The sequence below is a fragment of the Epargyreus clarus genome, unplaced genomic scaffold (assembly GCF_041222505.1).
Source record: "Epargyreus clarus isolate Ecla_fem2 unplaced genomic scaffold, WU_Ecla_fem_2.2 ptg000003l, whole genome shotgun sequence".
Lineage (NCBI taxonomy): Eukaryota > Metazoa > Arthropoda > Insecta > Lepidoptera > Hesperiidae > Epargyreus > Epargyreus clarus.
Genome location: NW_027332211.1, coordinates 1,914,976 through 2,059,154, shown reverse-complemented (window position 1 = coordinate 2,059,154; position 144,179 = coordinate 1,914,976). Strand labels below are relative to the sequence as shown.

The 144,179-nt window shown below is 34.8% G+C and overlaps 1 protein-coding gene and 1 long non-coding RNA gene across 3 annotated transcripts; one reads left to right on the top strand and one right to left on the bottom strand.

Moving 5' to 3' along the window:
* Nucleotides 1–39,037: 39,037 nt before the first annotated feature.
* Nucleotides 39,038–40,175, top strand: LOC140748672 (uncharacterized). Its single transcript, XR_012102966.1, has 2 exons — nucleotides 39,038–39,231; nucleotides 39,498–40,175. It is a non-coding gene; the product is annotated as an uncharacterized LOC140748672 (long non-coding RNA).
* Nucleotides 40,176–51,592: 11,417 nt separating this feature from the next.
* On the bottom strand, nucleotides 51,593–102,277 carry nAChRalpha6 (nicotinic acetylcholine receptor alpha6). 2 transcript variants are annotated; one of them, XM_073083034.1, is made up of 10 exons: nucleotides 102,261–102,277; nucleotides 77,910–78,019; nucleotides 65,891–66,071; nucleotides 63,755–63,830; nucleotides 63,428–63,622; nucleotides 62,726–62,812; nucleotides 59,741–59,850; nucleotides 59,259–59,485; nucleotides 58,540–58,743; nucleotides 51,593–58,242 (listed from the first exon to the last, which is right to left on the bottom strand). In XM_073083034.1, the coding sequence occupies exons 2-10, from the start codon at nucleotides 77,918–77,920 to the stop codon at nucleotides 58,158–58,160; spliced, it is 1,176 nt and encodes a 391-aa protein (XP_072939135.1). In that variant the 5' UTR covers nucleotides 77,921–78,019; nucleotides 102,261–102,277; the 3' UTR covers nucleotides 51,593–58,157. The 2 variants fall into 2 exon arrangements, with proteins under 2 accessions (XP_072939135.1, XP_072939126.1); XM_073083025.1 differs by lacking the exon at nucleotides 102,261–102,277 and having other exon boundaries at nucleotides 77,910–78,034.
* Between the last annotated feature and the right edge of the window lie 41,902 nt (nucleotides 102,278–144,179).

Genomic DNA, 144,179 nt, shown 5'->3' with positions numbered 1-144,179 from the left:
AATCTTTAACAACTTTCAAAAAGCAAAAAATAGCAAGTTTAACAATCGAAAATATAAAAACCATTGGTTTGATCATACCGGAGCGCCAATCGTTCGCCAATGAATCTCGGCGCAAATGAGTCTTAATTACGTAGACAGTTAACATGGATGATGCTAACCACCTTCCACCTCCTCAATTTTCATACCCAAGCTTGCGGTACCCAAGCTTGCGGTTGCTTTCAGACGCTTGCTAAAATAATGCACATAAAATTATTACAATATTTAGACAAACCGTACACGTTACTCACGCAACCGGTTTCATCACGTGTTTCACACACAGCTCCTCCAATGTCGAAGGCCTTGTCAATATCGCCTCCATTGCGCGTCCCAAACTGTCGTCAGGAGTACAGCCACGATAAATTCTTCAGTTGAACACTTCCTATATACGCGGTTGATTATCTTCTGTTACCGTTACTTTAAAACTATTACGTAATAAAAGGGCGTATCCTATCCCGATTCTGATGTGGGCGCGCCGGTAGGTAGATCTACAATGGTATTTCGATTCAACTAATTTAACCAATATTTATAAAAATTATAGTTAAAATAATTAAACGAATAAGCGTTAATGCCACCACAGTAACAATAACACCCAAGCAAAATACCAAACAGTTCAGAGCACCACCGTGCCGTGCCCACTATTGGACAACTTCTGATCTGTTGACAGTTGCACGCCCCTTTTTTATACCATGATACGGGTAGCCAATTGTTAATACGGAGCGGTAGTTCGAAATTAATATCATGTGATTTTAAAAACGGAATATTTATATATATGAAATGAAGCATTCTCCCACACATATTTAAAAAAAATGATTTGATTTGATTTGATAATAAACAATAATTCAGTGTATTTCGATAATATTTGCTATTATGATAACTTTCTGTGTACAAAAATTAATAAATAAAGTAAGAACTTAGTTTATGACAATAAATTGTAAATAATCACAAATAATAAATTAGTTTTAAAGTCTTATAATTAATACAAAGGTAGCAATCGGCATCATTCATATTTAATATTATTAAACTAAACCAATCTAGTGCTTCAGCTTTGAACTAGTTTGGCCTCTAGGAATATTAATTAGACTAGAAATCGAATTATACCGATAACTATATCATCAATTGCATGTTTTATACAAGTTATACATTTTGGCGCGTGGTTTTAATAAAAAATATTATATACTAACACCTCGTTTTGTAATTTAAACGTTACAGTTACTTTTTACCCTATTTTATTAGGGTTCCGTACCCAAAGGGTAAAAACGGAACCCTATTACTAAGACTTCGCTGTATGTCCGTCTGTCCGTCTGTCACAGGGCTATACCTCTGGAACCGTAATAGATAGACATATGATTTTTTTCAGAGGATGCGTAACGGTGGCCGCTATAACAACAAATCCTAAAAATAAAATAAAGTTGAATATTAAAAGGGGTCTCTATACAACAAACTGATCTTTTTCGCCATTTTTCGATCTAACTGTTAAACCGTACTAGGAAGACGGTTGATATTTTTACAATCCATTTATTACTATAACTGGTATTATAATAAATAAAAAGGTAACAAATAAGAACCATAAAACATATTGCAATACAATTACTTTAAATTTATTATACGTTGTTTACGTATCATTCATCGTCACCCCAACGCCATCTATTTTTGTGTCATATAAGTAATGTATTGTTGAAAATAATAAAATGAATAAAAAAATGAATATAGGCTATATTTTTAAACATGTAAGTTTGTTGTTGTACACTGTAGGTATTATGTATGTTAACAATATATTATGTTTTTATAATAATTTTCTAATTTATTCAGAGTTATATTAAAATCATCTACATACACAAAATATATATTTGTTTATACAACAATAAACCTATGTCCTAACTACTAACCAAAAGGGATACGAACCATACGAAATAGATAATAGAACGGGACCCTCCGCCAGGGCTTGTCAAAACGGGGGCCGATTCATTGATTCGCTCAATTTGGACCTCGGCTTGCGACCCGTTCACAATCAATATCACTTCATGCTGCTATAGATACAAATATTATTTGTACTTATATAAAATCGATACCGGCAAAGGTATCTGTTCCCAGTTATTGCATATAACCCTTGTCACTTTGATACTCTTAAGGCGGTATAACCCTTCGTATTTCGGTCCGGGAGGCAACACGGCCACACCTATTTCTGCCATATCGCATTGTTAAGCGCCATTGCGTTTGGGTTAAAAAACTGTAAAGTTCACTTACATGATTATATAAGGTGTACTAAACGTAAAATCTAATTCTCGTTAGAAATATATGAGCCCGGAGAGGTACCACCTTCTTACGTTTCAGTGCAAGGGTTTGGTTGCTGGCTAACGTAAAGATAAGGTGACTAACTCAGTCCTCAGGCAAGATAACGCATTTGTGATCGCCTTCCGTTAACCTTTGCTCTAAGTAGTCGGTTACAAATGTCCTAATCACTAACCATCAGGTGCATTGCATGATCATTACCTATTATAATAAATAATTCGCCAAATACGAGTCGAACTCGTACATGGAGTAAACGGATTGTAAAAATTTCAACCGTCTTACTATTACAGTTTAAAAGTTAGATCGAAGAGTGCCGAAAAATACCGGTTTGTTGTATGGAGACCACCTTTAATATTCTTTATTTATTTTTAGTATTTGTTGTTATAGCGGCCACCGTTATACATCCTCTGTAAAAAAAATGTGTCTATCTATTACGGTTCCGGAGATATAGCCCTGTGACAGACGGACAGACGAACTGACAGCGAAGTCTCAATAATAGGGTTCCGTTTTCACCCTTTGGATACGGAACTCTAATAAAAAAATAAAAAGAAATTCTTTAACAGTCAGATTGATAACATAAGTTCAAGCTTACAAGTTTATCATTGACAAAGAAATATTACCTTCAAGTTGCATATTAATTATTTTCCAACAATTAATCAAAGCTTAACTCGTTCACCCCATGATTTATGGGGCACCATCGTTATTGTTTTTCGTTAGCAATGTTCCTTCCCTTGGAATTTAAGGCTGTTAAGTATTTACGCCTTCTCGTTAAGGGAAGACATATTACATCCTCATGAAGTTAACGACTATAAAATTAACATTTTTACTTTGAGGGTTGAACTGGTTTCAGGAACGTTCAACTTTAATTACCTATTTTAGAAGAGTTCAGTCCTTACAGTTACATCAACGTAACAATTTATTTCTATGGCAATAATACGAATTAATAAATTATTTTATATTACAATTTTGTTCTTTTATACTTTGTTTCTTATTTCCCTACGGTGTTAGTGTTGTCTACGTATACATTGGGTTTACTAGAGGACTGCGATTTCATATCGTACGATTTAATCCATGTATGTAAACGGACTTAAGCAAAAGCAAAATAATATTGGTCGATCCACTTATAAATAATGTAGAATACAAGCATGTGTAAAATGTCACAGAGAGGCCAATATTGCGGTAGTAGACATTGTATGAAGTTACCTAAGTCGTTCCAATTTAGTCTATAATCGTAACCGAATATTTTTTTTCTTTCTTTCTTTCTAACCACAAAAATGTGATTAATATTTACAACCTTTGTTCTTCTAGGGTTTCCTATGGCTATCCATGGGCTGTACAAAATACAAGTATGGTCATTATCAAACGGAGTATCTACTCGCCACAAAATAAGAACTTAGATAAAAATTGAACTGAACAGTTACTTGTACTAATAAACCCTATATAATGTACTTATAACTAATAATAACTAATTCATATATTATTCAATATCCATGAATTAGGTTTCCCCAAATTCTATTAAATACAGATTACATTAAATCAACGTACAACACTAAATAGGGATTGCATTAACATTTACGTTAATTATATCCATTATCCATAAGCTAAAGATGTTTAGATTAAATATAGGGTTGCTACTTAGTAAGAATTAGTATAAAAGTGAATATTGAAAACGACATGAAAATCAAATATAGGTATTTATTTTAATGCACCTGGATTTCGTAAATGGAAGAATTAATGGTAGAGTTTGTATGGTTCAACCGGGGTACCACCGTAACACCTATTTCAAGCATTTTGCGTTTCTTTGAAAGGGTATAGATGGTGACTGACTTATATATGCCTTATATTAATATGAGTAACAAAATTTTAGGTCGTAATTATCATTGTTGCCTAGAATTTGATTTTATGAGCGAGACTATCGGGTGGTGGAATAATATAGAGTTATTTACTTTTGGATTTCTCACTCGAAAATTGTCACCCTGTATATACGAGTATACTGCTTATAACACCGGACAGTTTATTGTCCCCAAAACCAGTGGCAGAGGGGACACGAAACACGACAATTTACAACGAAATCGGGAAATTATTCCCCGTGCTAGCCCTACCGTTAATTCTACGCCATTAACTGCCGTTTTATTTCAATTTACGCGGAAAACGTGAAATCATTTAGGTGATTATAAAAGGAATAATTGCATTATGGTGTAATTAATATTTTTTCTGTAATTATGAGATGTTCCACACTTTTGCGTATTGGAGGAACATGTAGGAATACCATCCAGACCTTCATTTTCCATTAATTGCTTGTTAATTTTGCTTAATCATGTACATAGTATAATGATAGTAGCCATGAACCTTACTTCTTGATCAACGTTTTATAATTAATGAACAATCCAATGTTCCATATTGATTTTTCATTTGTCAATTTTCAATTCTCAAATTTAATGTTTCACTTTAAATTTTCCATTTTGTGTTTTCAATTTTCAAGTTTCCGCTTTCATTTTCGATTTTCCTTTCTTATTATTTCATTTTTATGTTTCAATCTTCAATTATCAATTATCAATTTTCATTAACATTTTTATTTTCCTTATTAATTCCAATCTTTTATTGTACTTACTTTTTATATTTTACCAATTACAATCTGCAATTTTCAATTTACTGTTTACGTTTACAATTTTCAACTATCCCTTTTTAAAGTAAAATTTTAACTTCTCATTTTACTCAGGTTAATGGGCATGATGACAAATGTTGAACTCCCCTTGTTCTATAATGAACTATAATATAGGTACATGTCTACTGATTCCAAAAATCGTATTATTTCGGCAATAATTTCTGTATTAACGGAAATATTAGCATTATCAAAACATATTTTGAATTAAGCGCGAAAACGCCCACGGGTGGCATGTCGATATCCCATAGAAAAGTTCAAGCAATACGGTGACACGCCAAAAAAAATGACGTCATTTCGCCCCGATTAGCGTTTTAGACAAGATGGCCGACTGCATTATTTTACACTTTTATTTTATTGAAAATAGTATGAATCCTTAAGTTTTTATTAAAACTGGGCTATTTTTGAGAATCCTTTAAACATGTTGTTTTTAAGTAATCTTCTTCTTCATAATGGGCATTCGTAATGCGCATCATGACAGTATTAAAAATTCTTCTATTTTTCGATCGAAGAATTTTTAATACTGTCATCATGCCCATTGTCTACTTTTCTATTTTCTATTTTCAAAATGTATGTCACAAACAAAAATTTACACAGATTAAAACATAAGTACATATGAGTGTTACATTTATATATAATAAAATTTTCACTATTCAACCCTATTCTAGTTGTGTCACGTTCCAGAAGCATTAGAAGTCGTTAAGAAAATCGATCAGTGGCAACTGCGATCCTAACTAGCCTCCAAGGATAAATAAACTGTTATGGGAAGAGCAAATATTGGGAACATCAAATAAATTTGCTTTTATACCTTACAATGTGTTCTATATTTATTGACATGACGGATAAAATAAAAAAAAAGATATATGATATTTTTGGTAACGAAATGGCACGAAAATGTATGGTATTTTATTAACATTTCAACACACTTATTGATTTCTGATCACCATTTATGAACGCCTTGTTGATTCAATTTCTGAGGCCACACCTTGCAGAAGTACTGCACAACAGCAGAGTGAAGCGTTGCTGTTTTCTGGTTTAAGAGGTGTAATACGTATTTTTTTGGGGAGTTTACGAAGGAGGCGTATTTTTAACACGCTTTTATTACCTTTGGTTGTATGTAACGGAATCTTTGAACCCAATTTCTACTTTGACGTTCAGTTAATTTCAAAATTTTGAAAAACTATCAAAAACCGATGACAATACACGATTTTAATAATTTTGTACCGTTGTCCTTATTAACATCCTCAGGATTAACGATTTTCGAGGCGAGATTGTTAGAGCGCCTTAGAGAAAGTTCATCGCAACGTTACTAGATTGCAACAATTATTACTTATTTTTTTCGCGCTTTTCAAAACTGATAAATGGAGCACCCCACGCTTTTTTCACAATTATATTATTTACTGTTTTTTGAACTATATTTATTTAGGCGTTCAACTTAGTTCTCAGAGGTAGCTTATCAGGGGTTAATTACAGATGACCTCGGGCGGCTTACCATCGAGCGGACCGCATGGTCGTTTGCTACTGTATTATAAAAAGGCCATCATAGTGCTGATCCAAAGTGGCGTTGATAGTACAGAAGTTGAAGTCGTTAGGAGAATCGATGGGACGCAGCTGTGCCTTTACTAGTCTCCGAGGATGAATAAACTGTTATGGCACGGATAAGTATCAAGAACTTTACATAAATCCCCACGATATTTGCGAAATGACTTGTAAAATTAAAATGCAACGTTTATACCGGAATCGAAATAGTTTGAGTACTTAAATAATTAGCGGTAGAATATTGCATGATTGTGTCGACAGGACAGTCACGCCCATTTCTATCTATCTCAAAGCCCTTTTCAGTTATGTGTGTACTGTTATGTGCCACTATGTTTGAGGGGTGAAATTTAAATTGAAATTCAAATCTCATTTATTCAAAATTGATTCATATAGAATACTTTTTGAAAGTCAACAAACTACCACCGCTTCGAAAGGTGTTTTGCTATAGAGAACAAGCGGCGCAAGAAACTCCATACGAAATGTGTTTATGTGAGGTGGTAGCAGCAAAGTATAGAACCCTTTTTTAACCGTCAAAGATTATGGCAGGCCATGCATATTTCCGATCAACCCCAAATAGGATTTTAGGTCCTAAGAAAACCACAAATTCCGTGCTGGGCCTGTGAAGACTAAATTGGAATTCTTCGTATAACCTCAAACCAGAATACGACACCTATTAATAGTGCTGTTGTTTGTCAGAAATAGGTGCGAATGTAGTGCCTCCTTAGTCATATCACCTTAATAACACATTAGATATTACTGTCAGCGTAATTGTAATGAGCGGCTAATTAAATAACAGCTGATATGCAGTAGATATACATACATACATATAACCAATTTCAGCGGGAATCAGGTATGGTATTTGTGTAATGGTTTCGATCAGCCAAACTCAGAACTCCTTGAAAATTTGCAAAGAATACGACCAATAAAAAGAAATCCCACGTTGTTCCCGTAACCTTAAAGAAATTCCCGTAATTTGCACACGGAACAAGGGACGGAGATCGTAATAGTCCCACGGGAAGAGTAAAATGTTATGGCGAAGTGTGAAATGATATGGGAATGCAAATTTGTAGCGAAATAGCTGTTTTGCGGTGATGGGAATTTGTATGGAGTTTTATAAGTTTTTTGATAGGACAGAATACCCTAAGGCTCGTTCAATGTAGTTATAAACGTGATACAATAATCTTGCCATATCCGTTTCACGTACTTATAATAATATCAAACGAGTGTACAGTCCACCTAATGGTAGTCACTTCCCCGTAGGCAACTGTAATCAAAATAAGAAAGAATTGGCATATTACTTAGGGTTCGAAATAGATGAGTTGTTACCCCTAAAGACTAAGGTAAGCCTCTTACACCTCTCCCTTACCAAATCCTTCTAACCAGGCCACAAAAGCGCTTTACACACACCACAGGTGGTACCTATAGACTAGAACCGATAACGACTGAAACCTTTTTCTACTTCTGGCAATTCGTCTATGTCCCTCTATTATCTACATGTATACATTTCGCGCCTTCAACTTAAGTATAACTTAAGTATAACAATACCAATGAATAATTATACCAAAAATCATAAAACACAAACTGTAAAGCTCAACATCAGCGTATTTTATCCAAAAAATATTTTCCTAAAATCTCGGTCCATACTTGCTACAAAATTAATCAGGGAGCAATATTGCGAAAACAGAATTAAATCGGCCGCCGCGAATGAATTATTAAACGGAGACGAGACAAAGTGCGCAGCCTATCGCAAAGTTCCCGCGTCTTATGGAGGTTCGGGGAAAATCTCATATTTAGCCGCCTAAAAATGCATGAGACTTTAAAATTGGTCACATTCACCAAAACTTGAGTATCTGTTTTACCACCAATTTTATGTACCAATTTTTGTTCCCTTTGAACGAATGAATAATATATATATTTCTATAATTTCAAGTTAAGCGCTGTATTCAAAGGGTGTATTATTTTAGAAACTTTGTAATATTATGTTGTCATATCGAAAGATGACAGCGAATTACTAATTTATACTGAAAATACAGGCTTTATTAAGTATCACATTGTGCATAAAGAAGTTAAAATTTTATTCAGTATAAAAATAAATATAAAAACTCAACGCGCACGGTACCACAATTCAACTTTGATCTCTCGCGTGTAACAAATAAGCGGCGCTAGTCACTTTGTAGTCTAAATTGACCTTCCGTTGCTCAAAGCTAAGCTGCGCCTGCAGACCACTGTCGGTGGAGACAATGACGTTGCTTAACGCTAGGTTTCATGCGTTACTTAAAGTTGAACTCCCTTTGAAGGTGTTTTTCATTTTTGGTAAAAATGTAAACAATAGACATTCTACGCAAGTAAATGAATTCATGTAGACATTATTGATTAATTTAATGTATACTTTATGCAAATCGCGCATTTTCTTTTTATTCACGCTGTTACGTACAACTTGTAAACAGACGTTAACTCTTTATTCAGTTCAGAGAAAATATAAAAGAAGAAAGTCACCACAATTCAACTTTGATCTCTGGCGTGTAACAAATAAGCGGCGCTAGTCACTTTGTAGTGTAAATTGACCTTCCGTAGCTCAAAGCTAAGCTGCGCCTGCAGGCCACTGTCGGCGGCGGAGACAATGACGCTGCTTAACGCTGGTTTCACGCCTTGCTTACAGTCGGACTGCCTTTTTCAGTGCTTTATTTTTTGTCATCCACGTAGAAAGTAAATAATAGAAATTCTACTCAATATTCAGTGACTCCCTCATGGCATTATTAATTATTATTTTATATATAAATTATACACATCACGTATTAATATAATACGTATCCTTTTTAGTCACCTTGTTAAGTATAACATTTAAAAAATGATGTTACTGTTTTATTCAGTTCCACTAAAAAGAAAGTAAGAAAATCACCACAATTCAACTTTGATCTCTGGCGTGTAACAAATAAGCGACGCTAGTCACTTTGTAGTGTAAATTGACATTCCGTTGCTCAAAGCCAAGCTGCGCCTGCAGACCACTGTCGGCGGCGGAGACAATGATGCTTTTTAACGCTGGGTTTCACCCTTACTTTCTAGTTAAAATGCAGTAAAAGGCAGTTTTTATTTTGTTAAAAATGTAGACAACAAACATTCTACGCAGGTAAGGGAATCCATGTCGATATTATTGGTTAATTTAATTAAAATTTTATGCAAATTATACATTAAAGTTTTATTCACGTTATTACGTATAACATGTAAACAGACATTAACCCTTTATTCAGTTCAGAGAAAATATAAAAGAAGAAAGTCACCACAATTCAACTTTGACCTCTGGCGTGTAACAAATAAGCGGCGCGAGTCACTTTGTAGTGTAAATTGACCTTCCGTTGATAAAAACTAAGCTGCGTCTGCAGGCCACTGTCGGCAGTGGAGACAATGACGCTGCTTAACGCTGGTTTCACGCCTTGCTTACAGTCGGACTGCCTTTTTCAGTGTTTTATTTTATGTCATCCACGTAGAAAGTAAATAATAGAAATTCTACTCAATATTCAGTGACTCCCTAATGGCATTATTAATCATTTTTATATATAAATTATACGCATAATTTATTAATATAATACATATCCTGTTTAGTCACCTTGTTATGCATAAGTTTAAAAACTTATTACTGTTTTATTCAGTTCAACGAAAAAATAAAGAAAGAATGTCACCACAATTCAACTTTGATCTCTCGCGTGTAACAAATAAGCGGCGCTAGTCACTTTGTAGTGTAAATTGACCTTCCGTTGCTCAAAGCCAAGCTGCGCCTGCAGGCCACTGTCAGGAGACAATGACGCTGCTTAACGCTGGCTTTCACGCCTTGCTTACAGTCGGACTGCATTTTAAGTTTTATTTTATTATTCTAGTAGAAGAAAACATCTACTGTATATTAATCGCCATTTAGATTAACTGTTACGTAAGATTATATTATTTACATATTTAGGCTTATCAACAAGATTACATGAGCATAATTAAATACAGATAAGTACAGCAAACTTTTAACAATGTGCATAAACATTACTACATATAGGTTTAACATATGATTTACAAAAAGATCTGAAAGAGACTTTCGGGTACATTGCTTCCCTAGAAATAGGGGTACACCCTCGTGAAACTATAGAAATTTTATAATACATTGTAATATCATTTCCTAACTTCCCCCTGTTAGTTGAATGGTGGCAATAAACCGGCAGACTAGGTACAACCACCCGATATTTCCGGAAGCAGTTATTTACGTGCACAAATCAAAATTTTATTGCCGTCGTATTCAAATCAAAGGCCCAATTGGGTTGAAATATTCCGGCGTTTTGTGCAAACATCATTATTATTGCCGCGTTGTTGTATTGTCATTCGTTTTTGAAAGCCTTTCAAAGATAACGATCTATTTCGGGAAAAGAGATTTGTTTGTGATAACACCGCCTTTGATGAGCGATGGAATTGCCGAAAAGTAGGGAAAATATGATTGTTGATCAAAATGTAATGTTTGTCGTTAAAATGTTTTTATATGAACATAAGTATCTAACGAACATGTCTATCTGATGGTAGGATGCTACTACCATCCATGATTATTTATACGCAACCCCAGATAACAATCCTATCTGAGGTCGGCGACATATTCATTGCTACCTCTGAGGATAAAGTTGAAATGTCTCAAATATGTATACTACTATAGCACAAACACAACCTCAGCCTAAACCACTGTTTTATGGTAGTAATAGGTGTGGCAGTAGTGTCCTAGGAGTCCAACCACAAATGGCTCTGACCCACCTTCATTATATTTTACAGTCAGTTATTACAGGCAAATATTATCATTCTAAATATTCATTGGTTCGAAGTAGACAATAAGATTCAGACTTAGAGCATTTACCCACTGCGTAAAGATGCAAAGGAAGCACAAGGTCAAACACGATTTATTAAAAATAAAACCCTAACTGTCATTCTCGATAATAAATGTTGTCCACTATTGTCATTCTTATTTACTTGTGTAGTCTAAGCTGTCATGATGCCGTTCAAAATTTATGGTGCGATAAAAAGAATTCTGTCGATCTGGTGAATATATTTCTATAATTAATTTAATATAGAACTTTAACAAAGATAAATTAGAAATACAATAATAATGAAATAAAATATAGATACGAGTAGAAAACTAAGCGAGCCCACTAGTGCCTTTTTATAAAATCAAGGTAACAAACAAACATGCAGTCGTCCTCATTTAAAACTATTGAAAGTGGTCACTGCCCTCAATAGCTCCCTATAATCTCTAATAAGTTTATACAGAACAGAGCTTTCTACCTGAAGCAGATCACAAATGCGTGTTTTTTTTATATAATATAGGAGTGTGTTTTTTTATATAATATGGGCGAGCTTGCAGTCCACCTGATGGTAAGCGGCTACTACCGCCCATGGACATCTGTAATCAACCCCAGGTAGGATTAGATATTCCTACCTGAGGTCGGCCACAGATGCGCCGATACCCCTGAGGACTAAGCTGGAACGCCTCGGAAAAGTCTGTCTCCCTTACCACACCCTTCAAAACGGAACAAAGCAGCGCCTAATACTGCTGTTATTAGGTAGAAATAGGTGTGGCGGTGGTGCCGCCGGAGTCAAACCACAAAGGGTTCTACCACCTTCAACGGCGTTACCACTCCTAAGGACTAAGATAGTACTCGTAGCGTCATGTTTAAATCAGCCGGCATCTACACTCTTCCGAAACGAAGAACTGCTACATGCTAAAAATAGGTGTTACGGTGATACCTTCCCAATCGATCTATACTTCTACCTTTCAATGTGATTGTAGAACTTTAAAAGGATTAATTACAAATGTGATAAAAAATGAAAAATTAATATAGGTCTTACTAGAAAATGACGCAAGCCCCCTAGTGATTGGAATCTATTCATCTTCTATATATTTCCGAATGCAAGATAAGCGTTTTAAGTAAATTGAGACCGAGGTAGAAAGGCAATTGCACTAAAAGTTTTAAGGCAAACCCGTATATCCTGTGTTCCTACTTGACAGATACCTGCATTTCAGCTCATGTGGGTATGTCTATTTTTAAGTTTTCTTATAATAATAGAATATTAGACAATCATGCAGTCAACCTGATGGTATGTGGCTACTGTGCTTAACATTGTTATTGTTAGAAAGAAATAGGTGTGGCGTTGGAGTCGAACCACGGGGTGTTCTACCACCTTCAAATGGGAGAAATGTTTAAGTCATAGTCCACTAATATATGTCGTCCTCGACCCATTACTGTCCTACTAGTTTTCTCTCAAGGGGTTTAGGGCAAAGTCCACCACGCTCGCCAAGTGCAAATGAGCAGACTTCACATATCCTTGAAAGCTATTTTTATGACCTCTCGGGCGTGCAATTTGTCTTGCAATTTTCGTTTACTATAACATTTCTAAAACACATATAACTTAACACACATACACATGTAAGAAATATATTTGTATGATATTAATAGCTGTGGAGTTTGTAATAATATAATAAACTAGCTGACCTGGGAAACTTTGTACCTCCTAAAAATCTATTTATCAAATATATTTCATATAAAATATAGCCTATGTTACTCGTGGATAATGTAGCTTTCGAATGGTGAAAGAAATTTGTAAATCGGTCCAGTAGTTTTTGAGCCTATTCATTACAACCAAACAAACAAACAAAGTTTTCCTCTTTATAATATTAGTGTTGATAAATAAACTTTGAAAAATAAAAGCGGCGTACTTCAGACCGTCTGATTAAGTGGTGGAGTTTCGACCGCCATTTGCTCAGTAATATTTGCAATTTGTAATTAAATATTGACTTACAACTAACGTGACTATTTGTTTCATATGAAATGTATGCACGAGATCCTTTATCCCTTCATTTACCAAGTCAGATTGCAATTACTGGGAACTTAATTAAACCCACATCAAAGCTAATTTGTAGCGTATCACGTTACGCTTGCATCGAACGAATCAAAGGGAATTCCAGGAATGGATAGGGTTTCTGTTTGTAGTTAGGTACATGAAGTTAGCAAAGCAAATATTTATTGATGCTTAAGCTGGGTGCTACGTTGCTTTTTAAAACGATTTTCTTGTTGTGAAAACATCACCAATAATACTATTTTATACGAGTCCATCTTTTCATCGATTAATTCGCATAATTTTTTATCATTATTTTGATGTAGACAGGTACCGATATTATAAAATCCAATAAAAATCAATGATTAATTGGCTGTAGGTAGTACATATTATTTTGACGCTGATATTTTTTACGTTATATAAATAGGTATAAAAAAATTGTTTTTAAAACGAACTTATGGGAGGTTTTTGTCTAATAAGGACATAGAATGTCTTGTGTAAAGTTGAGCTAAGAAATTGGCAAACCTTGTAAAATATACCAGAAAAGCACTACACTGGTGTTATTTGTGCTAACATACACCATTTATGCTAATATATCTTTTGGTACTATAATGATGTTGCTTCAATCAATCCGAATTTCTCTATCATATTAATGATATTAATATAATCAACATACTGTAAAACTACCGATCTTTAAAAGATAATAATTTCCAGTTTCAGAAGCGGCCAACTCGGGCGCAGGAAATGCCACAGTGACTCCACCCTCCCTCGGAAGAAACACGTCATCAAGCTGGCCAGTCTCCGCATCACGCCCACCCTGAGGCTCCTCTCCTTCAGGGTGTCGAAGAACTACCTGTACTTCAGCTTCGCGAGACCTAACACAGACCTGCTGGAGTACAAGGAACTGTGTTCTGATGATGCGTCTGTCTAAACTAAGTTGCTGCTTGAAATCTTAAGTTATTTTAAACTAAGTTTTCGTAACTTGTTTAAGGAAGCTATTTACTGGTGGTAGAGTCCCTTATTATGTGGTGAGATTGGTATATACAAGTAAGGTCTGTAATATTTATATATGATTACGCATGAAGACATAATCGTCGAGATTCCAAACAGAAAACTTATAATATTTTAGATTTCGTGCTTGACCTGGTTACTAGGCTGGTTTGAAGCCTGGAATACTGCATATTTAAATCATAATCCAAAAAAGACTTTAGGAAATATTATCGGGAAATTACTAATGCATTTGACTTGACCCTTTCATCGCTGCACCTATTCATATCTTATAGAAATGATACAATATCAATGTTATTTTTACTTAGTATTGTTTGAAATTTAAGTGTCGACCTTAGTATGAAAATATAATTGGACGATTTGTCTAATATTTCTTATTTCATTAAAACATTTAAATTTTTAAACAAAAAAATGCTTAAAAACGTAAAAAGAACTGCCAGTTTAAACCAAGGGACTTTACCACCTTGCATAATAAGGTTAAATATAAATAAGCTGTTCGCGATCACATTACAATTTACTTAGCAATAATGTATCAAGTGATCTAGTGTTCATCCTCTTCAAACAACATATATCATACAAACGTTGTAAATCCCATTTTAGGTCTGTTTATTCGTGATAAAAATATCCACTGAATATAACTGTAAGTGTTGTTTTCTAATACATTATTCAAAAAGTATTGATATTTATTTTGTAGCTCTAGCACACTAGAATTTTTACAGCACCGATTTGCGTTTTTGCGATTGTATCGACGCTGCATTGCGTTATGGCGACTGCGTTCGGTCGCCGTGTCGAAAATACGCGTTAAATCGACTGAATCTAACGCATTTTTGCGCTTAGCTGCGTCTAATCGCTTTCGGAGAAGTCATGGTTTAAGAGCCCTACACTAAAACCCTCCCGGTGGCCATCCTCTGCGCTGCGTAGAGGGATCCGGGATCTCCAAAGGAACGCAACAGGAGTCCTCTTAGCGCGTTGCCCCGTCGAGCTCCGCCCAGGTGAGCTTAACGCTCGCCACACCATCTGGTGCGTGCGACGGTATGCGACACTCATAACGTCGTCCTTCCCGGGGCCGCTGGCCGGGTGGTTCGAGCTCCCACTCTTGAAGAGCCCTAGGAGTCAAGCTACTTTAATTATTATCTAGCTTTCAAAAAGCACCTAATGTGTGTTTTTAATAGTAAATCTATCCAATGTTCTGAGTAACAAAGATCGACTTTTGACAATCACTGCATATTAGAAAAAGACAATTTTCGACATTGGGTAGGTTAAATATGGATAAATGAGTATTAACAATTGGTGTACGGAGAAATTGTCAAATGTCAACCTTCGGTAGGCAAACATTGGATACTAAAAGTAGCTAGTATGAGGAGACCCTTAGTGATGATTCAATACTAACATTCACATTTACATTTGCCAATGTGTCTGGTATATTTTAAATCTGCTTTGGAATATTCGAATCCAATTTTCAAATTGGATTCAAATTGTAAAGCAGCATTTTTTAAATGAATATACAGAAATTTAAACATTGTTACACATTACTTTTCGTAATTTATGTCGGTGGGTCTAGACTAGACAAAACAATAAACAGTTGTGTGGTTGTGGCGGTGTGGTAAGGACATACTCAGTGAGACGTTACACATAGCAGAGGGAGTGATAGTGGTTAAGAAACTCGACCTCTCGATCGAGGGGTCCGAGTGTTAAATCCCAGGCACGCACCTCTGATTTTTCAAAGTTATGTGCGTATTAGGAAGGTATGTGAAGTCTACCAATACGCACTTGGCGTCAATCAAAAAAGTAATCCTTCTCATTATGAGAGGAGACCCGTGCCCAGCAGTGGGACGTTAATGGGTTGATGATGATGATAATGATGATGATGATGACGTTACAGATTAACCGTCACGTAGAACTTTATTCCTATCTAGAGTTGATTACACGATTTCCATGGGCGGTCTTGGCCACTTACCATCAAGTGAACTGCATGTTCATGTGCAACTTTTGTATTACAAAAAAAAAGCAAAAGTAAGACTGAGCATTTTGGTCCTATTTGTGTCTATATGAAATTTAGTTTAAAATTGATATTTCTGATCTGAATCCCAATTTGAATAAATCTTTCACCTAAAACCTCTCAAAGTAATGATGTACAATTAAGTAATTTTCAACAAAATAATTTTAAACATACAATTTAATGTTAAAGTTGGCTGAGTTAGTAAAATTATTTTAAAGCTTAACAAACTCAAAGGTAACTTCGTCGGTTTCATTAATGGAAGCTTTCTGATATTCTTAAAGCCTTTTGTTTAGTCCTCACGACTACGACACTATTTAAATGTCGTCCTATCATTCGTCATTGAGTTCTATTTTCACATAGTCTATTTTTTGGCCATTACCAAAATAAATCACTATCATTTAAATTTATTTAAAATTGATTTTACCAAAAATTTTAACAAGCGATGGTCTTTAATTAAGCTTCAGAAAATATCTCACTATGGAGACAATTTTTATTACCAATTCACTGATCATTTTGTTATTAATATCATGAACCTCTATGGCTGAACTTTAAAAATATCCTATAATGGTATTTATGATACGTATTGTAATTCAGGGTGCACGTATCACGAAAAATACGCGACACGATAAGTCGTTGTCGTCCACTGTAAAAATCATTTACCAGAGGCCCGAGGAAGCAAACTCATGGGTAAGAGGCCTCATAACAAAGTTGGCATCCTCTGCACTTTAAATATCACATCATGTCTACCTGTTGCTTGGATGTGAAGTGATTTTGTTTTCTTGCCAACTTCTCGATGGGACGATATCCTAGTTTAAAGAGTTGAGTGTACTTACACTTCAAAGGTGCTCGAACTATTCCTGATTCGACTTCTGTATTCTGGTTTGAAGATATGGTTAAGGAGTAATATATGAGGCGTTCCACTTAATTCTCAGCAACAAAATATGATCGACCTTAGATAGGATTTCTGCTCCATCCCACGATGGTTGTAGAAATCAGATGATGATCAGTGGATTCTCTTTTTAAAAGATTGAGATTGATTTAGCATGCAGGCCATCCTATGGTAAGTGGTCTCTACTCTGTACCCTTTACCATGAGCTTTTACGTTTTGACAAATATGACAGGTTTGGTATTTGTTTACGTATTGGCCCATACAATTTCCAATCAGCGCCCCTAGCGGATTGTATCACAACTATAGTATCAGTAACGTTACATTAAATGTCTAAATTGGCAAAATGGCGCTTTATGTTTTGTCTCTCTTTTTTGCGAACATGTGAAGCAGACAAAAAGACTTGAACACTTACTTATTGTTACGTTTACTCAGTCTACTGAAGCAGACTAAACAGAATAATGGATTGAGTAAACGTAACGTAAAATTGTGGGATGTTTTGAAAACTCATGGTAAGGGTAATGGACATTTGTTACTAACTCCATACATAACAGGAGTTCTACTTAAAGCCGATCACAGATGCATTACCACTTCTTAGGACAGTGATGGTCACCTCACAGGCAAGTCCGTCAACATTCACAGCTTTCCACCGAATCACAAAACTCAGTGTTAAAAATAGATGTGGCACTGGTACCTAGAGGTCCCGGTTCTACCCCTAACTCATAAAGCGAGAAAAATGTAAGTAAAATGAGGACAAATTTTCCCTTTTAGTTAATATTGATCCTTTTATGTAGGTCATACCGAATATTAAAAGCTCACAAAATGTAAAGTTGGAGCTTTGACCGGAGCTTTTATGATTAAAAGATTTTCCCGAGCGATAGATTAAACGTTATTACAGGTAATGCATTTTATTTTATAGGTATCGTCGCATAACTTATTTATTGGGGCGGAAATTTTATAGTAATTTCTTAACGATTCCATCTTGATGTAAGTTCCATCTTCAAGTGTATGAAGGTGGTTAAATCCTTTGTATGGAGGCTCTCTGGAGGCACCACCGTCATACCTACTTATACATAATAACGACAATTAAGCACTGCTTTCAAGGGGATCTTAAGAAAGAAATACTTATCAGAGATGTATTTACAACCATTTTGGATTTGGCAAAGGTTTCGAAATGTTCTAAAATTAAATTATTTATTTGCTTTGTGTTCCAAATCTGTAATATTTATTTTTCAATGTTTGTATAATTATTGGAATCGCCTTTTGATAATTATCAGTCAACTTAAGCATCTTGGCGCTTATGATTTATCTATGAAGCACAAAACACAATTCATGTACCGACGAAGCACAAAGAGGCTAAATGAACCGAACCGTTACACGTTATTTCCGCGACAAATGATATTTCATCCAGTATAAACAAGCTGAGCTCGACTTAGTACCTAGCGGAGCAACACAATGCACAGTCACTGTGCTAATTCAGCGCTTATTCACGGGCTACAGCAGTTGCTTATCTTTTGCTTCACAAACGTGCGACACGCGGTACATAACCGCTATATTTTATGGAATGACTTATATAGAAGAAAATGTATATAAGTTTAATATAAACTTACTAGCTGACCCGGCAAACGTTGTGTTGCGATATAAATAAAAAAATGTTAAGGGTGAACAACCCTTATCACTTAGGGGTATGAAAAATAGATAGTAGCCGATTCTCAGACCTACTAAATATGCATATAAAATTTGGTAAAAATCGGTAAAGCCGTTTCGGAGGAATACGGTAACTAACATTGTGACACAAGAATTTTATATACCTATACCTCGTTTTATACGATAATACAATATCATCATTTCATTCGAATATAACAGTTTCATTTTGAGAACGAACACTAGTATTTTACGTAATATAAGGATTTACTCTGAAATTATACGAATAACATACCTCAAAATTGTACTGAAAATAATCTTGTTTAACGTTTGTATTCTATTTACATTCAAAATATAACTGTTCAAAATGGATCAAACGTTATTTTCAATACCAAACAGAATTTATGCTCACAAAATCTTAATATTTGCACATAAACGTGTTGATTTTCATAAATGATCTAAAATGTTGTATACAAATATTAATATAGTAACAATAAATTAAAATGTTCAACAATATAGTATACTACATTAGTATAATATACAATTCCAGAATAGTAGTCAGCTGATTCAATGTATTCTGCAGTAGTGTAATTTATCCACGACCTCCTCCAGTACCCTTACCATGAGTTTTTACGTTTTGACAACTATGACTGTTTTAGTATTTGTTTACGTATTTATTGTATGGACCCAATTTCCAATCAGCGCCCCTAGCGGATTGTATCTGAACTATAGTATCAGTAACGTAACATTAAATGTCTAAATTGACAAAATGGCGCTTTACGTTTTGTCTCTCTTTTTTGCGAACATGTGAGGTAGACAAAAAGACTTAAGCACTTACTTATTATTACGTTTACTCAGTCTACTAAGCAAACGGAACAGAATAATGGATTGAGTAAACGTAACGTAAAATTGTGGGATGTTTTGAACTCATGGTAAGGGTACAGGGGGCCTAGCCAAGTTGACATTCTACAGTCGCTTGCGCTGTAGAAACGCTATAGAAACGCTAAAATGTATGAAATTATCAATGATCACGTGATCAAAATAGCGAAGTAGAAAAGTCGTAGCCAAGTTACACGATAGAATAGAACGCTAGCGATTCTACAATGCCCATGTCATTGCTTTTTTCCATACAAATGACAACCTTTGACAACCTTTTGATTTTTTTGTCAAATTTGTTAGCGAAGCGTATTCTAAGATAAATGTTATAGTGAGCGATCGCGCCGACCCTGTAGAAAACGTAAACGCTAATAAAATGGCGAATTCTGTATCAGCTGTTTGTCACTTCACTACGCGCTATCACTGCATTATACACTTTAATTACTTTTGATCATTTGAAAATGTATACCTACTTTAAATTTGTTAAATTTTGAATATGGCTCTCTATAACTAGTCTATCCTAAAATATTATAGAAATGAATTGCACAGCCGTTTTTCTATTTTAAATTAATATGAACATATAATACAATAGATAAGTAGATAGGATAGAACTTAGAGTTATTCCAGTGCTTAAATAAAAATATTGTCTCAGTTTAACTGTTTTATTGAATCATTATTAATCCTTCTCATAATAACTTTACTTGTAACTAAACAATTTATTTAAATCTTAAAAGAAAAATATAATATTAATATCCGTATCCTTTTTTTCATTATTATCTCCTGTTTCCCTGCAATCTCCCTGTCTAGGCATAACGCTGGTGGTTATGAGGTTTATTTGTTGAGATGGCATATATGGTATACACCCAGTGACATACCCATTTATAATTATTGCCTCCTCGGAAGCCGCTCCTACGATGGGAGAAGATCCTGAGTAGCTCTCCTTTTGATGAGCTTAAAAGTGCGGGTGGATTTCATAAGCTCACTAGCAAGCCCATTGGGGTGTCCTTATATGACGAGTATATGATTTTAGTTTATTTGTCACTTCCTCTTTCCCTGTTGTCTCCGCGGCATCAGCTATTATGCGAAGCATTTTCGATTGGAAGCGTTGTGTGATGTCCAAGTTTGAGTTGGATGCGGTTCTCCAAAGCTTAGATCCATATAACCATATCGGTTTTAGTATGACTTTGTAGTAGTCAAGTTTGTTGCTGAGAGACATTCGTGCCATGAGCCAGTAAATTTTACGAAGTTGGACGTCCAGATATTTTCTTTTGGTCACATCACAAATTACATGCAATCGCTGTTACTGTCATTAGTAATATCGCAATAAACAATAATTTGTATGCTCTTTGTAAACAATCACCAATCACCATAGTTACCGTTCATAGACATTATTAAGTTTAGTTTTTGCAAATAGTTTTAATTAACAAAATACATGTACTATAAAATATGGTATATTTTTTATGTATATTATGTTGTTATATTTTAACGGTCTTATTCATAAAAAGTTATAGCACACTTATAACGCTGCTATAGTACGATTGTCAAAAAGTGTTATTCATAAACGTATTTTAGGCACTAAACCGTTCTATAAGCCTTCTATAACTTATAGAGGCCAGAACCCTACTATAACAGTGCTATAAGACAAAGATGGCGGACTCTCATCAGCTGATTAGTGATTACTAACCTAATTTGACAATATGTTTTGAATAAATTTTAAGTGGCAATGTCCGTTTTGTATATAAACTTGAAATAATTTATTTTAATATCCGATAAATAACATTATTATATCACTATTTCAAATTACAATGCAAATTTTACAAAGCTTAGACATTATTAATAATCTAGAAAACCGTCCACTTCGAAGAACATTGCACCAAAGAGTGATCCGTTTTCTTTAAACGACGAAGACTTTCGGAAGCGTTATCGCTTTAATAAATCGACAGTAAATTTTATAATTGATCTCGTACGTAATGATCGTAAATTAGATCGCAGAGATCCTGGTACACCTTCTGAAATACAATGTTTACTGCCATAAGATATTGCGAATGTTTACAAAACGAAACTTAACAAAACATTTATATCCAACCAATTTTCATTCCTTTATCTTTTAACAAGTTTTGCTTAATATCCTATTTTAACAAATAAAATATTTTTAAATTCGCGGTATTTACAAATACAATGACACTGACATGTTATTTGGTTTTATTGACAACGCATTGACAAGAATGTCAAGACAGAATATTTTTTTAGTACGAAATAATGTCATTTAATGATGTTTATCTATGGATATTCGTCAATTTGTTCGCCGAACTTCACTATAATGGCAACATTTTCATTTATAGTTGACTTTAGCGACACATTAGTTATAGAAGGTTTATGGAACGTTTATGAATAAGCAATTTTATAGAACGTTTTATAAGCTTATCGAACACTTTAACTAATGAGTGCTTAAAACCTTCTATAAGCATTTTTTATGAATAAGACCGTAATATTACTATTAAATAATTAATCATTACCATGTAGGTATTTTGGCTGGTGTAGAAACCAGACGATATTGTATTTGACGGCTCATTGATATTAAATGTGATCGCTAACCATAGACTTATCGTATATGTAGAATGAAACTTGCTAACGAATAGAATAGAAAACGAATAGAATGCAAAGTTTGTAACATGGCTAGCCCCCCAGTTCTATATTCTGTTTGACAAATGCTCACAAGTCATGCAAGCGCTGCACTACCTTTATCAGTAGGTTATTTATCTAGAAACCTTGAGGAAAAACTTTCAAGTAGTTCTCGTACTCATAATCGTTATTAGGTGTCATAGAAAAATATTTTCTTGGTAATCACTTTAAGAAATGACAAATTCCTATGATTAGAAAAATATTGATTAATAAAGAAAACATGACATTAAGCGACTAGTAAACTTATACGTAGTGTATTTTTGCTGTAATACACATTTTTCACAGACGACTTAGTATCTTTCAAACAAATCGTTACTTTTTTTATTATATGGAAGTAGCAGACGAGCATGCAGTTCGTTATCAACCCATTTCTGTCCCACTGCTGGGCACAGGTCTCCTCTCAGATTAGAGATGAGAAGGATTAGGCCATAGTCCACCGCGCTGGCCAAGTGCGTATTGGTAGACTTTACATACCTTTAAGATTTTTTTTTTTTTTATAAATCTCTCAGGTATGCAGGTTTCCTCACGATGTTTTCCTTCACCGTTTAAGCAAGTGATAATTAATTTCTAATACGCACATAAATTTGAAAATTAGAGGTGCGTGCCTGGGATTTGAACCTCGGACCCCTCGATCGAGAGGCCGCGTTTCTTAACCACTAGGCTATCACTGCTCTTACTAGGCATGCAGTTCACCTGATGGTAAGTGGCTACTGCCGTCCATGGACATATGTAATCAACCCCAGATAGGGTTAGATATTCCTGCCTGTAGTCGGTCACAGATACGCCACTACTCCTGAGGACTAAGATGGAACGCTTCGGAAAAGTATGTCTCCCTTACGACACCCTTTAAACAAGAACACAGCAGCGTTTAACACTACTACCACTTTCAACGTTTCTTGCAAAAATAGTACTTACGAATACTTATTAGGTAGTTACAATGATCTATAAAGAACTTCGAAATATAAAACACCGAAACTTACGAAAAAGCTCATTCACAGCCACAATGCAGCGGTGGCTTATTCCGTTGATAAACGTCCACCAGACATGCAAGCGTAGCTGCAGTCATCTATCAGGTAACTACTCGTAAAAGCACATTGGACGTTATAAACATGCGGGACGTAACTAGGACGTTTCGTGTTTTGTAAGTTAGAAATGTTAAGTTGTTACGTGTAATGTTAAGTTAATATTATGAATTTCAAATTGTTCGGCTATTTGTTTGACTAAAGTAATGCTTAACATCGTGTAGCTTAATTTAATCTTTCTTTTTTTCAAAAAAACGGCATTTCTATCTGCACTTCTATTTGTAGGTACGTCTACATGCCTGTCGATATTTTACTATAATGTGTAAGCGAGAAATTAAAGCCACCATTTTGGTTTACAACTTTGATTATATATGTGTACAATGTACATACATACAATGATTACAAAAAATTAAGCACTGAAACTAAAGTGAATAAAACGCATTTATTTTGTAAATATTTAAAGTCTAAGCAGTATGAACTACAATTTACTGTAACTACACAATACGGAGGCGACCCGCGACAAACCTGATTCAGCTCTATTGCGCGGCTTATTCAAGATCCACAGTGTTTGCTTATCTTTCGCTTAACAAACGCTCGCGAGACACGGAGTCGCTGCGCTGCAACCTTATAATTTAACGTTCAACCACGCCAAATTAGTATGATTTATGAATATACGTATTTAGTACCTGAATACAGTCGGTTAGACTTGCCTGAATGTGAGACTTGTACTGTATGAACTTCTAAGAGCAGATGAGAGATATTTACTGTCGCTAGCTACTGCATATATTGCACTTCATATTTTAATGTTGAAAAAACTTTATGGCATTTTTATAATTTGCGAAGTTAGTTGAAGAATATAGAAACGGAATTGTTACGTTTCGGTACCACGTGGACGAAATTTATTGTTCAATACATTTACTATTATGGATATTAGAACTAAGCTCAATTATTTAATACTTGAAAACTTCAATGACCTATTTTCTATTTTTCAATTTGCAGTGCAAAGCAGAGTCAACCCAACATAGCGGATTCAGCTAGCGCGGCTTATTCGCGATCCACAGCGCTGGCTTATCTTTCGCTTGACAAACGCTCGCGAGACACGCAAGCGCTGCAGCCATCTATCAGGGAACCGCAATTATCTGCACGTTATAAACTCACTACTGCTTTCATACCGCACTTCGTATATTAATGTTTTACAAAATTTATTGCATTTTTAGAATTTGCTAAGTTGGTTGAAAAATGATTATAGAATTGATTCGTTTCGGTAAAAGATAAATAAAATATGATGTTTAATATTCTTGTTTTTATGTATAATAGGAATACGCACAATAACTTAATATCTGATTATTGAAACAACCTATTCTCTTTATTACACAGTTGGAAGTACAAAGCAGAGTCGACCCAACATAGTCGATTCAGCCAGCGCGGCTTATTCACGATCCGCAGCGCTGGCTTATCTTTCGCTTGACAAACGCTCGCGAGACACGCAAGCGCTGCAGCCATCTATCAGGGAACCGCATTTATCTGCACGTTATAAACTTGTGGCGTGTCGCTAACTACTGCATTCTTACCGCACTTCGTATTTCAATGCTGGATAAAATTTACTGCATTTTTTAAATTCGCAAAGTTTGTTCGGAATTTATTTCAAAATAGTTTTGTGAAACAGATGGGTGAATAATGAAGCTGCCGAATACACTGTACGTAGTGTAAATGTAGCCGGACAACTACCAATCTTAAATAGCACAGGAGTCTTATCTTAGGTCGACCACAGATATATTACCGATACTGTATCTCTGTTTTACGACACTTTTCAAATTAGAATACTATAGCTTTAGAGTTTATTCACATCTATAGATATATTTCATGTCCAACGCATCCCGTGTCAGTATTCTTCTATGCAAAGTGTATTTTACATCTACCTTAATACAGCTCAACGACAAGGGCTCTGCCTGTAAAATATTGGATAGAGAATCATTTTATTTGACACTACAAATTCAATGTGTTCAATAAATGAAGCATTAGAACGCTATTATGAGTCAAAAAATTGTACCGTTGGTGTCACTAGTTTAATCACAAAGTTCGACCACAATTGATTCACGCAAGTTCCACTATGTACGAAAACACTTACAGCTCGCTCAATGAAGTAACATCGTTACGTCCCATTGACTACCAAAGCACCCTAATATTATCAACACAAAACACCACACAAAGCAACATTGTGACCAAAGAGTTCGGAAAGTGATTTCCTTCGAACGAATTTTACGCCTTACATCCAAATCTGGACAGTGGATAAAAGCTCGGAAATGTGTATGGACGCTGGTCATAATAGACTGAGGGGAAAGTACACGAAACCAACCCTTAGAAGAAAGGATAGAAAGGCTAAAATACCGTGGGATACGGATGAATTCGGTATGGAAAACTTGATAGGAAAGATTTCCAATACCGCTCAGTGATATTATTGGTTCATTGTTAAGTGTTCGTGGTTGGACATTTTAAAGGATTTGAAGTTTTACTTCTCATATTGCTATATCGCTATGTTTCAGATGATCTTAAGAAATGGTAGCGCGAATGAAGTCTGGGAAGGGAGTATTTACATCTTCCTTCCCAGTCGTTAAGGATTAACAAAGTAATGGACGGATGCGCTTCTTTGAATGAAACTTTTTTTTATAATATAGGATTTACATCTCTCTCCCCAGTCGTCAAAGATTAACAAAGTAATGGACGGATGCGCTTCTTTGAACGAAACTTTTTTTTTATAATATAGGAGTAGCAGACGAGCATGCTGTCCACCTAATGGTAAGTGGCTACTGCCGCCCATGCACATTTGTAATCAACCCCAGATTAGATATTCCTATCTGAGGTCTGCCACAGATGCGCCGCTATCCCTGAGGACTAAGCTGGAACTCCTCGAAAAAGTCTGTCTCCCTTACCGTACCCTTCAAAACGGAACACAGCAGCGCCTAACACTGCTGTTATTAGGTTGAAATAGGTGTGGCGGTGGTTCCGCCGAAGTCGAACCACAAAGGGTTCCTTCAAACTTTATAAACTGGGCATGGCCCTACATCGTATCTTAGGCGTCACGCGGCATACGAAGAACGGCGCACACACATGAGGGGGCGACATCTGGTCTACATTCGGTAATACTGTACCCTTAGTATGAGTTTTTAAGTTTTTACAAAAATGACTGTTTTTGTATTTGTTTACGTATTTGTTCATACATTTCCAATCAGCGCCCATGGCGGACTGTATCAGAACTGATTGGAAAAACAGTTTTTTTTGTGAGCGTACTGGTGGTGGTGCCGTGCTGTTGACAGAGTTATTGTTATATACACGTCAGACATGACATTTTGTTTGTAATATTATCACAATTTTTTAATTTACCATTCGTCGATAAACTAGCACACCCTAGCACGTATTAGCCATAGATTACTTAGAAATCAATTAAAGGAATCGTAATTAATTAGGGTTATGTCGTTTTATCAGTTCCCACGGTTTTCAGCTATCATCAGACTGAATATGTAGGAGTTAAGAACAGAGCCCTTGAAAAAATAAACAAAAATACGCGATTTTAATCTCGAATTCGATTAACAACATACCGCTTGGTATTGCCGACTCACCAAAACGGGCAATTTCCCAAGATCGGCAATAAACCAACATAACTCTGTAATAAATAAACGGACCGGACAAACAGGCAGTAAAACAAAGAAAGGGAGTGAATTAACAACGCGCTTGCACTCACCCCTTAGTAGGTCACACCGAGGTACGTAACACATACATGTTATATAATTGTGTTATCTATTTTTTATATGTTTTTTTATGTATTTAGTCAATTAGTATGGATTACTCCAATAACACTAATGAACAATAATAGATAAAATTTACAATTTGAATAATTAACATAAATACGTTTAAATAATAATAATAAAAACAGATTGTGAAATTTAAATAATACAGTAATTATCCAAGTAGCATCCAAGTAGCAAATGAGTACATAGCCAAGATGATGGTAAATGGTCATTGCCATTCATGACAGGATTTCATTTTATCTGAGGTCGGCCCCAGAAGTGTTGCTAGTATTAACATTTGCAACACTTCCCTCCCCGCGTAATCCGTCATATGAAGGTATTTATAAATTAGTAAATTTAAGTTAACTACAAGATTTTAAGTATTCATAATAATATCTCGTTTTAATAAAAATGAATACAGTAAAATTTACAACGCATATAATTAAAACGATATTTTTTTAATCAAATAATGTTATTACTAACTTACTTTGAATATATCAACAAGTAAAGACGAATAAATTATTGGGACTAATTATGTAAGTACTAGAAACAGTCTACGTGTAATAAAAAATAATTGCAACTGAAATAATTAAAGAATCAAAGTAATAATTGAAACAACAGAATAAACGTTGTCTCTACAGCCATGTTTAAAATAAACTCATTAAATGTGTCTGCAACTGTTCATTAGCATGAGACGGTCGGACAGACGGACCGTAATTGCATATTAGTGGTCGCAGAGTATATAATGTGGTCTGTATGTTTTGCCTGATAGTAACACTATCATTGCCAGTATTCATCTTCAACCATTACTGTCCCACTGCTGAACTCATAAAATGAAAAAGATAAGGACGGCTGCCTTATCTTTTTCCAATAGCCAATTGCGAATTGGTAGACTTAACATACTTTGAGAACTTATTTAAAGATCTTTCAGACGTGCAGGTTTTCTCACGATGTATTCCGACATCGTTAAAGCTAGCAATTGTTAATTTAGAAATATTCACAAATTAACGATGTTCATATGTAAAAAGTAAAATGATAAATTAAAATTAATTGTAGCTGAAATAAATAAAGAATCAAAGGAATATTTGAAACAACAGAATAAACGTTGTCTTTACAGCCATGTTTAAAATAAACTCTTAAATGTGTCTGCAACTGTTTATTAGCATGAGACGGTCGGACAGACGGACTGTAATTGCATATTAGTGGTCGCAGAGTATATAATGCGGTCTGTATGTTTTGCTAGATAGTAACACTATCATTGTCACTCTTCATTCTACCTATTACTGTTCAACCGCTGGGCTCTTACAATAAAAAAAATATAAGTTTAGAGTCTACCGAGTAGATTAAATGCGAATTGGTAGACTTCACATACTTTTGAGAACTTTTTTTAAATATTTTAAAAAGTGCAAGATCTGTTACGATGTTTTCCTTCATCGGTTAAGCAAATCATTGTTCAAAATGAGAAAGATAGGTCCATAGTCTATCATACTTTCACATACTTTTGAGAACTTTTTAAAATCTTTCAGATATTGTGTAAGTTTTATCATGATGTTTTCCTTCATCGTTTAAGCAAGTCCATGGTTAATTTCTAAATTTTCACAAAATAATTATCAATGAAATACATAAAACTAAAAAGCGTATGGATTGTTTTTTTTTATATATAATTTAAAACAATTTATTACCACTTGTTTATGTTCCCCCTCATGACCAATCTATTATTAATATAATTGAATGTATTTCTTATAACCGCTCTATTCTTGTTACCAGCAAGGAAGTCAAGTATTTAATTAAAAGGATGTTTCGCAAGTATTCCTAAAACTGTAACATTTGTTCTGAATGCTCCCGTAAGCACAATATCGATCCATCATTTAAATTTCTAAGCTTAGGGGATGCTAAAACTTGCCTACCGAGCAGTGGTACAACAAGTTAGGCAACAATTTACATAGACATACATGCGGTTAACGCCTTTACAGTCTTAGTTTTAAAGATTATAATGGCTTGTATGTATTGTACACCTTATGTGGTAGAGTTTTAACGGAAGGTGCTATAGGAAAATTATGCTGAATATTGAACATGAGTCGAATAAATAAATAATCGATTCCGTCGATTCTTGAGCGAACGCTCCCAGAGAATGGTTGTTTATTCATTAATAATTGATTCTAGGAAAGTATGAGTATATTTTAACCGTACGTGTAACTGTGTTTTCATGTCATGTAATTGGTAAAAAATACACGCTCTATGTAATTTCATTAAGAATTATTAAATTTTTACCTAAGGCCCGATACCAATACATTGCTACCCTTGAGAATTCTGAGGATAAGTTGGAATGCCTTGAACTCCCATCAAACATCAAAGCATAATACAGAGCTTCACACTACTGTTTTAATATAAAAAAATATGTGACAATGCCACAGAAGTCTGATCAGAAAAGTATATACCGCTTCTATTTTGTAAATAATTTCTGACACAATTACCATCATATTAAGCACAAAACACCACAAAATGTATAGGATCTGTATAGAATTCTAATCCTCGAAGTACCCACCTTATACCTGGAATACATCAGGTAATTCACTACCCAGGCTGTGAGGGCAACGGATGAGAGGCTTTACCTTCGAAGTACTCAAGGTGTCGGCTTACCGCACTAATCCAGACTGTTTCATTACAAACCTATATCTATACTAGTTGTGCTTACGACTTCGTCTGCGGCCTTTAAGAGACGGGACCTTTCATGTTAAATTTATTATGTGTCAATAAGCAGTCATAAAGTTTTTTTTTTTTGTTAACGAGGGGGAAACCTTCAAAAGGTACCCTATGCCGTGGGAGCGACACGGCGTTATGTGGGATTCTTACCGCACTAAAACCACCCCGGTGGCCGTCCTCGGCGCTGCGTAGGGGACTCCGGGATCTCCAAAGGAACGCAACCGGAGTCCTCTTAGCGCGTTGCCCCGTCGGGCTCCACCCAGGCGAGAGTGCTGCTCGCCACTCCGTCTGATGTGCACGACGGTATGCGCCCACAGATACCGCCGTCCTTCCCGGGGTCGCTGGCCGGGCGGTTCGAGCTCCCACTCTTGCCACCCGCAGCCCCGGAAGCCCCTTTTAGTCGCCTCTTACGATAGGCAGGGGATACCGTAGCCCTATTCTGGTCCCGGAACTACAGGGACAAAGCAGTCATAACCTAGTGGTTGACATTCGGCCTATCGATTGAAGGGTCCGAGGTTAGAATCCTTTCAAAGTTATCTTCGCGTTAAAAATAACTATCACTTGCTTGAACGGTGAAAGAAAACATTGTGAGGACATCTGCATACCTAAGCTTTAAAAAATCTTCTCAAAGATATGTGAAGTCTACCAATATGCACTTGGCCCCCGTGGTGGACTATGGCCTAAACCCTTCACTCTGAGATAGATCCATGCCCAGTGGGACAGTAATGGTTTGACGTCGACTATGTCAGTATGCCTTCATACTTCTGGATGTTAAATGTTTCTATTATTTACTTATATGTACAAATTGTTATTAATTCAGTTCATATAAAACAATGTGAAAATCAGATCTCTAAACCTCGTTATAACAAATACACTCACATAATTATATTTTGAAACATCAGTATTCAATGCGTGGTACAGTCAATACATTAATTTGAGAGAATGTTTGTAAACATGCCGAGCTCAGACAAAAAAAGGAGGACAACTAGCAGGGAATTGCATTGAAGCTCAATTTTTGCTTATATGAGTGTATATTACACAAATATACTTCCTACACTTAAAGTACTTTCCCATTTGAATTCGCTGTGTCCGTAGATGACACACAAATATGACTTATTTATCATTGAAATACGTTTGTATTATAATCTATCTATCTATTTTGTCTTGGCCACGCGGGTCACATGTGCACGACTTAGACTCAAGGTGGTATTTTAATTATTTATCAAGTATTTAATTTCGTTAACAACTTATCGACTTTTGCGGCATTTCATTTTGTATGCATATATACCGGGGAAAACACGATTAAGACATCAAAGGGACACGTCAGTCAGTAATTCAGTAACAATAAAATAAGTTATCATAGTCAGTTGGTCAAGTATATAGCAAAATAACAATAGCGATCAAATGCATTAATTAGGTAAACCGACAGATTCGCATTGGAGATGTGACCGGGTTCGTGTCTCACGGTAAACTATACTCATTCTCGAATACGACTCTGTCCGCATGGCGCACCATTGTTAAATAAAAGTGACGTCACGGCGTTTACCTTAGGCACAGGTACCAAGATAATAAAATTAGCAATCTTATTAAACAACGATATCGTTATCCACGACATATATAATTATATGTGCATAACTTGTGCAGAATTTTGGCGTACTTCAACATTTTCTGAGAGGCCGAGTCTAACATTTTTTGTCTAAAACAAGCAACACATCCACGTTATTAATACCGACTACCGACGAGCGAAAAATGTTTCACCGAGTAATTCACTTTAGTGTGAAGCTCTGCTAATATCGATATGAAAGGCTCGACGCCAATTAGTTAAAGGTTCAATTTTATAGAGTACTCTTAATATTCGAGCATTGGTTACGTGGCGCGGCGTTGCTTGCTTATAGCATTCACTTAATTGGCTTTAAAAGGACTCAATGAATCGAAAATATTACAACACCCAAAACATATTTGAAGAAATGTAATCTATTTTTTTTATAATAATATAGAAGTAGCAGACGAGCACGCAGTCCGCCTGATGGTAAGTGGCTATTGACGCCCATGGACACCTGTAATCAACCCTAGATAGGATTAGATATTCCTACCTGAGATCGGCCAGAGGTGCGCCGCTACCCCTGAGGACTAAGCTAGAACGCCTCGGAAAAGTATGTATAGTAAATCTAGTAAATCTAGCCGATGTCAGTCCCTTAATTTAGACGAATCCAACGACACCTCAGATGTTAAAATCCATCAAGCTGTTTGGGCTGGTGACCAATCCAAAGTATGAACTATACATAAATACATATGCCCAAAAATTACCCTCCACAGTCAGGTCAAAATAACAAAAATGAACAGAGCAATAGATACATACAACAGAACAATAGAGCAAATTGCTTTCAAGGTGGTGGAACCCTTTGTGGTTCGACTCCGACGGCACAACCGCCACACCTATTTCTGCCTAATAACAGCAGTGTTAGGTGCTGCTGTGTTTCGTTTTGAAGGGTGTGGTAAGGGAGGCAGACTTTTCCGAGGTGTTCCAGCTTAGTCCTCGGGGGTAGCGGCGCACCTGTGACCGACCTCAGGGAGGAATATCTAATCCTATCTGGGGTTGATTACAGATGTCCATGGGCGGCAGTAGCCACTTACCATCAGGTGGACTGCATGCTCGTCTGCTACTTCTATATTAAAAAAAAATCGTATAGAAAGCGTATTTACACGTCAGGTGATCTTCTTAATCCCCAGCAATGTATTACATCTATAATCTGTTTAAGGTAGAGAACTCTTATCCTATGTGGAGTTAGTTACAGATACCCATGGGCGGTAGTGACCATAAAGTGGACTGTGTGCTCGTTTGCTAAATCCACATCATGTAAAAAGCATAATTTTAATTCATATTAAACTTCTACTTATTTAACTGAACATCTCTACGTCATTCCATAACACAACAATATTCATTAAAACAATAAAAATGTACTCTTTATAATTATAATTTGTTTCTCTTTGTCGCATGCAATATTCACATTCCTTTTATAATGTCAAGTGCTGTCACGGAACTCTACGCTGTGTTGCGAGTGCAATTTGAGCTCTCTACATAACAACTCTACATATGACAGCTATTGTTATTACATTTCATTTGATGGAAAACGGTTGGAGCATTATTGAGGCACCTTGACGTTGTGTCTATGTTTTTTATCAAAAAGTCGACGTAAAATGTCTTTTAAACGTATAAAACGTATTTTATTACATCATTTTCAAATTTGACAACACTTAATTACTTAGATCATAATATAGGTTAATTAATTTTTAAGAAAATAATAAGAACCTTTTTGACGTAAAGAAAAGTTATTAAGTTTTTCTGTTACCTAAATTAGGGGTATACACATCTATAATTTGAAGTTCGCGATATTATTATTAATGCCGAATTTCCGAAGCACAAAAGAATAAAAAACACTTCTTTAATTAGCGTAATAAATTTTTAAAAATATATTTTCGATTTTTTTTAATTCAATTAATTCAAATTCCATAAGCAAATTCCAAAACAATTACACATTTAATTAATTTTTATTATTTTTATTTAATTTAAATTTCAATTTTATTTATAGTTTTCTTGTATATTTTGTAAATATGTCCTTTCTTTAGTTTATAGTTTATTTTATAACTTATAATTAATAATTGTAATTGTAAATAAATATTTAGAAAACAAAAAAAAAACATCAGATAATATTTTAAATATTGGAGCAGATTTCTATAAACGTTACAAATAATTTAAAAGCATTTAAAATGTTAAAAAATGTTCTTAAAATCGAAACTACTTTTCATCCCACAATAACCGCGCTAAGTAGCAAATGTTTTGGATTTAATCCATTCATTTGCTACTCGCTAAGCTTGTAGAAACAAAAGCTCTAAGCTTAAGCTCTCAAAGTGATCTGTGCGCCCTGTATGGCGTGCGCTTTAATTTTAGGGTTAGTGCCTATTCACATGTACAACACCACGTAATATTTTGCATACTTGTGTTCTATATTGTTATTGAGCAGAAATATCTATTTGTTTATTTATTTATTTACAGTGAGATTTTTCGCTGGGCGAACATATCATCCCATACATACAGAATATCAAACAATCTATTTACCCCATAATTATTCCCATAATTTACTTTGTAAAAGATTTCAAATTACGCACATACGGAGTTTCTTTTGCCCCTTCCTCTCCATAACGAACCATTTATAACGAGCAGAAATATTTGAATTTTCGCTATTAAACTTGTATGTCCCGTCATAAGCACGATCAAAAGTGAATTTATATAAAATAATCAGGAATATTTGTATGATATTATATACAGATTTCGAAAAGATTTGAGTCGTAGTACCTTATCAAATTGCGTTCCTATTATGTACTAAACGAACCCATGTGTATAGTACTACCCTTGTATAGAATCAATTCCATTTTAGGAAAACTAACCCTATAACACTACAACGATGATTACGTACATGTTCGTCTGCTACTCCTATATTATATAAAACGTGGTAATATGTAAAAATACATGGTTTTAATCACCTAGTAAGGAAAACTCTGACTACACCGCAAAAACAAGTCACACCAGACATAAGAGGCCGGCTATCATATCACAAGGGCACGCTCTTGTAAGTACCACAACACCCACAAGATGCTGTCTATTCACACGTAACCACTGCTTCTAGACATTTTGCCACTGCCACGAGCACCGTAGTGTGGTCGTGGTACGTGTGAATAGACACTCTAAGTGATATGTGGGACCGGTATGGCGGGTATTTAAATTTTAGCGTTAGTTCTAATGTGCTTAATTTGCGTACATGTTTCAATTTCATTTTACATATTACGATAGTTTTATTGTTTGTGAAATTTTAGGGAAATTTCGTATGTAGTTTTAACTCGGACTGTGGTGTTTAATTAATAGCGTTTTCAAATTAGCTTGGGTGCAAACCTTTTTAGGTTTAAACCTTAGCAAAGATGTTTCCCCACAACTGGATGAGGTCTGAAGCAGCTTCAGTGCACTGCACCAGTGTGAATCGATCAAGGAAGATACAGGTTAGGGTACACCCGAGTCAGAGGTTGATTTTGAAGCTGCCAATTCAAGACTAAGCCTCCAATGGAATCCAATTATTTGACGATTCCAATGACAGCAACTAATACCGACGACCAAACGTGCAAATGAAAATTAATTAGCTATTTTTAATTTTGTAAAAATGCACCAAGAAGTTCGCACTCTGATAATAATAACCTGTAGTCATAATATTTGTTGTTGAAGATGGTAGAGCCCTATGTGGTACGACTCCGGCGGCACCACCGCTGCACCTATTTCTGTCTCATAACAGCGGCGTTAAGTGTTGCTGTGTTTTGGTTTGAAGGGTGTGGTAAGGGAGATATACTTTTCCGAGGCTTTCCAGCTTAGTCCTCAGGGGCAGCGGCGCATCAGTGGCCGACCTCAGGTAGGAATATGTAATCCTATCTGGGATTAATTACACTTTCCATCAGGTGGGCTGCGTGATCGTCTGCTACTCCCATATTATAAAAAAAACCGATTGTTCAGAACCCAAAATCATTTGACAATAATTTAATAACCCGCTTCTGTCTGAGGCGACCGGAGTACGAGGTTCATTCTCAGATCAAGCACAAGAAATCTAATTTTCTCCTATGGTTTCCATTGTCTTTATATGTCCATAGCATGTATATAAAATATTAGATAGGTTTTTATTTAAATATATATCATGAGAGACAAATACCGATCTACAGAGAGTCTGAGGGTATAACTATATATGTAGGACGACGATATGTACGACCATATGTATATAAACGACACTTTTCGTTAACATAATCCAAAAGTCGACCTTGAGGTGTCGAGAATATTCATATGAGGCGCGAAGTTGGATGCGGAGGCCAACAACGTTTAATAATTGAAGACGAGAGCAAGCAATAACTCCGCAGTGACAAAGCGGGTCATTAAAATTAATATTTTACTGAGTGCCGGTAGTTTGCAACTCGACCCCGTTACAAAATGTGCTCTGATAACCCGGTTGTTGCAGGTGTAACTTGAAATTGACGCGATGTCGGCTTGGATTATCATCAACCCATTATTGTCCCTCTGCTAGGCAAATCTAAGATAGTGAAGGATTATATCATAGTCAAACACGCTGACCAAGTGCGGGTCGATCAACTTCACATACCGTTCACATACCTTCACATAATATTTTTACGCACTTTGAAAAATGGGTCCTTGTTCAGCTATGCCTATGTATTTTTTATTAAATATGTATTACATATAAGTGATAATATATTTATACGCCTTAAATTACTCTAAGTAATCATGTTTATTTATAGTATCATTTATTCAATAAATCAGTAGTCTATAACAGTAATTGCTGATTTTAAAATATACTACTGAATGTCCATAAGAAAAATGACATATATTCACAGTTAAATTAAAAAAATCTACATTCAATTGAAATTTAAATAAAAGTGAACTTATTTGAAATTAATATTTTAATTATATTTCGTCAAGAAATTTACCCACCTCTGTACCGTGTAGCTTTTAAAATTGCCTGCCCTTGTAGCGTCGGCGTGATTTCACGGCTTTTTCTTCAGTAACTTTGAATACTGTTACTGTTATATTAAACGATAAGCGATATTACAGCTCTGTAAACACTGTAATGACAAGAAGTGTAACATTGCTAATGCTAATGGGGAAGATGGAAATTCTTAGTAATGACATGTTTCGGTAGTAAGGAGTATGAGAAAGATGATTGTAACTATTTGTTACAATAATAATGCTAATGTTAGGTGCCTACGTTGTACATGTTGTACAAAAAATCATATTCCTTAAATTATTAAAGTGGCTTAAAAAATTTTAGGACATATTTTATAAGCAAATTAATTTATTCGCGAAATAAAAGCTGTTGGCGATGCAGGCTGCTGGCTGACAATAGACATAGGTTTTTATATATTTTTACCTTTTTTATACTTTATTGTATATTTAAAAGAAAATATATGTCACTACTTCTGACTACTTAAGAAAGAAAAGAACGTTGTTTTTATCCGATTCCCAATATAAGTAATAAAACCTCGATTTAATTCGACAAGCCTTCACCTAAGCATCGCTGCGAGTCCCGGAGCCCTACAAAAGCAAAATAGTCGGTATATTATAAAACACTTATTTCACTACTTAATTATTTTTTTATTTAAATAACGCATTATGTTTACTATATTACAAATAGGCTTATTAATGATTAAGAAAATATATAAAGTTGAATATTTTAGGCACGTAAATAAAAGTCAAAAACCTTTGTATTATTTGGAGCAAATATTTTTATTTTACTTATTTTGTAATGAAAATGAAGCACTTGAAATTTTCTTTCTTTTTGTTTAAGACATCACCTACTACAAAAACTTTGAAAGGAAAATGCAAATGGCTCCACTTTATTGCATCTAAATTAAATATTGTAAGAGATAAATATTGCCTGCTTATTCTGGACCTGCTTCAGGCGGAATATTAATGCTGTTTGCAGTAATTAACATAATTAGATGCTTGGCTAAACGCTTTGAGACAGAAGGCTAAGTGCTTGGCCACTTGTCTCACAGCAAGCGACAGGCGCCAAGCGAGAGCTAACAAGCTTAAAGTACAAACGTATAATGCCACGTCCGCACGGTTGGCGTTTCACGCAAACTTTAGACTTTTACAAATGTTTGTCTTGAAAAGCTATTCTACAAGTGCTTGCAAACTAGCACAAACCTCGACAAATGCTCTATCCACATGTTTGAATTTATGAAGCGTACCACGTGGAACACCGACAGCAGTGCGCGGTTTAGAACAAATAAAAAGCGACCTAAAATTGCATCGCTTGTCGCTATTGTCTACGGCCGTAAACTAAGACTTTTTAAAATATCTATGGGCCTACATAATCGTATATACCATTGATTCATTTTATAACTCATCAATAATTTAAGAATTTGCATGTAAAATAAAAAAAGAAGTAACTTATTTAGTAGAAATATCTATTTAATTTATCGCTCACCGTTCATTAGTTGTCAGTGGAACAAGTCATAGTTGTCCATAGCAGTTTCTAGTATAATGTTATACCTAGCTATTAAGTCTATAGCCTATTGAAATAAAGATCTATATTAAATTACTCCCTAAATGAATTTACATTTCGGCCGGAATAACTTAAGGAAATACCGAAGTACAGTAATACCCCGACTTACGCTACCCCGCCTTACGCGAATTCGGAGTTACGCTATTTTTAAATCTCGTCGATTCTCCTATGGTTTGAGTGTCCCGCAATTCCCGATTATAAAAAATAAGCTTACTAACCCTACAATTATTCATGTAAACATTTGTATTTGTTGCGCGGAGTCAACACATTCGAAATCATACCATACGATGGTATGTACTTGTATACCCCGACTTACGCGAATTCGACTTACGCGGTTATCACTCGGTCCCACCAATCGTATAAGTCTGAGGTATTACTGTAATTTGTCAGACGTTAACAATTTTAAACTAGACTCGACTTTTTAACAACTAAGCAAACATTTAATAATTTGAAATTTAGTTAGGGGCATCTCAAAATTTCTACCATCTTTAAAATTCTAGTTTCACCCATCCATGATCCCTTAGTTTCAATATTGGACATAAATGCCTTCCTTTTCAGAACAAAAGTATACAAATTCCTTCTTGCTATTTGTCTGCAACTCTAACGTATTTCCCACTCCTGGGCAGCACGATCAGGAGAGGCTCAAAACGCAACTGCTTCAATATGAATTGATGCGGAAATACTACTTATATAAAACATACTATTACTAATTCAAAGATATACAATAATTGCACATTTACACCATTACATGTCATTTTGGATGTTGGAATATATTATGCAAAATTATTCGGACTATCACAAGATTCCCGATAATAGGAAATTCTGACGAATGCATACTAAGCAGTGCTGTCACGTCGGACGAAATGGTAGATTCGTCCGATAAAACTGAACGTCAAAGGAAATCGCCAAAATCTGTCGAGTCTTAGCCCTTTACACTCGAGATGATATGAGCGTGAGTTTCACTTTAAAAAAATTCCCACGTGATAGCTTCTTATTTTTCGAAACGCAACCGATGCCGATCGATCGTGAGGAGAGTATCGCACGTGCTACCGGCTAAGTGAGCGGGGTGCAGGCGGTCAGTTGTGCTAGGGACTCGTCCAAAGATAACAGATTTTTTCGACCCGCGCACTGTCACAGGTATATAATTATTTTTGGTATTAAATGTTTAGTATCTATTATTAATTATAGCTAATTTGAAAGCTAAAAGAACACTCAATACGTGGAATTTAGTAGTTTATTCGATTAACTTACAATTTAGATACAATTAGGTTGCAAATTTCAACTGTTACGATCGTGTGCCTACGGTTGTTGGTGCAGAATAACGTTTGATGAAAATGCTTTTATTGCTATTACCAGTTATGTGTAAGTTTCGTCTATATCAATTTTGTTTGTTTCAATATTAGGGGTACATTTAAATGACGATCAGATTTTGCCAGTGCGGGGTGAGGAGAAATGTATCGGACATTGAAGATCTACATGAAAGTGAAGAGCTTCAACCAAATAGATTAGAAGAGTTTTAATTTGAAGAATTGTGCCCTGAAACAGATCCAGAAGCACATGCAGACCCCCAAATAGAAACTAACCTAGAATTGGATCTGAACTTGAGCCTGAACCTCAACCATCTACTTTAAAATCATCCCTAGAAATTTCTCGCCGCCGAGCATCTTCACGTCCAACACATCGAAAAATAGCTTGGAAAAGAATACGTTTTCTGTCTTGAAAAGGTCTACACATCCCTACCAACATCTCCAGTAAAGTTCCCAAAGAAATATTTTTCTTAATATTTTAATTATGAGGCTCTTCATATGTAACCAGATGCACAAATTTATATTATCTAAGAAGAACCGGTCGAAAACTTAATTTAATTGCAATAGATATGGCTAAAGTTTTCTCCATCTGCATTATCATTGGATGTATTCCCTAGCCAAGAATACCTACGCCTTGGAGACCTGGATTTAAGACGGAGGCAATAACGGAAGAAAGAAGAATGTTGATTTTCATAGAATTACGTAGTTTAGGTTTCATTGCCAAGACAGATTTTTTATAAAGACTAATGAAAATAAAGACAGTGATGTTAAATATTTCCAAATTGTTTTAATTTTCTAATATTTTTTGATAAAAAACTATTTTTTTTTGCAATTTTCACGATCGTGAGTGTGACAGTTCCCACCGGAGACTCACGATCGTGCGGGTCGATTTCTGGATTACGTATAAACTCTGGATTTTTTTTCGTATTTTTTGTGGATCCCTTAAGCTATATAAAAAGCCGTAATAAACGTTTTGAATCGGAAATTGCGAAAAAAAATCTTCGGGTGTAAAGGGTTAGCAATTACGTGTGAACACAAATTGGGGACTTGCCCCACTGTATATGATCTTCTATTTTTACATAACTAAACCGTCAGGCAGACGGGTTCGCTTCGGAAAATAGTCACCATTGTCTGCACGTTTGCTTCAAAGAAGTCGCCAGCATCACCGCTTTGAAAGATAACTGGTTTGAAATCACCTATGTTATAACATTGTAAACCGCGTAATGGACCTACTAGCAAGAATCGCAAAATATAAAAAAAAATGGTTTACTTCTAAAACTTTTAGTTGCTAAAGGTTTACTTATATGTTTACTTCTAAAATAAAATGAAAGTTATGAATAAATAATAATTACGTTTTCTTCATTTTTTCTATTATTACAAAAAAAAACACTATCATAAATATTCACAAACAGTAAAAACCCACACACCTGTATATAGATCTGTATGTAGTGTAGTAGCAGTAACAGAAGTATTAGTAGTGAGGTAGTTTAGATTTCTACCTACCTATAAGCAACGTAAGCAAACTGCCACAAACGCCAAGTTATATTTATGTTTATCAACCCGTACAGTATGTTAAGATCACACAGGCGGTATTTCAGCCAAACCCAATTTACAAGAAGCTTGCTAGACGTAATACATAATTCATAGAATCTAAAACAGAGTCCAGATCAAACATGTATTACTTGGAGGCTGTGTAAAAACACCTTTAAAGTGCTTCCCGCTGTAATTTGATTTCAGAGAAATGAAGGCCATTGTTCGATATTCTTTATGTGACCAGTGCAAGAGAGCAGACGTAATTTTTGAAATAATAAGACTACAGTATGATATTACAGTATGATGTTATTATAGGTTTTTCTTTTCTATTTTAATGTTTTAAGTGTTTTCTTTTTCCTTGACAATTTCTAGTGAAAATGTAATTTTCACATAGATTAGTAAAGATTACTCACTCCTAACAAGAAAATATACCCAGTTTTGAGAATTTAAATAGTTGCGTAAAAAGGTTTTGCCACGTCTCCGTGTTAAAATGTCGCTAAAATATTTGAAATTATTATTTATTTATTACGTAAATTACGCAATATTAGTAATTTATTCGTAAATTTTCTCTAAACATATTTTTATTTGTCAAGAAAACAAAAAAACAACTTACTAAAAAAGCCGTTTGTGGCTTCATTCAATTTCAAGGCGGTGAGGTATCTTTACTAATCTATGAATTTTCATAAAAATTTAAAATTTTGTTAGTTGTGACAAGGTTTTATTTAACTTCCGTTGTTAGTTTGTATGCATGATTTTTTAACAAATTTTGCAACTGACTTTTAAACGAGTTAACCCAAACTGAGTAACCTGAAATTTTGCATACTCGTTTGGTTTTGTATGACAATGCATGATAAGATTAGTGAAGTAATTCTAAATTTAATAGGGCGAACGCCCCAATGAGCCGGAACCAATTATTTTTATACTCCATTATAAGGATATTATCCATTATATGGATATTAAATAAAAGGGAATGAATAAATACCTTAATTCGGTTAAAACCCTATCTATACTCATATTGTAAAGAGGAAAACTTTGTGTGTTTGTTTGATTGTAATGAATAGGCTCAAAAACTACTGGACCGATTTTAAAAATTCTTTCACCGTTTAAAGGCTACATTATTCACGAGTAACATAGGCTATATTTTATATGAAATATATTTGATAAATAGATTTTGAGGCGGTACAAAGTTTGCCAGGTCAGCTAGTTATTTATAAAACTCTTACATTAACATTATTTTTAAGTGTACATACATCCACATATCACCGTCAATAAAATTCATAATAAAATTCACAACCGTTTTATACGAAAATCTTACTTTTGCCCGCCAAAATAAAATCGCCCCACACCTTTGTACACGAATGAAATTGCATTGTTAGCTGAAACATTTGATTTCACAAAGGAATTGTGAAAAAAACACATTTCTGCTCCCACCGCTAATATTTCACTGGAAACCATATGAAACGGTCAAAGGGCACAGCGAAATAATATCCGCAGAAAAATATATTGGGCAAGTGCGAGTCGGACAGACATGGAGGGTTCCGTTTCACCAAATCCTTACTAATATTAGAAATCCTTACTTAATATTATAAATCCGAAAGTAACTCTGTCTGTCTGTCTGTCTCTTCTTCACGCCTAAATCACTGAACCGATTTTAATGAAATTTTGTACAAAGTTAGTTTGAGACCCGAGAAAGGACATAGGATAGTTTTTATCCCGGAAATCCCACAGGAACTAGGGATACCGATCTAAGATCGATTAATCGGAGAATCGATCTTTTGGACCAAAAAGTCGATTATTTTAATCGATATTAGTAAGGATTGATTCGTAAACTATGCATTCAAGTGATGATCTTAGCAAAGTTGTTGTCCACGAGCCCACGAAGGTTTTAGAGTTGGTACGACCAATTTTCGCCAGATGGCGCCACTGTCATTCCAATGAAGGTACGAATTTTCAGTTTTATGTATGTTAGTATGTCATATTATTTTCTTTTAAACGCGGGCAAAGCCGCGGGCAAAATCTAGTTATATATATTTTTAATATTTGTTATCATGGTAATGAAGGTAGAACCTCTCCTAATTCGAGTTCGGTGGCAGTTCTAGGATAGTACGATCCGATTGAAGAATATTAGGTTTCAGTTTTACGTTAAAGAATGTTACCACCTAACAAAAACTAGGTAATATTAACTGATCCGCTTTCTCAAACAAGCCAAAAAATATAACTAAAAAAATCCACAATAAAATGATATAGGATACGTTACATCGATCTATATACTCATGATGCTTAAGTAACTAAGATTTAACATTCATGTAGATGGAGCGTCTGGAACTCGGCACATGTGGCGTTCCATCTCAGTCCTCAAGCGGTTTGCAATATGGCGCATCTCCGTCGCAAACTTATGAATTATTGCCGTATTCTGGGGACGCATCAACCGGAACATTTCCGGGAGCGATCTGGTCGGTTTTCCGTCTTACGGCAGGAGAATTGAATTTGGTGATGTTATATTACTGGGTAAATAGTCACGCTTCTATGGTTGTCTGATATTTAGCATAATACAACGTTTATGTTTTATGTAGATACTCGCGAACAATCGCCGAATAATGACAAGTATGTACCTAAACACTGCGCACGATTGGGTATGGCACGTAATTCTTTGATTTTTGTTGAAAATCCTACTGTGAAGAATGGTAGAATTTCAAGCTAAAAACCAAGTCAATTATTATCATTCGCGTATTCGCGTTTATTCGTGTGCACCCGGCAAGTGATTGAAATGGCACTCGCGCAACATACAGGCAAATAGACAAGAGTACGAGTACCATTTTTGATATGTTGATTGCATTCATGTATTAAAATCTAATTTTTGAAAATACCAAATAGCTTTTAATAGAATCTTCCAGCATTGATATAAATGATTACTTTACACAAAAAGACGATATTTTTTTTCTCGTAAATAGTCCTTCGTCCATTAATATTGTGCAGAACACACAAACCTCATATGCCTAACGATATACTTAATGAACTGTGTTATGTATAGAATTGTAAAAGGTAAATCAATCGCTGTACTAGCAGGGGAAAACATAAAATCACCTACCTTGCCTTTGAAGCCGATCTGCAGCTCCGAACTGTGCCAGGGGTGAAGCGCACGATACTGTCACGGGGCTCAACGAAGTAGGTACACTGGTCTTCCTTCACAACACATTCACTTCGCAACACTTCGCAACACTTCACACCACATTTACAACACATTCACACGGCACACATATTCACATGGCACTCGCGATAACACGGCTAATTCACTTGGAACACAAGCGAGAGGGCACATACAGAAGCGCCTCGCCGAGCGCAAGACGACAACTGAACACAAGAAGCGACATTAAAACACAACTCTGGTTATTTGCATCTACCCACATACTAGGATTGAACAAATATGTCGTTGTGCTTTTAAATAACATCTAGTAATGGTTTGTAATAACATCTACATTTTTGTGGAGTGATAACGGAACGTAAATTTGCATGTATCTTTGTTTTTATTTTTTTATTTAAAAAGTAATATTCCTGCCGCGACATGTTTACTATGATACCACCCTCGATATAATTCACCATATATCTTTCTTTAGGAGTATATTCCTTTACTTTTGTGTAACACCAACGAATTTAGATTCACTCAGCGTATTTCCGTTAAATTTATGAATAATTGGCGCAAATTCAGAGGGCGCTGCCATCGGTCCATTTGCGTAACAGATCTGTATGCGGTCACTAATAAATGTATTACGATCAATTCTGTCTAAGGAGACCTAATTATATACGTATTATACAGAAAACTAAATAGTGCTTTCGTATGTATTTTTTCTTTGATTTTAGTTTTAAGCTATTTTATGTTTAAAATATTACAAACAAAAAAATACTATATTAATAATATAAACAATTTATTTCTAATTTACATTATTACTACATTATACATTAATGTGTAAGAAAAAAATCAAAAGAATGAGGCATGGTTCCCAAAATGCTGGCGCTTTTCCTCGCTTTAAGCTTACCTGTTATAAATGTTTCATATAAGAATATTTAAAGGTGACAAAATCAGGCTTCATTGTTATTTCAATATACCTGCAGGAGAAATCAATAGTCAATATTAATTATATTTCCGGACCAGCAAGATTAAAGATTAAAAGCTCTCCGAAAATGGAAACAATAATGAAAGTACGGTGATGGACGAACGAACACATAACCCTTGTGTCCTTTACAAACCTTGTATCTTTCAGTCAGCTGATGTCTTGTACCATGGGTTTTTCTTCATTTGAATGACACGATATAACATGGAAAAAGTCTAATGTTAATCTTTGGCCGACAAAACACGAGATACGAGTAGATGCACACACAGATATAAGTCGCCGACCCGCGTGGTGGAGCGGTCACCATACCGGTCTGATGCGCAGTCCCGGGTTCGATCCCCGGCCAGACGGATATGTAAAAGATGAATTTAGGTTTCTGGGTCTAGATGATTGTGTATTTGTCTATGTTTATATGTATAGCACCCACGATACTGGAGATCCTACGAGTAGTATGGGGCTGTGAGTGCAGCAAGTGTGTTTTTTCAGTTTAAAAATACTTGTTCATCTCATGAAATATTATAATATCATAGAACCATGGTTCAACCGCAGAAGTTATAAAAACTCATTTATTTCTAGCGTGAAGCATTTGTATTAGTAAGGAGTACCTATACTTTATGACTGTTTTAGGTATAGTTATTATATATTGAGTTAAAACATCCATAGGCGGCAGATCCTTATTTGTAGTTATTTAACATCGTCAATTACATATATATTCTTTCCCTTTTAATCATATGTCTAATATTACGTAGGGTTAGCACTATTATCTTGTACTCTAGTACACAAAACTAAAACGTTGGTAACCAGTGTTTATGAATAAGTGCAGTAAATAAACAAGCAGCAGATACAGAAAATAAACAAACACGGTACTCTTTTCTCTCGTTTTGCCCGTTTCAAATTATTCTTGAGTGCGCAAAATAACTTCTGAAAAGTTGAAACGCTACGCTATAAAACCTTTCGTAACTTGAAATAGCTAAAGCCTCAGTATTATTTCAACTGTGCAGGCTATCTGGATAGCCTTCGTTTCCGGTACTAAATAGCTGTGAAAACATCGCTCGGCTTGAAGGGGTAAAGTTGGAACTTCGAATGACTAGTTTTAGTGGCCTGTTCGTTAACCGTTATTTTTCTGAATTTTAATATTGAGCGGTTTTAGGGGGAGTGTGCTCGTTTTCTATTTCTTGAATTTATTCTTTAGGTACGCTTAAAGAGTGAAGAATGAATGAAACGTTGTTTTTAATGGAAACGATTACACCCCAGCGTTATGTGACGAAACGATTTTCAATTTGAGTTCTATTTGAGGTCAGCATTCGTTGGAAGTTGGGACGCCTCGTATTTGGAACGCCTTGCACACCATGAGTTTTTACGTTTCGACATATATGACTGTTTTGGTATTTGTTTACGTATTGGCCCATACAATTTCCAAGTTCTAATATAATCCGCTGGAGGCGCTGATTGGAAATAGTTTGGGCAAATACGTAAACAAATACCAAAACAGTCATATTTGTCAAAACGTAAAAACTCATGGTAAGGGTACAGTACTTAACACTGCTGTTATAAAACACAAATAGGTGTTAGCAACACCTTTTGAAGTAACCTTTTGAAGTATAATTAAATGCATAACTTTATTGAAAAGGTAAATTTTGACATGATTTTTTTAACAAAAGTCACAACGGTTATTATTTCCGCAATCTACAGTTAAAGCTGAAGATTATTTGTCTAAGATGAAGTTTCAACAAAACCCCCACATACGTAGCCAGCGAGCCATCGTATTTGCATAGCCCAACATCGTTTGCTCTCCGGACCACATTCGCACAATTGCCCACCCGGTAAAGCCTGCTCTGAATTCTGATCTCTGGTATAAAATTGAAAATGTCGATAAAAATGCGATATCTCTCTCAAATATCGTCACTACCTTTCCTTTGGATTTAATCGAAAACTACGAGAGTAAATCTACAACAACTAGTGAAGGTGATAGAACCCTCTGTGGTTTGACTCCAGCAGCACCACCGCCACACCTATTTCTGCCTTATAACAGCAGTGTTAAACGCTGCTGTGTTCTGATTTGAATGGTGTGGTAAGGGAGACATACTTTTTAGAGGCGTTTCAGCTTAGTCCTCAGGGGTAGCGGAGCATCTGTGGCCAGCTTCGGATAGGAATATCTAATCCTAATGATTGCAGATGTCCATTGTCCGCAATAGCCACTTACTATGAGGTGCCACTTACTATATTATAAAAAAACGACTAGGAGAGGAAATGGCTATGATCAATGATCAATCACCATGTAGAGAGTATCCGTTAGCGCTCACCAATACTATAAGTCTGTAAAAGCCCAAAGCTGGATATAAGTTCGGGATTTTACATGTACAATATATTATAGTATCTAAAATCAACCTCAGGTAAGAATTCTGTGTTTCTCACCTACATGACCAAGATTTTCATCTTAAACCTATTCCATTAATAGACACGCGCCCATTAAAGTCCTATCGCTGTAGAAAGACCGGTATAAAACCCTGACATTACCTATGAAGACGGACGGTCGATTTACTTCAACATAAACTGCACACACGTAGATAGCGAGCCTGGATTTGCATAGCCAACATCGGCCGGCAGTGGGCAGCGTTATACAATTGTCCGTCCAATAGAGCCTGCGCTGAATTCAGATTGCTGGAAATTATCATCGATCAGTGACAGTCCCGCTGATGGGTACAGGCTGCCTTTTACAGAAGAGAAACCATATTATTTACGATTGATAACAGAGTGATGAACTTTATTTGTTGTAAAACTGGTAAACGAATTTAGATTCCACCCGATGATAGATGTATGCAACGCAAATTACTATTTTCATTCTGTATATTATTTTATAATTTTTTTGATATTTTTTTACACTGGTACAAAAATAAATAAGTACCTATGTAAGTTTTAAAAAGATGTATTGAATATGGAATAAAAAGAAAAGTGTAGTTTGAAATATTCTGTATGTTGCTTTCGTTGTATTAACTGTTTATTTATTAAAATTTCGAAATCTATCAGTATTTTCTACAAAATTAAAGTTGGCATAAAACTAGGATATTACCTGTGAAGATTGATAGACTCCAACATAAACTGCACACACGTAGATAGCGAGCCTGGATTTGCATAGCCAACATCGGCCGGCAGTGGGCAGCGTTATACAATTGTCCGTCCAATAGAGCCTGCGCTGAATTCAGATTGCCGGAAATTATCATCGATCAGTGACAGTCCCGCTGATGGGTACAGGCTGCCTCTTACAGAGAGACCCACTATTCATTACGATTGATAAATAAGGGTAGCGATTTTTTGTTATTGTATAAGTAGTAAACGAATTAAATGTACACTCATTTCATCTGATGATAGGTATGAGTAAGTGGTAACCGCCGTCCATAGACATCTAAAATCAACCCCAGAAAGGATAACAGTTATACCCGAGTTCGAACACTGGTGCTACCCTTAGGACTAAGTTAAGCAAGTGTAAGCGTATATCCCTTAACTTTACAAATTTTGAAAATATTGACACCATCACTATATTGTATAATGAAACTTAATAATATAACGCTTTAAGTTAGAAATAAAAAATATATATTTTGTCAATCACCCATTCATACTTTATTTTTCTTAAGAATATAAAATACGGTATTAAGCCTAAATGAATGAAAAGTATATCAATATAACTGAAAACGCTTCATTAAAAATATTAAAGGCCCATTATAGAATTGCCTCGGACGTAATTTTAGCGGGATCGTGTCCCTATCGTGCCGAGGGATCGATAAGCCCCCTCTTCAATTCCCCGCCGTCACCTGTCAGATGGCTAATATCTCCGCACCTGCCCACGTCTCTCAGCGGCCGGGAAGGCGATTGTTTGACCTCAAGCGAGAGAAGATTTGTCTATTTACATAACTATGAAAGCGAAGGCGAGTTACTGGACTCTGTAGGTACCATCGCCACTGCTCCCCCAGGGTAGAGCCCGATCGGGGCATTGCGCTTGGAGGACTCCGGTTGTGTTCCCTCGGAGATCCCGGAGTACTCCAACAAGCGTTGAGCACGACCACCGGGGGGGTTTTAGTGCGGTAAAAATCCCACATAACCCGACGTCGCTCCCACGTCGTCGGGTACCTTTTGAAGGTTTCCCCCTCGTAAACAAAAAAAAAAACAAAAGGTACCATCGCCACACCTATTTCTGCCTATAACAGCAGTGTTAAGTGCTGCTGTGTTCTAGTAGGAATCTTATCTTGTCTGGAGTTCATTACAACTGTCCATGGATAGCAGTAGCTTAAATCTAAGGGAGGCTAATTGCTTTATAAAGTCCGTTATTACATAAATATATAGAAATATATAACTTAGTATCTCACAAACATAAACTCAACTTATATTCAATATCCACAATCTAAAATGTGGTGTCACCATCACTTTCGACTTGTATGATACAAAATTGTTCCGCCGAAGCTTTAGCCGTTACAATTACAAAATGATCCTACAGAATAGTACGTCAGTAACTACTGTAGGTATACATATACCTTCCAGAAAATTAGATTAAATTATAAGTTCAATGAAAGTTTCTATCGCTATTCACTCGAAGTGGAACACATAGTTTAGTCGGGCGATAAGTTATGCAGTATTAAAAGTAGCCTTCACAGTTCCCGTGACATATTTTTGCTGTAGGTATTGGTGGGAACTTTGACCCATCTGTAGGTCACTAGGGGAGATTATGTAGGTACATAGGTATACCTTTATATATAAGAATATCTAGGGCTCAACTTTATTTTTGTAAAATATACTAGTTGCGCCATTATACAAAGTACGATCCATACGATGATGGTTGAATCCTTTGTAATTCCCCTCCGTAGGTACCACGGGTACATCTAAATTTTGTTGACTTATAATAACAGTATTAAGGACTGCTGTTTTCTGCTTTTAAGGATGAAGTAAGTGAGAAACTTAAGTTGATAAGACATTTCAACTTAGTCCTTAGAGAGTAACAAGGCATCTGTGGCCGATCTAGGTAGAATTCCAATTTTATCTGGGGCTGATTACAGATATCTATGGGCAGCAGCACTTACTATCAATTGACAAGCATGCTCGTTTGTTAACTCTACATTATAATATAGTAGATTTTAAGGGCCCATGTATATGTCAGACCAATATTGTCAATCTATAATTTTGTATGGAATCCAAGATAATTTTATATATATGTATATACGGGTATATAATATAAGAGTAGCAGACGAGCATACAGTCCAACTGATGGTAGATGGCTACTGCCGCCTATGGACATATGTAATCAACCCAGTTAGAATTATATTCCTGCCTGGATGCTATGTATGTATTTAGCATTCAATATTACAGGTACCATTTTCAGTTCACTTACGCAAAACCCTAAATACCTTTACTAAGAATGAAATATATCTTATTATAATAGTCTTAGCTGTTTAAAGCAATTCATAACTTAACGCCCTCATAAGCCTAAGCCTGACCTGAAGCCTTAATGTGTTTAATTATGGTGATTTATTCTCAGTTTATGGCTTTGCCACGGGCAAAGGCTTGCCACCATAAATTTAAGGTATTGTCATTATTAAGGTTTACCATGTATAGTTTATTGCAATAATGGGATGACCGTAATATGCATATTAATATGATTAAGTGGTCATTATTCTCACTAATTTGTTTTCACGTTTTTTATGTTGTTACGGCCTGTGATACAATTTACTGTATTTGTATGTAACTGTAATAATATAGACATAAAATATTGTAAATCCATCATAAATACGTCTCAAAAAGCAACCTAAGCGCGTAGTAAAGTGCTCGTCTTACGTGTGACCTTCATGCACCCTCGCTTAAAGATCGCAATATATGTAAATATAAAAACTTAAGCAAATTGGCTGTTACATCAGTACCCTTAGTATGAGTTTTTACGTTTTTACTTAAATGAGTATTTTTGTATTTGTTTACGTATTTGTCCATACATTTCCAAGCGACTCTAGCGGATTGTGTCAGAACTAATTGGAATTGTATGGGCAATACGTAAACAAATACAAAAACAGTCATTTTTGTAAAAAACGTAAAAACTCATATTAAGAGTACTGGACAGCTGTCGTTACGCTATGGGCGGTTTAAGAAATCTGTCACTGGTTTTTTCACTAACTAGAGCCTTTTCCCACCCATCAGGTTAGTGTAGGATATACCAAGGACTTGGGGGATTACCCCAGTTGTGGGGAGATACCAAATGACAAGTTCTCATCGGAACAAGATAAACAGTGTCACAATACTCTGAAAGTTGAAATCTGAGTCATTTTCGCTTACTTATGTATTATTTCTCGTGTAAAGGTTCTCCGATTTTAATATTCATCAAACTATTTCCCTAAAAGAATAAGTTTTTTGATTTTAGTCTATTCATACGTAGCAAAGATGAATCTTCAAGGACGAAATTCTTTTAGAAACTTGCTTATGTATAAATATCTGAGTCGTTGTCCGACTTGTGACACTAATGAATATCTAAGATGTAATTTGGGGTATTATTATAAATGAAATAAAACTTCAACATTAGTATAAATCAGATTGCTTTAATTTTAGTTTTATACAAATCGAATTCTACTTACGATAGTCAATTTAACGAATAACCGTATTACCCGTTGAGTTTTATATTTTTACAAATTTACCTTTGCATCTTTTATATTGACGACTATTATAAAAACCTCCATAGGGGCTTTTTATTATAAACTTACATTACATTGGTAGTATTTAAATCTTACCTGCAGTCATATTTTAATTAATTTTAATTAATTATCTCGACTATGGATAAGCCACAGGAACACAATGTGGAGTACGATTAAGTGAAAGCCATACAAAAATAATTATTTCCATGTGAAGAGGTGACAGTTATTCAGTAAAAGTAGATAAACTAGCCATGTGTGCAGTAGAATGATTTTGAGAATAACAGTTTTAAGCTGATACTACAAAAATTGTTGTCAAAGGAAAAGAAATAAAATTTAAACTTAGAAGGATCATACTACATTCTTATGATAATAGAGCATAGTATATAAATCAGAATATTTTACAAGACACAAACGCCTTTATTAATGAAGAATAGGTAACGAATTAATTAACCCATAAATTGTAATATCTCGATCCCATAAAAATCTACGGACACTAGATAACAAGAACCTTTTAATAGGTGTAACAGAAAATGAAACTCCATTTTGAGCAATTAAAAAAAATATTCGCAAAGATAAATTCTGCTTATTCCAATATGACGCAAAAAATAAATTGGAGTTCCAAAAATTCAAACTTTATTTAAAAGCAGATACAAAAAATAAAACATCTGCAATTAACTTATCTCTTACTATAGATAACAGAAGCAAATTAAGTGAAGTCCACAAAAGAGTCGTTTAGTTTCGAAGTAATTACAACTATAAACCGATATGTACCCCATAGTATCGTTTCAGGTCGGTAGAAATTCTCTCTAGTTTCGGAATTTCGCAAAGTACTTCCAAATCCAGTACAATGTCGATCCAAGCCTTATCTGTTGGTCCAATCGTAATTGCTATTGTTATTTTTCCCATTCCAATTTCTATACGACCTTCCGTTTAAGCTTATTTGTTTGGTGGCTCTTTTTTGCGTCCTTCTGCTTCATTTTGAGTTCTTTTTAAAAGTACCTTTGTAAGCATAGAAATTTCTTGCTTTTCACAAAGTTCTTTACAGATATATGTTTTAGGGTGGTTAAGGCCTTGTGTCCAGTGTCTAGTTATTTTGCTTATAACTTCAGCAAATAAAATCCAAAAAATAATGATGATTTTAATATATCTAGCAGTAGCAGCAATGTTTGAACGAAATATTTATTTATAAATTATAGTTCTTATGACACCTAATTAAACGAAAATGGCAGTATTAGGTTCAATGCGGTAATAAATATATAAATATTATACAATTATACAAGCGAGACGTCCTTTATTATTTCTTAAGAAATACTATCTATAGCTTATTTTTTCAAACAATTTTTTACATATACTGAATAATATTTTGGCAGTACGGTAGCATCTAAAGAAAATAGATTTTTTTTAGGTTCCATTTTAAACTTATTCTGTGCGACTTTTACTAATGTTGTTGATAATTATATTTAAGCGCAAGGAAATATGAATTAGAATTAAATATGTAATATTATATCATTTTGCTCATTGTTAAGAGAGAAAATTGAGATAAAAGCTTTAAAGACATCAATTTATAGTGAAAAAGTTAAACAAAAAGAACGAGCAATAATGACTGAAACTTTTAGTTTAAATGTATGTATCCAAAGAAATCTTACAAATAGTCGGTAATGAATCAAAGTAGTTAAAACCTTAGACTACAGGATTCAGAAGTACAGAAATAGAGATAAGAATGTACATGGGTGTCCAAAATACCTGTTTCACGATTAAAGCATTCAGTTTCTGTTGTGCAATATGACGATTTATTATATTTGTGTGGCATTTTGATATTTTTGTGTGAGGACTATTGTAAGTAAAATTTGTCAACGCAAGCAAAATTACGATACGTTTAATTTTCTCTTTATTAAATATACCTACGTTATCGTTGTTATAATTTGACATGGTTATATCAATTGTAACCTTAATCTATACTATTATTTCTTCATTTTAGATTCTCTCGACACTTGGATTCTTTATGATTTGAAACTCTTATAATTAATTTTAATTTTAAAATACAAACATGCGCTAAAATTTGATAAGATTAAATACTAATTAGGTAGGATGGTACATGGTATGCCACACAAACACTAGAAAATCGTCTATTTTAGTAAAAGACGTATTCAAATAATGTGTAAAGTGGTTCCACAATGATAGTGAAATTCGGGAAGAGATTAAAAGTCAGTTAGAAGTTATAGAAAATGAGCTAATTACATATCTTATTTTCTGGAAAAATCAGCAAAAGAAACACGAAACCCGCTTTGATGTTCACAATATTAATTCAAAGTTTGTACATATAAGTAATTCACATTTAGTAATATAAAGAGTTTTAAAAATACTCCATACTTAAATAGAGTAATTAAATAACTACGCCAAAATTTATTAATAAAATAACAGGTAATTATTGAGAAGTAGGTACTTATGACTGTTTAATTATTATAAAAGCTATGGGATTTACGCAAGCTTTCAAATAATAATTTACTTACGTAAGACAAGATGAGTTTGTGACACGTGAAGCGAGTTTCGTGCAAGTTTCGCTGTAACTCCACATTACTTTAATATTTATGCCTGACACGTTTGTTACTTGTCACTCGAAAGTGTCGCGTGTCTAATGTTTTAGTAAAAAAAGAGATTTTCATGAGAAAGGAGAAGGTTGTATGCGGAAGCAGCTATTTTGACATGAAATATAATTGCACTGCACATGAAGAAGTGTATAATGTTTCAGTTCATTTTGTACGTTATCCTCTAACCCGGTCCCAGGCAGGCGTTTTATATTATCTTTATTTAAACGTAGATCGTCTCTACACGTTTTTTAAATGTATATTTTTATAAAACATTGGGTCGCGAACCACGAATACCTTAATTGTTTCACAACCTCTCATTTATTTTTAATCAAACTAAGCTTTTAATATTGGCTGATTGACCCGCGGACACGACCCAATGCTACCTTCAACATTAACGTTAAATTACTTGTTAACAATGATCCTAGTTCGTTTTTATTAAATTTTTACAATAAAATTCTCAACTTTATCCTTTATTTATACCCCTATAATCCAACTAAATTCAATATTTATAAATTCTAAAACTTTTGGCACTAACAAATCTAATTAAACATACCAATAAAATTTATTTCATTTTTTTATCAATCTCGAATAGAAATAAATGAAAAATATTAATTTGGTTCTAAAACCGATATAACTGCCAATGTAACAACTTAAAGATTTCAAAGATAAATAGATACATTATACTTAACTAAAACGAAAACGATACTATTTGAGCACCATATTGTGTAAAATAACAAAATCAATAATATGGAACACTCTCGTATATAAAATTGAAATATACAACAATATACAATATATCAAGAGTGACATCACGAAATAACCGGTAAATGCAGTACCAATACAATTCTTACTAACAAATTATAAATTACAATCAAATCCGAAAGGAAGCAACGTTTAAAAGCTACAATATACACAATTAGTAATCCACAATCCCACCCACATTCGATGATAAACTAAATCTTATACATACAAAAGTTTAGAAAGAACACACCGAGACTCATTTTATATTAACCTATTTAACCACTATTATTAGTGAGCTTTCTTATCATTTATAGTATATCCTAATTAAATTAGGGACACGACATTTACTAGTCTATCACGACACCTATAAGAGAGAAATTGAGGAACGGACATAGATAAAGACGTGAATAAATGTTTTATCATTAAACGATTTACCTATTTTACGATATAGTTGCTAATGCTACATATATAACCTAAGGGTCGCCCTACTCGAGATCTAAGGGGCTAGGATTGTCATCTTTTTGAAAAGAGGAACCTGGGACAAATGTTCGTTTTCCGTGTTTGATAGTCAAGAATTTCGTATATTCTGGGTTGAGTGACGGTAATTCTTCAATTTTTCAATTCGGAATACAAGCTGTCAGATTTTTTGCGACAGCTGATGCAAAGAACAGAAAATTGAAATTCCACTTCCCCGATATGTGTAGTACGGTACCCGAGATATCTGAAATGGCGAAAACGTTTTTTGCGAAACGAAAATTAGAATGCAAGCCGAAAACCTATTAAAGGGTAACAAAGAATAGCGCAAAAATATGTAGCCACGGCCGGAAATGTTTTAATGTGGATTTCTACTTTATGTATGCCCCGATTTCAAAACTAGATACAAATATCCCACACGGAAAACGCACAAAAGCCGTCGGCATTGTAATTTTTAGAAATACATTTGTATTTGTTAAAGAAGATTGATAAAGATATTGCGAGGCATAGAATTTGCTTCTTCTACCGTATACACATACGCCTTAGGTTAAGTAAGACAATTACAAACGCGCACTTTAAATACATCGCACTCGAAACAATTCAATCATTCACAATGGTATTCGAATGTTGAAATAGAAACCATTCGATCTACCCCTTAATTATTTTATTACTTATTTCATCCATTTTTTTTCAAATTCATTCGTTAAATCATTCTCAATTTTATTCCTCGCATTATCTGTATTTTTCATTATAACATTACCTACAACGTTCACATTACTAACGATGACATCATTTCGCCTTTCAAAATTTCCATCGAGGCAAATAGCCGATACCTAAATTGAAAATTTAAATTTAGTCTTTTTCAGATTTCCTAATTTTATATACAAATACAACATACATTACTTCGATATTAATTTCAATTAAAATTAATTAATTTATGTGTTACTTAACGCATTATGTCGTTCAGAAGACTTGATTCCAATATTTTGATTACATATGAAAATGATGTGCTGTAACATAATATGGTATATGAAGATAGCTTATCGCTAAAGGAGTGAATATTTATACAATGTCAGTTACATTATCAATTGCCATACTCGTACATACTGAAAATATTTAATATACAGTAACAATAAACGCAGGATTCATCGCCACCACTCATTTTACTTCGTTTAGTTTATTTAGTTCAATTTTATCAGCCCTAATGTTTACGACTACCTTTATTTTGGTTCCTTCAATTTTGATTCTGTATCAATTCCACGAATGCAAACAATTCCTGACTTTAGACGTGAATCGCGAACTAATACTAAATTCAAATGAGAATCGGCCGCTGCCAACAACAAATTTCCAATAATGAAACCAAACTTATTCCGTCTGAATGAAATTTACCTTAACGTAATCTAAGTCGTAAGCTACGTTCACTTACAATATTTGATCCTTTACTTTATGTACATTACTTAATGACCTAAGGTAATGTCATTGTCAGTGATCCCTCATTTGCTTTTGTAAGACGGCTCAAACAACAAAGGCAATTAGCATAGCATTAAGAAGTTACACAGTTACTTTAATATCTAAAGATTAATTGCACTCATCATATAATTGTATGGTAGTCCTAATATTAACAACAAGATTCTACATAACCACAATAGCATCACACCGGTAGACCTCACCGATAGTGATAATAAAAGGCGTCCTATATTACAGTAACATTGGGAACCATCTAATGAAAGTTATGTAGTCACTACTTCAACGTAACTAAAGGAAAAGGTCGTATGTTTTAAATAGTCTACACAGATGTTTTAAAGGCCTTTGACAAAAGAAATAGATTATTGCCTGCTACGTAACGGAATTCAGCCTATTCAACCAACACATTCAACTTCTGTAAACCTCTGCCTGTTCCCAAATTCAAAACAGATAAAAGCTCTACTAGGTACCTATATCCCGAGATTTTATGTGTTGCTATCTTTTAGATATACCAGTTTTTTAATGTTTTGCCCTCCAAACACATGAGCTAGACTTACAATTTAATTATTGTTGAGTTTTGTAAGCCGTCGTTGCTGTTGATACTTGCTTATTGTCTTTAGTGTGGGAGCCGTCTAAAGGATTCTATCTCATCCCTGATCTCACTCGTCTTGTAAAAGGATTCTATTTAATTCGCTTACAAATTTCTATTTTGAAAGTTTGTTTTTAAAAACTGAGTCGTAATAATAGGATAGTGTTTTCATAACAAAGTTTAAAAATAAAATAAAAATAGGTATTGCGTGTACTACAAACGAAAAATCTATACTTCATTCATGTTTCATTCCTGTCAAGTTAACTTTAACTAAACCTCTTTTAATTATATATTTAACCATATTAATTAGAAATATAATTATATCATTTAACAAATTATACTCATCAACATTTATCCGTATAACTTCCTAATTAATCAACATCACAATCGTTTTATATTAATTACATGTTGGACTTAACTACGCTAAGTAACGTATTAAGTCGTTATATTTACCGTCTTTCGACTTTTAGTGGAGCCGTGTGCGTTTGAACCACATATTTTATAATAGTTTTATACAGAATTATTATTATAATTACAATTACAACTAAAATTATTTCTCTCTCAGAGTTTGGAATCGAACCCGGGACCGGTTGAGTTCATTTCACGATGATATGCGGCGCTGATAGGAGAACGGCCACCGTCGCGACTATCGTGAAGAATGTGAAGACGAACAAACAGAATCTGTGGACAATATACATTACTTAGATTAAAAATTTGTCTCTCTTGAGTCAGCACTAGACCAAAACCCGCGAAATAAAATTTCTTTAGGTAATTAAAGTTGTTAAACCGTTATATCGTCAAACCGTCGCGAAAGCTTATCAGAGACTGATTTGAAAATCTAACACGGGTTAGCCACTAATCCGTTCCTTCTTTTACCCATCTACATTAGAATTGACTGTTGGGGACTCACCCAATTGTGTGGAGAAATAATGCCCTATTAGGTTCTAAAAAGGATTACAAGTAATACTAAGAACATACCTATCCACAACCATCGCTGCAAACTTCCAATCACTAATGAGTTCCGCCTCCTCGTCCGCTTTCTTCATCCTGGTGGTGATGAACTGCAGCTCCCGCAGGATGAGGTGCAGGTCCCGGTGGTGCGAGCCCAGGCCGCCGCCCACGTCCTCCATAGTGGACGGCCGGACGAACGAGCGCCGGAAATCCGTGCGGAATATTGAGCACCTGCTTGCGAATTTATTGCACTCCATATATTTCAAACATCGAAAAGGATTTATTTGTGTCTAGATGGTTTATATAGCGGACAATGATTTGGTGGCTCCTGGTGGTGATGGTGTTTTATTGCTGTTGGATGAAGTCAAAATATACTCGTATTTAACGTTTTGCAATGTAGAAAAAAAACAGTGAATTTAATAATGATGGAAATACGCTTTTGTCTGCTTCGAAAAGATTCTTGCACGCCTCATATTGAGAATCGTTTGAAAATTTAAATGTTATAATTATCATTTTTTCCGATTCTTATCTAGCTTTATATTCTTATCCACCTATTGTCATTCTAATTTTAAAACATATCTATTTTTTGTAAAATTTAACAATTTATTAAATGATTTCATATTTTGAATCGTGCATTTTCATTATAGGATTTCTAAATATATTATTGTAAATAATATTTTGAAAGAAGAAGAAACAAGTTCTAAATTAAGAAGCAATAAGCATTATCAAGATATTTCAATTCTAACCCCGGTCCTAAATTTCCTGTCGACGCAGTATTATTGGGTGGCGGCGGTACGTGTCTAAAGTCATCATCTATGTCCAGAACGTTCGCCAGCAACGACTTCGACGAACGTTCCTTCAGCTCCAGTTCCCTCATCCGTGACGTCATCATGATCGTCTTCCGTGTTATCTTCTTTCCCGGTCTGGACATCCTCAGTATCCACGGTAGCCATTGTAAGAACACCGTCTTTATCTGCATCAAGGAAGTAAGTGAAAATGTGCACTAGATTGTAAGTAGGCCTGTAATCAATTTTATATTTAACCGGAATCCTATTAGGAATCTAGCACAGATACAGTAGTATTACTGTAGATAAAAAACAAACCCATAGAAAAAGTGAAAATGCCTTACCACACCTGTCTTGTCAGGTGTCTTGACACGGCAGCCCTACACTCATATAAAGCAGAATTAATTAGTGTCATAGTATAAAACGTAATTACGTTTACTTACCCATTGTGGCATTTCATGTATGTCAGCAGTTCGGTGGTGGTAATTGAGCACAACAACTGTTAGCACCACAGACGAGGCCACCATAAACATGATGCAATTGAAGTAAGTTCCTGTCATACAGAATTGTAAGGTGTACATTATTCATAGATTTCATATTTACCATACATTCGAATTTAAAAAATATATAAAATACTTATTAATTAATTATTATTTTGCGTTTCGTTAATTTAATTGTAAATATTTTATATGTTAGTTATATTACACAAAGTTTTAATATATTTTAAAATAAGCTTTATATATAAATTAAATCTAGTAAAAGGTGGGTGTAATGAAATAATTTTAAGGAGAAAATTAAGTACGGTTTGTATTTACACGAATAATGTTACTTAAATATATAATATATTACAAAAATAAAATACTTCATCCATACCAAATAAACACGTGATCACAAGCAATCATGCATTAAGAAACTACTAACGATGATTTGTAAGTCAATTAAATGAATGTTGTGAATACAATAAGAAGTAAGAAGTAACAAATAGAGTGAAAATCGTTTGTATGTGTATTCTTAAGACAAAATTCATTAATATTATTTATCTTTACTTAGCAAAAATACCTTATAAAACTAGTAATTACATTCTACATAACAAAAAAGCGCAGCAAATATAACGAAGCGAAATAATTTTTTACAATAAACAAGATTATTTTTAACTTTACAAATAAACCTTTTCAATATTTGAATATCGAAAAAGTAAAACAAAAATATTTACACGAACAAAAGCATCTCAGTAAAAAGCTTTAGGTTGTGTTATTACAGGTACATCCAATATTGACAAAGGAACTATGAGTTTTAATGGAGGGATATTTCTCGCAAAGAGCCGATATTAAATTCCTTTGACAATATTACAGCATGTTTAATAGTAGATGATTTTAGAGAGACAGACCGAACAAAGTTGCGAGATCCAATGTTCACGAGATACTTGGAGGCTGGACTTCCACTACCCGCATCCACTTTGTTGATATAAATGCCCCTTCAACTTTACAATCTGCTTAGATAACTACAAGCAATGCCAGTCTAGTTTAGTTTATTATTGACGAACTTTCAATTAGTAGAGTTGTGCATTTAGATTGTATTTTAGTGTTAGTAAATAGACATGCCATTCAAAATCTGACGGCAGCAGTCACGAGCGGACATTTTCATCAGAAGGCTAATAATGAAAAAGAACGAACAGAACTCGAACCCAAGAAGGTATGAAATATTCTTTAGAATGGACAACAATGGAAAATAAGAATTAAGTTCATTTATTTTAATACATTACAAGAAGGTAAAGTATAATTTCAAGAAATTGGAAATTTTGAACATAAATAAACTTCCATGGCGCGTTAGTGCAATATCTGTTATGTGTTGACAGAACGGATAAAACTACTGTCGAAGCGAAGATTACTTTCATAGATGTTAGGAATCTAAAATGCAAGTTAGAAGAAGAGAAAAATTAAGGAACTATGTTCTTGTTCAAGTTTATAATTAAGCAACAGCTGTATTCTATTTAAATCTTTATTAAGTTTGTGTTTCAAGAATGAGCGTAGGAATATTACTAATTGACCTTTACATATATTGAGATTTATATATTCCTCATGACCCATTCTTCAACTGCCAAAATTTCAAATTATCTATTCATAGCACAAATCTTTTTATTTGTTTATATTATTATTTCGTTTATAAAACTGAAAGCAAACTCGATTTTCTCACCTATCAGGGGAATTGCCTCTGAGGTTTTAGTGATAACGTGACCCACCAATAGAGAGAAAACTGTTTGCGACAGAAGAATTGTAACACCTGGAAAGATTAATATAAATACTATGAAAATTTTATGTTTTATGCAAACAATCGTCTGAAATAACTTCGCTTGTTCCATCCAGATAAACCTTCCTACTGCTCTCATTGTTAGATTTCATTTCCTGTTTGTGTGCTGAGTTGGTAGCTGGGGCTCAAGTAAAATCATAAACAAAACAGAATGAAGTAGTCATGCAGACGCTATTTTAGAGAGGATTATTTAAAAAGGTTTATTTATCTCGGTTAGTAGTTTATCATTTTTATTAAGGTAATTATTTTAACCATACCCATTGTATGGTTAACCACACCACCCTCCAAGTATCCGAGAAACCTCGGTGATTCATCGCCGAGGTTAAAGTTATATATGTTACAAAACACCAAAAGTACAAAAACTAAATAAAACATGGAATCGATTGCGTGAAGTAGTGACTTTACAAAAACAAAAACGTAATTAGTGGTCCAATAACACTGAAAAAAATCAAAGCTACTTACCTTCGTCGATCCTTAGACCATCACTTGTACAGTTTATCATGCCATGCTGATTGTAGTATTCAAATTTAAACTATAATATGCAATTAACATAATTCACAGAGGCCGAGTTACTTTCGCATACTTTCAAATTTAAGGTAAGTGTAAATTAAAGTCCTTATTTACATATAGTGTGTATTGTAATGCAAGTACGTAGTTTGTCACTTAAATTTGACGACGTTTGCGTATCGGGCCTGAAGTGTTCAATAACTCAAAAACGTAAATTACCAAAGCAAAAACAAAGAATCACGTAATCGATTCCAAGATTTTTGTTACGATAGTAAATATAAACTAATGGTTTCATCAAATTGAAACCAACCAGGAAAGTTATATCGGAAGCAAAGCTTTGTAACAATATCTATAAGAATCGGACGTGTTTATAATTGATACAGAAACAAAAATAACATTTACCGTAACATTTAGTCTTTAACTGTACATAATTTACTCCTTGTAATGTTTTAAAATAAGGAATTTAGTTTTATTTAAGTTAACGAAAATAATGACAGTATGAAAATAGGAGAAGCCATAAATACGAAGAAAGAAACAAATAAAGATAGTTAGAATAAAATCATAATGGGAAGTGGGTTGGACTAAAAAAGGGGAGTGAGGCGTGGATAGTGTACCTAACAGGGGAATTGCGTCGGAGACCTGCGGCAGGGTCTCTGCAACCAGGTTGAGGAACACCGTCAGCGAGAGAAGAATAGTGACTCCTGAAATCAAACACATTTTTAACCCTAACTTACGCAACGGCAAACCCTGCTGCAGAAGATTATGATGATACAACTCTCCAAGCAGACGTGTTGGGTTTTTATTGTATTTGTATAAACTGTTTACCTGTCCTGTAATGACGATGAAGATTCCGTATCTAAACAAAGTGTACACATTCTACGCTATTCAATACTTACCAATATTTGATAGTCAAGAATAAAACCGGGTAGACACAGATACATAAAGAAATAATTTCCGATATTCTAAAATTCAAATGTGTTACTTTACATGCGCCCTTGTTATATTAAAAGTATTTTTGTCGATTATTGAGTGATACCTGTGAGTAGGTAATGCATCTTATCAGCGACCAAGTACAGAAAAACGGTCAAAGACTACAAATTCGTGATGAAATTATAAATTTTACGAATTTATTTATCAATATCGATAAAGCTTTTGACAAACTTATATTACAAACAACAGATAATGAAGTTCAAAACGAAGCAACTTCAAATCGAAAATAAAAAAAAACTGTACGCGAATCCTAATATCTATATTTGATAGACTTATATTTTGTTATAACATGTAAAAGTGTTTGATAGCTAATGCTAGATGCTCACCTAGTGTAAGTTTCTCTCCGGAGTCAGGTGGCAGTGTGAAACCCAAGAGTGCCATCGATGATATCAACACGCAAGGAACAATCAAATTGAAGAAATAGTACAAAGTCCGTCTCCGTATCATTATTGTGAAGGTCACGTCGACGTAAGGTTCCGGGCAGCAAGCATATGTTATAGTGTTCTTCTTTCCGGGCATACCTATGAAGATTGACATGAAAAAGCACATATTATTAAACCTATTTTTAGTACTTGAGACAAATCCCACAACAATTAACACATTTCATATTTCTACACTTGTAAATCTAGAACAAAATTTACAGTAATACTTACCTATTAAGTACCATTCTCCATTCGTGATGAAATCTGATAAGTCACCCCCATTTTCGTCCTTGAGCACCAAATCCAACTGTCAGAGCAAATCGATTAGATCTAAAGTTTGACGAACTCTATTTCTAACTACAAGGTGATTCAATCTATTATGATATTAAAAGCAATGATTCCACAAAGGGTTAGTTTTCAAATAGTAAGGTGGTTTAATAATAAGTATCAATTCAATGGAAATTTGTATGTGTTTATTTAAGTAGGAAACATTGCTTCTAGAATGAATTAAACCTACGAGAAGAAACTGAAACCATGCAGGATCGTGTAAATTATCCTTCTGTCTCTTAAGAATTTGATCAGATCAAGCATAATATACTACCTGGTCTAAGGGAATCGTGAGAACCACAGTTCTTCAAGGTAAAGGAACTACAAAATCTACATGCCCAAATTTCAATTTTTATATTACCTGCCATACGGAAATATTTTCAACTTACACCTACAATACATTAAAAATTATACATCAATAAAATCTTTTATTTAAATTTTTCATTTATATACTTGACAATGTGATGTTTTTAAATGCATGCCAATGTTAATATTTATCTCTTATTTAAATTAAGCAATACGTAAGCAAGCACGTACTTTTGAAGGACAGAAATATGATACGAGTACAAATGAATACCAACTGAACTGAATAATTGTTTGCAAATTGTCCACAAAACGATATTTTAATTTATGTGGATTAAATAAAAATGAAGGATAAAAATAAGTAGCCTTGAAAAAGGTACAGGTATCCTTAAATGAACAAAAGTATAAGTTCGCAGACAAGCTTCGTGTTGCGAAAGTATCTACTACGTGCAAAGTCATGCAGCTATATTAATAGTAAAACACACTGGTGAACCTTTCAGAAGCTACGTCTTGCATTGTAAATTATAAGTTGATGATGACAAGGACTTGGCCTCATAATGACAGAAGATCTCAAATTACACATGGATGGAACGTGCCAAGAATCACTAAGATTTGACAAACAACGAGCACCAAAGAAAGTTATGATAAAAAAGATATAGATAAACATCACATTCATGACCCTTTCACACTTGTATGGAAATATAAATAATGAAACTTAATATGATATACATGTGTATGAAAATATAAAAAATTGGTAATGATTGTAACACACAATATATTAAACAATATTTATCACAATGAAACACACTTGGACATACTTGTTACAATTGTGTTTACAAAAATTTACGAGTACCGCATGTCAGTTGAAAATTATGTGTCGCATAAACTATTTCGAAACCCTTCATTCACAACTTAATCCCTTTACATGTAACCGACCTCGACTTAACTCGACTGTTCCTTTATACCCTTGATTCATTCATCAAAATGATTTCTCCTCCATTCAAACACAATTCCAGAACAAAGTAATCCTTCCCTTAATCCGACTTCAACCCTAATGTTCTTATCTCATTCATACCAGATGTTGAATTACTGAGGGACCTAGCTTTCATCTACTACACAATCGAATAAACTAAGTACTGTCAGACTAACATTAGAATCTAAACTAATATTAGAAGATGTATTAGACAAGAATTGTAGAGGTATGTCTTTACATCAGTATATTTTATATTTTCGCTTTTCACAGTTATATTACCTCTTTTGTCAAATACATCTTCAGAAACAAAAAGACAATTAAAAAAAAAATAGTCCCGTATGGCGGTTAAGAAATGGATATTTTAGATAACCATAATTAATAATTTGAAAAAGTGCTCCGTAAGTTAAGATCAGTTTGCTCCATGCAAAATAGTACATACAAAACGTTTTGGATAGTTCATATCCCGGTTTCTCACATGGTTCCCTTGCTTATTCCCTATTAGTTTAACGATTTATAATCCCTGCGTTGTATTTATTTTTATATTTATATGATGTATACTTAAATATCATTGGTCTAATTCTATTAAAAATTCAATCATTATTAGTTTTTTTCATTATTATAGAAATTGTGTTAAAAATGTATCCATAAAAATAACTATCACTACAAATTGATAAAATTCTTCAAAATGTGACTTTATGTCTATTGAATAGTAAGTCAGAACCTCGGCTGAAAACGTAGAAACTAAAAACCTAACAGACGTGTACCTGGTTGCCATCGTAGGACCAGCTACCGAACTTCATGTCACAGTGTTGATCGTCGAAGGGGAACCACGTGATGTCTATCTTGCATGTGCTCTTGAATATGCCCGGGGGCACGTACAGACAACTGCCGTTGTTTCTGACCACCACGTTCGTCTGGTACGTCCCGTCAAAACCCTCGTCAGCACTATAAAAAGGTAAAGCCCATTATATCCCCACTGCTGGGCTAGGGCCCGTCTATAAAGGTCACAGGTGCCACTACGTATCTCCCAGCTCTGTAGCAACTACATCTTGACGCGAGGTCAATTCACCTGGTCTTGGTAAATCGATTTGGCCATCGCTTGAAGTAACATAACTATCTTATCTTACCTTAACTTTAGTCAAAATAACAAAATGGCTTTATTGGACTTCGAAAACTTCAATATTCTTAATGCGAGGGCGAATATTTTTATTCGATAGGTTCATCATTAATGTACTCGTAAGTAAAAATATCAGCATTAATTTTTGGTATGTTAGCTCTCAAATAAATTGTCATTCATAAGGTATTAAAAAAAATATTTTTTGATATTGTATAGCATTGACGATATTTCGAAATACAATTACATCCATAAGTGTAGCCATAAAATTCAATTCAGTGTTTGACTACTAAATGTATATAATTTTTTTGAATTAAAATTTATATAAACACATGGTAATGGATTTCTTGTTAGTGTAGAATGATAAGTATCTTTATGAATTCACAAAAAAAGTATGTTATCACATTAACATTATACCAAAATGATATTAAAATAAATAATAAAATGAGAAGCAATATTTTCCAACACAATACTACTCTCGAGCTCAGAAAGAAATCCCAAAACGAATTACATTAATGAATCCCCAACGAATAAATTAAATAAATCCGCTGATTCAAATAAAGTCTTCGTAAATTGTAAATAGATGCCTTAGAGCTTTTTCTAAACGGAAAGGACCTTTTAATTTCATTACAAGTGTTTCAACTAAGTAATTAGTTCTTTATAATTTATGTGCTTAGATAATACATTAATTCAAGTTAATGAATCTATTTACCTACTTAACTGTGATTTATAAGTAATAATTACATAATTTAAAATTAATTTGATTATTTATGTTATTGCAATAGAAAGTTTAAAAAAATGAGAAAAATATCTATCAAAATGAATACAATACACCTATTAAAGGAAGCTTTGGGAGGTAAAGTTTATTTACAGTTTACATAGATTTTATTAATACTGTGTCAAGCGAAAAGGAAATTAATAGCAAATTACGTTTAAAGGTGTTTATTTTCAATTTTATAGTGCTTTGGTTTTATCTGGGACGGTTATTATACTGTGCTGTCATAAATAAAAACTTTTTAATATAATTTTTACCACTGACAGCATCAGAAATCATCCCTTCGCTTGCGTAGATGTAGAAAGATTTCTTTCTATTAAAAAAAGGAATCGGCGCTAAATTAAATGTCAAAATAGACATCGGTCAAGCGAAACGATGATCGTGGTGTTTCAAATCAGCGACTAAAGTGCCATGTACCTTTATTTTATTCTCAAGTGTGGCAACAATGAGTAGGAGATCTGGTAACAATCGCGAACGATTGTTGCTTTTTAAATAAAAAATAATAACGTTGGATCAAATAAAAGTAATATTCAAGCACCAATCGTCACATTCGGACTGACCTCCTACTTTGTTGTCACTGTATCTGAAATTTTAGATAGCGTTTAAAATAAAATTATAATCGATTAGTGCAATAAAATGTTAAAAAGAAATTAAATTACATTTTTAGGTGCAAAGAGATATGTAAAAGTTCATCTTTATTAACATGATTCTTGAAATGGCCGCAACGACCAACGCTAAATGCTTTTTTACAAAAAAGTGAAAAGCATCTAGCGCTTTTCAAAGTGCTTATTAAATATTTATATTTTTTCATATTAAACAGAAAAGAGGTGATTAAAATTTATGAGGTTTAATTTTATAAATCCAGAAATTATTATTTAAATGTAAAGAACTTTGTAGAGTATTTTTTATTATGAATGTACACAACCCATACATTTACTCGTACTTATTATAAATTCAAACTTATTTTACTTTATACTATACAATTACAATTGCAAAAGATTTTGGTAATATTGGTCTCAAAATAAAAAATAACATAATATATAGTGAAATATCCAAAAAAGTATGAATAGATAGTTTCGTGATATACTATAGATACATAAGGAAGTATATATTTAATGTCACATTCTTATAATATTAGACTATAATAATATAACATTCTTAATAACTAATTTTGAAATGTAACCAATCTTTCTTTCTTTATAAAAAAACTCGAGTATAAGTAAAGTAAAACTAAATTACGAGTACGCCAAATTCCTTTTTCAAGGGATAAATGATACATTTAGTGCTTACGCTGTCTGCAACCTGCAGCGGTACTGCACTACAGCTTAACTGTTATTTGTCTACGATGTCTGCGGGCTGAAGTGCACTGAGCTGTAATCTTTAGTCTGGGTTTTTTGCTCTCACAGATCGAAGTCTGGTCCTTGTCTACTCTTTACTCTAAAATTATGACTTGAGTAACTCAATTATCGGCGAAATCGAAAACCGTAGCTTTGATAGAAAATATAGACGAAGTTTTAAGGCGTTGACTTAATAAAAGCACTTTCGAAATTATATAATCGTGTCTTTGAAAAACATCAAAGTAACATTTTACAAGGTACTAAAATGTCTTTATTAATAATGCGATGGGAAAAGTTCCAATTTCAGCTCCACAGCAAAACGTCCTTTAGAGCTTGACCAAAAGTGCTAGTTTAATCTTCATGATATTCAGCGAAGCTTCCAAATATCTGAAACGTGGTTCCGATTCAAATCAGCTCGAACCAACATCCGATCCTTATAGTACGATCACGTTTACGCCGTAACTGGTCCAGTTGATGTCGCTATTAGAGCTATTCAATATCACAAAGGCAAATATCTCAAAGATTGCAGGGATTCAAATCTTGAAGCGACCGCGTACCTTAACCGACTTAGTTATGTCGATAGCAGTTTCATTACTGACCTGTTGTGCCAGTTTATTCGTTGGCAGTTGGCCAGCTCGGGTCAAAGAGAAGAGTCATGTACAGTACAATGCCACTTAGTATTGTGACAACAGTCCAGTTACATCACTACAGTTAGGGCGTTTGTCCACCGCCGCCGAACACCGAACAACGTCATCCCAACCGCCGAGATTTCGAATAGATCGGCGTGACCGCTAGATCGGTACCCGAGATTTTGACGAGCCGGTATACCGGCAATATAAAATAAGTTTGAACTTGTCCACACTCTGCCGTCACACGCGTGCCAGCTGGAACAAAATAAAATGGCTTTTTCGATCGCAGTGGATTAACGATCGTCGTCACGTCATATTAAAGTTTGCCGAAATAATCTCGTTCTCGGTGACAGTCGGGTGACAGCGGCGGTGGCCAAACGCCCTACGTTAGTACGCGGTCCCTGCACTGCGTGACGGTGTATCGCGGGTCTAGCGTGATACGGTGTTGGCAGGCCGCCAGCTCTCGGAGACACAAACCATTCATAAACACGAGTATTCCGGTGTCGAGCATTCCAGCTAGGACACACGACACGTAGTTGATATGTCCGATGACATGCTGTATGTAAATTGTAGTGGTGAAATCTCGAATGCAAATTATGTTACAAGTTCAATTGCTGGTAGGATTTACTTTCGACAGAATTAATTTATTCTGGATATCATATGTCTTGAACATTTTGGTGATAGATATTAATTAGGATTTGTTGACAATTTAGTAATAAGTTGCCACGTCAAGCGCATTGTCGGAGCATAGGGAAGTGGAAGATATTGAATGACTAAAAATATGGTTCTTGCCAGTCCTGTCGATAGAGAAGATCTTTTGTAGGTTTCTTCGTAAGCTTTTCTTTTACCATCAGGTCATGTAACATGACATTTAATAATTAAAGTTCACCACGCTAGTCACCAACCATCGTGTTTTTTATAAAATTCTCAGTCCATTTTAATATTAAAATGCATAATACAAATCCGTAATTTTTGGACCTAACAGCTTTGTAATCCTCGAATTAATACGCACTACCATGAATTAATTAATTAACAGACAGATAAAATTGAATTTCAGATTCAAATATTTTTCATTTTTGTGATGATACATATAATATAATAATACGTATAATTATACGTATCCTGATATTCATATCATGTAACCAATTACCTGATAACGAAAGATGATACCGAGCTTTAATTAATGGAACGCAAGCGTATGCTACATATAATGAGCATATAAGTATTAACTACATACTATGTAAAGCTTTAAGGATAAATATACAAAATATTGAACGATAAAAATGAGAAAAGGAGATTGATTAGTTCGTGTTTAGAAGAAAGAGATAAAATACGAGTCCATCCATCCACCAGCCTTTAATAGTCCAATGCTGGACATAGGCCTCCCCTAATCTACGCCACTCCGACCGGTCTTGAGCATTCTGGATTCAGCGGTTACTCAGCGGTAGGTACTCCTCTTGCCGAGACGTGGTCTTCATTCCAGGACCTTCCTACCCCATCGGTTATCTGTCCTACGAACTATGTGGCCAGCCCATTGCCACTTCAGCTTGCTTATTTTGAGAGGTTTGTCGGTAACTTTCGTTCTCCTACGGATTTCCTTGTTACGGATTTTATCGAACACGAGTAGGTTTTCCTAAAAAGTGTCAAAGCCAAATAGGGGTTGAGTTCTGTAAAAATTGTAACATAATTCTTATCAACATTAGAACTGGTATGAAAGCAAGGTCTTAATCTTATAAGACACCTTGCCAGGATAAGAGCCAATATAACTCTAAAGAATGTCAATGATGCTGAAAGGAATAGAATGCACCTCGATCATATAAACAACCTCATGAACGTAAAACTTTGTGATGCGTATTATGAAGGCGATTACTCTGCATCAACCGAAGTGACAAAGGAAAGTGGGTGTCATGCAACGTTGGGCTCCGAACAACGTCCTGTAACATCTTTATTGGCAAACTTTCTTGAAACTTCCTTGATTATGTTGATGACGGAAATCCAAAGTATCTTGTTAGATGGGAATACTTAGCTTCGCTTGTTACAAGGAAAAATCCCGAACTTATTTTCAATAGCTCTTTTGAGGATCTACTTATTAAAAATAACAGTGATTGACTGATAACTTACGGATTAAACTAGCTTGCTTGGAAGAATGAAATTTTGTCCATGAATTCTTTTGGTAAAATAAATACATTATAGGGGATGAACTCTTTTACATTGTAACTTAGATGATTACTAAAAAAACTAGTAACTGAGGCTCTCGAATCTATTTAAAACATTCGAAATAAGATAAACGATAAGCATTTTTTAAATTAGATGAATTAATGAAATGATGAATTATATACTAAATTGACGTTCAAAAAGAGTATGAAAAATAACATTTTTTTGCTATTACTTCCACAGATAGAAAAGTTAGTTTTTGACAAACAAAAACAATCAGGTAAGTATCTCATCAATTCCACTTAGCAGGAAACTTTAAACGAAACTTCAACCAGTATTTTCTGAAAGTCAGACACGTTCACAAATCATAGATAATTCAGTTCTGAAGTTTCCAAACTGGCATTCTTCCAGACTCAAGGTCCGACTTCTCGAATGACACAATGTTATTGGTTTACGCTTAGCGGACTTAGGGACGACTTAGTCAAAACTGAGTTTGTGTGCTAGCTACGAAAATACGCTGTCACCACTTAGTAACTGCCTTCTTTGTGTACATAATTAAGTTATACAAAAAAATATGAATAATATATACACATGACTTTAACTGAATTATCTAAATACTTTACCAAAACATTCAAAATTGAAGAAAAAATTATAGCAACCGCCTTTTTGGCAGATTAGCATTGAACATGTGGCATAGAAGGTGTTACTTTAAACATTTTATACTCAAGACACTTAACATTGTTTCTGTATACAGAAGAACCAACTAATTACGTGACGAAGACAACGCTTTGTAACCTGTGAACTGCGAGCACTAGCACTTAGAACATTGTGCGGAAAAGACATTGTCTATACAAAAAACGTTAGTACAAGAGCACATAAGTTCACTGAACAAGAATACCGCCAGAGTAAATGTCTATACAAAATGAACCTATTTTGAAAATGATTCCATACAAAATACTGACAAATAAATGTGATGAATGACAACGCTTTGTAACCTGTATAGCGAGCACCTGCGCTTAGAACGTACGGACGGGACATTGTCTATTCAAAACATGTTAAGTCTAAGTGTGCTTAAGTTCACTGAACACGAACACGCTGGAGTTAATGCCACTTATTATCTGCTTAGCATATGGCTGCGTCCGGCTTTGGTGAAATTAAAGAAAATAATAACAGAACTTTATAAAAACTAAGATAATAGAAAGAATAAAAGAACTTTACAATAATATATTATATACATCTGACTAAGTAATCCACTACAATTTACAAACATATTATAAGAGTTTATCGTAATATAAAGACAAATACTAACAAACCGCTGACGACAACGCTTTGTAACCTGCAAACAACGAGCACCTGCGCTTAGAACGTTCGGATGGGACATTGTCTATTCAAAACAAGTTAAATCTAAGTGTGCTTGAGTTCACTGAAAACGAGCACCCTGGAGTTAATGCCACGTATTGTCTGCTTAGCATATGGCTGCGTCTGGCTTTGGTTGCTTTTGGAGTTGTCTTACTCCTTTTAATAATATACTACTAATATTACCAATAATATATCACTAATATTATAAAGGCGAAAGTATATGAGAATAAATTGATGGACTATTTATTTTGCTTTTGAAGATATTTGTTTCTCTTTCACACAAAAACTTTTTAGCAAATTTGAATGGAATTTTACAGTAACATATTGTATAAATCAGAATAACACATAGACAACAATTTATAAAACTATTGTGAGAGTTGGTAATGGTAAAGAATCAAACGAAAACGATTTGAAACGATACAAAAGTTAACAAACAACTACTTGATATAGACTACTTCGTAACCTGTGTACTGTGAGAACCTGCGCTTAGAACGTACGGATGGGACATTGTCTATTTAAAACATGTTAAGTCTAAGTGTGCTTGAGTTCACTGAACACGAACACGCTGGAGTTAATGCCACTTATTGTCTGCTTAGCATATGGCTGCGTCTGGCTTTGATTTCTGGTGCAGTTTTCTTACTTCTTACCTTACTAATATTATAAAGGCAAAAGTTTATGACAATAAATTGATGGGCTATTTATTTTGCTTTTGGAGATATTTATTGCTCTTTCACACAAAAAAATTTGTGCTATTTTGGATCGAAATATTTTTTTGAATAACACACAATTTGTAAAAAAATAGTGTGAGAGTTGTTAACAATATAAAGTACCAAACGAAAACGATTCCAAACGATACAAAAGTTAACAAACAACTACTTGATGTTGTCAACGCTCTCTTGACAACCTACGACCTGCGAGCACCTTCGCTTAGAACGTATTGATGGTACATTGTCTATTCAAACGTACACGGCAAGTATACTTCAGTAGCACTACCATTAGTTGGCATAGAAACGCCACTATAGAAATTGTAAATAGAAAACTATTGTCATTTTGCTAACTACTATCGTTACGGTATTTCTTGACAACGTCTGTCAAATTAATGACTCATGGGACCGAATTTGTATGGCAATAGATCATAATGACATTCGCTAGCGATTTGATTTCGATAGGTTTTTTACGTATCGAGTTACGCCACTACGGATTTTAGTTCTACGAGTAACCACCAGAGGCGCTGTACAATTTTTCATACATTTATTTTACGCAGTCGCTAGCGAATAATACTTTTGTAAACTCATGGTAGTGCTACAGTTCACTGATGACAGTTCACGAAAAAGTACCTCTATAGTAAACGTCAATATACAGAGTGAACTTATGCTGAAAATGATTCCGTACAAAACGCTAACGTAAAACAAAGAAACCTCTACCTGTCGACAACGTTTTGTAACTTGTGAACTGTGAGCACCTGCGCTTAGAACATTGTGTGGATGGGACATTGTCTATTCAAAACATGTTAAGTCCAAGTATACTTAAGGTCACTGAACACTGCTGAAGTTAATATAAGATATTGCCTACTTAGCATATGGCAGTCTGGCTTTGGTTTCTGATGCAGTTAAATTAACATAAGCAGCTATTTTAAGGAACTGATTTTTGCCTGTCGCCACTGGAATGAAGTGGTATTAAGCACTACATATACATATTTGTTTCAAGTCAACTTTACAGGCTGATCTTAATAAATTCAATAATAAAGAAATGATTTTGTCTCATACATCGAAGGCATTCAGATATTCTGAGACGTCTACGAGGATCTAAGACACATAGAGTCCTGAAACTTATCAGCTTAGCGGAGAGCTTGTGAAGACATCGACCAGATCATTGATTACAATAAAACTACTATCAACTTGACATGTCCTAGCAGAATCGATGGGCGGTAAGATAATTGCAAGCTTGTATCACATCCTAACTCAAGCTAAGCTACACTACATATTCACTACACCAAAATGGGTGTGTTGCAGAATATTGCACATCATCGCTTACCTTAATGCCTGGCTTACTGCCAGATAAGCGCTAATAACTGGGAGACACTGTTCCATAATATTGTTGCACGGTGTAATAAAGGATTATACTCGTGTTTAGTACTTGGTGACATTTAACCCTTTAATGCCAGCGAGATATTTATAAGCGTTCACGTATATTTAATACTTAACATATTTTTATTCTTAATACTAATAATAGTATTTAAACTAAAATTAATCATATTTTCATATATTTCTATAACGATTTGAAATAGTAACACTTTTTGTATGAAGAAACCATTTGAATTTACATACAGCAAGCATACAGTAATAATATTAGTATAATTATAATGTTTTAGTAATCAGTAAGTTATTTAAACATTCGCGGAATTATATAAATATTTTACTTTAACCTAAGTATTATATATAATGTAATTAAAGAAATATCCTCATAAGTAGTTATCTCTGTAGTGAACAAAAACTCAAACAAAACAATTTCGAAATTTAATTTATTATTTACGCTAACAGGTTTGGATGCCATATTCAATACGGCTCCAGGAAGCCAAGTAATAAAATACATTTTTAAGATTTTCCAAGAAAATACGTTCATAGTTATAAACATCACTTACGAACTATTGGCTTGGAGCCAGGTAAACTATGAACAGCCTCTTTTGATACTAAACCAGGACGATATCCTTATTTATTTCACTTATGACTTTGCGACATGAATTTGTAGACATTTTTCATACACCTATGTTATTTCTTAAAAATAGCTATTTACTTTATATAATTTTTAAATGTTAATCTAGATGTACTACTACACAATTTAAAAAGGTGTGGTTACGGAGGCAATTGAAAAATATGTAGTGGGCTTATTGTAAATACCTACGCTGGTAGTCCATATGCAACACACGAAAAAATATTGCATAAACAATAAGTTTAAACTTTAAAAATTATTATCGTTTCTATAACACTTCCAATTTTATTATACTTTTAACTATTTGTTGTCTATGATTTAATTATATTTTATACAAAAAATTATTACTTACTATTCAATTACATAGTGATTACATGATATACATTATTTTACATTCCATGAATACACAATATCAATTTAACTGAAATAGTACTACTACAAATATAAGGAACTATTTATTTAAAATTTTCCCATTACATTTCTCACCACTACCATTATCTGTCCTAAATTTAGGACACTTAAGAATTCCCTCAGAAAAGTTAAGTTTTCGGGTGAAAACTGCGTAGTTTAAAGCTGAGACGGTACTTCGCTCTAGCGTGGCGTAGGAACGAATATGGCTAATCCCGTCTAATGGCCCCGCTTATCGCGCGCTCCATTCAGCCGGTATAGAGGTAATGAACATAATGAGGTGGGCGACACACGGCTAATATCTCGAAACACCCCAAGTTAATGCTTTCTAATAATAGCTAGTTAAGCTCCAGTCCTATATAAAAGTATTAATTTAGCGCAATCTCCTTTTAAATTCTTATGCTAGTATTTATTACGTCTCTGTGTCGAACCGCTCACTGTATCGGCTTCGCAGACTGCATGAGAAGCGTACCCTTACCATGAGTTTTTACGTTTTGACAAATATGACTATTTTGGTATTTGTTTACGTATTTGCCCATACAATTTCCAATCAGCGCCCCTAGCGAATTGTATCAGAACTATAGTGTCAGTAACGTAACATTAAATGTCTAAATTGACAAAATGGCGCTTTATGTTTTGTCTCTCTTTTTTGCGAACATGTGAGGTAGACAAAAACACTTGAGCACTTACTTATTGTTACATTTGTCAGTCTACTAAGCAAACGGAACAGAATAATAGATTGAGTAAACGTAACGTAAAATTGCGGGATGTTTTGAAAACTCATGGTAAGGGTACAGGTCAGAAAATATTCTAACACACTAAGTAAAAAGCTAACTTAACAATTAGTCTGCCTATTTCTCTAAGATAAAAATGCACTGAATGGTTAAAGATAAATATTAAATATTATCTTAGATTATTTACATTTACATTTTATTGTCGTATATTTCAGAATAAACTTAGCTGACCAAAGCTTTCACCAAATAAAATATATTTTGGTTGAAGGGCCTTCTCAGTATTTTTTCAATCCTACACGAAGTTGATTTTAATTAAATTGCAAGTAATAAATTAAATGCATTAACATAACAATGTTTTCCCACAAATATTTGCGTTAACAATGTTTTTCGACAGTGCTGACTCAAAACGATGTTTGATAAAACAATTACAAAGCGTAATAATAAAGCCCGAACAGTGGACGACAATCTGAACACATTTCTTGGAACAAGTTCATTTGGGGCTCTATATTTTATGTTTATCTTCTACGAATTTTCTTTTTCTTCCTCCGTTTGGATTATTACGGGCTGTGTAACTAAGTTATAATGTATTAGTAATTTTACATTAAAAATATTGCTATCTGATGACAGTTACGTGTAAGTACATATTGCTGGAATTTGGTAACACATTCCGTGCTTCTTGATAAAATTTCGTGGAATGCAAGACTTTTCCTATGTATTGAATTTCCTTTTTAGGATTTCCTTTCCATTTCGACGAAGTAATCATTCCGTAGCTCAGCTCAGTTTAGCTTAATCTTCAATCCACTCCTAACTGATAAGCATATGTCTCCCCTCTCTTCATGAGTTAAGTACGAATTTATATACTTCACACATCCTTAAACAGTCTTCCTTAGGAACCTATGGAGATCTCGAAGATATGCAATGCTTACGACGTTTTCACACAAGTATAATGTTATATTCCATATGTTTTATCTTAAAAGAAATTATTGGTTCAAAAATGAAACCTCCATTTTCTTATCTTGTTGTATTTTTTTGTTTCTTTTCTTGGTTTCGGTTCATTTACGAATTTAAGATATTTTTCATTTAAAATAATAATACTTATAACATTTTTTGCAAAATTTACTATTATATACTTAATATAGACATTTATGTTTATGAACAAATTTTAATATTTTATAATGAAAAGAAACATAGTCAGACAAAATACTCACCATTTTCTTAGCTGTAAATAAAAAGTTAGTACATGTCTGCATAACCATATTTCTCCTACTTTGGGTACTAATTTCCCCACATTGTAACTGCTTTTATTAATTATGCAGTTCATTTTCCAGTATGTAAATAAAAATAATCGGGTGGAATATTCACAAGTATAGTCCAAGAGCCGGACGCAATTTGTCACTTACGCCCGTTTTTAATAATCAATCTATCCGATACTACTGATCTGCCAAAGATCGAGATTTGCCAAAGTCCCGTATCAAGTGTCAGATGTCAATATTTGGTAGACCAAGCATTGGATAGATTGATTATTAATAACGGCACATAATCTTGAAGTGCCCTACACTCTCACCTATTGTACATGAGTACATCTGGTTTCCACAATTTGTTCGGTGTTATTCTGAGGTCCTTCACGCCGCCGTACTCACTGTCGTTCCACCTTAGGTTGTAGTCGTTCCATTCCTGTCGTACCCACATAAAATTGTGTATGAGTAAACGAGATAGATATACATTTTGTAATCGTTCTGAATTATTGACAGTGTAACTGATTAATGAACTTTTTACTTCTCTTTAATGTAACACGTCAATACATCAGAACAAGAAATGTTAATATGAAAATATGAAAAAATGAAGCAGTGTGAAGCAACCTTTGGAAACAGTTTTGAAACAGTAAAACATGTCATATAGATACAAAAGTTTAAGGGCACCGACAATATGGTATCACATTGGCCATTCGCTAAGTATGCGTCCCACATCCCTGCCTTATCTCAAAACTTACCGAAACTTTGAAACACGATAAAAACTGCGCGTAAGTTTCAAAATTGCTTCCAAACAATCAGCACGCACCATACTGAGTACAATGGGATTTGAAATATGCCCGCAGACAATAACCGACCGTGTTTAGATAGAACAAGCCCCTACAAACTTCGGCCCTCTACTTATATTACAAAAGTTATTGTAATAACTTAGCGGCAATATCTCAGAACATGTTCTACCATTGTTCAGCCACCATCGTCATTGTGGGTTTTTGGTAGGATTTTAACTGAAGTTTAAAATAATTTATAATCCGATTCGGTAATTTAATTTTCAATGTTACTATGTAAATAATTAATGCATAAAAATAAACAAATTTAAGAAATAATGGAAGAATTTTATATTACATTAATCTGAAATTGTCATAATCTTATATATAAAATTCTCGTGTCACATTGTTAGTTACCGTACTCCTCCGAAACGGCTTTACCGATTTTGAAAAAATTTTATATGCATATTCAGTAGGTCTGAGAATCGGCTACTATCTATTTTTCATACCCCTAAGTGATAAGAGTTGTTCACCCTTAATTTTTTTTATATGGCAACACAACGTTTGCCGGGTCAGCTAGTAATTTATAAAGTAGTACACATATTTGACTTCGTCGTAAAAGGTGCAGCATAATAAGTTTTAACGGTCTTTGAGTCTGTGGCATCGTAGTTTCCAAAAATGATTATTTTTTAAAATGACTTGAATCGAATTCTAAGCTAGAAATTCTTTGAAGCTGTTTGAATATCATCAACTGTTTTGCAATTGGAGTTAAGGGAGGTTTTTTTTTTATTTTTTATATAAAATTTCTCGCATGTAGTCAGTATGGAAACGTAATTACCTTTATAAAGCCAAATGAAACAGTGATAAAAATATTTTTTAAATTCTGAATTTAACTTTGACTTGAAACTGTCAACAAAATGTACAGTTGAACTGTTGAACAAAAATGTACAGTATATCATAATATATAATATTATTTGGGATTCGAACCCATATTTTTTATTATTGTGCACAAGTTAAATATTATTAAAGTATATAGCGAAGTAAAAAAATTTAGCACTGAAGATATAGCCTAATATAAAATGATACAGTATTCATAATAAATATGGTATACATCAACGACAACAACGAAGCAATTAAAAATTCTATTATTATTCAAGTGAAAATTTAAAGCATACAATTTCTGAACAATACTTTGATATATACCAACATAATAGACACACAAACAGTATATTATAAAAATATTAGAGGAAGTTTACAAGATAATACAGAAATATACATACAAAATAATATAGACACAGAATAGGTGCAAGACAATACAAAAGCGTCTAGGCATGCCTGGATACGTGCAATACATCAATACATTGGATACGATACATATACATCTATATACAATATACTATATACTAACACAAGCACAACACGTCTAACGGGGTACATTAAGACCGTTCCTCAAGTTTTTCTCACAAAACACAGGGTTTTAGGGTTACTACGTTTTGGAGTTGGAGTAAGCTGCCATATTGGTAAATGCTAGTGTAGTTATTATTTAACAGCTTATTACGCACACCTTTAGTGTTGGATATTAATTAATTTGCCCATATTTATTTTAAAAAAAGTTTAATAATATTTTAGGTCCGATTCCAACATTAAAGTCATGCTCCTCAATAAGCATTGCCAATTTAATTATTTTATTTAAAAATCTTATAATTATTACAAAATCTGAAAATAAATAAAACAAAATGTTAACTTAATAAAACTCTATTGGTATCAAAATAAATAAAATAATGGGTAAATTTATTTGCAAAACTATTAAATAGTGTATTTATATTGATCGAAATGATTTCGATTTTGCAAACTTCAATTTCAACCAAACTACTCTAAATACAAGTGTAAAAAGTTTCTCATCGACCTTATGATAGAACCATGGTGGCCATAACTCAGTCCCATAAACCTTCGAAAGTGATAGCATTCCATGGCCATGCAAAGTATGAAAAACACTACAATTCAGTTCATTTAAATTGTAGCGAAACAAAACGAAAAACAAGGACAAACTCGCGGGTTGTGCATAGTTAATTTACAGTGAAATTCGATTCCAATCAGTGCTTATTGACAGACCAATCACACACACTTCACCGTTCCACACACTCGAACCGACAGGAACATTAAACACCACACATACACATACGATAAATTCTATATAACAGTTACCAAAACTGTACCAGATTTGTTTATTATTTATAATTTATGTTTCTTAGATCTTTTACATCAACAATTAGGTATTTTGTTAATGCATTGCGGTTTACACGGCAGTTGTCTTTTTCCAATTTTGTGATCATCCTTTCAACCATAAAGAGTCGACATTTTTGATATACGTACTTTGTAAATATAAATTAAATAAATGGACATTACACATTGAGTATGGAATGTTACAGGAATAACTCATAATGAAACAAATTCCAAATGAACACAATTAGTTGGTGATGTCGTCGAGATTGAATACGGAACGTTATTCCCCGACGTCATTTCACGTGAAAATCGCCTTAAAAATGCTGTGTCATTCGTTTCTTTGCTTCCACTAAATTCAACTGTAGTCATATTCAGAAATTCTTTTCGAGTGGTCATTTGTTATTCTTTCACTTTTAGAATTACTCCGCCGGTGCACCGAGATCTTTCTGTACCGGAGTTGAATTTTATATGAAAAATTCTTTTGGTGATTCTTTTGGTGCAGACAGCTGTTGGAATATTCAACGGTTACTTACCTGCGCTCGGAAGTTAAGTAACGTTATTTCACTGTACCGTTCGTTCCTCGAGAACACAACTCGTAGCAAAAACCAAGATGCTAGTACGCATGACAATCATACGATGGGATGCATGACAGGGACTACCGCTAGTCTACTTGCATGAGCTGGAAGTCAGCGCGATGACAAGGTATTTAGGAAAATCCACTAAACAATCTCAATACAGATAAAAATACCAAAACTGCCGCATACTCCACAACGCAATGCAATTTTCAATACATAGAGTGGAAAATAAATAAAGGACAGAGTAAACCAAAAGAAGTCGAGAAACGATAACGAAAAATAATAAGAAAGTAAAGTAAAAAGTGTAACGAACGTAACGTTAGAAATTTTATCAAGTATTAATTTAGATTCGTTTTTTAATCACACTTACCAATGACAGCCATATATTGGTTATAAGTAGTTGATTCTTCTCGTCCTATTTGGTTAGACGATGTCAACATAAACAGAGAGAAAGGGCGCAGTCAGTATAATATTCTAGACAGCAGTCGATAAGTGGAGTCACATACAGAGGGACCGGGCGGCGCGCGTGCTGCGTCATGCGTGGAGCGGCACGCGCAGCGCCCACACACAATCTAATATATTAGGCAGAATGACGTGTACAACAATATAACACCGACTCTTCATGCGACACTTGTGCCGCGATAGCGGCGCCCTCTAGCCGCACCCGCCTCCTGTAACCTTAATCGAGGTGCTTCGAAGGTGGAAAGCATTTACAATTTGGAAAACTTTAAATCGTGTGTGCGGTAAAACTGTGCCTTAAGGTGTCAAAATTGGAAAATTTTGTTGATAGACTGAGAGATAGATTGTACCGGAGGAGATTGCAAGGGCGGGACGGCGAAGGCGCCAAGCCCGGCTCCTACCACTTACCAAGTTGAGCCAGACGTTCGTAGTCAGGATTTGATTTTTCTCATCCTTATTTCGTAAAAAACGCACGGTGACGCAAGAAAGGATAGAAAAAACACAATGAACATCAAATTAAAATTGTTGTAGATATTTTTACCATTAATACCCACGCGTTAACAAATATAAATAATCCCTTAGATGTTAATTAGCCGTACACTTAGATGTACCTACCTTTGTCCTACCTATAAATATACTACTAAGTTTACTTCTATAATAAAATTACCTACCTATAGTATAAAATATTGTAGAGATTAGAAACAACAAAGTTAAAACTGTGCCTTAAATGTATCTATAAAATAACAAACCATGGTTTAATAAATAATTACCACAAAAGCTAACGATTCCATAAGACACTTATTAAAAGTCCGTATCAATAACGTGCTGCTTTTTAATATTGCGACTTCAGTGCGTAATAACTAGGTTTAATAACAACAGTCGCTAAGCAAAATTAATTTAAAAACATTGAAGGGAAAATTGAGATCATAATTATAACCTCTTAATGAATTATCATTAAATAAAAGTAAATTGGTTCTAGCTTTTTTGATCAACAACTTTTTTCATTAAAAAACTTACTTAAATAGCTTCATAACAAAAAAAAAATGTTTTAAAGAAAGAATTTATACTAACAAACGCCCCTTGAGTCCAATGTTCTAATCCTTTGTTTTTCGTCGAATACGAGAGAACGAAAGACAATAATAACCTAATAAGCCGAAGAACTTTCTGTGTTCACTTTGCCTACACTTCAGAGAGTAAACAGCGTCAAATGTGTAGATATTTTATTGTATCATCAATCAACATGTTATCACTTTCAACCCTACTTCATTCGTGTGTTGACGATAAGTATATCCACTGAAGCACGGAACATAAAATAAAATAAAATAAAGTTTCTTAGTAACTTTACTGTTTTCGTAGTCTTCTTAGCAAACCCTTTAGCATTTAATACTAATATACACCCGTCCAAAGCATAAAAAATAATTTTGGTCCTCTATCTTGAGGCGTCCGCCATAGCTTGAGAATGACACACTAAACTAACTATGCATTGCCATTCACACCAATTGTGCAAGTATTGCTACCCAATCGGTAAGGGTTCACTGGTTTAATTCATTATTTGACCCTCACATACATATGAACCAACAAGCCAGGTTTAATAAAAGCTTGTAATTAACCTTAAAAATATTATAACATTAAAATACTTGAAAAAAAATATGAAACACCATCGTGTCCGTAAAAAAATCACATTCGCCACATCACGCCAAACGTAATGTGGCAAATCACATTATACTCGTACTTCAATGTAGCATTTGCGAGACGTTATCTTTATTTTTCAGAGTTAATTTTATAAACACGAACTAGGGCAATACGAATAACAATTTTAATCTTAATGTTATTACTTTCCGATTATGTTGTAGGCGTAGATAAATATTATTTATTGTATTATTAAGTTTCATTGAAACCTCTCCAACCCTCCCACACAGTTTGTAGAGGTCATACCTACACGTGGGTGAATACTGCTCGTTTGGGTTGAGTAATAACAATTAAGTAAGTTCAAACTTTGTAATATCTAAAAGTTAAATTATAAATTACTTATATTATTCTTACTCTTAATGCGCATTTAAACGATTTCAGTAGGTAAAAAAAATTACACAATATAAGTATGAATGATCGAAGCACCCAAAACTAACCCTATTGTTACTATGGTGTTGTTTGTTTTTGTATCGAAAACCTTTAAAAGTAGGGTAACTAATTAAAGGGTTCTGCAATAATCAATTTTAAAATAACGTAATAACTTGTTTTTTTTAAATCATTATACCGGTTTGACTCACCATAAGTTCCATGTTCCAATAGCGACCAGAAAGATATATAAATTTCTATTATGGGTCTGAATTTTTCTATACCCTTTTATGTGCGGCATCCACGATAACAAATCCCATATATCCCGGCGGAATGTATCGAGGGTTTAATAACGAAGGCGTATACGCGAAAATGTTATAAGTATACCTATTTTTTTGCCTCCTATAAAACTGCACATTTACCTTCTCGGCCATATTTTTTCAAGCACAGAAATTGTGTTTATTTACGAAATCTGTAAAATTAGCAATGTTTTTCTACTATGTTATACATATATTGTACATATAAACCTTCCTGTTGAATCACTCTGTCTATTAAAAAAACTGCATCAAAATCCGTTGCGTAGTTTCAAAGATCTAAGCGAACATGGGGACAGACAGCGAGCAGCGACTTTTTTTTATATGTAGTGATAATGTAGAAATAGCAAGTACAAGTAGAGGTAGCTGTCTTCCTGATGGTAAGTGGCCACTACCGCCCATAAACATCTTTAATCCCAGATAAGATTAGAAATCTACAGAAGGTCGGCTTCAGATACGTTGCTATCTCAGGATTAAATTAGAACGCCCCGGACAAAAATATCCCTTACCACATCCTTCAAATTATTTTACGTGTAATATTTATAAATTAAATTAAATCTAACTTTTAAAAGTAAAATAAAAACTTGTAAAGTCATTAGGATCTCATCAGCAAAGATGGAAACTAAACGACTATGCTAGAGGTAGTCAAGATACGTACAGACATTTTATTTAAGACGGAAAAATTCTATTAATGTTCTAAACCATTAGTGGTGTAAATTTAATGAAAAAATAATTATTACTTGTTTTAAATTGTACAGGAGAATCCTAAGGAATTCTACATGTAGCTTTTCCGGTGGTATTCCCAAGAGTGTGTTAAAGCTACCGACTCAATCTTAGATAGAGTCAGTGCGGTTGAACTAGTGTAAGGATTGAAAATTAATGAAGCATTTTAACGAGAATTTAATGAATTAATGTTTTTGTTGTCAAATTCACTTCACACGTATAAAATCTATTATTGATTTTCTTGTAAACTCGACTTATACGAAAACGTAAAATGTTACAAAAAAACACAATAATTCTGCACGATTTATGGTACTATCTCAACTTATCTAAACAGCACATTTATTATCATTAGTAAATAATACGAATTAATTATCTTACCGCTTTTCGCAGTAATTTATTCTCATTTTTTATTTTATTTCTATCTTCGTAATAATAATAATAATTAGTCGTTTGTGATTTATACGTGCATTCCCGCGCTTTTTATTTTACTACATTTTTTAAGTTTCCGAACAATGATAATGATAAAACAAGCGAAACAGCCAATGTATTATTTTGTTTATACTTCTCGCGTATTGTTCTTAGTTTGTTGATCTTTGTTTTTAAAAGATAACAGAATGTTATGTAATGAAATGTAATGTTTTTTTATTTTATTTTAAAAGCGTTGCTTATTTGGCGATACGTTAACTAAAAATATAGGGACCTGAAATTCAAGTAAGAATGTTATTTAATTATTTTATTGTTTTTAAAAACAGTTTTTGATGAATAAATATGAATATGACAATATGACAATATGGCTTTCTTAATTTACAAAAGTCAAATAGCGGCCTGTCCCCCGATGTATTATAATATTTGTTCTATATAATTATGCACTTTGTATTATACAACAGATATTTAAGAATTTTATATTATAATGAGAAGAGCATGAAAACTATATTTACTTATCTGCATTCCCGTCACATTTCATTGAAGGCAAAGATAATTAACATCAAACATCCTATATACGAGTAAGTACGTAGATTCATTCGAAAACACTTATTCGAATTAAAGTATATTTAAAAAGCAGAGGCATCTGGCTTGTTTTAAAACATTTATGAAGCGTCGGCATATAAGCGTTCCATATATATTTAATTCACATAACTGACACCCACCATTGTTGCTCCCCGTACCCTGCTCCCCTTACAACAGTGTAATGACCTAATATATAAAATATTTGTACATATTCTATAATGAAATTTTATTTTAATATTTAAAAAACATATAACATTGTATTTTTTCGCTAACATGAAAATTAACTATAATTATTTATAATTATGACGTAAATTATCAGGTATGAACATTGTACATGTCACAAAAATAAAGAATTGAAACAAAATTATTTTATCTAATTTTGGATAAACTTTTCCTAGCACGTATTTCAGGTGTTACAAACACGGAAAAGGAGGATCTAGAAGACAATTTAAAAAGATTTCTAACATAGACTGGGATTTCCGTTTCTAACGTAACATTAAGAGTGCAACTGCTTTATTTTGGCGCTATTCGAGTACTTTTCAGTTTCAAGTCTAAGTTTTATTCCTAAAATATAATTTACTGTATTCATTTTAATTTTAAATTGCATAGGTACACCAAAGCAAAAATGGGCAGAAAAGATATACCTAAAATATTTAATAATTGTATTCTTGTTAGGTTACATACTGGCGAAGTACATACGAATACATATTTCTAAACCTACCTTTCGAACATTTATTAATAACATTATAGCGTAGGTACATTAAGTTCCCCAAACACAAAGCTTAATAATAAAACAACCGCTACGCTCATTTCTTCCATTTGCAGGCAATAGCGATAACTGCAATGAGCCACAGCATGTGGGGAATTACAGGAAAATGAGGAACCGTGGGGTCACGGAAAACGTGTCAGCCCCCGGCCAAACGGTTCAAGGAAAACATTCCGCTGATGGCCCAGAAATATAATTTACGTAGAAAATTACTACGTGTCATTTTCTGAGCATTTCTGACATGTTGCGTAAGTATTTCAGAAAGATTATTAATGAAGCTTTCATACTATTTTGAAGTTGGTACTTACTGGAATTTTATCATATTTACATTAATATTTCTTTGTGATTCATGTTTTACTAAAACTTATTCAAATATGTTAGTGAATATATTTTAATTCGTGACAACTGCTGATCATTTTCTAAAATAAATTGTAATATTGTGCTATTGGCTATTTTTTTTTTTTTTACTTAGTATATTACATTTTTTTCTAAACGGCCGATAGATTTTCATGAACTCTTTATTTCATTAAATATTTTTTATTATATTTATGTATCAGTAGCGGGTTCAATAGTATATCATAACATAGATTATGACTCGATGAAAAAATACTAACACCCTGGAGCTTAGTCACAAACCCACTACAAATGCAACATACATATTTAATGACACAAACAGAGCTATATTACAGCTGTTCCACTTAGCGCAACACCGACACATCTTCCGAGAACGCCTCAACCGTCTGTTCGTTCCAATGTATGTACATTATATTGCTTCTTGTTCATTTGTTTTACTTAGAATTTAAAATTATTTGCGATAGCTTTCATTTACAATTATAGATATTCCGAATGCAATATATTTAATGACACAAACAAAGCTACATTGCAGCTGTACCACTTAGCGCGAGACCGACACATCTTCCGAGAACTCAACTGTCTGTACGTTCCAATGTACGGGTATGAATATATGTTGCATCTCGTTCGTTCGTTTAAGTTAGCGGAATTTAAGAAGATTTGCGATAGGGCGGGGAACATTTACAACTAAGGACGAATAGCGTATCAGACGCATACCGTGACAGACGTAATATACCTACAGGCAAATAGATGCACACCCTACCTATCAAAATATTGTATAGAAAAAATATGATTTTGTCTGACTCGTTACGCGTCCGTCACACTCTATGACTGTAGGTTTAAACGATCCCTTATGTGAGACCAGATCGCTTACATAAGAAAGATGATTATGGGAAGTATATAAGTTTATGGTACACTCCGTTTTTTCATTATTATTTATTTTCCCGTTTCATTGCAAATAACATTTCCATATTTTGAAATCAAGAAACCGGTAATGATGCTAATCAACCTCATATGCAACATAAAACAATGTTTTCTTCGTACACAATTATACCTATCAAATTACGTTGCTTCTGAATCGAAAATGGTGAATTAAGTTACGTTATTTCTGAATCGAAGATGGTGAATTCTTCTATCTCCATTTCATTTACCGGTGCAAACAGAACTACATCGTGTTCCACTTAGCGCGACACCGATACACTCTCCCCGTACGCCTCGGGCAACTCAGTTTTTACTAAATGTACCTCGAGTAAGAATATCGTACGTTGCTGTGGAGCATTTAAATGTACTTAATGCTCTTTGTGTAGTTTTAATTTGATTTATAAAATGCCTATGTTTTTAAATCAAGAAGATGGTAATGATGCTAATCAACCTCATATTGTGAGTATTGTGACATAAAAGGTTTTTCTTCAACCACACTTATACCCTATTTCTTTTTAAATTATCTTATTTCTGAAATCGAATTTACAACAAATTCTTCTACCTCCATTCCATATACCGACGCAAACAGAACTACCTCATGTTCCACTTAGCGCGACACCGATACATTCTCTCCGTTCGCCTCGAGCAACTCAGTTTTTACTAAATGTATATATATCTAGTAAGAATAGCCACGTCTAGTAAGAATAACTAGAATAATAGTAGAACAACTATTCGACATGTTCTTTATAAAGATCTACATAAATGTTATAATTATGTCTGTGTGTCTTTGTTTCAACATTAATAACCGTCTATTGATTTAACTTCATTTAATTCTAAGAAAAGTCAAAGAAAAGCCGATCGTGCCACCTACAAATAGGTACTAGGTATGTATGATAGTGTATTAAATTATTTTCTTTCTTTCTTTCTTTCTTTCTTTTCTTTCTATTAGTTATCCCTGGTCTCCATTCGAATATAATCGTCGTAATCCAAAGTGTTACTTCACAAAATAATACGACACTAACAAAAACCTCCGCCATCACCTTCTTATTACTTCATTACCACCCATAATGAAATAACAATTTTGAATGTATCTTTTTAAATAACGTTAACTTTAACAGTTTAATAGCCTTCGCTCAAATGATGTTAAGAAATAAACATTCCAATTAACGATCCATAGTACTAAACTCATACGTGTTCCACTTAACGGTACAACGACAGCTCTGACATCCTCTGAGAACGCCTCGAGGAGCTGTAGGTTGCATCATTTCCAGTGCGCCACGACTTGTGTTATTTCCTAGCAAATACTTCAATACTCTTACCATAAGTTTTTACGTTTTGATAAATATGACTGTTTTGGTATTTGTTTACGTATTTGCCCATACAAATTCCAATCAGCGCCCCTAGCGGATTGTATCAGAACTATAGTGTCAGTAACGTAACATTCAATGTCTAAATTGACAAAATGGCGCTTTATGTTTTGTCTCTCTTTTTTGCGAACATGTGAGGCAGACAAAAATACTTAAGCACTTACTTATTGTTACGTTTACTCAGTCTACTGAAGCAAACGGAACACAATAATGGATTGAGTAAACTTAACGTAAAATTGTGGGATGTTTTGAAAACTCATGGTAAGGGTACAGTAGTTTACTACAGTAAAAGTACCACACGTTATTGGTTTGTACTGTATATAACAATAAATATCAAAAAATACGTCATTTAGAATAAACATTAAAATTAACAATCCATAGTACTAAACTTTGTATACTCATGCGTATTCCACTTAACGGTACAATGACACCTCTGACATCTAAGAACGCCTTAAGGAGCTGCACCGTGCATCGTTTTCAGTACCCCACGACTTGTTCTATTGCCTAGCGAATGATCTAGTATTTTTATGGAGAAAAGGGTCGATGTACCATAGGCAAACCAATAATGTGCTGTCTGTACACAACAATAGTTTAAATATTTCATTGACACGTGTGTTAATTAAACCTTGACATATTTCGGACATAGGACTCTATCATCGATTAAGGCTATATTTTACTAAACTACATTAATGTGGTTAGATCTGAAAGACCAATAATTCTATCCTATCTTGGCACTATGATTAACCTCTCAACCTACATATATAAACAAATTTATCAACAAAACTTATTTCTAAGTTAAGTTCCATTTAAAACTCCGTATGATACGAGTACAAAAAATACAAATTGTTGTAATTACAAAATAAAATTATTGACTACAAAACTTGTTTATTTTAAATCTACAACTACATGTCATCTTCAAACTCTTTCATCCTGAACTGGCAAACTACTTTTGGAAATTCTATTCCGGCGGAGTATTCCAAAAATTTACCAAACGTATAGTCGGTAGGAGCTTGTTGGAACTCGTTTCCTCCACAAAACGCGGTCGCTTTTCACTTTTTAATTCGTTACTTCGTTTTAGCTCCGAACCTAGAACTAGGAATGGTCGCCGGATTCAGAAAATTCAATTCCACGAGAACTATAGTGTAAAGGACAAAACGTAGGATCCTTTTGTAGTTACGTTTTCTTTTAGAAACGTGTAATAGCGTGTTTTTATGTAATCTTAGTAATTAAACTTTACTAACTTTAGTTTAATAACTAAACGAAGCTTAAACTCAAAATGGCATAATTAAAACTGCTATAAAGCGAAAAAAACGTCAATAATATGCTAGTTCTCATATGTCTGAACAGCAGACCAAACATCAATAATTCTGTTTTATGATGAACTTGCACCGAATTCCGAATTCCACCTGATGGTAAGTGGTCACTGCTGCCCATAGACATCTGCAAGTATTTATTTAGAATAGAGGTTCTACCTGAATCGGATCACATATTTGAAAAACTAAGATCGCCTTATGCACTCATAAGTCAGTCGACATCCACACCCACAGAAACGCAAATTTGCGTCATATTAGAAATAGGTGTGACAGTATTACCTCCCAGGTGAATCGACCACCTTTCTTTATAAGATATATAATTCATTTAAATGTCACACGTGCCATATTTCACAACACACAAAATGTCTAAAATTTCCAACTAGTCACCACATATTCGGAATCCAATTCGTGCTGTGTAACTAGAGCCGACTTAGGAGAGCTCCATTTCGTGTACCATAATGGGTTTTGGGCGCTTGTTTGCGGGGACACGAACGAGTTTCTCCCTCGAATTGTTAGAGGTCACTGTGGCGATGCAATCTAGGTGTAGTGATTACAACGAAAATAGAGCTTGCGAAGCTTTTCAATTAATTTGTAGTTTGGTCGGTACTTGCTTAAATAGTAGTGTTGTTCGCAGTTGTCTGTAGCATTTCCCCGTTTTTAGTTCAGATTCAATGTGATACGTAATATATGTTCCTAAGTCTTTAGATAGTGTCTTTAGATAGTTTGATAAGATGATAGAACTATTTGTGAACTACGCTGGCAACAATACTGTTTCATATATTCAGTACTTTTGTTCTTTGGAATTTTTTATTCATGTTACTCAGCAAGTTCGGTTCGAGTAATAATATTTTTTTGTAAACTCCGACTGACTTTTCTAAACCCAAAATTTTATTGATGCTCTATTGCAAAATTTCACTTAACAACGCTATTAAATATAATATAGAATTTTATGCAAAATTCATTATTTCTACTTCTTTTATCTAAAGTAAAACAGGTCAATAATTATAATAAGCGTTAAAGTTACTTTAACCTGGTTCCCTATTATATTATAGAAATATGACGCAGACAATGTGTCTTGATAAATTTGATTATACATAGAACTTTATTTGAAAATCTTCATATTTTCCTAAAAGCTAGATATATTATTTCAAGTGAAATAATATTTTGCCTCAAGCAAGTCATGCGAACGTTAGTAAAGAGCTCGTTAAAAACACATTTCTCTGAAAAGATAATTAATTTACTACTATCATGAAGCAGAAAATTTATCAAATCCATTAATTAAATTAGAAACATTCGTTTGTAGTAAGTATCTTTAACCCCGCTGGGTACTAAATAAATAAAAATTCAGTTCGAAATAATAATTAAGTTTATCTGAGTTTTTGCGTCGGTATATCGCTGTATAAATGTCCGTCAGTCACGCTGCTATCTCGAGGGAGATTAGTTAAATGAATAGTCCCAGTGGATCCCTACGGGAACGACGGTACAGTTTGTTTATTCCAACAAGTTTATTCTATACCGTATCTTTTTCCTTTTTTATATTTTTTGATGTGATGTTTTTAATTGGGTTAATAAGCCCTCATTTATACAGATTCAATGCATGCTACATTCGGACAAAATCATATTTTTTCTATACAATAGTTTGCCAGTGCCTGTGATAGTCGAATGATATAAATATCTTTCTTTGACTCTGAAAATGTCATTAGGAAAATAAACAAAGTGTGGTGTGTATTCTACCGGAACTGTTACTATTATTTTTTAATAAAAATAGTCTATAACATTTGTTAATTACCCGTCATAATAAGACCAACCGTTTCGAAGATTAGCAGAAACAAATAGACACACAGAAAGACAGACAGATATAAAAGCTATGATTGTTCTTTTTTTTTTATAAGAACTGTATATACTTTCGAATTCATAAGTAAAACCCTGCTATTATGGCATTACAAACAGACCTCAATTTTCTTTATTTCTACTTTATTTCTATAAACACTTCGCGTTACTTCGATGTACACGAAAGCTTTATAAATCGGTATTGGCATACGCTGCAATTTTATAAGTACAAAATTCTTGCGGCAAATAGCTAGGAGCCGTTTGGCTTCGAACCAAACCCATACATTTCCGTCCTCACTTCGCCGGTTTATATATTTATGATGTTATTGCAACACGTGACAAACACATATTTAATGGGTTCTTTGTTGTTTACACAACAAACAGTTTGTCTTCTGCCAATTTTATGGCAATATTTTAACTATTTTAAAGAAGCCAAATAGGCGATTTATCTTTGAAGGTTTTTCTGGCCTAATGTACTTCCGAAAGAGGGAAGTTGATTACATTGTTTGTATTTATCTGGATTAAAAAATATAATTATAATTATTCTTATCATACATTAAGTACAAATCGGTCAAGTTCGAATCGATCACAGATTGAAAGCACCAAGTTATCGCTGATTTTATAACGTAACCTATTTAGTGCTTCAGAATTATGATGCAGAGAGGATCGAAATCAAATCCTTAGTTATCCTTAGTTAATAGATATCTTACAATTTCATATCATTAAACTGTATGTATTTATTCCTTTTGCACTATTACTACTTTTTATCACCACAATAATCACAAAACACCAAGAGTATTAATTTAAAAATATTGTTTAACCGAAAATTGTACATTATTCGCTCGAACATTACTCCGTGCACCTAACGAGAAATTAATTATAACGGATTAACCTTTGTTATCCCCTAAAAGAATAATTAACTGTTAAAACTTTGATAAATTACACGGTTTTCCGCAATTCGAACTTTTACGGTCGCGTGAATATTGTAAAAAAGGTTACGTTACAATTACACCCATTAACATAACAAACGTAATTAATTAAAGGTAACATTGTTACAGTAACAATTTATGTGTTGATACTTTTGCGCACGGAATTAGGGGCTATACGTCCCTAATTCCGATTCATGTGATTGTAATTATCGAGCATGCAGTCCACCTGATTAATCGTCTCTTCTGGCCATAATGTCTGTTATCAACCTCAAATAGGATTGGGGTCCTACCTGAGGTCGGCTACAGATATTCCTATGTCTACACAGCAACTGTTAACACTGGTGCTATGAGGCAAAAATAAATAACCGTGGCGATGGTGGTTAGATGTAAGCAAACAGTCCCTTAATGATAAGTGGCTACTACCGTCCATGGACATCTGTAATAAATCCAATATACGGTTAGATTACTGCCTGACATTAGCAACAGATGCGTTGCTACCCTAAAGGAGCAAGTTGGAACGTATTTGATAATTAAGCATGTTTCCCTTACCACACTGTTTTAAACGGAACACGGTACCTCTTAACTGCTAATAGACAGAAATAGGTGTGGCGGTGGCTACCTTCAAATTTAATATTCGCACAAAAGTTTTAAATTACTGAAAACGAATACCCCATGATGGTAAAGCGATCCTATTTCAATAATATTATTTGCATACGTCACAAAACCAATAAATATTTTTAATTGCATATTGCATGTCATTTCCATGAAAGCAATTATCTGTCCCAAAATCTGGATATACGAAACATCATATTTACATACCTACTTTTATACTGAGTGTGGCCTATTTAATATGGCGCTTTCAACACCCATAACTCTATACTATATTTTTTCCCGTATCATGGGTGCCATGAACACGCACACAAAGATGAATACAGAAACTCAGACCCAGAACAGAAATGTAAATTCTTCATTAAGATATCTGTCTGGCCGGTGATCGAACCCTCTGCATGTCAGACCGGTATGATAACCGCTCCGCCACGCAGGTTATCTTATGATATCCAATTGATTGGAATAGATAGTCTATTATTTCCAAATTACTATAAGATTTATCAACAAATGCATGTATACAAGTGCCGACACTAATACACATTACACTTGCCGTGCCTCTCTTGAACTGTTTAAGGGATTAAGTTTATCAACGGCAGCAGCGAATTTCTTCAAAGTTATTCATGACAACGGTCTACTATCTTGCATCTATTTAATTTGTTCAGTCAAGTACAGCGATTCAACATTATCTGTTGAAAAAAACTGGTAAAGATACAATTAGTGTATGTACGGTACCCTAAAAAGATAAACTAGTGATAAGGTGAAATTAACCTACCATTTGTATCTGTCAACATATTTTCAGAACACCCCAAATATACTGTAGCGTAGCGAAAAAAATACCAAAGTTTATGGAACAGCGAACTTGTATCGAAGTGATAATAAAAAGTACGCTTAGCTATATTTAATATCCTTTACAAAAAAGTAAGATTTTAGCTTAAACTCGACTTTGAATTTAGGACTCAACTAAAAATAGTGAATGATTATAAAAACATAAAACTCAACTACTTAAAAATAACTGCTTAGCCAATATTACTCGCATAAACTACATGAAACCAATATCTCATAAATTAAAATCCGTAAATCCGTTTGAGTTGCAAAGAATTGTTCTAAAAATATTACAGCTGGCAAAACTACTTCACCGAATATTATTTTAAAATGACGTAGCACTAGAATCCTCTGAGTGGCCTTTACGTAAACGTCCTGAGGCTTCAAGATCATTGATATGGACCGTTCGGTGCCTTCTAAAATATGGACGGCTCAGGAATACGTAGTTATCAAACTGAAGCACGTTTTGACCATACGCGATATAGATTGATAACGGAACTCTCTCAATGCATACACTTTCTTGTAATATCAACCAAATGGATGAAATTGTTTTATATACATAAATAAAATACGGTAATTTCATTCATAACTCATTTTTTGAATTAAAAAAAATGAGATTTGAATGATATTGCAGTGACTGTATCTGGAGGCACGGCAGTGCCTCCGCCAAGTCGAGTCTATAATTTGCTAATAACAACTTTGATAATAACAATATTACCTGGTTAAGGGTAATTTCTCATTCTTACATCATACAAATGGCTTAACGGATTTTAACATATGAGGCGTCGATGGATTTACCTTAATTATGGGAATGAGTGGGTAGGGCAATAAAGGCTTTATTGCCCTTTTCAGTTTCTATTTTTATAATAATTACTTCTATATAAATCATGAACCAAAGACGATTCCACCAACCGTCTTTGGTTCGACTCTAGCGACACCATCTTTCTGCCTAATAACAGCAGTATTAAACACAAACATACTTATCCGAGGCATAGTCCTCAGGAAAAAAATGTTTACATCAAAAATACTGTATTGGCACTTCCAAAACTGAAACTGTATACGCTCCAGAATTTCCAATAAGATTGATACGGAAGGTACCAGGTTGAAATATGTAAGACCAGGCGGCACGTCCCTCGCAATCATCAAAGTGAAGTGTTTCTGCAACTTATACGTTGGAACCACTCCTCTAAATTAGCAAAACAAATGTTCGGAAATAAACAGTAATATTTCTTCACGATATGTGTTACATTATGGCTATAAAGTGTGCTAGGCGTAAGTTAGTGGTAAGAATTACGGTACTACGGTACGGTACTTTGGTACTACTATGGTAATTCCAGGCATTTCTGATTACACGCAGTCATGTTTATGTTAAAATAAATATTTATACCTATTCCTGCTCTAACTTCACGCACACTTCTTTTTCATGCGTAGGTTGTCTGGAAGAGATCGCTATTTCGCGATAAGACCGCCTATTGCATGCTGTTTGGCATGTGTATGTATTTTGCTATTGTTTAAATTCAACTGTAAGTGTGCAATACAGAGTATTCTATCTATCTATCTATCTATCTATTTATTTCACGATGATTAAAAACATCTTAACTACTTAACTGGATGTCCAAAGAGACATATACGAGTATGACTTATGTGGAACTTTAGAAATAAGTTCATGAGTCACAGGTGACTTGTTGACAAGATGCTTTCGTAAAAGATTATATGAAATCTAGACATTTTATTAAGTCATAATACAGCTATAATCATCGTTAAAGCCCTATTGATTTGCTTCTAGGAATGAATCTTCTCTTAGATGCGTTAAGCCGTAATCCGCCATGCTTGGAAAATTATTACGGAAAAGTCTCAGGCTATATTTTCCTTTCACGGTAAAATAGGTCATAATAATATTAAACACGACTTCGAAAAGTATGTGATTTTTTTGACGAGGGAGGAAAACCTTCGACAGGTAACCATTGTCGTGGACATCATGTATAGGTTATGTGAGACTTTCAAATGACAGGCAGGGGATACCGTAGCTCTATTCTGGTCTTGAGACTTGGGACAATATGAATATGTGCCTAAAATTCCAACCTCAGACGGTACCTGAGAGGTTCATTCAAACATCTATCCTACACCAGAAATTATACTACCGCTAAGTAAGACATAATCGTGACAAAAATAATTACCATTAATTTAATGATGGACTGAATAGTTAATCAATCCGAATCGTCGAATCCCATCGCAACATGTGGTATGTCTGTGCGACCAGCATTCCAGTTATTGCGTCAGTAGAATTTAATTTTCATTCCCGAATTCTCATCAGCGCGAGAACTTGAATAGCGGCAGCATTGCACCGATTTTACTGCGATATTCTGATTGGAACGCACAGAATGACTCATGTTTTACAACTTTGTTTCCTGATTCACTGATAGGATTGAAAAGCAAATATTGCATTATAAGGGTAAGATAACATATAACCGAGGTGTTCTGTTTTGGTCCTTAGAGGTAAAATTTGTGGCTGACCTTAGGTAGATAACTAATCTTATTTAGAGTTAATTACAGGTATTTATAAACAGCAATGATTGAGACCCAAGATTATACCTCGTGTAAACGGATGCCTTACCAAACCTTTCAACCAGTACTCAATTACTTCGACATTGTTGCTACAGGGTAAAAATAAATAATATGTTCATATCGCAATAAAATTGCAAAGACTTAGTGTAATAATATAATAAATATTAAGGTAAGGAAGGTTCCTTCTTCAAGGAAGATTTCATCTTCGATCCAAACTCACGACGCTCCATGAATTTCCAGGATGGAATGTGATTCAAAATGGAATACAAGATATGTAGCTACTGGAGTGTAGTATATAGTGTAACCTACTTGGACTCGTGCTACAATTACTAGAAATGTTAGCACATTTCAGTGTATATTTCTATGTAGAAATGTACATTTCTTGTTATAATTATATCCAGTGGAACCATATTAAACGCAGAACTTAACGCAGCTTTTCTTACGCCCGTTAGTAACCAACCTTGACAAATTTTTGCCTAACAAAGTTATGTGACAATTATTGCGTAAAAATAATATCAAATTTCGAATTCTGGTTTACCCAAGATTGATATCTTAACCAAAAGTAGTCATACTATGGTTAACAAATAAATAAAAATAAATTGTGATGACTTTTAGATTCATTTTAGTAAAGATATATAAATAAATATTAATACTAAAGCGTTATCCAAATAAAAAATACTATGTTTTTTGTTTCTTGTTAGAACAACTTAGAGAAACTGTATTCAAGACAAAACCGGGTTATTTTCCAGAACACATTCTGTTTACTACCAAATGAAACTGACTTTAGTAATAAGTATTTTAAAATAAAAACACAGATCTTAATTTTCCCTTAACAAAACAAAGAGGTCACATTTAAGGCACAGTTCATACGTGTTGAGCAATCTCCATAAAATCTCTGCGAGTAATCTTCTACAAGCATTATAAAAGCAGTTAACCCGGCGTTTGTAACTTCCTTTGTTCTAACCTTCGGTGAAAACATAAGCGTTGTGTATAAAACTACGAACTTATTTACGGCCTAACTCTGACCATATACGAGATTATTATCACAGAAATCTCTTTCCATCCGAGTTCCCGGAACACATAAGGGAGGTAACACACGAGCGACAGTGACACAAAGTAAAGTTACTGTTAAATACCGTCGCTGACGATCGCTGGCGGCAGGCGGCAGCAATTGACTCTGATTCTTGATTGGATACAAATTTTGGGCAACAATAAAATTGGAGACGGCCGGTCAAAGGGGATGTACGGCGACCGTCGGCGACAGTAGCGACCGTCGCCGACTATCGCCGCAAGTCATAGGAGACTATCAACGACAATCTTTTTAGATGTTGAGTCGTTCGTCGCTGACGACTGTCAGCGCGGGACAAAGTCAATCGCCACCTAACAGCGACTGTTTCTAACTGTCATGGACTTTCGTCCCCTTTCGTCAGAGACCCTCAACGACAGTCGGCCGTATGGTCTGTCGCTAGTGTATTACCTCCCTTACAGTAATTTTATCTGCAAACGCGGCAGTCACTTTTATTGCCCAAAAGTTAAGATCGAAAATAAAGAGTACGGGTATAACTTCACAAGTATGATGTATTTGATGCCTAAATCGTGTTTTACTTCCTTCGTGGAACTTTAATGTCTGGAGAATAAAACAAAGTTTTTAGTGCCAGAATATAAGTAAATACTTGAAATATAACATGATAAACGATAACTTGAGCAAGGGGCACAGAATATCTAGAATTTTCTGGTGTGGATACATACAAAGAATGGGAGAATCACGAAACGAAAGTCGAATCAAACATAGACCTATTAAAGGTAGACCATAGAATAAACAGCTTATTTTAGTAACGAAGATAAATGTCTGTTTTTTTTCCAAAGTCAAGTGCGTATTCGAAATTAAATAACACCTGCTAAAACGGTGAAGAATAACATCGTAAGGATATGACACACCGGAGAGTTCTTGAAAAAAATGACAAAGGTGTGTAGATCCTACCAATTCGCACTTGGCCAGCGTGGTATGCTATGACTCGCTCCAAAAGGACACTCGTGTCCAGATGGGTAATGGGTTGGATAATGGGTTGACGACAAGTGATTTTACATGACAGAACTAATAGAAGAACAAGTGAGTATCAGATCGATCGTTCATGTATGATCTTACTGTCGCCCGTACGTCTTCTTCCTTACATCCAGTCTGTCAACTTTACAAACTCGAAGCAAACTTCATAACCCTGCTAAGAAAAGCTGACATTTAACCTTAAAAATACAAACTGGACGCAGAAAATTCCATAACAGGCCAGCTGTTTCGAATCACAACAATAACTTCTAAGCGCTGCTATTTTATTTCTCTTTCATGAAACGCTACTTGTTGGAGCAATAACAAATCGTTATAATATCTAGTATTGCTGAAAATAGTAAGGTTCGATTGCAGCTCATGTAATGCTTTTGTTGGCACTGATCTTTCTTAAGGAAATATGTGGAGCATATTCCAAAACTCTTGTCCAGGACTAGACATTGGCCTCCTATCACTGTTATTATAAGTGCACTGCCGGGTTATCACCACCATTTGTCGTTCGAAGTGAGGTTTGAAGTCATAGTCCACCACACTGGCCAACAGTCTAACACGACGGCTATTTGATGTCAAATTGATAGAAATACATATTTACTAATGACGCCCCGGCTCGTTAAACTGAGGCCCTTAGAAAGGTGCGTATTAGCTTATGAAGACTGGCAGGTGACCTTAAGAGAAAAATAATAATCGAAATAGCTTAAAACAATCGTTTGGGTGTGCTAATTACAATCTAGGGTAACGCGACCCAAATTCACATTGCGTCATCTCACTTAAACGTACTGAGTTAGTACAAGCAATTCATAATGCGCAACTGTTTCTACTTTCCTCAACTAGTTTTATCAACTACAAGACAGTTCCGAAATTAATTCCACACGAAATCCTCGCAACACTGTCCCTTGTTGCTCGAGTAATAACTCAGCAGCTCGCGCCACCACACAACAGTTAGCGAACTCGGGCACTTCTTGCAAAAACTTTGTTTTAATACTCCCAGCCATAAAGTCCCAACCCGACACTCAATTACGCTATCAACACTAATAAGTTGATTAAACCGAGCCCAAAGTTTCGGGGACTACAGAATTTTTAGTGGCCACCCAACAAACTTGACGGCACTTTATCTTGTTGTACAAACTCTATTCATTTCAGACGTGAAGCCTCGGTTCATAGATTAGTAAAGATTACTCACTCCTAACAAGAAAATGTACCCAGTTTTGAGAATTGAAATAGTGCGTAAAAAAGTTTTGCCACGTCTCCGTGCTAAAATGTCCCTACAATATTTGAAATAATTATTTATTTATTATGTAAATTACGCAGTAATAGTTATTTATTCGTAAAATTTCTCTAAAAATGTTTTTATTTGTCAAAAATTAAAAAAAAGAACTTACTAATAAGCCGTTTGTGGCTTCATTCAATTTCAAGGCGGCGAAGTATCTTTACTAATCTATGCCTCGGTTAGAATTAATTAAGCAGAAATAACCAAATAAATCCTATGAGTCGTATTTGCTTTTAATTCCATTATGAATAAACTTCTGTGTTTGTTTTTTGGTTATTACCTTTGTTTATTGTAACGTGAAACATAAATCACCGGTAGAAGTAAACCGGTGGTTCGTACAACCTGACTTTTTTGCTATAACACTTAGCTCGTCCTATAAAATTTACACACGCCGTAAACCCTATTAGCCGAAGTAGAAAAGTAATACACTTTGTACATGTTTTTTTCATCCAATTATCTCTATTTTAACACCAGAAACTGAATAAACTCCCTATTTTTGTTAATAATACTTTTTGTTAATAATACAACCCTGTTCTAATATTTTCGTAAGACGAAAATTCGGGACTACGCATATATGCGTGTAGTCAGAGATAACCCAATGTACGAGTAAAACTTGTCTCTCTAATGAACTATTTTCGCTAATAACTCTAATCTCTTAAACACACTAACATTATTAACTATTGAGTATATTTCCCTCGAATTTAAGTGGGGAAGTTGGGTTTTTACCATATAAGTCATAAATTAAATACGTCTCACTCTCTAAAATTCCCATAATAAAGAATTTCTGAAAACCATTTACTTATATGTATTTCTTTTTTATCTAAACTCATCACCCAATTAACGTCCAATTAACTTGTCTAATGAAGTACCGATATTCGTTCCACTTAAACTATTCCGTTGCTCGCTAACACTGACTAATCCTAACCCCCACTAAATATATTACATATGTCTAGAACCACAGTCACTCATCTAAAAGTGAAATTCAACTTTATTATTTTTGTCATAAATATAAATTGTATCTGTCTTGTCCTACTGGTAAGCATGAGTCTCTCCCAAAAGAGGACCTTAAATACGAATTATCTTCACAGGGCTACAAGTATTTTTATTATAAGTATTTTTATATATATAATATTTAAGTATTTTTATTATTTTCTTAGCTGGGAACAAGTCTCTCGCTATAAGTGTAGGAAACCTGTGGCATACTGCATCCATTGCGACATATAACGCACAGAGATGTACAGAACCCTCATTATATGATTTTAAACAAAATTAATCGCGGAATTGAGACATGTTACTATGTAGCGGGTACTCGCCATATGCGGTTTTAATTTCTTTATTGCCGATATTTCGACCCAGTTGCATGGATCGTGGTCACGGCGAAACTGCGGTGGCTGGGAGAAACCGTTGACAAGTGCTAGTGGTAGATTAATCTATCCTACGTCTAGTTCATTTTTCTTTTCTAGGTTCCATATTATCACGATAGACAACACTTTTACTAAGCCGTTTCGCTCTTGTCAGAGCCGTCGTGGATATCATGTGTTGTGTGTGGGAGCTGATGTGACTTGCCTCATACAACACTAATAATATCCAAATAGCGGCAATAAAGAAATTAAATAACCGCATATCGTGAGTACCCGTTACATAGTAAAAAGATCCCTCATTAATTTACATTTTTTCGATACACTCACGAGTGGTTCTAGACATATGCAACACCAACCCAGCAGCGGCACACAAAGCGAACTCACCACATCGATGATCTGCTGCAGCGTGAGCCCGAACTTGACGGAGAGCGGCTCGCTCTCGTTGGCCACCGGCCGCTCCAGCGTGTTGTACGAGTTGAGCAGCGCGTTCAGCAGCCGCTTCTCATGCGGACCTTGCTCCGATACTGGGGACGAGAGGATGAGGTTAGATTTTGTGTAATGATGTGCCGAGTCGGCCATTTTTGGTATTTTACTCACATTAAAAAATAATCGAATTACTTAGTTACGAAATACTCGAGTACTTTGTAACACACAGTCCAAGCCAAAAAAAAAGGTGCCTAAACTAAACAAAATTAAACAACTTTTTACTTGCACAATTACTGCTGTATTCACTCGTTTGCCATGTAAGGTACATAAGACTGGAGTCAGTGTACGAGTACCGTCAGTAATCGAGTATCACTGGTACTGGAGTATGCGAGTTTATCAACGGTTCGATTATATTTAACAGCTCATGTTTTATTAGTACTCGAGTACTGACTCGGCACATCTCTAAATTTTTGTGGTCGCAAGTAGTAAACAGCAGGCAATCCATCTGATGGTAAGTTTCGCCTGTAGACACCTGTAGCCAACTCTACACAGAATACTCGTGGGTGTTCTACCTCAAGTGGATGCCTTAGCACTTTTGAGGACTAAGATGGTTATCTCATAAGTAGGCCGCCAGCGAGAAATGTGGATACTTCTCCACGTAAAACATCAAAGAACACCACGCTTATATTCCTATTTAAGTGAGGTGGTACCTCCTTGATGAACCATACTGCCTCGGCCAATTCAATTCAATTTCAATTTTGTTATGATTTAGGAGGCTTTTTCATTCAATAGACGAGAAGATTGTACTGTAGTTTGAAAGTTTTTCATGCAAGTAACGAAATAATTATGTATCGAGGTCATTTTCTATAACGGACGAGGTGGTATTAAATTTTATGGACTTTTTATAGGACAGACGATAAGATATCCAATGTCTGTTGGTATATTCCCACTCCTAACATTCCAACACTTGCTTTATTAACGATGACGAATGAAAAAATCTCCAGTGATGACATAATTATTACGCCACTTATGTATTACGCTATTGTTCACATTTCTATGCTGTAAGGCAAATAAGGATGTGATAGTGGTACCATAAAATTCAAATCATATAGATATCTAATTTTATCTGCCTGTATATGAGTAGCTATCTCTGGAAATTAGATAATTTGATTGTTGATGTAGAATTGATTTTATCCCCACATACATTTTAATTCTTACTACCCATCTTCTTGAGACAGTATTTGGAATTGCCAAATAAAAATTCATGAAAATTTACATGAGAGCTTAGTAAGAAAATACTTAGAAAGAAAATATGATAAATGCCCGTCGCTTCTTTATTACATAGCGAATTATTTGTTGACTTACTTTCTAGGTCAAAAGAGATAAATCAAGTTGCTGACGCGTTAGGCAACAAGGTTATGTCATGAAGCTTATGTCATGTCTACATGCCTCAGTCTTGAGCAAGGGTAAGCTTTCGTTCATTTGACAAGATCTCCTTTAAGCTCCTTCGAGCTTAAAGTTCAACTTTGTACTTGAAGAAAACTGGCTTTAATAATATTATAGAGAAGATGCTTTTTATACTCAGTCCCACGCAAGGATTTTCTACATACTGAGTAGCAGACACAAAGATGAATACACAAAGCCTAAACCCATATATTTTGATTATGAATTTGAATTTAGAAATGTATAATTTATTTTTTCATATAGTGAAATTTTAATTTCATTAAAATCTTTTAAAATAATTTTAAGTACATATTTTTTTCTTACTATTTTCTTAAATTACTAACCTAAAGCTTTAAGATAATAGAACTATGTAATATAGTAATAACATTTTTACACTTCTTTGCCTTACAACAATGTTTATATGATATCTTAACAATATAAAAATAACAAGAATAATAAAAAAATAGAAACAGATACAATAACACACAAAGAATATATAATTATATCAAATAGATGCCACCTTTTATTTCCTTTTTCTTTTAAAACCGTTATAACTTAAGAGTAAGCCGAGGTGTTGCGAAAAGTTTATTTTACTGGCACGATGTCTAACGATGCAATTTACTAAATCCTCCACGCTAAAACATGACTCAAATAAATTGCTAGAAAATTGCACCATCGCCGGAAAGTTTATACCAATTCATTGCAGCGTATCTCCTGAGCTAAAAGAGAAATATAAGCGGACGGTGGCTCCGAACGACCACTGAAACACTCGCAGCATCCCGCAACAAATTGCGCAAATCCTGTAGCGCCGGACCAAACGACCCACATCTGCCGAAGAGTAACGGCTAGATAAACCCGTTGGCCACGCACCTGAACCACTCCAAACATTCAATATATGACCGTTCTTAGCGCGAAGACAAAAAGCGCAATTTCGCACGATTGTACCCAGAAATTCACTGGAGTCCGGCTCGAAGGACCAGCAATAAACACTCATTTTTGGGGCTCAGATCGCTTATAAACGTGATGTATGGAGGTTAAAATGTGACGGGTATAATTCCAGAACGGTGGATTACAATGCGGGAAAGAGACAAAGGGTGGATATTATGCGTGAGAACTCTTAAGGGTGATTTATAAGGTGAATATAACGGAGCATTTCCCGTCTGATAGTTGTGTACCGAACCTTTTCAATTGCTTGTGATTACAGTGTTTTTAGAGTTTATTAAGCGCGGTGCGGCGAAACAAGGCCCGTTGGGATAATTAAGTCAATTACAGGTACAGAATTATACGGGTAGCTTTCCACGCTCACGTATGTTTTCATTAATCGCCGACCGTAAAGACTGAAACTAGGGACGCATATTAAACTGTAATTGTAAAGCGGAATGTTTCATATCTCGTTACTTTGAATTGAATAATGTTGTTATGAATAATTGTAATTAATTTTTGTAATGAATTCTGTTAATGTTTTCAATCTCTCATTAAACGAGTTACGATGCACAAACGGATATCATTGTTTTATTCATTTATGTTTACAGATATAGAGCGTGTCAGACACGTACCATGACGGACAAAATAAGATTTTCCCATACAATGTATCTACCGTATTACGACGGCGAAGACACGAACCCTGTCAGCCAAAATAAAGATGATTTTGTCTGACACGGGCCGTGACTGACGCGTTCAGTGTCTGCAGATACAAATAATACATAAGAATTATAAAACTCCTTTTAGCGTCGGGAGCTAAAAAATACTTTTTTTGCTTTATTACTCGTTTTTCGTTCCTCAAAGAGCGCTTTTGATTTTTGCGTCCATTCATTCGTTCATTAAGGTTCTAACGATATCGCGATGATCGATTCGACTCGCTTCATTCGAATGGCGCACGTTAATCGATTTGTTCACTTGAAACGGTTTGGAGACGCATTTTGCTTGCTTTTGCATTTTGATTGGAATTTCTGAATTTGCGAAAAAAGGAAATCGTTTAAAAACTAAACTTGATTGAAGGGAGTTTCTGACGCGCGATGTTATGATTAAGTTTAAAATTCTGTTAAAGTACTGCTGTAAATAATTTGGCCTACGGACTATTACTAGGTATAACAATCTGTTACCTATATTCTCAAATGCGTTCAAGATACTTGCAAGGTGCTAGAACAAGTCTTAGTGTAGTTTAACACAAAAGGTACCACCGCCACGTTTATTTGCAGCGTGAAGCAGGTGTGGATGTTGCCTGACTGCCTGAATGCGATCTTATTCCTCGGGAGTGACAATGTATGTTCGTCGTCGGGTAAAACCTTGCTACTACATCCATCTTATAAAATGGGGTTTATATCGCTTGTTTAATTCTGTGATGTCATAAAAACAAATACCTACACCTACTATATTTCACACATAAACAATTTAATAGATCGACAATTACAGATAACTAAATAATATAACCACACTAAGTACCACACTATACACATACGAAATGTAAATAATTATGTGTTTCGCAATCGAGTTCCCTTATAAGACTTAGGCTCGGTTGCACTGTAGGCCGATTAAAGTTTGAATTGAAGTTAACAATAACAATCACAATAGCAAAATAATGTAATAATTTTGCACTGCACCAACTAATCGTCGGTTCACGTTAAACTTAAAGATGTAGAAAAAAAACTTTAACGATCGAAATCGAACGATTAATGTTAAGTTAGTATAACGATATAAGATTAATATAACGTTAGCGTAGTTATGACATGATTTTATTCGTAACTTTTTTTTTGTATAATATGGATGGAGCAGACGAGCGTGCGGTCCACCTGATGGTAAGTGGCTACTACCGCCCATGGACATCTGTAATCAACCCCATATAGGATTGGAAACTTTTACCTGAAGTCAGCTACAGATGCGCTCTTACCCCTAAGGACTAAGGTGCCAAAAAGTATGTCTCCCTTACCACACCCTTAAACCTGAACACAGCAGTGCTTAATACTGCTGTTTAGAGGCAGAAATAGGTGTGTATAATCGTAACTAAAACAATGTAACCAATGAATTACTTAACCGTAGGTTTAACGGCTGGTTAGGCTTTAACATTAAAGTGACATGGTATAACCCACCCTTAGAGAAACGAAATACGCAAATATACAATTGTATTGTACATTAATAGTATTGTATTCGCACACAATGTATCATCGCTGTGGGGCGGCTTTAATCGCCTCTGCGAGTTGCTTAATTAAACCGATGTCAATACGACGGGTATATTTGAGCAGTTTCATCTTGAGAGTAGTTTTACACATATGGCGACGAAATACGAAGATTGCATTGTAATTACTATCGTTAATTTCAAACGTCTTTTTACTGTAAAATTAAGAACAAATGTTTGTATAAATATTTACTTATTTGAATTCATTAACTTTTTTAATCTAATCGCCCTAATTGATAGTAAGTTGAACAAGTTTGACACCTTTGATCCTTGAGAACATACAGAATCCTTGTTTTCTTTTACCTATGAAATTATAAATAGATATTAGAGAGTTTTACCCAAAAAACCACCGATAGACATAGTGCTAAATCAATTTTGCAGCATCAGGTGTACAAAGAACCGGATCATCCAATGGCCACTGATTCCAATGCCTCCATACCATAGTCAATTTCCCCGACGTGCACCGTACATACCGCTCAAAGATTATAGGAAACCCCTCAAACACACACATTATATAACAAAATATCAGCAATATCGGTCATAATATTATTATATACATATAACATAATACAGGTATCAGATTTATGTTCAATATCGTTTGCATTAAGCTCTTATCATGGACACATTTCATATATTTTACGTAGCCTGATATCATGCCGACGTCCGGTATTGAAACGTAAATTTCACGATGATATTCGAGGATATTATATATTTCGAGGCGAAAACATCTTTTACCTTTACATTAACGTGTATTCGGCAGGGAATCAAATTATATTAAACTTTATTGAAGCTTTTTAGGGCGTTTGGGAAAAATGATGAGTGTTTTTTTACAAAAAACCCAATACATAAAATTTGACACTATAAGGTTGACGGATATTTGGCAAGCTTTTATTTAACAGGAGTAGACACAAAGGCTTCTTTGTTTTGTTGACTGTAAGCTTTTACAGTCCACTTGATGATAAGTGGTAACTGCCGCCCATGGATATATGATGGACAAAATCTATCCTATAAAGTTTGCTAGGATTTTTTTCAAGTTGTTATTTAATAGAAATAGAAGCAAAGACGCTTATAGTCCTATATATGATGACATGTACAATGTACATGGACTAAGTAATAATTGGAGTCCTACCAAAGTGAAACATAGAATACGTTGCTGTCCTTTAGAATTACTTGGAATTACTGTAAATGTCACAACCTGAACACATCCTCCAAACCAGAACACAGCACTTAACTCTATTGTTATTACTTATAGATTTTACTATAGTTCCTCAGGATTAGAACCACGGTGCGTACCACCTTTAATTTAATACGACATATCTACCTAACCTCAAGTATTTTCATTCCACGAACTGTAATTACTTCTACATCCAATTTTGAGCTGTCAAAAGGACGACATAAGCAATTAACTACGCCTTCGCTAGCTCAGCGAAACGCCACAGAACGGGGTTTCGAAAATGCAGTCCGACAATCCAAAACACGACAGTTCTTTACACTGTGGCCATTACGGTTGCAATGGACATTTTAATTAACCCTTTGCTAAGTTTCGTAATCAAATGTCGGATGACGCGCGCAGGGTTCGTGTCGACGTTTTTGATTGTTTTGACATTGTTTGCGAAATAAATTTTCGAGTTAATTACAATACACCTGGTGCAGTTTTATAATTAAAAACAGCCAGAGAGGTTGTCAGTTTGACACTTTTTATGTTACAAATAATTCGCTTATTGTCAAAATTCGCCATATTCTTTTTATTCCATCCGTCATCATTAACTCCTACGGGACTGGACTAAGCTAGAACGCTTTATGTACCAACGGTGGTGCTACCGGTGAACTCCAAAAAACCCACCTTAAAGCACATTAAATTGAATACCATCATTGTTTGCAACAGATAGATACTTTTTTTGTCTCTCTCTCTCTCTCTTAGAAAGGCCTCTATTAGGGTGGAGGCATATATACAAGGCATTCGAGCTTAGTTATCAGGGGTAGCAACGCAACTGACTGACTATCCACTATTGCCTATTGCCACTTCTACATAATAAAAAATACAAACAAACTAACAAGCCACGTTAAAGGTAATTGATCCCTGTGTGGTTCGACTCCGGCGGCACCGCCGCCACACCTATTTCTGCCTAATAACAGCAGTGTTAGGCGCTGCTGTATTTTATTTTAAAGGGTAAGGGAGACATACATTTCCGAAGCGTTCCAGCTTAGTCCTCAGGGGTAGCGGCGCGTCTATGGCCGACCTCAGGTAGGAATATCTAATCCTATCTGAGTTGATTACAGATGTCCATGGGCAGCAGTAGCCACTTACCACCAAGTGGACTACATGCTCATCTATTATAATAAAATAAAAAAGCTTCTAAAACCCGTATTCAAATCCCCCAGCCAATTTATTACGAAAACCTTTTAAAACTTATAATAAATATAAACATCGAGGTTCGGCAGTTAATCTACTAAATATCTGAGTGCATACCGTCGTCCGTTCGTAATTGAAACTTCGTGTCGCTCAAATGTTCCCAGTTAATACTAAATTGAGTTCTGCTTTTAAATTATTTACCAACTCCAATTCGCAATTCGCAAATTGTCGGTAAAACGTAAATAAAGTAAAACATCGAGTGTTTACGTATATAGCTTTGTACTGTTTTTGTGTGAGTATGTGTATGTAGGACGCGTGAAATAGGGCGTGAATTTTTACGGTATACGTCATTACGTCACTTCTTATTAAATTTTCTGTTGTCGAATTATCCTTTAGTATTATACATTTCGGATTACTTTTCAAAATTACAGGGTACCGATAGGCAAACTGTATAGATAGTGAAGATGATAGATATAAATTACCATACAAACTCTTATATCTCACCCAAATAAAGTTCGTGTTAGAAGTATGAGAAAGTCTATTAAACATTAGAGTTCTTCTCCATTTGTGGGGAAAGTAGTCGGCATGAAAGAGGTTTCAAACAGTCTCAACTGAAGTTTTACGTTATTTAATGTTCCTAGTAATTCCTGGTTTATGTTTTACCTTTAGACAATATCACGCTGAAAAGCTGCAAAATTTTAATACAAATATTTACAGTAAGTACTTTTGGCAATTTTTAGCAATTTAATTATGGAAAATGATACTTTATTTTCCACACAGGTCCAGTTCCAAATAATTTGTAACTTTATTTCGCTTTTAAGCAACTTTTGTGAGCGGGTTTGAACGAAAAATAAAATAAAAACATTGTGAGTACAAAACATGGTTAAACAAGTTTACAAAATATTGTATCTTTCATAAGCAATATATTTTTTCATAATGATGTATCTAGTTTGTGTACGTAGGTGAAGTATTTGGTACGTAGTGTATCAACTATGAATAATAAGTAACGCTTTTTATATTCATAGGGCTTTAGTATGGTTCTTTAGGCCGTGAGCAACCCGCACAAAAGAAATCCCGTACATTAACACCCCAATTAGATAGGTATATTTAATTAAGAATTTATGTTTAAGCCTTGGTGATAGAATCCGGAACCCTTCAAGTATGAGATTGACGTAATAACCACTGTGCTACGGGAGTCATCAATACTATAATTATATATGTAATAGAACCATATTGTTCATAAATGGTTACAGCAGACATAGACAACTTTAATCTATCCTAAAAAGACCGCAGAAGCAAATACACTAGAAGAGTATAGCCTCGTATAAAAGTCTTACTTATCACACACTTCAAAGGAGAAAACCGCACTTAACTACCATTACAAACAGAGTACAAAAACTATCGAAACAGTAGATATTATCCTAAATGGAAAAAGGCTCGAATGTTTCCGGGCAGACCCTATATAATAATACCCACGTATTCATCGAAACCAATTTAATTAATGCCGACCGTAGTTTGAGAGGGCTCGGAGGCGCAACAAGGGAGCGTTGCCATGGCAACGGCCCTCGCTTCTGCCCCAGTTACTGGCCGATGGAGCGTTCACTGTAACCAGGGGCTATCGAATGTTTATTGTATGCATGATCGGGCGAGCTGTCTACCCGGATTACATTCTCATGTCGAGCTATAGCGAAATCTACATAAAGAAACCTTATAGCAGATATTTCCTGACATAACCGGATTACACCGCCTTTGTTATCAATTGTCAAAGAATAACTGAAAAACCGCCTTGTAGCGACTACTAATTCTTTTCTAAATTATATAATAAACAATATTGAAAGTGAAACCACTGAACTATAGCGAAATCTACTTATTACTGCCGTACAGCAGCTATTTCCTGTTATAACCGGATTATACCGCCTGTCTTATCTATTGTGAAAGAATAACTGAAAAGTGAAAAACGCCTTGTAGCGACGACTTCTTTTCTGAATTATAAAACTTTGTAATATCGATAGTGGAACCACTGCCGTAAAAGATACAATGATTACTGCTTTATAGCAGATATTTCCTGGTATAACCGGATTATACCGGGTATTTTATATTTTCAAACTAAAATCACAAAACCTATATGTCATACCTTCGATTATGACGACTTTCGAACTACTACCGCAATATCTACAGTATTACTGCAACTTTCTCTCATAACCGGATTACACCGCCTGTTAGGTCGACTGCAACCACTGACGCAAAGCGACAATATCACTGCCTTATAACAGCTACTTCGTGTTATAATCGGATTATGCCGCTTTTGTTTGGGCAAACGCTGAAAAATCACCGTAAAATCTACGAATATGACTACCTCGGTGCAGATATTTCCGGTTATAATCGGATTAAAGTCAACTATATCAACTGTCAATAATTTCTACACATTCTACCTTAGTTATAACAAACCAATCTGTGTTTTACATGTCCAACCCTGGGACATGAGACGTTCAGTCTTAGTATTCAAGGACAAAGCATTGATGACCGAATCTAAGTAGAAATCCAACCCTTTGCTAGTAGTACTTTTGAATTATGAAGGAGAGTTGACACTAATATAGACTATATTTATTGAAAAAAGTTTCGATAGCTAAAAACAATGAAACCACTTCTTCAATACAGTAAACTATGACTCAAAGGTCCCTCTGAAGAGAAGTCCGTGCCCACCAATAGAACAGTAATGGATTGACAACGACAACACTATTTATGAATTGTACATTGTATGTTGAACTTCGGCTTGGCGAAATGTACATAAAGTGGTTTTGCAAGAATTTTAATGGTTTTTGACACAGAACTCCTTCTTCTTCTATTAAATTTGATGTAAAAAAAATGTACGCAGGAATGTTGCAACATACGCGTGCCTTCTAATCCTATCTGGGGTTGGTTACAGATGACCATAGGCGGCAATAGTTACCAGGTGAACTCCATGCTCGTCTGTTACTCCTATTTTATAAAAAAGTGGTTTCACTCTATTTAGCGTATAAGGGTTTTTTATACACAAATCCTTCGTCTATTAAATTTTATGAAAAAAAATGTTCCCGTGTCTTTTCTAAAAACTCGCTACCTTTGCGAACATTAAAATGCCACCGCAAGTCCTACAGAGCACGTCGGAGTAGAATGTGAAGTCATTTTTTCGTTTTGTGCCCCCGTCCGTCATTTGTACGCAGGATAGTTGCAAAAACGCGTGCCTTCGCGTTCCAATCACGATAGGGTTGTAAACAGTACTGTTAGTGTATAATATAGCCCGACAAACTTTTCGCTACATGTGGCAGAAGCCCACTAGCCATTGTAATGTTGCCAGTTTGTCAAAACTAACGTAAGAGATGTAAAATATCAACGAACATTTACTATCAATAACTTGCATTTTAAGAATCTATAATAATAACGTGAAAATTATTCGTTTTTTTATAACAAACATGATAACTAGTTTTTTTATCGTAATTTTATGAAATTAACGTAAAGATTAAGAAAACTTTTTACTGAGGTAAACGTCACTAATGTAGCTGACAACAAATGAGTGTCTCCGAAAATCGCCACTCGAACAGAATAGTTTGTCGGACTATATACTGTAACGCATTCTACACTCATATCCACACATTACAATATTTTCCTTCGTGGGTGGATGTCGTATGTGTCATAAACACACAAAGACGTATACAACAACACCCAGATATATGACTTGAGATTCAACCCGAAATCCATTTATTATTTCATTTTGTGTAATGATATTGAATACAAAAACTAATACAAATAACTGGTCGAAGATCTATGTGTATTTATTATTACGCTTAAACGGCGAAGGAAAACATCGTGAAGAAATCTGTACGAGTGAGAGAAGTTCCTAAGGCTGTGTGAAGTTTTAACTTTAACCAATTTAAACATGCCCAGCCCAATTCAATATAGATTATACCCCTCTCACTATAAGGGGAGTCCCGTACATTTTCTTTTTTTTATAATATAGGAGACGAGCATGCAGTCCACCTTCATAGAAGTGGAATAGTAAAGGGTTGACGTAGACGACTGTGATAGTTGTAAAATTTAAAGTTTTCTGAGTAGTGGATGGCAACCCTAAGTGACACTGACATGGAGCCACTTTATATCCGCTGAAAGAGTTATTGGCTTTTATTTTTGCAGCACGTGATGGAGTGGACAGAGTTTAAAGGAATCTTTAAAAGCCCTCACTCTAAATTTACTTAAACGGTACAGTGTTAATGTTTAAAGATGGTAGAACTCTTTGTGGCTGGACTGTGGTTGCGTAAGTTTATTTTTATAGTAGAGGAGAAGCAAACGATTGTGCAGTCCATCTAATGATATGTGATTACTGCCGCCCATGGACATCTGTAATCAACACTAGATAAAATAAGAGTCCTATCTAAGTTCGGCTACACATGCGTGGCTAACCCTAAAAATTAAGTTGGGACGCTTCGGAAAAGTTTATATCTCTTACCACGCCCATCAAAACAGAATGCAAAAGAGGTTAATTATGCCATTACAGAGTCAAAATGCACTATGTAACTACCTACAGGTAGATCTAAACTTATTGCTCGGTAATATCAATCAATTAAACTTGTAATTATGTTGATGATGAATATTATAACAGTACATAAATTCTTAATGCCATATTACGTCAGTGTCAAGGGTGAGTTGGAAGGGTGTTAAAGGCATTTTTACGTATTGGTGTCGTTCCAGTTCGATCGTTACAGATAGTAACTGACAGGACAGGACATCTTCAGTAAGATTTCAATAACTAGTCTATGAGAACGTTTAACATCAGATGAACTGAATGCTCGCTTGCAACCGCAATATCAAACAAATAATATCCGTTCAAAAGGAATATTGCACACGTTTTGTAAATACAAATGAACAACAATTTTACTAAACAAAAACTTCCAATGCATTATTATAAATAAATGCAGTCACAGCCAGAAACCTCTTGAACACTGCGATTGAAATACAAAACGAAAACCCAAACACGCCAATAGTACCAGTAGCCTTAGTACAAGTTTTTACGTTTTTACAAACATGACTGTTTTGGTATTTGTTTAGGTATTTGCCCATACATTTCCAATCAGCGCCCCTAGCGGATTGTGTCAGAACTGATTGGAAATGTATGGGAAACACGTAAAAAAGCAAAAACAGTCATTTTGTAAAAAAACTCATAGTAAGGGTACAGGTTAACACGAACCCAAAACATTTCGTTTAAGCATAATTGAAACAAACGAAGCGAAAGTGAATGTGAATGTGAAGAGAATTTAATTACAAGGGAAAATAGGAAATGCAACGTTTAACAACTTACTCGATACTCCTTTTTCTGTTCGGCCGGCTGCGTTTGAAAATTTCATTTCTGCGCGCGTTTACTTGTTAATCTGATATTTCTAATTGTCTTTTTGTTTCGCTATTTTAAGAGTTACAGTTTTGGTGCAACGTGCTTAAGTGATCAACAAGTAGATAATTGATCCAAAGTAGTGAAATCCTAGGGGGTTACTACCATCTCTTAAAACAATATTATTTTAATCATACATTGAAATTTCGTACCACGACCTCGTTAAAGTAAGATTGATTTTATAATATTACAATAAGTAGTTGTGTATTATGTGGGTCGAAGTTATTCATTCTTTTTTTTGCAGGAAATTTAATTTTTTAAGCATAATATGAGAAATTCAGTTGGTTTTATGCAATGAATAACCGAAAAATTAATAAGGGTTTATGTTTGTTCAACTCCGTATGGCGGAACACAACTTGTTAATTGTTGTTAATGTTGATACAATATTGAAATAAAACTTTCTCGAGTTATGATGTTTTTTTAGCCCCCTGTAGCTTAAAATTTAGCCTCTCAATTGGAGGGTCAAATATTCGAATCCCATACCTGTGATTTGTCGCAGTTATGTACGTATTAGAAATTAATTACCACGATTGCAGTAAAAGAAAACAGTTTCTTTTAAGAAAAGAGATTTCTTGAAAAAGACTTAAGATGTATAAAGTTTACCAAACCCAAAGTTGAAATCCCTCTCACTCTGAAAGGACCTGACAAATAAATAAATCATTTATTGGAAAAAAAAAGTCCTAACTAGGTTATATCCCATATAATCGGGGAACACATAAAAGTTTTATTTCTGCTAACGAGAACGGTTAATATCGGGAGGGATTAGTCCGCGCTAGCCGTGCGAATTAAAATTTCAAACGAAACTCCCTTGCCAGGAACTGTTTATAACTAGTTTCCGTTTTTAGGGTTCCCTAAAGTTAAAAACAAAACCCTATTACTAATTCAATCCGCCTGACTATCTATCACAAGGCTCTATCTCTTAAACCTTTATAGGTAAACACTCGATTTTTTCCGAACTAAATTGCTATGGCTGCTATAACAAAAAGTATAAAAGGTAAAAATGTAATAAATTTCATAATGCTCTTGTGCCTATAACACTTATTATGCCTGCAATAATAACAAAATTAACGGAATAAATACGCTTTTGTACAAAATTACATGTAATTAAATGCTTACATGTAAAAACCAATAAATATATTTGAAACTTTACAATCATCACAACTTCACTTTACAATTTTTATTTATTAATTTACAAAAACTATATTCCTTAAAAACGCTGAGTGTTATAATATAAAACTCTGTCACGTCACTTTATACCATGTCACGGCACCGTGCCCGCGTTATGCGTATAAATAACACGCTTTACGTCACGTGACAGCCCATCCGTCCCGAACGTTTTATCAATCACGCACAATTTTTAATATTTTTAAGAGAGGAATATTTTAAAGGAATAACAAATTGCTAAGATTTTATACGTTATTTTTTACGCTGGCTACCGAGCGTAAAGATATTCAAACGTAATTATGTTTGTATGTATGTAAGTATGTCTCATAAATTGGCACGCCCTACAGACCAGACGGATTGAGGGATTTTAACATTATGAGGTTTCCTTGGATTAGTCTTATTATGAGAGTGAGGTAGACTAACATTGCTTTCCTTTTCAATACTTCTGACCACGTCACGTCACCTAACGTCGCCGAACGATTCCACCATACTACATAAGCTCGGATATAGGTCATCCTATATACCCGGGTCGGCAGTAGACTATTTTCAAATAATTGACATGTCTGAACTAATACCTTGTATGTACTTGTATTTAGTCGCGTCACGTACAACGCTCATAACCTCGTGACGTCGCTGTATGTCGCGGGACAATTCCATCATACAGCACGTGTCGTTTATTACACCCTGTTCGCAAGAAGATTATTTTCTAATAATCGAAGTCTTTGTGCTAGTGTTTAGCAAGTATTTATAGTTAGTCCCTTCACGTCAAATGGTCATAATCTCCTGACGTCGTTATATATCGTAATACGGTTCTTATATATTACGTACAACACTAATACCCCGTCATTTTGTCCCATACGACCTGCCCGCAAGAAGACTACTTTCAAATAATCGACATCTTTAAACTTGTCCCTAGTAAGTACGTGTAGTTACTCAACACTCATAACCACATGGCGTTGCTGTATGTCGCGAGACGATTCTAATACACTAGGTACCACGCTAATACACAGTTATGTCTTACAGTTTACTATGTCCGCGAAAAGTCAATTTTCAAATAATCGACGTGTCTGAGCTAGTACCAGTAAGTACTTGTAGTTAGTCCCGTCACGTACAATACTCATAACCTCGTGACGTCGCTTTGTCACGTTTCCGCGCTGCGTGTAAATAACATGTTTTGTGTCAAGGGACAGCAACAGGACGGATGTTTCATCGATCACGCCCAGCTTTTAGGGATCCCTTTGTCAAAGTATGATTCGACTGTGCGCAGAATTATAAATGTACCTTTTTATTCAATGGATTCATATTTCAATGGTATTCAGATACGGAGTAATATGTGTATATTTGTTCAAGTATAATAAACTTCTGATAAACCAAATAGCATTTACAAAAAAAGCAAAATACTAAGTATGCTGCAGAATGTACTCGGGTTTATAAAAGAGAATATAGTATACAGAAACAGAGCATTAAGAAATTGTTTGTTCATTAATGGAACATTTACCACGTGAAACATAATACTTGTCTCGATTTAATTGTACAATGTACATATAGGAAGAAATAAATTTAATAACCCATGCGAATAAATGCAGTAAGCTTTCTCAATCAGAATATAAACGAAATAAGCTTTCAAGTGTACAAAATAAAAGCAAAACATTTTTGTACTTGTTACTCTTGTAGCAGTGACGTCATATTGTGCAATGTCACGGCACTTGCTGCGTGTAAAGAACACGTTTTGTATCTCTGCAAAGTGACAAGACTAGTGCTGCCAGTTTCAGAAATAGTAAAAACAACCTCTGCGTTGGTCAGATATTTTAAAATAAGTAATAATTTTACTTGTAACACATTATTATCATTAATCTCGGACCTAACCTAGCCTATCACATCACATCAACAACCCATTACTGTCCCAATTCTGGGCACGGGTCTCCTCTCATAATGAGGAGGATTAGGCTATAGGCTATTAGGCTATATATTAGGATTAATCCACAGAGCTGGCCAAGTGCGTATTAGTAGACTTCACATACCTTTGAATTTTTTTTATTTTTTTTTTATAAATCTCTCAGCGGCCGAGTTTCTTAACTTAACTTAACTTAACTTTGCTATCACTCCTTGTTGAACCTAGCCCACTTATTAGCAGTGTCTCAGAGTAAAAAGGGTTTTAGCCATAGTTCACCACGCTGGCAAATTGTAGTATATCCTTTTTTTTTTCTTTTATTTTTTTTTTCACAAACCTTTATTATATACATTTACTCGCGATATTTTCCTGTATAGATGAATCAATCGATATTTAATTAAGTAATACGCACATAACTTCGAAATATTTAAAATTGTAAATTGGACCCCTAGCGAGGATATGAATATCAAACCATCATGCAATTACTGTTTTTATTTATTGTAACTCTTCATTAATTTATTACGAGCTTATTAATAAATAGAGAATACATAATCTGGTTCGATAAAATTCGAATACAAGCAAAACAACTCAAGCGTATAAACATTTGATCACACACAAAAATCGGCTAAATATACTCGGAAGCATTAAAATGGATATTCCATCTATCACGCCCATATTTTCAAATGATATCTATTTGGAAACTAACTGCAATATAAATGGTTTCAACGCTACATTTTAAATCATCCAAACACATTTGATTTGATGTGATGCGCGATATTTATTGCCACTTCAATTTTCGGAATCAGATTCAAAAATAAAATACTAATCTATGAAATATTGAGCTGTCGTTAGTATTTAGGCGATTTTAAATGGAACGCATTAAATTGAAATTTTAGAGCATTTAGGAATATAAATATTAAGTATGATAGAACCAGTAGGTATACCCTACATGTCCCTGCAGTTCCGGGACCAGAATAGGGCTACGGTATCCCATGCCTGTCGTAAGAAGCGACTAAAAGGGGCTTCCGGGGTTGCGGGCGGCAAGAGTGACTTTCAAAGATATCCCTCTCGAAAACAAAAAAAAAGTATATTTAGCATGATGTAATTACGTTTTAGTGGAAGGATTGGCCAGTTACTATTAGATGGTCAGCTTTCTCGTCTACAACTGCAATATTATAAAAGAAATATTTTATACAGATTCATAATGTACTTTAAACTCATGAACATTAAGTAATGATTCATTATTACGTATTTCACGTTATAAAACAGGTGTAAAACCTAATATATTACGAAAATTCTTCTAAAAATCATAAATATAAGCAAGAAGCCTCATTTTTCCAGCGTCGGTGTACCTATATCACGGAGAATTATTATTGAACTGGCGAGAACACGACGTTATGGCGACAAGAGGGAATTTTGCTGGCAGTTATGATTTTCTGTCTTTATATACATGAATAGGGTGGAAGTTCTTTGTACTTGTAGCTTCATATATAATGAAAAATCAGGAGTATTTTCTTGAAAGTGGAACCCTTTGTGGGTCGACACCGGAGGTACTATCGCTATACCTATTTCAACTAATAAAGCAGTGTTAGGCGCTGCTGTGTTCCGGTTTGAAGGGTGTGGTAAGGGAGACTTACTTTTCCGAGGCCTTCTAGCTTAGTCCTCAGGGGTAGCGACGCATCTGTGGCCAACCTCATGTAGGAAATTAATTTTATCTGGGGTTGATTACAAATGTGCATGGGCAGCAGTAGCCACTAATCATCAGGTAAACTGTATGCTCGTCATCTACTTCAATATTGTAAAAAATATATTAACTACTGGTAAACCCAATAAGTATAAATTAATAATGCATAATGTACTCGTATGATGGAATGGTCAAAAGTTTCTTATTTTTTGTTGGACATGAACGCCCACCACCATATAGGGTGGACTAAAATTTCATAACTATATCTGTTATGTACATTTATACATAACGTCTTTGGTTGAGTAAATAAGATAAATGTTTTTCTTAACTTATTCACATTTCTAGATCTTTTCCAGAACTTTGCATATAATAAATACTGTGTACGAACAGACGAAGTGGCGACCGAGAGTTGGTAACATGAAATTAAAGTATTTTCATAAAACATAAATAATGTTGACTTTTACATAGTTTTATTTCTCCTAAAATCTCGCACCTTGGCATTTTCTTTAACCTTTCTCGCTTCTACGAGTCTCCAATTTTTCTTTTATAGAACTTTTATAATTAGAAAATCTACATGCTTGAGAATTCTCCATATTTTTTCAAAGGGACTTAATATCAACTAAGTACGGGAAAGCATGGTGATAATTTAAACCCATCGAGAAATTTTGAAAAGAGAGAAAAGATCCAACCCCAGTGGGACAATAATTATATAGTTAACCTACACTAAATGTGAATGATAAGAATATCTACTAGTATCAAACACACATCCGTCAAAAGGACATGCTAAGAAAAAACGAAGCTAACTGATTTCTAACAACCTAAGAAATAGTTGTAAGAAACTGTGTCCTTTTATTTCTTGAAAAAGACAGTCGAATGATTCTTGTTAAGACCGGTAATGGTGCACACAAACTAAACCACTCAGTTGTAACAAAATATCGACTGACTTCTAATAAAAGATAACAATACCTATTCGTTAAAAACTGGCGTCTAACTCTCTAGAGTTTACAACCGCATTTCCCTAAAATTCTAAATATTATTTTTATTACATGCTACGCAGAGTGAATTTTATCCCATTTAACTTTGCGTCTTTTTTTTGTTGTTCTAACCTGTCCCAGTTTTAGGAAATGGCCGCGTCCCCGTCAATGGAATATAATCAATAATGATTAATGCTTTCGTTCACATTTCAGCTCGTTTAAGCTTACATCGTTTTGAACGAACTTATCATTAAAATCAATAGCATTACATACGCTTGCCCTAGTTTGTAAGCACCCTAATGCCGGCGCTCAAACTTGATGTTCGGAGTAATGTCTCCGATTTGTCTTTTTCGATCGTTTGAGTCCGAAGTAACTGCGCTTTTGAAGTGATTGCTCGATGAAAATAGAACACGTTTTTCACTTACTTCTACTCCGTGATTCAAACAAGATTGATAATCATGAAATAGTTTAAAATCCCTCCTACTTAAATTAAAAAAAAAACAAACTTGATTTTTAATGGTTATTTCAATTTCTCCTATTTCTAAATGATACTGAAAAAGAATAAAGTTCATAGATAAATATTTTGTTTGTACCGATTCGCGACATTCGCTGCAACTTTTACTTACCATTCATGGTCTACAAATTATACAGCTACCAAATACATTTTATTATTTAGAATATCTGTTTACCCTTCGCAACAAGCTTACTTTGACGCAAAAAAACTCTACGAAAAAAAAAAGGTTATTTGTTGGTAAAATTATATAAGTTATGTGCACAAAATTAAAAAAAAAAACTAACTGAGGGTAAACATGAACGACGCTGCGTGGATGCCTGTGAAAAATAATTTATATTCTGTATCTAGAAGCTAAGAAAATCAATCTCGATATTTACCAGAGTATTAAACATTTGACAGGCCGTCAGCTAAGATCCAGCCATACTTCCTTCGAAGCGAAGCTATTATGTCGCTAAATTAGGATAATATTTTTAAAGAAGATTTACAATGTGGGCCATGTTCTTGACAATGCTTGTATGAAGAATACAAAGGAATTGAAGTGCGCTTAAATAATCGCGAGTAATTTTGGGACTTGATGCTTAAAAAATCATACCTTACAAGCACTTAACTTCAATATTCATAGCCCGTTTAGCGATATAATTTATAAACACAAATAAATATCTATTTTCAAACCGGGCTGCTTAAAAAGCATTGCCCGAAAAATATACTAAAAACGCCCACGTCACTTCCACAACTTAGACGAATCAACCTACACCTAAGTTAAAATCCGTCAAATCATTTGGGCTGTAGGATGTGCCTAAAATGATACACATACACTTAAAAAACCCTCCGCTATCGTTTAAAAAAACAACTTTACTAAACAACTGAAGGTGGTAGAACCCCTTGTGGTTCGACTCCGACGACACCACTGCCACAACATATTTCCGCCATATAACAGCAGCGCTAAGCGCTGCTATGTTGTGGTTTGAAGGATGTGGTAAGGGAGACATACTTTTCCAAGGCGTTCCAGCTTAGCCGTCGGGGGTAGCGGCGCATCTGTGGCCGATCTCAGGTAGGGATATCTAATCCTATCTGGGGTTGGTTACAGATATCCATGAGCGGCAGTAGCCACTTATCACCAGGTGGACGGTATGCTCGTCTGCTACACCTATATTTAAAAAAACCTAGATATTACTATCTCTATCTACATCTAAAATGAACGAAAGTTTCACAACATTACCGCTTTCCGTGCTCGTGGCTGGTTCCAATTCAATTGTAGGTTAGTTAAGTGCATTGTAGTGGGATGGAATTTATGACACGTCCCACCTCCACCTGCACGCGAAACTCACACAGAATATAAATTAATCTAGCGAACGCAAAAAGAGGATTTAACAGTCCCAGTGCAAATACAAAAAGGTTTATAAAAGGTATCTTTTGCTGAGCATTGATTTTCGCATAGGATTAGAAGGGGTTTAGTCACCACCATACTAGTATGATACGATGCATGATCAATTGATCATGACATTTTGTTATATTATAGGCGCTGCTGTGTTCCGGTTTGAAGGATGTGGTAAGGCAGACAGACTTTTCTGAGGCGTTCCAGCTTAGTCCTCAGGGGTAGCGGCGCACCTGTGGCCGACCTCCGGTAGGAATATCTAATCCTATCCGGGATTGGTTACAGATGTCCATGGGCGGCAGTAGCCACTTACCATCAGGTGGACTACATGCTCGTCTGCTACTCTTATATTATAAAAAAAAACACATACACTATACCTAAGTGGCGACTGCGCCATGGACATCTTTAATAACTAGGAGTTCCACCCAAAGTCGATCACAGTTTCATGTCCTAAGAACTAATATGGTTTTATAAGGTAACTGCTTTCATCCACACGAGCTTCTTTGCCTATTCAATCTTATAAGAACTCAATGCATAGAGAGCCCATATCTAATCAATAAATAGGTTCTATTTTGATAAACAATTTTGTACAATTTAATAAAACAGTCGTCTATAGATAAAAACGCAACAATGAGAAATCCCGCAAATGTAAAACAAAAGCGTTCGCTCCGATGCCCTATGATTTTCCATCAGAACCGATCATCAATACGATAGACGTGCGTGATTACCTTTGCGCCCGCGAACAATCGCTACGTGCACCCTTTACGCTTTGACTCACTATTCCTGAACCGCAACTCTGACGTCACTTCTCAGTAAATTGATTGTCTCGTTTAACGGACAGATTTGTAAAGAGTAATATTTTTTCTTTTGTAGTGCAGAATTATAGGTTTACCATAAGTAACTTTGTTTAAGAAAATATAAAGGATTATTTCTCTCTAGGATTATTCATCCTAACTCTAACATAGATAAAATAGTAGGTTTAACTTAAAAAATATTTGCATTTGTATTAAATAGAACTGTAATAGGTTAATACCATTTGTTTTTCTTTGTCTACAAATAAGACACCAACTAGATAAAGTTGATTCAGACATAGCTAAAACTATAAAAATCTCTATAAAGGCATGTGTAGAAACTAAAGAAATCTAAGTATAGCATAAAAAACCGATTGTAGCAAAATGAAGGAACAATGTATGACTAGAGAGGATTATTATTCAATTTTACAAAACAGACGAATATAATAAAAAGTCCCGCAAATCTAAAACAAAAGCGTTCGCTCCGAAGCCCTATGATTTTCCATCTGAACCGATCATCAATACGATAGACGTGCGTGATTACCTTTGCGCCCGCGAACAATCGCTACGTGCACCCTTTACGCTTTGACTCACTATTCCTGAACCGCAACTCTGACGTCACTTCTCAGTAAATTGATTGTCACGTTTAACGGGCAGATTTGTTAGGAGTAATCTTTTTCCTTTCTTTGCAAGATTGTCTAGTGCAGAAATGTGAGGTAACCAACCATAAGTGACATTGCTTGAGAAAATAGAGGATTATTCTTTCTAACATCACTTTAACTGAGATAAAAGTACTTGTCATTTTGTTTATGAACATAATTGTAAAAATGGCAAATACCAATTGTTTTCATTCCGACACATAACACTTGTTCTAGAGAATCTGAGGCAAACATGGGATGGATTTAGATCTCTACGAAAATAGCCGTGGTCTAAAATAATTAAGTATAGCTATATGTAGGTGTGTGTTTTAATTTTATACATATTGTAAATATGTACTAACCAGTACCATAACCACTATTTAATAGATTTTTAACGAACTATATTTTCTTATAATTAAAACGGAAATTTAATTCCTGAAAAAAATCGGAACATTTGTCAGTATTGATAAACTTTTCCCAAGCTCAATTTTTAAAGGAATTCTGTGAATCGTTACAAGGATTTTTGATGAATCAATATAGTACATTACTTATAATATCAACTTTATACAAAAACGCAATAATAAAACCCTTCAGCTGCCTTCAACAATTACAGAATCAAGCATCACGGTAGTCGCCGCCTCGCTCGCTTACCGCCTGATGCCTCGCTTTATTATTCCCTGCCCTCCCACTCATAACTACTGTGACGAAGATTAATATAAGTTTTAACATTTACTATTTTCTTTACTGGACGGTAATTTATCGGACTGGAATGGACTAGAATGGAAATAATAATTTGGGAGATTCCTAATTATTGTCATGACAGCACAGCGTCTAGAAGTTTTGGTACTTCTAGAAGAAACAAGAAATCATAGATAAACCTCGTACGACGTCTCAAAAACTTTTTCCAATGCACGAACCGCCTAACAAATCAAAAACTAAGCATAAATATGTAGTCACAAAGAGCCAATTTCCAAAAATGGAAGCTGCAAATGAATCGATCACAGGTTCCCTTTAGCTTTCTTGGACAACTCAATTTTTGAAAGAGTTCTATGAATTGTTACCAAGAGTCTTGATGAACGTATTGTACGTAACCAATACTATCGATCTTATATCGCAACTTATCGTACCAAAATATCAGTCTTTCCAACGAATACAAGAATAAAATCCTTCTGCTGCCTCCAACAATTATAGAATCGAGCATCACGGTAGTCGCCGCCTCGCTCGCTTACCGCCCGATGCCTCGCTGTATTATTCACTCCCCTCCCACTCATAACTACTGCGACGAAGATTAATCTTACTTTCGACTAGCATCCGCTTTTTTGGTTACACGATGGAAATTTTATTAGAATTCTTGAAGATCAGATAGGAGATAGCTCTATTAAAAATCCTTTCAATACAAATACCGAAAAGTTTTGAAATTCCAAAAGAAATAAGGGATCGAAAATGTCGTAAGTATTCCCCGCTCAATTTCTTGAATACATTATTAAAATAAAAGATCTAAAGCAATACAAATACAAGATCTAAGGTAAGACAAATACACAATAAGCTGACAATTTCCTAAAATTGAGGATGTAGTAAATCGATCACAGAGTCTCATTATATTAATTTTCTTGAAAATATCAACTTCTGAGGTGGTTCTTTGAATAGTTGAATTTCGCTAAAGATTCGACTATTCCCCTAAACGCATAGCAATAACCTAACTTGTTTACCTACCACCTACCTAATAGGTCGCTTGTACTATTCCCTCCTATATTATTCCCTCCCTCAAACTCTTAACAACCGGAACGAACATTAATCTAACTTTCGGAAATCCTCCGATTCCACTCATGCAATTTCGCGATTCTGAGAAAGATTAGATTCAGAGAAAAGTTCACTTGTTTTATTACCATATATTAAACAAAAAGTTAAAGTCACGTGTTGCAAAAGTTCGCATGAATCACGTATTGATCATAATCACGTAGCATGAATGATAAAAATTTTGCCGAAGTGACCTAATGCTTAAAAGTGATAGAACCAGTACCATTCTGCCGGGGAAATACCACCGTTACATCTATTTATAACATCCAATAGAATATCGTTTTTACAGAAAAGTGTGGATGCCGGCTGTGTTACATATAAGGGAACAATTTCAGTCCTCGAAAGTGGAGAAACCGGTTGTATGTGGTGGTCACAGATATGGGCGGCTAGTCGTGAACAATCGTAAAATATCAGTTTTTTATCAATCACCATGGATTGAATCACATTTTACTTCAGTGAGGCACACTAGCTTACTAATTCAAAATGCAGGGTCAATTTAACTTCAAATATTCACTATTTCAAAGTCATCAGATAAATCCTATTATATCGATCATTCACCACAGGCTTTTGATCTCCGACATTCAAGTTACCTTGACTAACGACAGGGTAGTAATCCCATTTGCGCTCAGAAATTTAATTTAGCCTGGCAAAAACAGATACGTAGTTTTAACTACGCTGTGAAGAATGTTAAAGACTTTGCCTTGCGTACGTTTCAAGTTGAATCCGTGTCCCGATGTTCTTATCATTGGGAGTATACTGAATACTGTCGGAACTTCTTCCATTGAAATATCATCGTAGAATCCATTTAAAGTCTTTAAAACGTAGAAGTTTCATTTTTACAAATTCTCATAAATACTATTATGATTATGGTTTATCTTCGTAACTGTTGTGACTTATAGTACCTCCTACTGCGATATCCCATTATCCACTGCTGGGCACGGGTCTCCTTACACAAAGAGTGCGGCCCAGTCTACCGCCCTGGTAAAGTGCTAAGTCTTTACACAATTTTGAGAACTTTTTTTATTAAATACTCTTCGGCATGCACACTATTATATTACACTAAGATGTTTTGTCAGAACTAAGTACGAGGGCCATAACTGTAAAAAGATCGTGCATACTCCACATGGATCCTACACGAATTTTTGCAAAATGGATCAGTTGTATCGGATATTTTTACACTACCCTATAAGGCTTTTGACACGGTTAACGACACTATTCACGGATAACTACCGAGACAGCATAACGTACCTGAAACACGGCAGCGTGAATGAAACTACCACTAAAAGTCACTCAGATTAGGATATACAGCTACACATACGACCATAATTAAGAATCGATCTATCCACTATTTACTTACGGTTAGACTTTGTCAAATTTCGATCTTTTGTAAAATAGATAATAACAGCCAAATCAAAATCAATATTACACTCAGAAACTCTCGTTTAAAATCGTTTCTCGCACAAGAACGATCGTATGGTGAGTAAGAGGCTTTATTTCCATTTTAATAACGCATATATTTTTACAGGCACGCCGCCGGTGCAATCTTTTACAGAAATTTTAATAATGGATGACAGATGGTATTACTGCGTGGAATATTTTTACGGTGAATATCGAATCGCATTCTGTGATCATTTTTTAAATAATAAATGTATCTGAAATCTCCTTAGTTCGTTCTGTGAAACATTATTAATAATTCTGTTTGTTGAATGAAATAAGGTTTACTGTTCGAGGTACGAGTTACAAGAAATGTATAATATATCTTTTAATTGTGTTGTATCTTTTATGTTTTGTTATGTCTACTTAAAATTGTGTTACAATTCAGAATGAAGTATTTTCTTTATTTATTTATTTATTTATTTATGCTTTATTGAACCAACATAATTGTGGAACAAAAGGCGGGCTTAATGCTAAAAGCATTATCTCCCAGCCAACCTTTGGGCTGTGCAGAAAATAATAAAAGCGGTACAACAATAAAAGAAAAGAAAAACAAAAATACGTTATAAAATAAAAGCATAAGAAACAATATGTAAGAGAAAGAAGAAATACGAGAAGGAAAAGGAAAAGTGACGTAAGGTTCTAAAATACATACACAGATATAAATAAGAACGAAAGACTAGAAAAATTAATGCAAGAGTTGATTCATATAGTGATCATGCACTCCTTTTTTAAAAGAAGTCCTGCATTTCATCCTTCTGATAGCCTCAGGGAGAGAGTTCCAAAAACGGATGGACTGGAGCGTGAAAGAGTTTGATATAAACCCAGAGCGGTGTAATGGAAAAACAAGGGCAAGAGAAGCTGAGGAACGGAGCTGCCGCTCATGGGAATCCGAGAGATACCTGAATTTACAATTCAGGTATTCTGGAGAAACTGGATCGAAAAGAATAGAAAAAAGAGAGTTTAGTACACGAGACTGTCTACGCTCACGAATTGGAAGCCATTTAAGTTGGCGACGATAAGAGGAAATGTGGTCGAATTTACGTAGACAGAAAATGAAACGTATAGAATAGTTGATAAGACGTTCTAGCTTATTGAGAAGATCCTCATTTAAGTCAGTGTAGCACACATCAGCATAATCTATTATGGGGAGAACTAGGGTCTGAATTAAATATTTTTTAGTAGCCACAGGTAAAAAGTTCCTGAGCCGGTTAAGGGAGCGTAACGTTGCAAAGACAGATCGGCTTATTTCGTTAACTTGCGTAGTCCAGCTTAAGGTTGAGTCGATGTATAAACCCAGATTTTTGACTGTAGATGAGAAAGGGATGACAGTGTTTCCAAGCGTGACAGGTGAGACCGACGACATATCCAATTTATTTAATTGCCTCGAACCCCCTATGATAATAGATTGGCATTTTGTCGGATTGACACTGACGCCAAATTTATGGGACCAGGAATCAATCTTATGCAAATTGCCATTTATTACCTTTACTCCGGAATCGACGTCTAAAACTTTGACCTGTGTGTATATTTGCAGATCATCTGCATACAAATGGTAAGAACAGTCAAGAAAAAAAGTAATAAAGTTAATGAAGATGGAAAATAACAAAGGAGAGAGAATTCCACCTTGAGGTACGCCAGACGTTAAATCACACCAATCGGAAAACCTAGGGTTAACTTTGACAGCTTGCTGGCGACCTCGAAGGTAAGAGGAGAACCATTCCAGTGTTGTGGATGAGAATTTGATATGTTTCAGAGCAGCAAGGAGAATGTCATGATCAACCATATTAAACGCGTTGGAGAAATCGATAAGAACTAAAATGGTGACCATTCCATTCTCCATGCCCTCTCTGATGTCCTCAGTAACTTTGAGCAGAGCCGTTGTGGTACTGTGCCCCGGTCTAAAACCAGACTGAAACGGAGAAAGTAAGTGATTACTGAGAAGGAAGAAAGAAGTCTGATTATGAACTGTGGCTTCGAGAACTTTGGAGAGAAAAGGCAATATAGATATAGGTCTGTAGTTATTTAGTTGACTGGGGTTAGAAATTTTCGGAAGAGGGATTACAAAAGCTTTTCGCCATATGAGAGGAAAAGACCCAGACAACATAGAGAAATTGATAATGTGAGTGATAGTGGTAACAATATTTTCAAGGAGAGGCAAAATCATTGCTCTACTCACAGCATCGAAGCCCACTGCATTAGATTTAAGAGAAGATATAATCTTCATTGTTTCATCCACAGTCACAGGAGAAAAAGAAAAAATATCAATGGAGGGTTGGGTCATGGAAGCTATTTCAGCTATGGTGCACGACTTAACTGATGGGTCAAGAGAAGAGGCTATGGAAAAATGTTTATTTAAATCATTAAGTGGAAAAATAGGTACTAAAACACCAGATGGCGATTTGCCAATGCCAAGAGAGTGAAGGAACTTCCAAATATCGGCTGAAGAAGAATTGGAGATATTGTCGTATATGTAACGACGCTTGGCTGCCCTTACCATTTGATTACAGCGGTTACGCGCTTTTTTATACAGACACCACCTCTCATCGCATCTGTCACGCTTGAACTGACGGAAAAGTTTATCACGCCGCGCCATTGCCATTCGTACGCCTCGAGTTATCCACGGAGCTGGTGGTCTTTTTAATCTAACGGCTCTCATGGGTGCGTGCTTATCAAAAAGTTCCAAAATATTTTTATTGAAAAGAGAAACTTTATCATCTCATTCTTTCTTTCTTTCAAAATAATTGCAATTTATGTAGCTATATGATTCGGATAACATATTTAATTATAAGTCCCGGTTGGTAGTAGTCGCTGAATGTTGAAGGAGGCTTTATCGGTGAAATGAAAATACCCTAAATGGATGAGCCATCTCGTATCATTCTCCGCACTGGAACAACGTAATGGAAAATTATCAATGTCTCCTTCAGTGTTACCAGGAAAGACTTATTTGTAGCAGTGGATTACATAAAGACCACCCATGTGGCGGAACGATCCCCATTCCAGTCAAACACACAGTTTGTTTTAAGTTCGATATGAGCGTAGAAAGCATTTTTTCACAAAAGTGACAGCTACATAACCAACATTACAAAACCTAAAATCCGTCCGATAAAATCTTGGGACCGTCGAAGAAATTCAAATATCTTAATCGAAAGCCATTATCATTCTCTGTAGCACGTTTTTAATTTAAAATAAAATCGCGCCTCGGATCTAAAGTCCGGAGCTAAATATTCGGAGATCTCATTTCGGAATTACTTATGACGGATCGGGGGACGAAATCTTCGGGTTTTAGGGCTTGTCGCATTGTTAGCAAGTAAATGGAGGGATTAGTAACTTTTGCTATTTTGATAGGATTTTCTATTACTACTTTTTATAATAATAAGACTTTCTGCAGTCACACTAGGATAACACCAGGATTAGGACGGAGGGCTAAGAGTATCATCATCATCATCATCAACCCATTACTGTAACTGCTGGGCACGGGTCTCCTCTCAGAATGAGAAAGATTAGGCTATATTCATAGGAAGAGTATCAAGCGCTTCCAAATTCCATAAGTCCATCCATGACTTATACCAGAATTTTAGAAATAAAAATGATTCTTCCTTTTTTCTACATAATTATATTACTCCTCTTAGAAAGAGATTACTTTTAAAAAAAAAGGTACCCGACGCCATGGTAGTGACGTCGGGTTATGTGGGATTTACCGCATTAAACCCCCCAGGGTGGCCGTCCTCAGCGTCCCCTGTTGATTACAGAGATATGCGACCACACAAACCGTTGTCCTTCCCGGGGTCGCTTGCTGGACGGTTTGAGCTCCCAGTCTTGGCGCCCGCAACCCCGGAAGCCCCTTTTAGTCGCCTCTTAAGACAGGCAGGGGACACCGTAGCCTTATTCTGGTCCCGGTACTACAGGGACAATGTACAAACACCTAGGCCCAGATTTTTTACACAATGCATATAAATATGTAATTTTGTTATCTGCCTTGTAGGTATAAATTCACTTTAATTTGTGTCTGTTCATGTCTGTCACGGACCGTGCTTGACACGCTCCATGTTTGTAGATATAAAACAACCTTAAACGAACCCACACTGTGAACGTGTGACGACATACAAAACCCGCTATATGCGCTGTGCATGTGCGATTTATCCCTAGTATATTCAAGCTCTATTCAACAATTCTACAAAATATTTTCACACACATTTGGTTGAAAGAAAATATGTCTTTCGTAAGAAAATAATTTATTAGCTGTCACTCAGGTTTCACAGTAGAGCGGTTCGGATCGGCAGCTTTAAAATAGGGAATAGAATAAAGCGAAATGTTTGTGAAAAAACGTTTAACACGAGTTTTGGCAGTGAAGCGAGGCAGGCTCGAGCTGTCCAACTGCATGCAGGCTTCACGTGGATTTGAATGTGAGTATCTCAACTATTTCGCTTTGAATGCAAAAGCGATATTCAAAACCGTTTATACGAAACACGCGGTCGCCATACCAGTCTGACACGCAAATGGGGGATCAGTTTGATTCTAAATCCGACGAATTTCTTCGGATGTATTTAAATTTGTGTACTGAGTGTGGATGTTATTGTACACATCCATGTGTGCTACCATGGCGTCCACGACAAATAAGAAAAAATATATTGAAAATTGATATTACCCCTGCTACATCGAATCTCGGCTTCGAATACCAATAAAAACAGATGCTTGTACAACAAACAACCATATCAGTACGTTACTGTGAAACTTCTCAAGTGTCATTTGTGTCCGAACATATTATTAATCATATGAGCGTTAAAACTACTAATATAAGGCAATAATATACTCATGAGTGTTGTCTACGTAAACTTCGACGTCCTTTACGTTCAAAAAGCAATGAACAGAAAAAACAACCCTTAATTTGATAGGTAATACCAATCATATGACACAAATAAAAGAAATGACAGAAATATTTTATTAAACGAATCTTACGGCGGACCAATAGACGTTGGCGCGGTTTTTGTCTCACTGTGATATCGTTTTATTACGGTACGATCATTCGAATACTTTTCCCGCTTCCGAAACTATTGGAAAGGGTATTTGTGTGATATATGCCTTTAATCTTCAGAGTTGAAAATTTTGTTATTTGTTTTAGTTGGAGATATTTCGTTCACTATTAAAGTTATTGCTATAAACCTCTTATAAAAAAAACTAGCATATGATCGTGTAGTCCACTTGATGGTTAGTGACTGTCTGGTTAAGTGGTGTCCCTGCCATCCAAAGATGTCTGTAATCAATCCTAAATAATAAATAATTCCTACTTAAATTCAGTCACACGTTTATTCAAATAATTTAATTATAGTATTATTAAAATTATTTTGCTCGTGTTATTTTCATGATGTGTTATTTTTATAATAAAAAGTACCTATTTATATAATGTCCTGGCTGGTACGATTGTATGAGTTAGCATAAAAAAAGAAAAAATAAACGCTCTTGACGTTTGAGTTGTATTTTGCGCGGGAATAAAAACGTTGTAAATTGGATCAAGAAATAGTTTTATTTTATTACACCTTGTAGTTGGAATGCCATGGGAGTCTGTCCCTTATTCTTCAAATTAGAACAGAAAAGCTTTAGAGACAAATCTTATAACCAATAAACCATAAAAGTTTACACCACATTTAACTTGTAGAGAAAACGAAATATAAATATTATTTGTTGTAAAATTCAATTGAAACATTCGAGATAAACGCACAGACAACAGACAACAGACGGAGATGAAATCAAATAGACTACACTCGTGCACACAAGTGTTTGTTTAAAGCATAGATTACTCACTCCTAACAAGAAAATGTAACCAGTTTTGCGAATTGAAATAGTTGCGTAAAAAAGTTTTGCCACGTCTCCGTGCTAAAATGTCCCTAAAATATTTCAAATAATTATTTATTTATTATGTAAATTACGCAGTATTAGTTATTTATTCGTAAATTTGCTCTAACAATGTTTTTATTGGCAAGAATTCAAAAAAAGAACTTACTAATAAGCCGTTTGTGGCTTCATTCAATTTCAAGGCGGCGAAGTATCTTTACTAATCTATGGTCTAAAGAGAAACAAGTCACAGAGGATGTACGCCGAACTTGTGTTAAGAGCCTTTTTCGTAATATTAACATCCATATTGCCGAGTTAAATTTGTGGTTAGGCATCTAAATTATTATAGCCATTTCATAAATTAGTAAAGAAACTCACTCCTAACAAGAAAATGTAACCAGTTTTGACAATTGGAATTGTCACTGTCATCTACACTAAACTACATTTGTCCGCACTTTTTCTTCGATTTCGTGTTTTTGCACCACTTAACTGCGCATATCGGCATTGTTCCGTGTTAATTACACCATGGCAGCTATTAAATGGCTGACACATTTGTCAGCCGTGTAAGCCATTTAATGGCTTCCCTCAATTACAAGGCGATGAGATATCTATACTTATATATAAGCCATCTAAATAACTTTAGCCATTATGACGTTAAGGTTCTGTTCTGTGTTTTACATAATACCTGTCTGTGTGTTTACCTAAACTCACACGTAATTCTGTATCATTATAATCCATTAGCAATAAAATGAAATTTATTTTTTGAAATAACTCCTACTTCTGTCTGCTCCTTGTACACAGTATTTATCTTTTTTTTTTTTTATAATATAAGAGTAGCAGACGAGCATGCAGTCCACCTGATGGTAAGTGGCTACTGCCGCCCATGGACATCTGTAATCAACCCCAGATAGGATTAGATATTACTACCTGAGGTCAGCCACAGATGCGCCGCTACCCCTGAGGACTAAGCTGGAACGCCTCGGAAAAGTCTGTCTCCCTTACCACACCCTTCAAACCGGAACACAGCAGCGCTTAACACTGCTGTTAACTGCTGTTATCTTGCATAAATATCAAAACATAAATCCACGAAGCAAATAAACCCATCCTACGCTATTCATCTCTCTAACAACCGCTGTAGGTGTATAAATTATCATAACATAACACAATATTCGCACAATTACTACACATGTACTTTACAGAATATATGGCGAGATATATTGTACAGTCAGCTTCATTAATAGATGAGTAGATTAAAATTCCAAAAAATACCAATACACCTAAACGTTCATAAGTAGCTAAACCTCCCTATCATAAAAATTAGATGAACATCTTATAGTTTCTAAATTAGATGACACCGTATGTGCAAAATGGCTAACGTCACTATGGTATGTCACTGTTCAACTACGTTTGATACTGTAGTGTTCATCTACTTTTGAAACTTTACGACGTTCATCTAGTTATGGTGCTGGTTGAGTTTAGCTACTTATGAACGCTTGGGTGTATAGGTACGTATTTTTGAAACATTAATCTGTTCATCTACTTTTGGAGCTGGCTGTACTTTAGAGAATATATGGCGAGATATATTGAACATTATATTACGGTAATATAAACACAGCTTGGCGCAGGTATATAAATAGGACAAAACCCTTTCATAAGTATGCGACAAAAAAAAAGCTGTCAACGATCCAACATAACGGTATCGCATGTTCGCCCTTAAGGGTGCTTTTCCACATGAGCGAGGTTGAAGCTAAGCTACGAAGTTAAAGTAATCTAAGCGAGTAAGATTTCCTATGAAAATACATGGCTACATTCGTGATATTTAGTTCACATCTGTACGTCTAGGTTGTAAGAGAGACGTACTTACGAGGCGTTCCAGCTTAGTCCTCCGGAGTAGCAATGCATCTGTTAATAATCTCAGGTAAGAAGTTAATCTTATCTGAGCCTGATTGCAGATGTATTAAGGCGACCTACTATCAGGTGCATGCTTCTTTCCTATTCGTATATTTGACACAACCACAGCTTAGCAACGTACCCCATCTCTAGTGGAAAGGCACCCTTACACCCTCTGCCCGCGCGACCCCGGTCAATTATGCGTCCGCTTACCCCGCTATTGATACCAAAGCAGCTCTTAACACCGTCGAGTAAGATCCATAATGACTCAAATACACTCTGCATCTTTCCGTGTAGCAATCGGGAATGAACCTTGTAGCTTGCACTCGAGAGTGGTAATTCGAAAATCGATCCAGGTAGCCCGGAGCGAGTGGCGTTAAATGGAAAAAATAAAAATAAAGCGGAGATTTCATAAAACTTTCCTACACAGGCACTTAGGAGCGTGTGGAGGGAGCTGAATATTTTTCTATTAAGTTTCATTTATGCTGAAGAGAATCGCGTACGCTCGTACGGTTGAACGGTATGTATGAGACGCTGTGTAATGTCTTATGATTCCATCAGGTGGTTTTCAGTTTTATCTTTCAATATCTCTGTCTGAGAGTTGCGAGATTTGAAAGGTTTCTTTTTAATACACGTATGCCACTGAACTCCAGGCAAAGGTACATATATAGAGACGTACTGTAGTACATCTTTTAGTAATTTTAGTCGTACAACATTTTACTAGTTATTAGTAAAATCTGTAAAAATAATATGAAGATGCTGCCTAATTTTAAGCACGGTTAGTTTAGTATAGAAAGAATCCAATCCGATAATTTGGTACATAAACGACAAATTTACACATCGGACATATTTGCGACACATGTGGCTAATTCACAAAAAAGACAAAAGAACACTGCCTTACTTAACAAAAAGAGGACACATAAAAGAAAAGCTTTTAATTTAAATATTGACTTCAATTAATTTAATTAAATCTTTATTTGTTTTACTCCTCAGGATGTAAAGCCAATATAATTTGTAAAACCGCGTTCAGGAAAACAATATAAACCAAAGAGGCAAATTTCTCCGTACCCGCGTCATAGCGAGGCTTAGCGTTACAAATTTCCCAAATTGTAAACCAGTAGCTGATTAATGAGTTTTGGCCCTTTTATGGAAGGGCCCTTATGTTCTGACCACTTAAAACTTAAAATACCCAATATTGGCAGAAGTTAAATCCTCAATTCGTTATGTACCACTGATGAGAAAGGAAGCTCCCAATCTAAGGCTTAATCTATAAGCCCTCCTTTTTGGTCAAGTGTGACGTCAATCAAGTAAAAAAATCTACGTTGAAATTTTATAACACAAAATATAATGCAAAATCTTTAAAGAGTTTTTTGTAAACATAATAAGTAGTACCCGAATATGCTTTACTCTGTTTTTATTTTAGAATCGTTCAATGTACTCGTAGCACAAAATAATATTCGCCGCCAAAATTCCGACACTACAGTCGAAAATGTTCAACGTAAAACAATTTCAGTCAAGAGTCAATGACTGGAAATTGCTTGCTGCAACTCGCTTAAACGGTGCTTAAGTGGTTTCACCTTTCGTCTAAAGCGTAACGTTAATTTGTCACACAAAATTAAATTAGTAGTTGCTCTCGACTTAAACGCCACAAAAGTAGATATGTTTAAGCCGAGTTTACCATCTTGGCAGAGTACTGTTATTTATTCACAGAGAAAATTCTCCAGTCTTTTGAAAATAGAATAAAAGTTATGTTCATACAAACCGCATCGTTTCGTAGCGCACGTAGCAAATTTGATGTCAACTACAACTCAGCGTAGCGAGTCTACGTGCCTTTAAAATAGTTCTGGAATTTTCGTAGCACATAATAAAGAGACAACAACATGTAACACGTGTCTGCAACGAGCATCCGATATTGAAAATAATACTTATGTCAGATTTCGCAAAAAAATGTTAGAATTTCAACGTTGAATGTTAACGACGTCGCTCGTAGCGGTGCTACGTCTCGTAGCCGACCTACTAAAAATATTCTCTAAGCGGATGCGAGATACGAAGAAAATGTGATACTTTGCATCTGCTACGTTATTGCCCACTAAATCTTTTTAGTGTACGAAAAGATTTCGTAGAGGTTTCGACGGTATTTATCTGTTTGTAGATTTGCTAACATCCCATGTTTGTAGGATAACATATAACTTTTAATGTCCATTTAAAGATATATATTGTTTATAAAAATATAAATTTAATAATCCCGAGATAGAAACATGATTGAAATTTGGACATTAGTATCCTTTGGTGATAAAGGCAAATACTAAATAAAGATTTTTTATTTTCCACCCCCAAGGTTTATATAGGAGTTAAAATTTGTTTGAAAATCTGCCAGTTTAAATCAGGCTAAAGTTCAGTATTTACTTTCTGGTTAAAAATAATGAAACACCTATTTCGCCGTTTTTGAAAAATTAACCCCTAAGGGTTTATAAGCGTAACTCTCGCAACGAATAAATATTTAATTATGACGCTAGACAAAGCTCCAGCAAGCAGGTAGTTTTAAATAAGCGCACTATGTATTGTTGGTGCAGTGTTCCACATCCGGAGTGAATGGCGGGTCAAGCCGTCTAGACGTTATGCATTTTTAATTTCCTCCCACCTAAGATTGACTGCTTGAGACATAAATTATATAAACATGAGTTACTTTTCGATAGCGTAAAATAACAGTTATTATTTGCGACATATGTAAAAGAAGTAGAAGTAATATTCTTTTATCATAGTTTTTTTTTGTTAGTTGTCAAAGTTCTGATTTCGTTCTGCAAGATGTAAAGGAAATTCTAACGCATTAACATAAAATAAAACAAGAATTGATTAAATTAATTTAATTGATTTAAATATTGACTGATTTTCAAAATTTAGATACCCCGGTGAAAGGTCTAAATGAAAGAAATTATTATTCATATCAATTATATGCTGTACAAAGTCGAAAATATTAACAAAGGAACATAAAACAAAAAAAAAACGTTTAGCATTCTCAAAAATTCCATACATATTTCACTTGCAGATAGCCGGAAATCGGTAAATTGGTTTTCAACATTTTAATACAAATGACGGCGTATATCATATCGGGCGGCCATATTTTTATATTCGTCCGATAACATAAAGTATTCTGTGAAAACCCTTCCACGTGAATATCCGTGCATTCGCTATTTGTTTCATTTATGCTAAAGGCTTCTTCTACCAAACCTTTTCATACTGCACAGATATTTCGTAGTTTAAAGTTTTTAGAGGATAATTTAGAAAAAAACTCCACGTGCTTAAAAATATAGCCTGTGTCAATTTAGATGCATCCAACGAAACCTCATATGCTAAAATCTATGAAGTCTTTCAGGTTGTAAAGCGTGCCAAATACATACGCTCGAAAAATATTATCCTGCGAAGTCGAGTAAAAAGAGATGAATAGTCCAGGAATGGCCTAGTGTGATAGCCTATTGGTTAAGAAAGTCGACCTATCGATCGAGGGGTACTAGGTTCAAATCCCAGGCACGCACCTCTGATTTTTCAAAATTATGTGCATATTAGAAATAAATTATTTATCACTTGCCAGAACGATGAAGGAAAACATCGTGAGGAAACCTGCATACCTGAGAGATTTTAAAAAATATATCTCAAAAGGTACGTGAAGTCTACCAATACGCACTTGGTCAGCACGACTATGGCCTTCTCAATCCTTCTCATTCTGAGAGGAGACCTGTGCCCAGTGGGACAATAATGGGTCGATGATAATGATGATGATGATGAGTCCAGGAATATACGAAGTCTTGGACCATTCCTCCCTTCAGCAAAGACATAAAATACGGACTTTATAAAAAACGAGATCAAATCTAATCTTCCCTTTCAGATCAAAGTCGTGTCCCTGCTGAAGTCACTAAAGCCTTATAAAGCTTATATAAGCTAGGATTAACTTTCCAAGCTTCATTATAAGTGAACACTAGAAAATATCTTTCTAATATCTGTAGATACTGATATATGATACAAACAACACCGCTAGTTATTTACGCGACATAAAAATGGCGTGATCTAGTTTTGGTTACCTTCGCGATCGCTCCGCCGAGTATCCGAACGGTTCCGACGCCATTTTATGGGCCATAACTAAGCAATATGGCGGACGGCGAGAAATATTTGGGCGCGAAATTTGCGACATCGAGTGTCGTTTAGGATTTATAGCACCATGTCGCATTTAAGGAAATCGTGTTGCCACACTAATAACATATTGACAATATTGCCAGATATTATGCGTTTATTTTTATAGAAAAACAAAAAATCACATTTTTGTTTTTTTTCATAGATTAGTAAAGATTACTCACTCCTAACAACAAAATGTACCCAGTTTTGAAAATTGAAATAGTTGCGTAAAAAAGTTTTGCCTCGTCTCTGTGCTAAAATGTAAAAATCTCCCTAAAATATTTGATATAATTATTTATTTATTATGTAAATTACGCAGTATCAGTTTATGTTTTCGTAAATTTTCTCTAAAAATGTTTTTATTTGTCAAGAATTCAAAAAAGAACTTACTAATAAGCCGTTTGTGACTTCATTCAATTTCAAGGCGGCTAAGTATCTTTACTAATATATGTTTTTTTTATGGATATTTTGAAATATGGATGAGTGAGTTGAGTGTATGATAAAATAAAATTCGTTTAAAAAAGCTTTGTATAACCAAATATAATCTAATCCAAGTAAGCTCATACGTATGTAAATCATCGTTAAACTTCGTAATATTCTGGTAAGGTTACATGTATTTCATATACAGATTTTATTATTTAATAAGACTAACAAACAGCCCAGTGAATTTTTATAGCTGCTTAACCATTTACATTTTTATACCAATTCCAAAATTACTCATTGGGTCAAAGCCCTCATACGAACTTTTCCACCCAAAGAAACTAAGTTGGAACGTCTTATGCCCTACCACTTACTACACTCTTAAAAAAAGGAATACTGATATTATAGGTGAAAAAGACATAGAAGAATAACCGCCTCAATCGACGAGTTCCATTAACCTAACCTCACATCTCAATAAACCAATAAAAATCTTAACAAAACTGAAAAATAACACCACAACTACAAGAACAAGTTACGTCCGCTCCAATAAACACAAGCGAATTTCCACAAACTTGCGAACGATCCCACAATAATCTAACTGGTAACGAAGTTTCAACAAAAACTTCAACTAAATTCGAATGTTAATACCCCGCGGGCGGTCCATTGATCTTGTGGGATAACATTCCCCTCTGTCGGGACCAGAGAGGGAAAACATGTCGATAATAAATAATGAGTATCTCGCTTGCGGAAAGGTAAAAGGGTTTATTCCAATATACAAAGCCAGTAAACACGTCGAATGTGAAACATATATTCGCTTTTGCAAAGATATTATCCATTACGGAGAATTTGGATATATCGTGGGACTCCTTCGTTTTAAAATATTCATTTTTTGAGGCAATCGCTATTTTAATTTAGAAATTAGTTTTGCGGGTACGTTTTAAAACCCGACAAGCCATTTGGGATGTAGAGCTAAGGAATGAAACATACATACGTACATATATTCGCTCGAAATACATTACACTCCACAGTCAAGCATAATACAGTTGTGGTGATGGTAGGTTTAGACTGTATCTATAAGCGACCACAGATAACAACAGTGTTAAGCGCTGCTGTTTTCTGCAGTATAGCGGGTGGTGTGGGAAGGGAGACATACTTGTCCGAGGCTGTCCGACTTAGTCCTCAGGAATAACAACGCATTGCCAACCTCTGGTAGGACTGTAATCTTATCAGGGTTAATTATTGATGTCCATGGGCGACGGTAGCAACTCACCATCAGGTGGACTGCGTTCTCATCTGCTACTTCAATATTATAAAAAAGTAAAATAATAACTACATTACCTCGTGTAGCGACAAAAGTAGTACAAATACAAAGAAACTGTCTCCTTATATCTTCCCTTTAAATCCACCATATAAAATATATCATTGTGAACACCCATGTAATAAATAATGCAATGAGCAATGGAATGAATATAAAAGGTGGAAGCAAATATTTTTCATTTCCACTTCTGTGAACTCATCCTCGAGTGCGAATAATGAGTCATTTTAATTCCGTGTTGCTGGAGTTTATTTTTCCAATATTCCGAGATTCCGAAGAGAAATATAACTGGTATAACCAATATAACGGTACGTACACTTGGGAATATATTTTTGGATTAATTAATAAGTAACTACCGAATATTTGTTTATTTCGCTTGTTATTGTTTTGGTCAGATTTAAAAACTGAATTTTGAACCAGTTATCCGCAACCAATTAAGCTGACATTTTGTGTACACGTTTGGTTAGGATCATTAGATTAGTGATGTCATCCTAAAACCAAAGTAGCAGATCAAATATTTTTTTATATTTAATAAAAGAGTTTTCTGAGGAGAATACCAAACACAAAATGACATTCCTAAAAAGCTTTTTTTTTTCAAAACTTTTTAAACCATTTATTATTTATACATTTATTTGATTCACATTTAAATGTATTTTTAAATAGTAGTAGAAAAATACACTGTTTTGGTCCGAATCGACCATAAAAGCTCTTTAAATCGGTAATAGAAAATTAAATATTAAATAGTTAGGCTTTCTTAAGACATTTTTCGACATAGACTTTCATCCCGTCTGTGTTCTGTTTCGCATTTTTTGCATTTAGTTTTACTTTTTCCAAAACCACACAAGTAAGCAGCAAAAAAAACGGGCATAGCAAGTGCCTACGCAAAGTCGATTACTTCAAATACACACACACTTATACTTTCCAAACGTTTTTATAAATTACTTTTAAAATGATTTATAAAAAACTTTTGGAAAGTTTAAGTGTGTGTGTATAGAGATATGTGTACCAAACATACAGCCTTAAAGTGAGTTACAATCCTTAAGAGCGTCGTTATTACCAATTTCCAAATTTCCAACCAAACGTCTCTATTAACACTGCAACATGGGACCATTAAGCTCCACTCTCAGACAAATCACTACACACATGCGTTTATACGCTCAAAGCACTTGAAAGCCGCAAATCACCATGACTAGCTACATTCGAGGGTCGCGACCTAATTTAGGGCACTTCATTGTTTCCTGTCGTCTTTATGAACTAAACTCTTCACATATTAATTATATATTCATCCACTCACTTATTAACACAAGAGATACGATACTAGCTAAACTCTTCATATATTCACTCATACAATAATACGAGAGGATAAGGTACTAGAAACATTTTTATTACTTTTACATAAAAAGAAAATGTCATTAGGAAAGGAATGTTATATCGATTTTGGTAAAGAAATAGTGAAAAAGCTACAATTTGCTGGTTCTTCTCAGTTGGGATCGTGTTGGGATCTAATAATACTAAATAATTGTTTAAAAGGCATTTTTAAGTGCCTACGTAAAGCTACACAAAATAAATACATTTCATTTCACTTTAACCACTCTACAACACATATGATACGTACAACGTGACAACAACACAACATTAAGAATCTGCGAAAAAACACATCTAATTCATATTATTTCCCCTTGAGTGTCAGTAACCTCTGAGCCTATTTACCCTCTGAGCCTATAACTAATGACCTAACACATAACTTCACGGAATACCGACTTTGTTAAGCGCCTAAAATCCACAAGCAATCATGACTAACAATATCCTCTCACAGACTTGAGAACAAATTCGTCGTTTTTTTAGAAATTTTGTAGTGTTTTGCTTAGTAATAACTTCTTCTCAGGGCTCGCCTATAGTATACATTGTATACAAATAAATTATGTGTATTTTTATCATAATTCCCACTCGGATTTTAATTATAAATAGTCTCATCTCATGTTGATAATTGTATTAAATATGTAGATAAAATAAGTAGAATAAATTCTGTACTACAATATTTGTAACTTACTAAAACTTGACACAGAATTTCAACCCAAGGAATATTTAACTTTACAAATTAAAGAATAATATTTAAGAAATGTATATAAAAAACTTACTTACGCAGCTTACTCAGGGTTTTTAAATTGAAAGAATGCCATTTATTTCAATTATGATTCTTATCATTAATAGGTCACTACTAAACTACTACTAAAACTAAATACTACTATAATTCCTGAAAACTACCACCAAGACCTGAAGTTCGTTTAAAACAAAAAATGTGGGAAATATTCCAAGAAGTTGTGCTTTTATCTCCGGCGACGAGAGGCGGCCGCGAAGCGTGAAACCTTCTAACCGCTTTTTGCAAAAAAATCGCATCGAAATTTCCGCGATTTTATCGTGACATACACCCGCCGCCCCGACGCCCAAACGTGCGGTTTTATACTTGCTAAATGTTAAGCCGAATGTGTAATTTTTGAGATACGTTATAGGCTTAGATTATTATATTTTTTATAATATAGAGGTAGCAAACGAGCATACAGTACTTGGTAGTAACAAGAATTGTTTAACAAGAGTTTAGTGAACAAGTGACTTCAAAATCACTACAAAAAAGTGTTACCCTAATTTTATAGAAAACATTGTTTAAATCGACTGAAAAAAGTTAATTAAAATCAGAGCTTTTGCGGCATTTTAGGCAAAGAAATGATAATTTTTTCTAATTTTTATAAAGTATGACCTTCTCGGACCTAACCTCACACAATATCGTTGTATCACCTCAATGGCAAAACCTGTGAGGAAAACAGTCCCAAAAAGAAATACGCCCAAAAATATGACCTACTTTTTAGAAGTCAGTTACGATAAAACGAACATTCGGGCGATCGCTTACTAAAACGCCTTCCTACTTAAAACAACGAAAAGTTAAATCATTTTGAAAGCAAATAATATGCAAATAAGACACTCCGAAGTCTACATTCCCTTCCGCTTTACAATTCCGTTCGTGCTTCCATAATGCCCGTCTGTAAAACTTCAACGTCACGAGAAATTTTAGTAGATTTATATAAACAAACGCCGGCAGCTGCAGTGAATAAACGAGCAACACATTCAAGATGTATGCACGTTTTACGAGTAGTGCACAGAAATGAATAATTTATTCACGAGTGAGCATAAGTGGGAGCTTCAATCTTAGATTTACGCGCAAACCCGCTGCGAATTTAGAATGCTTAATGGGTAAACAAGGAGCTTGAAACTCAACTCGACTTCCAACAAGCGTTAAATTGTTTTAATATCTTCCTTTGTATAAAATAATAATATCATTGTTACTGACTTAATATACTTAAACGTGATTGACATAATGTATCTCAGTAGCTTCAAATGGTTTTACGCTCTGCACCCGAGCATATCCTTCACGAGTGAATCAAGCCTGTGAATGAAGAACCTCAGAATTTTTATATAAACAAAAAACCAACTGCTTAAAAATTTACCCTATGTGACTCCCACAATTTGAGCGCGTTCATAAACGCCTCCTCAGGGCAGCCCACGTAGTTTTTTAATGCCAAAAAATGAGACATACGTACCGCTCGAAAAT

Excerpts from the sequence above, each read along its gene's own strand:
- nAChRalpha6 (XM_073083025.1), bottom strand. The coding sequence starts at position 78,034 with ATGTGGGTACGACAGGAATGGAACGACTACAACCTAAGGTGGAACGAC. Across the intron at positions 59,486-59,740 it reads TACATGAAATGCCACAATGG|ATAAAGACGGTGTTCTTACA; the intron begins GTAAGTAAACGT and ends TCCTTGATGCAG. Across the intron at positions 58,243-58,539 it reads GCAGCGATGGTTGTGGATAG|ATTCTGTTTGTTCGTCTTCA; the intron begins GTATGTTCTTAG and ends TATTGTCCACAG.